This window comes from Barbatula barbatula (genome assembly GCF_947034865.1).
Source record: "Barbatula barbatula genome assembly, chromosome: 12".
In the NCBI taxonomy this organism is placed as follows: domain Eukaryota; kingdom Metazoa; phylum Chordata; class Actinopteri; order Cypriniformes; family Nemacheilidae; genus Barbatula; species Barbatula barbatula.
The window spans coordinates 20,327,738-20,471,916 of record NC_136775.1 but is presented as its reverse complement, the minus strand read 5'-3'; the positions used below and the strand labels follow the sequence as shown (position 1 = coordinate 20,471,916).

At 39.6% G+C, this 144,179-nt stretch overlaps 3 protein-coding genes and 2 long non-coding RNA genes across 11 annotated transcripts; 3 read left to right on the top strand and 2 right to left on the bottom strand.

Annotated features, from left to right (window-relative positions):
- Nucleotides 1–40,665: 40,665 nt before the first annotated feature.
- On the top strand, nucleotides 40,666–42,079 carry LOC306902062. Of its 2 annotated transcripts, none has more exons than XR_013787405.1 (4): nucleotides 40,666–41,083; nucleotides 41,182–41,308; nucleotides 41,402–41,678; nucleotides 41,766–42,079. It is a non-coding gene; the product is annotated as an uncharacterized lncRNA (long non-coding RNA). The 2 variants fall into 2 exon arrangements; XR_013787406.1 differs by having other exon boundaries at nucleotides 40,667–41,064.
- Nucleotides 42,080–64,914: 22,835 nt separating this feature from the next.
- LOC306901806 lies at nucleotides 64,915–68,398 on the bottom strand. Its single transcript, XR_013787391.1, has 3 exons — nucleotides 68,267–68,398; nucleotides 65,117–65,154; nucleotides 64,915–65,012 (listed from the first exon to the last, which is right to left on the bottom strand). It is a non-coding gene; the product is annotated as an uncharacterized lncRNA (long non-coding RNA).
- A 14,035-nt stretch (nucleotides 68,399–82,433) lies between these two features.
- On the top strand, nucleotides 82,434–91,088 carry themis2 (thymocyte selection associated family member 2). Its single transcript, XM_079469911.1, has 7 exons — nucleotides 82,434–82,649; nucleotides 83,208–83,357; nucleotides 84,358–84,498; nucleotides 84,902–85,327; nucleotides 88,621–89,795; nucleotides 90,144–90,252; nucleotides 90,835–91,088. Exons 2-7 carry the CDS (start codon nucleotides 83,261–83,263, stop codon nucleotides 90,918–90,920), a joined length of 2,034 nt encoding a protein of 677 aa, XP_079326037.1. The 5' UTR covers nucleotides 82,434–82,649; nucleotides 83,208–83,260; the 3' UTR covers nucleotides 90,921–91,088.
- Nucleotides 90,991–109,902, bottom strand: rpa2 (replication protein A2). Of its 3 annotated transcripts, none has more exons than XM_079469915.1 (9): nucleotides 109,669–109,902; nucleotides 109,213–109,304; nucleotides 107,409–107,510; nucleotides 98,217–98,330; nucleotides 98,054–98,128; nucleotides 92,925–93,041; nucleotides 92,461–92,589; nucleotides 92,260–92,354; nucleotides 90,991–91,333 (listed from the first exon to the last, which is right to left on the bottom strand). In XM_079469915.1, exons 1-9 carry the CDS (start codon nucleotides 109,679–109,681, stop codon nucleotides 91,246–91,248), a joined length of 825 nt encoding a protein of 274 aa, XP_079326041.1. In that variant the 5' UTR covers nucleotides 109,682–109,902; the 3' UTR covers nucleotides 90,991–91,245. The 3 variants fall into 3 exon arrangements, with proteins under 3 accessions (XP_079326041.1, XP_079326042.1, XP_079326043.1); XM_079469916.1 differs by having other exon boundaries at nucleotides 109,747–109,901; XM_079469917.1 differs by having other exon boundaries at nucleotides 109,763–109,901.
- A 3,620-nt stretch (nucleotides 109,903–113,522) lies between these two features.
- ube3d (ubiquitin protein ligase E3D) lies at nucleotides 113,523–142,788 on the top strand. Of its 4 annotated transcripts, none has more exons than XM_079469418.1 (10): nucleotides 113,523–113,684; nucleotides 127,298–127,497; nucleotides 128,141–128,231; nucleotides 129,343–129,556; nucleotides 132,694–132,766; nucleotides 135,788–135,899; nucleotides 137,256–137,364; nucleotides 137,446–137,603; nucleotides 139,941–140,079; nucleotides 142,443–142,788. In XM_079469418.1, the coding sequence occupies exons 1-10, from the start codon at nucleotides 113,647–113,649 to the stop codon at nucleotides 142,461–142,463; spliced, it is 1,155 nt and encodes a 384-aa protein (XP_079325544.1). In that variant the 5' UTR covers nucleotides 113,523–113,646; the 3' UTR covers nucleotides 142,464–142,788. The 4 variants fall into 4 exon arrangements, with proteins under 4 accessions (XP_079325544.1, XP_079325543.1, XP_079325542.1 ...); XM_079469417.1 differs by having other exon boundaries at nucleotides 113,530–113,684; nucleotides 132,691–132,766; XM_079469416.1 differs by lacking the exon at nucleotides 113,523–113,684 and adding an exon at nucleotides 114,023–114,183.
- The last annotated feature ends 1,391 nt before the right edge of the window (nucleotides 142,789–144,179 follow it).

Genomic DNA, 144,179 nt, shown 5'->3' with positions numbered 1-144,179 from the left:
GTCAGTTTTGACAAAGAACACTGTTCATTACTAAAATGCTCTAATTGAGCTGTTAGAATGACAGAAACAAGCTTTCTGAGCTGAAAACTGCATTTTGTGACAGAGTGCATCAGTGGATGATGAGAATGTCAGTTTTGACAAAGAACACTGTTCATTACTAAAATGCTCTGATTGAGCTGTTAGAATGACAGAAACAAGCTTTCTGAGCTGAAAACTGCATTTTGTGACAGAGTGCATCAGTGGATGATGAGAATGTCAGTTTTGACAAAGAACACTGTTCATTACTAAAATGCTCTATTTGAGCTGTTAGAATGACAGAAACAAGCTTTCTGAGCTGAAAACTGCATTTTGTGACAGAGTGCATCAGTGGATGATGAGAATGTCAGTTTTGACAAAGAACACTGTTCATTACTAAAATGCTCTATTTGAGCTGTTAGAATGTCAGAAACAAGCTTTCTGAGCTGAAAAATGCATTTTGTGACAGAGTGCATCAGTGGATGATGAGAATGTCAGTTTTGACAAAGAACACTGTTCATTACTAAAATGCTCTAATTGAGCTGTTAGAATGTCAGAAACAAGCTTTCTGAGCTGAAAACTGCATTTTGTGACAGAGTGCTTCAGTGGATGATGAGAATGTCAGTTTTGACAAAGAACATTGTTCATTACTAAAATGCTCTAATTGAGCTGTTAGAATGTCAGAAACAAGCTTGCTGAGCTGAAAAATGCATTTTGTGACAGAGTGCATCAGTGGATGATGAGAATGTCAGTTTTGACAAAGAACATTGTTCATTACTAAAATGCTCTATTTGAGCTGTTAGAATGTCAGAAACAAGCTTTCTGAGCTGAAAAATGCATTTTGTGACAGAGTGCATCAGTGGATGATGAGAATGTCAGTTTTGACAAAGAACATTGTTCATTACTAAAATGCTCTAATTGAGCTGTTAGAATGTCAGAAACAAGCTTTCTGAGCTGAAAACTGCATTTTGTGACAGAGTGCATCAGTGGATGATGAGAATGTCAGTTTTGACAAACAACACTCTTCATTACTAAAATGCTCTGATTGAGCTGTTAGAATGACAGAAACAAGCTTTCTGGGCAAAAAAATCATTTTGTGACAATGTCCATTAGAGGATGATGAGAATGTCAGTTTTGACAAAGAACACTGTTCATTACTAAAATGCTCTAATTGAGCTGTTAGAATGTCAGAAACAAGCTTTCTGAGCTGAAAACTGCATTTTGTGACAGAGTGCATCAGTGGATGATGAGAATGTCAGTTTTGACAAAGAACACTGTTCATTACTAAAATGCTCTGATTGAGCTGTTAGAATGACAGAAACAAGCTTTCTGAGCTGAAAACTGCATTTTGTGACAGAGTGCATCAGTGGATGATGAGAATGTCAGTTTTGACAAAGAACACTGTTCATTACTAAAATGCTCTAATTGAGCTGTTAGAATGTCAGAAACAAGCTTTCTGAGCTGAAAACTGCATTTTGTGACAGAGTGCATCAGTGGATGATGAGAATGTCAGTTTTGACAAAGAACATTGTTCATTACTAAAATGCTCTAATTGAGCTGTTAGAATGTCAGAAACAAGCTTGCTGAGCTGAAAACTTCATTTTGTGACACAGTTCATCAGTGGATGATGAGAATGTCAGTTTTGACAAAGAACACTGTTCATTACTAAAATGCTCTAATTGAGCTGTTAGAATGTCAGAAACAAGCTTTCTGAGCTGAAAACTGCATTTTGTGACAAAGTGCATCAGTGGATGATGAGAATGTCAGTTTTGACAAAGAACACTGTTCATTACTAAAATGCTCTATTTGAGCTGTTAGAATGTCAGAAACAAGCTTTCTGAGCTGAAAACTGCATTTTGTGACAGAGTGCATCAGTGGATGATGAGAATGTCAGTTTTGACAAAGAACACTGTTCATTACTAAAATGCTCTATTTGAGCTGTTAGAATGACAGAAACAAGCTTTCTGAGCTGAAAACTGCATTTTGTGACAGAGTGCATCAGTGGATGATGAGAATGTCAGTTTTCACAAAGAACACTGTTCATTACTAAAATGCTCTAATTGAGCTGTTAGAATGTCAGAAACAAGCTTTCTGAGCTGAAAACTGCATTTTGTGACAGAGTGCATCAGTGGATGATGAGAATGTCAGTTTTGACAAAGAACATTGTTCATTACTAAAATGCTCTATTTGAGCTGTTAGAATGTCAGAAACAAGCTTTCTGAGCTGAAAACTGCATTTTGTGACAGAGTGCATCAGTGGGTGATGAGAATGTCAGTTTTGACAAACAACACTCTTCATTACTAAAATGCTCTGATTGAGCTGTTAGAATGACAGAAACAAGCTTTCTGGGCTAAAAAATTCATTTTGTGACAATGTCCATTAGAGGATGATGAGAATGTCAGTTTTGACAAAGAACACTGTTCATTACTAAAATGCTCTAATTGAGCTGTTAGAATGACAGAAACAAGCTTTCTGAGCTGAAAACTGCATTTTGTGACAGGGTGCATCAGTGGATGATGAGAATGTCAGTTTTGACAAAGAACACTGTTCATTACTAAAATGCTCTGATTGAGCTGTTAGAATGACAGAAACAAGCTTTCTGAGCTGAAAACTGCATTTTGTGACAGAGTGCATCAGTGGATGATGAGAATGTCAGTTTTGACAAAGAACACTGTTCATTACTAAAATGCTCTGATTGAGCTGTTAGAATGACAGAAACAAGCTTTCTGAGCTGAAAACTGCATTTTGTGACAGAGTGCATCAGTGGATGATGAGAATGTCAGTTTTGACAAAGAACACTGTTCATTACTAAAATGCTCTATTTGAGCTATTAGAATGTCAGAAGCAAGCTTTCTGAGCTGAAAAATGCATTTTGTGACAGAGTGCATCAGTGGATGATGAGAATGTCAGTTTTGACAAAGAACACTGTTCATTACTAAAATGCTCTAATTGAGCTGTTAGAATGTCAGAAACAAGCTTGCTGAGATGAAAACTTCATTTTGTGACACAGTTCATCAGTGGATGATGAGAATGTCAGTTTTGACAAAGAACACTCTTCATTACTAAAATGCTCTGATTGAGCTGTTAGAATGACAGAAACAAGCTTTCTGGGCTAAAGAATTCATTTTGTGACAATGTCCATTAGAGGATGATGAGAATGTCAGTTTTGACAAAGAACACTGTTCATTACTAAAATGCTCTAATTGAGCTGTTAGAATGACAGAAACAAGCTTTCTGAGCTGAAAACGTCTCAGGTTACGACTGTAACCGTAGTTCCCTGAGACAGGGAACGAGACACTGCGTCAATGTTGACACTTTGGGGAACGCCAGCAGCGTGACGCATCTGAATACGTTGTGTGAAACTAATCTCGCGACTTATCGTCGCACCGCGATTTATCGTCGCGCCGCGATGACGTCACTATGACGTCACGAGTGACGCGCGGCACCGGAAGGTATAAATAGGAAGCGGACGCAATGCAAATCAGCTTCTGCAAAAATTATTGAAGCAAATGCTCCAGGCACAGGGAGTTATGGCACAACGACGCAGTGTCTCGTTCCCTGTCTCAGGGAACTACGGTTACAGTCGTAACCTGAGACGTTCCCTTTCGAGGGAACTCTACACTGCGTCAATGTTGACACTTTGGGGAACGAAATGCCCACTACGCCATAATGCATTGTGTCTGTCCAAGTGTGAAGGTGTCCACGCACATCTCAGGACAAAAGTGCCTGGGTTCCAGGTAAAGAAAAGAGGTCCAGTTTGTAGTTCCATATAAACATCCTGCATAGACGCCCGACAGAAGGGCCCGCGAGGAAGCCATACTCCGAGTTGAATGTGCCCTTACTAGCAGAGGTGAAGGTATTCCACGCACCTCGTAAGCTAAAGAAATTGCCTCTACCATCCATTTACAAATGGGCTGCTTAGAGGTTGGTTGACCTCTGTTACGAGGTCCAAAACAGACCAACAGTCTGTGAGAATTTTGTCATAAAGAAGACCTGCGCACATATTCTTCTAACGCCCAGACAGGGCATGACAATTATTACCTTCGGTATCCGCTATCTCGTGAGGTGGAGGATGAAAAGCCTGGAGCTAACTCCAAACCAGATTGAGAAGCTGATAAAGCTTGAAGGTCGCCTACCCTCCAAAGAGAGGTAATGACTACCAGACAGGCTAGCTTGAGGGATAAATGAATGTCCCAGCTAGAGTCAATGGCCTTAAAAAGCATCTGGGAAAGCCCTTCTAGAATCACAGTCTAGAGCAGGAACTTTTACCTGAGATGAAGGCCTCATCCTCATGGTTCCATGCAGGAACCGAACAGCTAAGGGATGTCTCCCCAGAGAACCCTCGGGTATAGGGGGTGACAGGCCGAGATAGCTGCCACATACACTTTAATGTATGTCGGACTCTTTCTAGAAGTCCTGGGAGCAGAGCGATCGGAGGGAAAGCTTACAGATGCCGTTGTGGCAATGTCTGTACCAGGGCGTCCAGTCCCAACGGAGCTGGGCGTGTAAATGAAGACCACAGAGGACAATGAAACGTCTCTTGGGACGCAAACAGGTCGATGGAGTCTCCTCTCCCCCGGGCCTCAGCCCCTGCCTTGACAGCTTGTCTGCTCCCACATTCTGGACTCCAGGGATGTACACTGCCCTGAGCGATGTAAACTTCTCCTGGGCCCATAGGAGAACCTAGTGCGCCAGTCTGTAGAGAGGGCGTAGTCTCAGGCCCCCTTGAAGATTTATGTAAGAGAACTGTCGTATTCTGTTGATAAGAACATGATGGCCTCTAAGGACTGGAAGGAAGTACCTCAGTACTTGTAGTACAGCTAATCTCCAGGCAATATTTGTGCAGTTGGTGATGCTGCACTCCAATTTCAACCCTTGATTGAGAAACCAAGGATTCTTCCATATAACCAGGAAACGAAGGCATCTGCGCGTTAACCTGATCATACAGAACGGGTTACCTCTCGAGGAAAACCTTTTGCCTTTCAGCCACCACTGTAAAGATCTCATGTGCAGGAGGCCAAAGGAATCACGTTGGACGCTGCCGCCATTAGATCAAAAAATTCACAGAAATGCTTGACAGTGTAAGCATGACCTTACTTGATCCTGGACACCGCTGTCAGGATCTATTCGACACGTGCAGGGGACAATCGTGCCTGCATCGTGACCGAATCCTATACTACCTCTATTGAGGAGTTTAGTTGCTCTTTCTGGCATTGAGCCGTAACCCCCCACGCTTCATATGGTCGAGAACGAGATCTCAATGTCGAATCGCCATATTGTGAAACTGAACTAATATTAACCAGTTGTCTATGTAATTTAGTATATGGATCCCTTGAAGTCTCAAAGGAGCAAGGGCTGAATCCATGCATTTTGTAAAGGTGCGTGAGGAAAGAACAAGGCCGTATGGAAGAACTCGATATAGGTAAGCTTTGCCCCGAAAGCAAACCTGAGAAACTTCCGATATTGAGGAAGGATAAGAGTGTGGAAGTATGCAAATTTCAGCACTATTGTGGTTAACCAGTCTTCTGATCTGATTCCGGCCACAATAATAGGGACAGTGAGTATCTTGAGCTTGTATCTCTTCAGATTTGTTGAGATTTCTCAGATATAAAAATGGGCCTCAGCCCTCCATCCTTCTTCCGACTGTGAAGTACCGGCTGTTTAAAGCCGATCTGACTCTCATGGGGGGGAACATATTCTATGGCCCCTTTCACCAAGAGAGACAACTCTTACCCTTCTACTACCCCATTAGAATTTGTAAAGCTTTCTCCACTCGTGGAGAAAGGTATGCTAAGGGGTCAACCTCTCGACATTGATGTCGGTTGTGTGAAGCCCGATGCCCTGAAGCGGCTGACCGGCAGGGAATGGTCGGACTGTTGATTTTATTTGCAGATTCACTAGGTCTACATCATCTTCGGGTAGACTCTGATGATTCCATGTAATAGAAACTAACGTGCCCCGAAACGTCTTGGACGGCAGGGTTAACGTAAAGATTTTCTGAGGACTTCTTGGAAGGATCGAACTTTTCAGTCCTCCAAGAGGAGCCGCCCTCGGATGTCCTGAAAACCCATCAGGACCTCTTTGCAGCAGCCTTCCGGTTTGAGACGATGACTGTCCTCAGATCCGGCTTCGCCTGCCTAGCAGGTTTAGGAGGTTGCTGCCTCGACCCCCAAGCTCTCTGAGGGGGGGTTCGAGTAGCTACACTCTGTTTCTGCTGCTGCCTATATGAGGAGCTTGTAGATGGCTGGGGCTGTCCTTGGACTGCAGACCCCTGGGGATAAGAGCGGAGAGGTAAATACTTATGAAACGCAGCAGCCTGGCGTTTTGTCTCCTGGAAACGGTCAACAACTGTCTCGACCGCACCACCAAAGAGGCCTTCCGAGGAGAGAGGTGCATCAAGCAGCACAGTTTTATCTCTCTCCTTAATGCCTGACAGATTTACCCACAGGTGTCTCTCTGTGGCTACCAGTGCTGACATGGAGCGCCCAACAGCTTGGGCTGTCTCCTTAGTGGCCCGAAGAGTAAGATCTGCTGCTGTTCTCAACTCGTTGAGCAGACTTGGATCTATTACCTCGCCCTCTTTAATATCCCCCAGCAAGTCGGCCTGGTATGCCTGCAATAGACCCATGGTGTGTAGGCATGATCCAGCCCGACCTGAAGCCATATATGCCTTGCCTACCAAATTAGATGTCACTCTACATGGTTTGGAGGGCAATGTCGGGGACTTCAAAGATGATGCCGAATCTGGTGAAAGATACACGGCCAACGTATCTTCTACCCTTGGCATTATGCCATACCCCTTATCTCTAGCCCCTAACACATTCGAAAAATTCGTGGATGTGGAAGAAATGCGAGAAGAGTATGGTTTTTTCCACGATTTGGACACCTCTGAGTGTAAATCGGGGAAAAAAGGCAACCCCCGACGCTGAGGTTGTACCCGCTTTTCCAAGAATCTTTCATCCAATTTACTGACAGACAAAACTTCTTGTTGCTCTGTGGGCCAGTCAATGCCAAGTCTGGCTACCGCCCGGCCAACAACCTCTAACAGCTCCTCATACCCAGGGGAAAGGGGAATTTCATTGGGCTCATCTAGGTCCCGTGCATGAAAACCAACACTCTCTAACTCCTCAGAGCTAGAGCAGTGCGTTGGGCTTCTGGATGGGGCGGGAGAAGCCGCCATGCGGGCTCCCGTATCCCTTCCAGAGGCAATGGAACTGGGGGGTTGAGAAAAGGCCGAAGCCGTCTCAACACCCTCATAAACATCCATCTGCGAGCCCCACGAACGGAGACGCCGCGCTGCCTCGGCAGTAGCGGGTCCCGATCCGTGAGGCTGGCGAATTTTGCCTGACTCATCAAACAAAGCAGCACGAGAGTTGAGTGTTTTTAGTGATAGCCACAAACAATGTTCACAGGGATCCCCCTTAAGAGCTGCCTTAGCATGCTCAAATCCCAAACACTCAACACAGAGTTCATGTGTATCCCCACCCGTAATAAAACGAGGACAAGGGGAAACACATGGCTTAAAGATCTTTTGTCTACTCATTTCTAATAAAGTTTTCAATAAACAATCTAGACAACGTCGTAAACAAACAGACAATAAACTTCACACACACAGAGCGCTTTGCTGAAATGGCAGAAGCTGATTTGCATTGCGTCCGCTTCCTATTTATACCTTCCGGTGCCGCGCGTCACTCGTGACGTCATAGTGATGTCATCGCGGCGCGACGATAAATCGCGGTGCGACGATAAGTCGCGAGATTAGTTTCACACAACGTATTCAGATGCGTCACGCTGCTGGCGTTCCCCAAAGTGTCAACATTGACGCAGTGTAGAGTTCCCTCGAAAGGGAACTGCATTTTGTGACAGAGTGCATCAGTGGATGATGAGAATGTCAGTTTTGACAAAGAACACTGTTCATTACTAAAATGCTCTGATTGAGCTGTTAGAATGACAGAAACAAGCTTTCTGAGCTGAAAACTGCATTTTGTGACAGAGTGCATCAGTGGATGATGAGAATGTCAGTTTTGACAAACAACACTCTTCATTACTAAAATGCTCTGATTGAGCTGTTAGAATGACAGAAACAAGCTTTCTGGGCTGAAAAATTCATTTTGTGACAATGTCCATTAGAGGATGATGAGAATGTCAGTTTTGACAAAGAACACTGTTCATTACTAAAATGCTCTAATTGAGCTGTTAGAATGACAGAAACAAGCTTTCTGAGCTGAAAACTGCATTTTGTGACAGAGTGCATCAGTGGATGATGAGAATGTCAGTTTTGACAAAGAACACTGTTCATTACTAAAATGCTCTAACATTGTTCACTGTTAGAATGTCAGAAACAAGCTTTCTGAGCTGAAAAATGCATTTTGTGACAGAGTGCATCAGTGGATGATGAGAATGTCAGTTTTGACAAAGAACACTCTTCATTACTAAAATGCTCTAATTGAGCTGTTAGAATGTCAGAAACAAGCTTGCTGAGCTGAAAACTGCATTTTGTGACACAGTTCATCAGTGGATGATGAGAATGTCAGTTTTGACAAAGAACACTGTTAATTACTAAAATGCTCTAATTGAGCTGTTAGAATGTCAGAAACAAGCTTGCTGAGCTGAAAAATGCATTTTGTGACACAGTTCATCAGTGGATGATGAGAATGTCAGTTTTGACAAAGAACACTGTTCATTACTAAAATGCTCTAATTGAGCTGTTAGAATGACAGAAACAAGCTTTCTGAGCTGAAAACTGCATTTTGTGACAGAGTGCATCAGTGGATGATGAGAATGTCAGTTTTGACAAAGAACACTGTTCATTACTAAAATGCTCTGATTGAGCTGTTAGAATGACAGAAACAAGCTTTCTGAGCTGAAAACTGCATTTTGTGACAGAGTGCATCAGTGGATGATGAGAATGTCAGTTTTGACAAAGAACACTGTTCATTACTAAAATGCTCTATTTGAGCTGTTAGAATGACAGAAACAAGCTTTCTGAGCTGAAAACTGCATTTTGTGACAGAGTGCATCAGTGGATGATGAGAATGTCAGTTTTGACAAAGAACACTGTTCATTACTAAAATGCTCTAATTGAGCTGTTAGAATGTCAGAAACAAGCTTTCTGAGCTGAAAACTGCATTTTGTGACAGAGTGCATCAGTGGATGATGAGAATGTCAGTTTTGACAAAGAACATTGTTCATTACTAAAATGCTCTAATTGAGCTGTTAGAATGTCAGAAACAAGCTTTCTGAGCTGAAAACTGCATTTTGTGACAGAGTGCATCAGTGGATGATGAGAATGTCAGTTTTGACAAACAACACTCTTCATTACTAAAATGCTCTGATTGAGCTGTTAGAATGACAGAAACAAGCTTTCTGGGCTAAAAAATTCATTTTGTGACAATGTCCATTAGAGGATGATGAGAATGTCAGTTTTGACAAAGAACACTGTTCATTACTAAAATGCTCTAATTGAGCTGTTAGAATGACAGAAACAAGCTTTCTGAGCTGAAAACTGCATTTTGTGACAGAGTGCATCAGTGGATGATGAGAATGTCAGTTTTGACAAAGAACACTGTTCATTACTAAAATGCTCTGATTGAGCTGTTAGAATGACAGAAACAAGCTTTCTGGCTGAAAACTGCATTTTGTGACAGAGTGTCATGATTCTGCTGCATCATGTCATGTTTCTCTTGATTTAGTGGCAGGATCATGACAGAACCTCATGTTAAATGTGGAGAGAGACATTATTGTTCTTATGGCCTTCCATAATCTCTCCGGTCTCGTCATTGTTCCCATCCTCTTGTTACCTCGTTATTGATTAATGCCTACACCTGTTTCCCTCTTGATTTGCTCCCTTATTTAATGCCCTTGTGTCTTCTGTCTTGTGCTGGTTCATTGTGGTTTGTGTGGTGAGTTCCTGTTGTGTCAGTTTAGTTATTTGTAGTTTATTCAAGTCTTGTTTATGTGTAGTTAGTTTTAGTCCAGTTCTGTCTTGTCATTATGTTCCCATGTTTTGTTATGTTACCCCCACGTGGGTCTTTGTTTTATGATTTATTAAATATATGTTAACCCCTTACCCGCTGTCTGCACCTGGGTCCTCTCTCCGTGTCTCACCACTCGAGAATCATGACAGAATGAACCAGCCATAATCGGACCCAGCAGACAGAGGGATCGTTGTGGCAGCAGTTGAGGCTGCCGGATTCCCCTCCAGGGTTAGAGGTTGCCGGACTCCCTTCCTGGGTCGAGAACGCCGGACTCCCTCCTGAGTCGGGGCCGCCGGACTCCCTACCAGGGTTGAGACTGCCGGATTCCTGCTCAGGGCCGAGACCGCTGGACTGCCTTACAGGGTTGAGACCGCCGGTCTTCCCTCCAGGGTCGAAGCCGCCGGAATCCTGTGGCCACCAAAGATCCCCAGCCGGGCATTCCAGGTCGGTGCAGCTGGGCATTCCAGGTCGGTGCAGCTGGGCATTCCAGGTCGGTGCAGCCGGGCATCCAGGTCGGTGCAGCCGGCATCCAGGTCGGTGCAGCCGGGCACTCCCGCCCGGTGGAGCCGGGCATTCCAGCCCGGTGCATGCGGCCATTCCAGCCCGGTGTATGCGGCCATTCCAGCCCAGTGCATCCTGTTCGTGTCTGCCGGCTCTCCTGTTCGTGTCTGCCGGCTCTCCTGTTCGTGTCTGCCGGCTCTCCTGTTCGTGTCTGCCGGCTATCGTGTTCGTGTCTGCCGGCCATCCTGTTCATGTCTGCCGGCTAGTGTTTTCATGTCTGCCGGAGCTACCCAGTCCGTGTCTGCCCATGTTTGGACTTCCCTTTGGACTCTTGTGTGCCCCTTCCCTTGGACTCTTGTGCTTGCCCGTTTTGATTTATTGTATTGTCATGTTGTATTGTTGCCATTGTCACAGTCTGTCTTGTCTTGTTTGTGCCTTGAGGAGCATCAGGTTGCTGCTCCTTTAGGAGAGGCTTATGTCATGATTCTGCTGCATCATGTCATGTTTCTCTTGATTTAGTGGCAGGATCATGACAGAACCTCATGTTAAATGTGGAGAGAGACATTATTGTTCTTATGGCCTTCCATAATCTCTCCGGTCTCGTCATTGTTCCCATCCTCTTGTTACCTCGTTATTGATTAATGCCTACACCTGTTTCCCTCTTGATTTGCTCCCTTATTTAATGCCCTTGTGTCTTCTGTCTTGTGCTGGTTCATTGTGGTTTGTGTGGTGAGTTCCTGTTGTGTCAGTTTAGTTATTTGTAGTTTATTCAAGTCTTGTTTATGTGTAGTTAGTTTTAGTCCAGTTCTGTCTTGTCATTATGTTCCCATGTTTTGTTATGTTACCCCCACGTGGGTCTTTGTTTTATGATTTATTAAATATATGTTAACCCCTTACCCGCTGTCTGCATCTGGGTCCTCTCTCCGTGTCTCACCACTCGAGAATCATGACACAGAGTGCATCAGTGGATGATGAGAATGTCAGTTTTGACAAAGAACACTGTTCATTACTAAAATGCTCTGATTGAGCTGTTAGAATGACAGAAACAAGCTTTCTGAGCTGAAAACTGCATTTTGTGACAGAGTGCATCAGTGGATGATGAGAATGTCAGTTTTGACAAAGAACACTGTTCATTACTAAAATGCTCTATTTGAGCTGTTAGAATGACAGAAACAAGCTTTCTGAGCTGAAAATTGCATTTTGTGACAGAGTGCATCAGTGGATGATGAGAATGTCAGTTTTGACAAAGAACACTGTTCATTACTAAAATGCTCTAATTGAGCTGTTAGAATGTCAGAAACAAGCTTTCTGAGCTGAAAACTGCATTTTGTGACAGAGTGCATCAGTGGATGATGAGAATGTCAGTTTTGACAAAGAACATTGTTCATTACTAAAATGCTCTAATTGAGCTGTTAGAATGTCAGAAACAAGCTTTCTGAGCTGAAAACTGCATTTTGTGACAGAGTGCATCAGTGGATGATGAGAATGTCAGTTTTGACAAACAACACTCTTCATTACTAAAATGCTCTGATTGAGCTGTTAGAATGACAGAAACAAGCTTTCTGGGCTAAAAAATTCATTTTGTGACAATGTCCATTAGAGGATGATGAGAATGTCAGTTTTGACAAAGAACACTGTTCATTACTAAAATGCTCTAATTGAGCTGTTAGAATGACAGAAACAAGCTTTCTGAGCTGAAAACTGCATTTTGTGACAGAGTGCATCAGTGGATGATGAGAATGTCAGTTTTGACAAAGAACACTGTTCATTACTAAAATGCTCTGATTGAGCTGTTAGAATGACAGAAACAAGCTTTCTGAGCTGAAAACTGCATTTTGTGACAGAGTGCATCAGTGGATGATGAGAATGTCAGTTTTGACAAAGAACACTGTTCATTACTAAAATGCTCTATTTGAGCTATTAGAATGTCAGAAACAAGCTTTCTGAGCTGAAAAATGCATTTTGTGACAGAGTGCATCAGTGGATGATGAGAATGTCAGTTTTGACAAAGAACACTGTTCATTACTAAAATGCTCTAATTGAGCTGTTAGAATGTCAGAAACAAGCTTGCTGAGCTGAAAACTTCATTTTGTGACACAGTTCATCAGTGGATGATGAGAATGTCAGTTTTGACAAAGAACACTGTTCATTACTAAAATGCTCTAATTGAGCTGTTAGAATGTCAGAAACAAGCTTTCTGAGCTGAAAACTGCATTTTGTGACAAAGTGCATCAGTGGATGATGAGAATGTCAGTTTTGACAAAGAACACTGTTCATTACTAAAATGCTCTAATTGAGCTGTTAGAATGTCGGAAACAAGCTTTCTGAGCTGAAAACTGCATTTTGTGACAGAGTGCATCAGTGGATGATGAGAATGTCAGTTTTGACAAAGAACACTGTTCATTACTAAAATGCTCTATTTGAGCTGTTAGAATGTCAGAAACAAGCTTTCTGAGCTGAAAAATGCATTTTGTGACAGAGTGCATCAGTGGATGATGAGAATGTCAGTTTTGACAAACAACACTCTTCATTACTAAAATGCTCTGATTGAGCTGTTAGAATGACAGAAACAAGCTTTCTGGGCTAAAGAATTCATTTTGTGACAATGTCCATTAGAGGATGATGAGAATGTCAGTTTTGACAAAGAACACTGTTCATTACTAAAATGCTCTAATTGAGCTGTTAGAATGACAGAAACAAGCTTTCTGAGCTGAAAACTGCATTTTGTGACAGAGTGCATCAGTGGATGATGAGAATGTCAGTTTTGACAAAGAACACTGTTCATTACTAAAATGCTCTGATTGAGCTGTTAGAATGACAGAAACAAGCTTTCTGAGCTGAAAACTGCATTTTGTGACAGAGTGCATCAGTGGATGATGAGAATGTCAGTTTTGACAAAGAACACTGTTCATTACTAAAATGCTCTATTTGAGCTGTTAGAATGTCAGAAACAAGCTTTCTGAGCTGAAAAATGCATTTTGTGACAGAGTGCATCAGTGGATGATGAGAATGTCAGTTTTGACAAAGAACACTCTTCATTACTAAAATGCTCTAATTGAGCTGTTAGAATGTCAGAAACAAGCTTGCTGAGCTGAAAACTGCATTTTGTGACACAGTTCATCAGTGGATGATGAGAATGTCAGTTTTGACAAAGAACACTGTTAATTACTAAAATGCTCTAATTGAGCTGTTAGAATGTCAGAAACAAGCTTGCTGAGCTGAAAAATGCATTTTGTGACACAGTTCATCAGTGGATGATGAGAATGTCAGTTTTGACAAAGAACACTGTTCATTACTAAAATGCTCCAATTGAGCTGTTAGAATGACAGAAACAAGCTTTCTGAGCTGAAAACTGCATTTTGTGACAGAGTGCATCAGTGGATGATGAGAATGTCAGTTTTGACAAAGAACACTGTTCATTACTAAAATGCTCTGATTGAGCTGTTAGAATGACAGAAACAAGCTTTCTGAGCTGAAAACTGCATTTTGTGACAGAGTGCATCAGTGGATGATGAGAATGTCAGTTTTGACAAAGAACATTGTTCATTACTAAAATGCTCTATTTGAGCTGTTAGAATGACAGAAACAAGCTTTCTGAGCTGAAAACTGCATTTTGTGACAGAGTGCATCAGTGGATGATGAGAATGTCAGTTTTGACAAAGAACACTGTTCATTACTAAAATGCTCTAATTGAGCTGTTAGAATGTCAGAAACAAGCTTTCTGAGCTGAAAACTGCATTTTGTGACAGAGTGCATCAGTGGATGATGAGAATGTCAGTTTTGACAAACAACACTCTTCATTACTAAAATGCTCTGATTGAGCTGTTAGAATGACAGAAACAAGCTTTCTGGGCTAAAAAATTCATTTTGTGACAATGTCCATTAGAGGATGATGAGAATGTCAGTTTTGACAAAGAACACTGTTCATTACTAAAATGCTCTAATTGAGCTGTTAGAATGACAGAAACAAGCTTTCTGAGCTGAAAACTGCATTTTGTGACAGAGTGCATCAGTGGATGATGAGAATGTCAGTTTTGACAAAGAACACTGTTCATTACTAAAATGCTCTGATTGAGCTGTTAGAATGACAGAAACAAGCTTTCTGAGCTGAAAACTGCATTTTGTGACAGAGTGCATCAGTGGATGATGAGAATGTCAGTTTTGACAAAGAACACTGTTCATTACTAAAATGCTCTGATTGAGCTGTTAGAATGACAGAAACAAGCTTTCTGAGCTGAAAACTGCATTTTGTGACAGAGTGCATCAGTGGATGATGAGAATGTCAGTTTTGACAAAGAACACTGTTCATTACTAAAATGCTCTATTTGAGCTGTTAGAATGACAGAAACAAGCTTTCTGAGCTGAAAACTGCATTTTGTGACAGAGTGCATCAGTGGATGATGAGAATGTCAGTTTTGACAAAGAACACTGTTCATTACTAAAATGCTCTAATTGAGCTGTTAGAATGTCAGAAACAAGCTTTCTGAGCTGAAAACTGCATTTTGTGACAGAGTGCATCAGTGGATGATGAGAATGTCAGTTTTGACAAAGAACATTGTTCATTACTAAAATGCTCTAATTGAGCTGTTAGAATGTCAGAAACAAGCTTTCTGAGCTGAAAACTGCATTTTGTGACAGAGTGCATCAGTGGATGATGAGAATGTCAGTTTTGACAAAGAACACTGTTCATTACTAAAATGCTCTGATTGAGCTGTTAGAATGACAGAAACAAGCTTTCTGAGCTGAAAACTGCATTTTGTGACAGAGTGCATCAGTGGATGATGAGAATGTCAGTTTTGACAAAGAACACTGTTCATTACTAAAATGCTCTATTTGAGCTGTTAGAATGACAGAAACAAGCTTTCTGAGCTGAAAACTGCATTTTGTGACAGAGTGCATCAGTGGATGATGAGAATGTCAGTTTTGACAAAGAACACTGTTCATTACTAAAATGCTCTAATTGAGCTGTTAGAATGTCAGAAACAAGCTTTCTGAGCTGAAAACTGCATTTTGTGACAGAGTGCATCAGTGGATGATGAGAATGTCAGTTTTGACAAAGAACATTGTTCATTACTAAAATGCTCTAATTGAGCTGTTAGAATGTCAGAAACAAGCTTTCTGAGCTGAAAACTGCATTTTGTGACAGAGTGCATCAGTGGATGATGAGAATGTCAGTTTTGACAAACAACACTCTTCATTACTAAAATGCTCTGATTGAGCTGTTAGAATGACAGAAACAAGCTTTCTGGGCTAAAAAATTCATTTTGTGACAATGTCCATTAGAGGATGATGAGAATGTCAGTTTTGACAAAGAACACTGTTCATTACTAAAATGCTCTAATTGAGCTGTTAGAATGACAGAAACAAGCTTTCTGAGCTGAAAACTGCATTTTGTGACAGAGTGCATCAGTGGATGATGAGAATGTCAGTTTTGACAAAGAACACTGTTCATTACTAAAATGCTCTGATTGAGCTGTTAGAATGACAGAAACAAGCTTTCTGAGCTGAAAACTGCATTTTGTGACAGAGTGCATCAGTGGATGATGAGAATGTCAGTTTTGACAAAGAACACTGTTCATTACTAAAATGCTCTATTTGAGCTATTAGAATGTCAGAAAAAAGCTTTCTGAGCTGAAAAATGCATTTTGTGACAGAGTGCATCAGTGGATGATGAGAATGTCAGTTTTGACAAAGAACACTGTTCATTACTAAAATGCTCTAATTGAGCTGTTAGAATGTCAGAAACAAGCTTGCTGAGCTGAAAACTTCATTTTGTGACACAGTTCATCAGTGGATGATGAGAATGTCAGTTTTGACAAAGAACACTGTTCATTACTAAAATGCTCTAATTGAGCTGTTAGAATGTCAGAAACAAGCTTTCTGAGCTGAAAACTGCATTTTGTGACAAAGTGCATCAGTGGATGATGAGAATGTCAGTTTTGACAAAGAACACTGTTCATTACTAAAATGCTCTAATTGAGCTGTTAGAATGTCAGAAACAAGCTTTCTGAGCTGAAAACTGCATTTTGTGACAAAGTGCATCAGTGGATGATGAGAATGTCAGTTTTGACAAAGAACACTGTTCATTACTAAAATGCTCTATTTGAGCTGTTAGAATGTCAGAAACAAGCTTTCTGAGCTGAAAAATGCATTTTGTGACAGAGTGCATCAGTGGATGATGAGAATGTCAGTTTTGACAAAGAACACTCTTCATTACTAAAATGCTCTAATTGAGCTGTTAGAATGTCAGAAACAAGCTTGCTGAGCTGAAAACTGCATTTTGTGACACAGTTCATCAGTGGATGATGAGAATGTCAGTTTTGACAAAGAACACTGTTAATTACTAAAATGCTCTAATTGAGCTGTTAGAATGTCAGAAACAAGCTTGCTTAGCTGAAAACTGCATTTTGTGACACAGTTCATCAGTGGATGATGAGAATGTCAGTTTTGACAAAGAACACTGTTCATTACTAAAATGCTCTAATTGAGCTGTTAGAATGTCAGAAACAAGCTTTCTGAGCTGAAAACTGCATTTTGTGACAGAGTGCATCAGTGGATGATGAGAATGTCAGTTTTGACAAAGAACACTGTTCATTACTAAAATGCTCTATTTGAGCTATTAGAATGTCAGAAACAAGCTTTCTGAGCTGAAAAATGCATTTTGTGACACAGTTCATCAGTGGATGATGAGAATGTCAGTTTTGACAAAGAACACTGTTCATTACTAAAATGCTCTAATTGAGCTGTTAGAATGTCAGAAACAAGCTTTCTGAGTTGAAAACTGCATTTTGTGACAGAGTGCATCAGTGGATGATGAGAATGTCAGTTTTGACAAACAACACTCTTCATTACTAAAATGCTCTGATTGAGCTGTTAGAATGACAGAATCAAGCTTTCTGGGCTAAAGAATTCATTTTGTGACAATGTCCATTAGAGGATGATGAGAATGTCAGTTTTGACAAAGAACACTGTTCATTACTAAAATGCTCTAATTGAGCTGTTAGAATGACAGAAACAAGCTTTCTGAGCTGAAAACTGCATTTTGTGATTTTGTGACAGAGTGCATCAGTGGATGATGAGAATGTCAGTTTTGACAAAGAACAATGTTCATTACTAAAATGCTCTGATTGAGCTGTTAGAATGACAGAAACAAGCTTTCTGAGCTGAAAACTGCATTTTGTGACAGAGTGCATCAGTGGATGATGAGAATGTCAGTTTTGACAAAGAACACTGTTCATTACTAAAATGCTCTGATTGAGCTGTTAGAATGACAGAAACAAGCTTTCTGAGCTGAAAACTGCATTTTGTGACAGAGTGCATCAGTGGATGATGAGAATGTCAGTTTTGACAAAGAACACTGTTCATTACTAAAATGCTCTATTTGAGCTATTAGAATGTCAGAAACAAGCTTTCTGAGCTGAAAACTGCATTTTGTGACAGAGTGCATCAGTGGATGATGAGAATGTCAGTTTTGACAAAGAACACTGTTCATTACTAAAATGCTCTATTTGAGCTGTTAGAATGTCAGAAACAAGCTTTCTGAGCTGAAAAATGCATTTTGTGACAGAGTGCATCAGTGGATGATGAGAATGTCAGTTTTGACAAAGAACACAGTTCCTTACTGAAATGCTCTGATTGAGCTATTAGAATGTCAGAAACAAGCTTATTGTGCTGAAAACTGCGTTTTGTGACAAAGTGCATCAGAGGATGATGAGAAAGAGCGTTTTGACAAAGAAAACAGTTCATTACTAAAATGCTCTAATTGAGCTGTTAGAATGTCAGAAACAAGCTTTCTGGGCTGAAAACTGCATTTTGTGACAAAGTGCATCAGAGGATGATGAGAAACTCAGTTTTTACAAAGAACACAGTTCATGATTGAAATGCTCTAATTGAGCTTTTAGAATGTCAGAAACAAGCTTTTTGGCTGAAAACTGCCTTTTGTGACAAAGTGCATCAGAGGATGATGAGAAACTCAGTTTTGACAAAGAACACTGTTTATAACTAAAATGCTCTAATTGAGCTGTTAGAATGTCAGAAACAAGCTTATTGAGCTGAAAACTGCGTTTTGTGACAAAGTGCATCGAGGTTGATGAAGAAGTCAGTTTTGACAAAGAACACAGTTCATCACTGAAATGCTATTATTGAGCTTTTAGAATGTCAGAAAAAAAGCTTATTGACCTGAAAACTGCTTTTTGTGACAAAGTGCATCGGAGGATGATGATAAACTCAGTTTTGACAAAGAACATAGTTAATCACTAAAATGCTCTAATTGAGCTGTTAGAATTTCAGAAACTCAGTTTTGAGAAAGAACACATTTCATCACCGAAATGCTCCAATTGAGCTGTTAGAATGTTGGAAACAAGCTTATTGAGCTGAAATTTGCATTTTGTGACAAAGTGCATCAGAGGATTATGAGAAAGTCAGTTTTGACAAGAAAACAGTTGATTACTGAAATGCTCTAATTGAGCTGTTAGAATGTCACAAAAAAGCTTACTGAGCTCAAAACTGCTTTTTGTGACAAAGTTTAACAGAGGATGGATGACAAACTGTTTCCAGTTCAGAAAGCTTCTTTCTGGCATTCTGACAGCTCAATAATAGCATTTCAGTAATGAACAGTGTTCTTTGTCAAAAGTTACTTTCTCATGATCCTCTGATGTTCTTTGTCACAAAATGCAGTTTTCGGTTCTGAAAGCTTGTTTCTGGCGCTTCTGACAGCTTAATAAGAGCATTTTAATACCTGTTTTCTTTCTCAAAAGTAACTTTCTCATGATCCACTGATGCTCTATGTCACAAACTGCAGTTTTCAGTTCAGAAAGCTTGTTTCTGGCCATCTGAAAGCTAAATAATAGCATTTCAGTAATGAACATTGTTCTTTGTCAAAAGTAACTTTCTCATGATCCTCTTATGCTCTTTGTCACAAACTGCAGTTTTCAGTTCATATAGCTTGTTTCTGGCCTTCTGACAGCTTAATAATACCATTTCAGTAATGAACTGTGTTCTTTGTCCAAACTTACTTTCTCATGATCCTCTGATGCCCTATGTCACAAAAAGCAGTTTTGAGTTCAGAAAACTTGTTTTTGGCATTCTGACAGCTTAATAAGAGCATTTCAATACCTGTTTTCTTTCTCAAAAGCAACTTTCTCATGATCCACTGATGGTCTTTGTCACAAAATGCAGTTTTCAGTTTAGTAAGCTTGTTTCTGGCCTTCTGACAGATTAATAAGAGCATTTCAGTAATGAACTGTGTTCTTTGTCAAATCTAACTTTCTCATGATCCTCTGATGCTATATGTCACAAAATGCAGTTTTCAGTTCAGAAAGCTTGTTTCTGTCCTTCTGACAGCTTAATTAGAGCATTTCAGTAATGTACTGTTTTCTTTGTCAAAAGAAACTTTCTCATGATCCTCTGATACTCTATGTCACAAAATGCAGTTTTTTGCTCAGAAAGCTTGTTTCTGATATTCTACCAGCTCAATTAGAGCATTTCAGTAATGAACAGTGTTCTTTGTCAAAACTAACTTTCTCATGATCCACTTATGGCCTATGTCACAAACTGCAGTTTTCAGTTCAGAAAGCTTGTTTCTCGCCTTCTGAAAGCTAAATAAGAGCATTTCGGTAAAGAACAGTTTTCTTTTTCAAAAGTAACTTTCTCATGATCCACTGATGCTCTTTTTCACAAAAAGCAGATTTTAGTTCAGAAAGCTTGTTTCTGGCCTTCTGGCAGCTTAATAAGAGCTTTTCAGTAATGAACTGTGTTCTTTGTCAAAAGTAACTTTCTCATGATCCTCTGATGCTATATGTCACAAACTGCAGTTTTCAGTTCAGAACGCTTGTTTCTGGCCTTCTGACAGCTCAATAAGAGCTTTTCAGAAATGAACTGTGTTCTTTGTCAAAAGTAACTTTCTCATGATCCTCTGATGCTCTGTCACAAGATGCATTTTTCATTTTAGAAAGCTTGTTACTGTCCTTCTGACAGCTTCATAAGAGCATTTCAGTAATGAACAGTGTTCTTTGTCAAAACTAACTTTCTCATGATCCACTTATGCTCTGTGTCACAAACTGCAGTTTTGAGTTCAGAAAGCTTGTTTCTGGCCATCTGAAAGCTAAATAATAGCATTTCAGTAATGAACAGTGTTCTTTGTCAAAAGTAACTTTCTCATGATCCTCTTATGCTCTATGTCACAAACTGCAGTTTTCAGTTCACAGAGCTTGTTTCTGGCCTTCTGGCAGCTTAATAAGAGCATTTCAGTAATGAACAGTGTTCTTTGTCAAAAGTAACTTTCTCATGATCCTCTGATACTCTTTTTCACAAAAAACCTTTTCAGTGTGCAAAGCTTGCTTCTGGCCTTCTGACAGATCATTAAGAGCATTTCATTAGGAGTAATGAATTTTATTCTTTGTAAAAACTAATTTTCTAATGATCCTCTGATGCTCTTTGTCACCAAAAGCAGTTTTCAGTGCAGAAAGCTTGTTGACCTTTATGTCCTGTTACCTCCTCATTTCATTACTCGACATCAGGGCAGACCTTGATACAGTATTTCAGAAGAGCAAATTTCTCATTTGGTATCCCTGGGAATAAACTGGCTAAAGCATTAGCGGTAAGCTGTCGGACTCTGTACAGGCATAGACAGGGGCTGGGTGTTCAGCCACTGATGTATGCAACAATATCTCAAATGAAAACAGAGTTGTTGGTGAAATTCTTTAGTCTACGACAATTGCAGGTGAACAATATGTACATTGGAGCTTGAGATCACGTGGGTTATGAATTCAAAGGTGGCGTGTTAGACAGAGTCTAAAAGAAGTTTACTTTATTGGACCGTCATGTCAAGTCAGCTTTATTTATTCAATTCAATTTTTTTATATAGCGCTTTTCACAATGTGCATTGTTCCAAAGCAGCCTTACATGAGAAGATAAGAAAAAACTAAAAACACCAAATAGGGCAAACACATAGCATGGTATTAATATAACAAGTTAAATTATTCTAGTTAATAATATCTAATAAATGCAGTCTCCCGTTTATTTAGCATATTTGCATTAATTAAATGCTTGGCTGAAAAGATGTGTCTTGAGGTCACAAATACATGAATAAGCTTCTCTGCGTCAGCAACACATAGAATATTTATATAGCACTTTTTAAAATAGTCATTGTTACAAAGCAGCTGTACAAGAAAACATTGACTATAAGCATAACATATAAGGTTATGCAAGTCAAAACACAGGTCAAATATCAGACAGACTATAAATTCCTATATGCAGTGTTAATTAAATAACACTTAAGTATAAGTGCTTCATTCTAAATATGAAGTCTACAGCAAAATGGATTAAGCAATAAAAGCAGGAGAGCTCATAATAAAGTTGTTTAAGTGTTCAATGTATTGTTGAATAACCCCTTATTATACTGTAACAAAGGTTCAATACACAGAGGGAAGGAGACAGGGTCGGCGTGGTGAAAACACAACTTTTATTTTCCACAAAAACGCAAAGCAAAAGTAAATAATATATAACAGACGGCACTCCGGCAATGTCTCAGTCTGGGGTTGCCGTATAGCTTTCATTACTGTCTCAGCCCGGCATCTTTTTACTCGTGTGTTTTGCCAGTTTCCTTTTCCCTCTGTGTCGCCTCCTGCTCACTTTTAGTGTTTTCCCGCCAATCACTGGAACGAGACACACGTGTTTACAATCTGCACTTGGTCAAGTAGGTCTACTTACTTCACGCCGGTCTCCTGTCTCGGCCTCTTCCACCTAGACCTCGCTAAACCCCTCGCCACATACCCCCACCGCACGACTCAGGCCGGGGCCCCATCTGGCCTGCAGCCTCCTCCCCCCCTCTCCTGGAGAGAAAGTCAGCCACAACCATCTGTGTCCCCGGTCTGTGGACCACCTGAAATTTAAATGGCTGTAGCGCGAGATACCAACAGGTGATCTGCGCGTTGGTATCTTTCATAAGGTGGAGCCTTTGGAGGGGCGTGTGGTCCGAACAGAGCGTGAACTGCCACCCCAGGATATAGTAGCGGAGGGCAAGAATGGCCCACCTGATCACCAGGCACTCTTTTTCAATGGTGCTGTACCTCGTCTAGCTCTGCAAGAGCTTACGACTGATGTACAGCACCGGCCGCTCCTCACCCTCTTTCCCCTGGGACAGGGAGGTTGCAATTGCTGTCGTCTTGTCAATTTGGGGACGCTCCTGCCCACATATGCGGTCCATGAGACGCTGGAAGGTAGGACCTGAGCCGAACCTAGCAGATCAAGCAGTTTTTCAATCCGCGGCATTGTATATGCGTCGAACTTCGACACAGCGTTCACGTTGCGGTAGTCCACACAGAACTGGACTTAGCTGTTGGTTTTAGGAACTAGAACTATTGGGCTCTGCTAGTCGTTTGGAATACCGTCGAGGGTGAGATGTGATCATGGACTTGAAAACACTGGTGTTGCCCATTTAATGCTTCATAGGAGAGAATTAAACCGAGTGTAATAACTGGCAGGTCAGTGCATAATCAAAGAATTGAGATATAATGTGCATAATCAAAGAATTGATGTGTGATAGTTATAATACTATATTATAACTTATTCAATTTTACTTCAAAGAGGTAGAATTGGAGTGAATGGGTGTCGACTTTTTGAAGGTCCAAAAAGTACATCCATCGATCAAAGAACTGCTCGACACGGCTCTGTGGTCTGTACAAACGTCTTCTGAAGCTAATCGATGCATTTGTTTAAGAAAAATATCCATATTGACAGTGCTATTAACATTGATGTCTAGCTTCCATCATCTCTCGAACGCACGTGAACCAGAGGCTTTGGAAGACGTTTGTCAAGACATGTGTCGAGCAGTTCTTTGATCAATAAATGCACTTTTTGGACCTTCAAAAAGTCGACACTCATTCACTCCCATTCTACCGGCCTTCTAACTCTGATTGCATTATATTTCAATAAGAAAATCATATTCAGTTAGGATGCCTTGAGGGTGAGTAAAATATGGGGACATTTCTATTTGCTAGCTAAGTGTCCCTTTAAGTAAACCAAAAAAAGAAACAAAATCCCTTTAAACAGACATTCATGATTTGACTCATGAATAGACCAGAGCATGTTCAACAGAAAAGGTTAACAGAATATTTACTCACTGTATGTAGTTGTAATACACCACAAAATGAAGAACACAGGCAAGCTTTACGATAGTACATCATTACACCAATCGTCATTGCTTTAAGTTTATAGTTGTAGTTTATCCATTTCAAGGATTTTTCCTGTTTATGGGATGTTGAGACCTTCTTCAATGTTTTCCTGTAAGCTGAAAACTCACATTGATGTCCTTTGAGTAGGATGGTGTACATACAGTGGGTACGGAAAGTATTCAGACCCCCTTACATTTTTCACTTTATGTTATATTGCAGCCATTTTCTAAAATCATTTAAGTTCATTTTTCTTCTCATTAATGTACACACAGTACCCCATATTGACAGAAAAACACAAAACTGTTGACATTTTTGCAGATTTATTAAAAAAGAAAAACTGAAATATCACATGGTCCTAATTATTCAGACCCTGAATACTTTCCGTACCCACTGTAACTATTAGATATTTTAATATTTGATGTAATTTAAATAGGATGACAAACAGTGAATCAGTTGAAACTGCAAGATATATTATTGCAGCAGTATTGCAAATACTCACTGCAGAAACAACTTTAGTTTATGACAAGTTTTTATAAAGGTATAAAATAAACCAAATTCATTACTTGTTTACAGTATAATGTCTGGTCCGTCAGAATGTTATAACAAAAATACAAGTCAATCAGGAATTTCCTAAAAACACAACTCAAATGTGTGTTGGTTCATTAATTGTCAATGCAAAAAGGAGTCTCCAAATCACAACAAAAGCAGACACAAATTCCAAGCTACAAAACAAAAAGAAAGTCACTAAGATGAAAAGTAAAACATTTAAAATATTAAATCTGTTACAAGTGGGAAATGGCAAACAAAGTTAAACTATTTTCCAAATAACTTGTTGCAAACAAATTCTGTTTGTAGTCAAGAGCACTGGCCACATATGGTACAGAAATGGCTACAATTATAGTGGTTAATTCACTTAAGCCTGCAATAGGTCACCTTCACTGAACTTTCAAAAAATCTGAACTGTAACAAGTCAGATGATGTTACTAATTTATTACTAACAATAAAATGTATTTTCAAACAAAAGACTGTAGAACAATACCTACACAAAAACATAACTGTTGAAATTAAATGCTGACTTACAATTATTCTTCTGTGTGTGAACTAGAAAACATATTGAAATGGAGGCGTGGCCATTAATTATTCTATTCCAAAACCATTGGTATTTCCCAGTGCAAAGACCATGTTTTCGAAAGGTGGTGTGGTGTAACTTCAAACAATTGATGCAGGTGTTTGCAATGGGAAGTTTTGAGGTGGTTCCATCAAGTTCTTGTTGTAGAAATTCAATTGAAACATTTTGGAGTAAATCCAATTGGTGGAACATTTTGGCTCCAGTGGCAAAGGCAAGAATTGCTCCCAGCTTCTTTGTTCCTTCTTGATCTAGTGGAAAAAAGCAACACATCAGAAATAAGACTATAGAAAACCTCATGCATCACTATATTTTCATTGTGTATCAATTAATATTAAAGTGCCTTATCAATAGGAAGTGAGAAGATACTTCAGGTTATGCAAGAAATGCTTAAAACGTTTACCTTCTGAATCTGTGAGGTAGTCTCTCAAGAAAAGGCACAACAATTTCTTCAATTCGCCTTTTATTGCTGTCATCCAGATCAGCAGTGAGGGTGGTAAGAAACAGCTCAGAAGGGGCGAAAACTCTCCGGGTGAGCTTGCATGAGTCCATCACGAAATCTGAGAAAAAAAATCTGTTATTTTTTCTTTCTGATTGTTGACTTCAGTTGCCGAAACAAACAAAACATTGTTTTTATTTCTTGCATGCATTAATTATAACCATAAATATATTTATTTTAACTACAGGAATTTACCAAAATAAACTACTCTTATGTACTGTCCCTCAGTTTAGTTGCAACAGTAAAGTATTCCTTGTCAAATACATATTTTTCAGTAACACCCAATAACACTTTGCCAATTCGTGTAGACATAGTCTAGTACAGTGGTTCTCAAAGTGTGGTTCGCACTCAAAGTGGTGGTATGCAGAGGAATCACAGAATTTAAATTAAATTGATGTTAAAAGGTACAGGTTGTTATTGCAAGAGGTGGTGATATTTAAATGATGAAAAAACTTTCACCAGAAAGGTGAACAGAGAGAACCCAGGTGCAGGCAATGGTTCAAACAAAGTAAACTTTTATTTAAATAAACAAAAATCCACTATGGGGAGAAAACAAGAACATGACTAATATAAAACAAATACTTCCCACACAAACCAAGAGGCCATGCCATGACTCTTCTACAAGACCAAGAAAGACATGACATGATGAGGCAGAATCATGAGACCAGCAAGAGAATCAGAAGAAGAATCACGATAAATTATCATGAGAACTAGAGCGACATGAGTGCAGTCCCCAGAAAATCGATAGCATAAAACAGTGAGGAGTTATGATCCTTACTACATTAAATTATGATTTATTTGTGTAACCCAATAGGACTATAGTCCTATGAGGAATTGGGTAAAAACCTTTATTTTTTGTTTTACTGTGCATATTTTCTGTATGTAGCCTTTCTGTTTTAGTCTCTAATTCAGAGATAATGTTTATTTAAAAAAAAAACACGATTACGTTTGCTACTGATGAACATTTTAGGCAATGTTCTGCGAGTTCAAAAATTGGAGAGAGGCCAGTTCAGAAAACGTTGAAATTTATTGATCAGAAGTCTCAAACAAACAGCTGTTTCGGTGGATTCTCAGACACAAAAACGTCTCACAAAGAATCGACCCCCGAAAAACACATTTACAAGCTTTTATGGTATTTCTCGCCGAGTCCCTTCTTCAGCTGGGGTCCAATCAGCTCTTTCTTCTTTGTCTGGTCTCCAGCCAACCAGCTCACTGCCCTGTTTATCAAATCACCATCTGTAACAAATTAAATAGAGGCCCCCACAATCCACCACATTCCATGGGGCTCCCCGTGTAATCTAATCTTTACACACACACATAGCAATTTCCTGTGGAAAAATACTCTCAAAAGCATCCCCAACTCTTGGCTAACACACTTGGTTATATCTTCAACATATTATGCACAGTTGGTTAACAATAATGAAATCCTAAAGCATATTAAATGTAAAGGCACGTTTAATACCACAATAAGATCCTTCAGTGTACACATTTCTTCCCCCAAAAAGAAGACACACACACACATAAGCAGAACATGCAACCCCCCACTTACTGACCACATTCCGATCTCTGGCAACATCTAGCAACTGTAGAACTCTCAGCTTCAAGCTTTTGTTCACAATCATGTCATGTAGGAAAATACATCTGATTTAAACAAAATAAATCATCCATTTTTATAACGATCCATATATTGATCTTAATTCCCACACTACGCACAATGTTCATTACGTATTCTACGTAATGGTTGGTAGATTTACACATGTAACAAACGTGTGTGGACAATCAAGTGTGCTGTGTCTCTTCTTATTGGGTGCTTAGTAGCTTAAACCCGCCACGAGGAGCATAGTGGTCGATAATACAGGTGCTTTGGATTGAAGAGCACAGGTACGGTGTCTTTGTTTGTTTGCTCACGCGAGCGAAGCGGCCATTTTAGGTTTTAAAGGCCTCTACGCACTCCAGCAACGGCACAGGCCTGCATCACGGGGGGGGGTTATGTGAGTACTGTTGTGTGTGTGAGTGGGCCCACTTGCTGAATGATTGCATTTAATTTCATATGTTCTAATGTTTATGTAAAGTTTGGTTACTGTGAGATGTTTTGGGTGACCATGTGAAGACCCATGTTATAGTTTTCTTATATCCTATTTGGACGAAAAATAATACCTTAAGGGGTTGAAATTTTATATTTGAATTGTAATACAGTGCTCTTGGTGTTCTGAAAACTGCCAGTAAATATTTGGTGTATGAAAAAGTGAACACATCTCCCGTAATTTCACTCAGTGTGGTTGTGTCTTGGTAATGGTTGTAGCTATCTTTTTATTTCCACTGTTATAACTTTATACCCTGAATGTATATTCATTTGTGCTGAACCTACCGCGAGATAACAACTCAACTTGAAACTTATTTTATTTAATCCTTTAATCTCTTGTTTTTTTTATATTTACTTTATCTTTAATTAAATACCCTTACAGTATTACTTGCCATTGTTCATTTACTTGCACTTCCTAAGATCAGGATAGTTGTGTCAGAGTAGTGTAGTTATATATTTTAAAAAGTCGAGAGACAAAGAAGAATCCGGTGCCCGCCCTAATGGAAAATTGGGTAACTACACACCAAATAGGGTAGGGGGCGCTACATAAAGTGGGGGCTCGTCCGGGATCTACTAGTCTGATGCACAACACTCCCTGAAAGACAAGAAAAGTGTTCAAGTACATTTCTACAGTTTATTGAAGGGGCAGTGGAAATATAAAACTCACCATGGCTCTACAATTGGAGTTGTCCAATTGGTGTAAAGAAGTGGGCATTTCTGAGACGCATGCTGTGATGTTGTTCAATGTACCAACAGATACTGAAGTAGCAGTTATTGAAGATGTAATGCAAACTGTGAAAGCACTAGGAAAAGTTCGTGTAAGAGACACAAGAGAAGGACCTACCTCCCATGCCATGCAGGTGTGGTGCGAATGCAAACAAGCTGTTGATTCTACACGTGTACCCCAAGAGGTGACTCCTAATGAGACTGATGAGTCATGGACCATTGTAGTAGTATCTGAAAAAGAAGTACCACCTGAAACGACCTCTGAGGGTTTTACAGAAAAACTTACAAAGTTCCTATTGGCAGAGGGAAAGTCCTTAACAGATGTACAAGCTCTGTTTACTACCCGCAGCTCGGCTGATGGTTCCCCTGAATCCATCATACGGGCAGTGGGCGAGATTCTGGAAAAGACTGCAAAGCACCCTGGAGATAGCAGCGCTTACCGACGACTGCGTACCTTTTCTGCCACAGTACCAACACCCATGGGGGAAGAAAGTATGGAAAACTGGATGGAACAAGGCCGTCTTATGATAACTGAGTGTGAATGCTCTGAAAAGGAAAAACTACGCAGAATTATCGAGAGTGTCAAGGGACCTGCTTTGGAGATCATACGAGCTGTCCGCTTCTCAAATCCAGAGGCAAGTGCATTTCAGTATTTGGAGGCCTTAGAGAGTACTTTTGGATCATCAGAGTCTGGCGAGGACTTGTACTTCAAGTTTCGGTTGATGCGGCAAAATGCAGGCGAAGCTCTGTCTGAATTCCTGAGAAGAATTGATAAGGCTCTAAACAAAGTAGTAGAACGCGATGGATTGTCCTCCAGCTTGGTAGGTAGAGTGCGGGTGGAACAGCTGATAAGAGGCGCTGTACATTCGGATATGCTGCTGCTACAGTTAGTCAAGTCAAGTCAGCTTTATTTATATAGCGCTTTTTACAATTTTCATTGTTACAAAGCAGCTGTACAAGAAAAAAATGACTATAGGACTGTTAGGACTGAGTTAGGACTGTTAGGACTGAGTTAGGACTGAGAGAGCGAAAGAATCGTCCGCCATCTTTCCTGAGCCTGTTAAAGGAGATACGAGAAGCTGAGGAAAATGAAGCGGCCCGACACCGGATGACAGCAAAAGCCAAAGCCATACAGTATCATGAAGATGAGAGAGTTAGCCATTCTGTCATTCAGGAGCTTAAGTCTGAAATTCAGGAAATAAGGACACATCTAATCGGTGGTGATTTCAAACCAGTGGCTACTTCATCCATGGTGTTAAAAGCTAAAGAAAAGTCCTCTAAGCTGAGCGAGAAAGCTGATGATTCAGAAGAGCCAGAGCTGAGAAAACAGATTCGACAGCTGCAGCAACAGTTGGCTGTAATGAGTGCCAGTCAACCACAGCGGTCACTCCAAATCCCAGAGCAGAGGCCTAGACCCCTTCAGTCCCAAGCTGTCTCTGCCTCCTCTAGAGTTAAGCCGCCCAGAACTAAAGATAACTACTTCTGCTACCGATGCGGTGAAGATGGCCATATATCTTCGAGGTGTCAAGTTGCACCTAATGCCAACCAAGTGATTCAGAAGCTGATTCGTTCTCTACGAAAAGCAAAGATGGGAACGTGTGAAGAATCGGGTGACTATAAAAAGGATTCCGATCAAGTATGTTTTTCAAAAAAGAGCCAAACTGAGGTCAATGAGTCGAGTGGTCTTCCCAAAGGACTGGTTGGTCCTGCCTCCACTGTGGATGTGAAGCTTAATGGTAGTGGATGTCGAGCTCTGTTAGACAGCGGGTCGCAAGTGACCATTGTGTTTGAAGACTGGTATTCCAAGAACCTGCCTGATGTGCCCATTCACCCTTTGACTGGCCTATCTATATGGGGTCTCAGTGCTTCAAGTTACCCATATAAGGGATACATTGTAGTGGATGTCACATTTCCTGCTTCAGTCATTGGGGTGGAAGAGTCCTTGTCCATCTTGGCGCTGGTGTGTCCAGCACCTCAGGGTCCTACGCAGTTGCCCGTCATAATTGGTACTAATGCTAGCTTCTTTACACGTCTTGCTGCACTCAGCCGAGAGTTTGATGGGTCCAGTGTTGCACATGCTTTGAGAATACAGACTTGTCACTCAGAAATCTGCATTCCAGAAATACCTGAGGATAAAACCATTCCTGACACACCTGAAGGAAACATAACGTGGATGGGGCCTGGGGAATGTGTTGTCCCATCCCGTGGAGAAGTATGCACCTTTTGCCAACTACAGACTGACAAGCCTTTGAAGAGAGAGTTATTAGTGGTGGACCGACCTGTTGGGGATACCTGCTGGACTTCTAATAATTCCAGTGTTACTGCCTTTTTTTGCCATTGAGGAAAAGACAATCAAAATGTTGATGCAGAATGAGACCTCAAAAGATATTCCTATCCCAGCTGGCACAGTTATCGCCAACGTGTATCCTGCTGACACGGTCCTTGCTACATATGGATGTCAAAACTCAACCGTGATAGACCCTAAACTGTTTGATTTTGGTGAAGCAGAGATTCCGGAGTCATGGGAAAAGAGGCTGAGACAGAAGCTGTCCGTTCGAGGAGATGTGTTTTCTATACACTAATGGGATGTGGGATTAGCGCAAGGAGTGGAACATCATATTCGGCTTCACGACAGCAAACCATTCAGAGAACGCTCCAGACGCCTTGCCCTGGCAGACATTGAGGATGTACGACGACACATCAGGGATCTATTGGCCGCGGGAATCATAAAGGAATCGAGGAGCCCATATGCGTCCCCAATAGTAATTGCACGGAAGAAAAGTGGGGCAATCAGAATGTGCATCGACTACCGAACTCTTAATGCGTGTACTATTCCAGATCAGTACACCACACCGAGAATCGAGGATGCGCTGGACTGTTTAGCAGGCAGTAAGTGGTTTTCTGTGTTGGATCTCCGAAGTGGATATTATCAGATACCCATGGCGGAAGAAGATAAAGAGAAGACGGCTTTCATCTGTCCTGTTGGTTTCTTCCAGTTTGAACGTATGCCTCAAGGCATTACAGGAGCTCCAGCCACGTTCCAGCGGCTAATGGAGAAGGCCGTTGGTGATGTGCACCTCCTTCAAGTAATTGTTTACCTCGATGACATCATTGTGTTTGGGAGTACACTGGAAGAACATGAGGAAAGGCTGTTGAAGGTTCTGGACCGTTTGAGAGAGTGTGGACTCAAAGTGTCAATTGACAAATGCCAATTTTGTCAACCACAAGTACGTTACGTGGGTCATATTGTGTCAGCCGCTGGGGTGGCACCAGATCCTGCCAAAATTGAAGCTCTAACTAAATGGAAGATGCCTACTGATTTAAAGTCCCTCAGGTCTTTCCTTGGATTTTGTGGATTTTATCGGCGGTTTGTAAAGGATTATTCTACCATAGTACGGCCCCTAACGGAACTTACCAAAGGTTATCCACCGACATCTGGGCGTACCAAGAAATCTGCAGAGGGTCCTTCGTACTTCAAGGAGTCTGATCCATTTGGAACCCGCTGGGATGATGCCTGCATCACAGCCTTTCATAAAATCATTCACTGCCTCACCCATGCACCTGTGCTCGCTTTTGCAGATCCTGCCAAGCCGTATGTCTTACACGTGGATGCCAGCCTGACTGGACTTGGGGCTGTCTTGAATCAAGAATACCCTGATGGGTTAAGGCCAGTAGCCTATGCAAGTAGGAAGCTGAGTTTATCAGAACGACGATATCCTGTACATCAACTCGAGTTCCTGGCATTAAAGTGGGCGGTAGTGGACAAGTTCCATGACTATCTCTACGGAGCCCAGTTTGTGGTAATGACGGACAATAATCCACTCACCTATGTTTTGTCCAGTGCCAAATTAAACGCCACAGGCCATCGGTGGTTAGCTGCCTTAGCTACGTATAACTTTAGCTTGAGGTATAAACCTGGTAGACACAACGTTGATGCAGACCTGTTATCCCGTCATCCATGTGAACCTCCCCAATGCTCTGGGTGGAAGGAGATCCCCAAGTCTGCAGTTCGAGCCATTTGCCAATTAGCCCTTGTTCCAGAAGAGGAGGAATCCTCTAGATTGGTGGATCATTTAGGACTATCACCGCAGAGCATTCCAGAGGCTTATGCCTGCCCTACGGTGCTGAGCTTCAGTCCCATGGAAACATTAACGAATGCAGAGTTGAGGAAAGCGCAAGACGAAGATCCCGTAATTGGTGAGGTAAAGTGAGAAGTAGAGTCAGGGAGAGTTCCTACCTCTAAGAAAAGTTCCAATGTTTCCATTGCTCTTCTGCAAAGACAATGTTCCAAGTTGAGAATTCAGAACAATCTCTTGTACCGAGTTACTTCTAGCATATCTGGGAGAGAAAAATTGCAGCTAGTCCTTCCTGAAAAGTACTGCTCCCAAGTGTTATGCTCCCTGCATGATGACTCAGGACATTTGGGAGTTGAGAAAACCACTGAACTTGTGAAAGATCGTTTCTACTGGCCAAAAATGTCCCAGCATGTAGAGCAGTATATAAAGAGTTGTGGACGTTGTATAACAAGAAAAACTCTGCCGAAGAGGGTTGCCCCGTTGAACCACATAACAAGCAGTGGGCCATTTGACCTTGTGTGCATTGACTTTTTGTCAATTGAGCCAGACTCCAGAAGTATTGGAAATGTTCTGGTTGTCACCGACCACTTCACACGCTATGCACAAGCATTTACCTGTAAGGACCAGAAGGCTCTGACAGTGGCCAAGATCCTTTGTGACAAATTTTTCATTCATTATGGTTTGCCGACTCGTATCCATTCAGATCAAGGCAGAGATTTTGAGAGTGGTCTCATAAAAGAGCTACTGACAATGCTTGGTATCCGAAAATCCAGAACCACACCGTACCATCCGCAAGGGGACCCACAGCCTGAGAGGTTCAACCGAACGCTCCTTTCCATGCTAGGTACGCTGAATCCAGCTGAGAAAAGTAGATGGAGTCAACACATTAATCGTTTGGTTCATGCATACAACTGTTCTAAGAATGAATCAACTGGGTACTCACCGTATTATCTTTTATTTGGACGGGAGGCTCGTTTGCCAGTGGATGTGTGCTTCGGAACATCACAGGGTGGGAAAGGAGTCAACAGCCATCGACAGTATGTGGAAAGGATGAAATTGGATTTGCAGAAAGCATACCAGCTAGCAACCGAAACTGCCCAGAAAAGTCAGCAGTGGAACAAGCGGTTGTATGACAGTCATGTAAAACAACAGACTTTGGCTGTAGGAGACCGTGTGTTAATAAGAAATCTTGCTGTGACTGGAAAAAACAAACTTGGAGATAAGTGGAGTTCTGCTCCCTACCTGGTGGTGGAGAAGTTGAGGAACTTACCTGTGTACCGCCTGAAGTCGAAAGCAGAGAAGAGGATTCGGAGGAAAAAATGTGACAACTGTGGAGGAAAACTTGACAGTGAATCAGAAAGTGAAGAGGAGTTGTGCTACTTTTACCCAGACCGGGTTGAGAAACAACCACAACCAGAGTACCGTGACCAGTCTATGCCTGCTGTGGAGGAAGAGGCTGGGTACAATGTGATGCACTCACCAAGTGCTCTTGTGAATGAGCCAGTATCACTGATAGCTGAAGAAGTCAGGGAAGAACCACCTATGACAGAAGCTGCAGATATGGTGCTAGAAGGGGGAGAGATCCGTACAAAGAAGCCTCCAAGAGATGTGGTAGAACCGGTACATGTACGCCCCAGAAGAGAAATAAAGCCTGTGACAGCTCAGCTACGATAGATTAGGTCAGTCTTCTAGCCGCCCATTAACTTTAGTGCATAGAGGGATGGTAATTAATGTTGAGGACCGGGAAAAGCTGAAGAAAAATGTATGCAACACAGTTTGGTGTCACCCTTTAGCTCTATGTTCCCTGTGTTCTCAGTTCAACGTTTCTTTGGAGCCTAGGTTAATTGTCCCCTTTTAAAGTCATCTAATGGGGGCATGAGAAAGTCCAGAAGGGGGAGAGTGTAACCCAATAGGACTATAGTCCTATGAGGAATTGGGTAAAAACCTTTATTTTTTGTTTTACTGTGTTTATTTTCTGTATGTAGCCTTTCTGTTTTAGTCTCTAATTCAGAGTTAATGTTTACTTTAAAAAAAAACACGATTACGTTTGCTACGCACAATGTTCATTACGTATTCTACGTAATGGTTGGTAGATTTACACATGTAACAAGCGTGTGTGGACAATCAAGTGTGCTGTGTCTCTTCTTATTGGGTGCTTAGTAGCTTAAACCCGCCTCCAGGGTGCGTGAAGGTATTGCTATTGGGTAATGGAGAGGAACACGGAAAAAAGGGTAATGGAGTAGAGACGCGAGAAGTTTGTCGTGGGTAAAACACTTACGATTTATAAGCAAACGTTGTTTCGTATCTTCATAAAGAGTTAAGATATTGTTTATATGATTTAAAAGCTGAAGTTAACTCAGGATATGAGTTTGTAAGGCGTTTGAGACATTACTGCTTTTAAACGAGACAGCTCACGCTTTCTTTTCACGAAGCAGTCTTGTTAAGTGGTAATCGCGTTTGTTGCCGTTTGTTTTGCCGTGGTTCAACTTTGTTGGAGATAGTACGACGCTTTGAAACCCGAAGTGCGATAAAATTGCTATCTACGAGGGAGAGCAACGGACATAACCGGATAGCGCACCCGGCCACCGGAAGCGTTGGGTGTTCCTCCGGCTACGAGGGACAATCGGTGTTTTCCGGGAGGAGCATAGTGGTCGATAATACAGGTGCTTTGGATTGAAGAGCACAGGTACGGTGTCTTTGTTTGTTTGCTCACGCGAGCGAAGCGGCCATTTTAGGTTTTAAAGGCCTCTACGCACTCCAGCAACGGCACAGGCCTGCATCACGGGGGGGTTATGTGAGTACTGTTGTGTGTGTGAGTGGGCCCACTTGCTGAATGATTGCATTTAATTTCATATGTTCTCATGTTTATGTAAAGTTTGGTTACTGTGAGATGTTTTGGGTGACCATGTGAAGACCCATGTTATAGTTTTCTTATATCCTATTTGGACGAAAAATAATACCTTAAGGGGTTGATATTTTATATTTGAAGTGTAATACAGTGCTCTTGGTGTTCTGAAAACTGCCAGTAAATATTTGGTGTATGAAAAAGTGAACACATCTCCCGTAATTTCACTCAGTGTGGTTGTGTCTTGGTAATGGTTGTAGCTATCTTTTTATTTCCACTGTTATAACTTTATACCCTGAATGTATATTCATTTGTGCTGAACCTACCGCGAGATAACAACTCAACTTGAAACTTATTTTATTTAATCCTTTAATCTCTTGTTTTTTTATATTTACTTTATCTTTAATTAAATACCCTTACAGTATTACTTGCCATTGTTCATTTACTTGCACTTCCTAAGATCAGGATAGTTGTGTCAGAGTAGTGTAGTTATATATTTTAAAAAGTTGAGAGACAAAGAAGAATCCGGTGCCCGCCCTAATGGAAAATTGGGTAACTACACACCAAATAGGGTAGGGGGCGCTACATTTGAAACCAAAACTACAGCAGAGAACCTATTCAATGTACTGGACATGTTAATGCAAGTGTGAGTGCAAGTGTGAATGCAGGTTGTAACAGTGGAGTAGCGACTTGCATCCGAGATGTGGCACCCAAGATGCGGTGGAGTCACTGCAGCATTCATCGTGAGGTGTTGGCAGTAAAGAAAATGCCTGATGACCTGAAATCTGTGCTGAATTCTGCTTTGAAAACGGTGAACTTTATTAAGGCCAGACAGATGAATGCTCACTCATTTCATGTGCTGTGCGAGGATATGGGCATTGAGCATGTCCAACTTTTGCTTCATACTGAAGTAAGGTGGCTTTCGAGAGGAAAGGTGCTTTTGTGGCTTTTTTAATTGTACAAAGAGGTCCAGATGTTCTTACAGGACAAATAATTCCTCTTGTCAGACATTTTCGAGGATCTTTTGTGGCTCAGTCAGCTGGCATACTTGTCCGACATTTTTTCACATTTAAACGAACTAAATTTGGGACTACAAGGCCTCTCCCCATCCATGTCTTTGTCAGAGAGAAAGCTCTCTCGTCCTGCAAGTCAATGACCCGATGCTTGACGATGGAATCAGGGAAAACATCACATCACACCTTGTCATTCAAACAACAATTCTGTGGTTATTTTCTGAGGTGGTACTTGGTGTAAAAAGTCTGAGAACCACTGGCCTTGTACATTAAACACTTAAACAGAAATTACCCACGAAAAAATGTATACCTCTCAAAAGGACCACGCTGTTATGATGTATAGATGGAACCCAAGCGCAGGCAGCGGTTTGCTAAATAAAAAAACTTTATTAAAACAAAGACCCTCGATGGGAAAACATGAACACAAACAAGACTAAACTAAAACTTCCCACAAGGGGGACAAAACAAACAAGGTAATAAGAATAATAAACTAAGTCCACAAACTTGAAACAGGAACACGGGTAATCCAAAACGAGGCTGGGTTAGCAAGACAGACTAGGATACATGTGCAAAATTAACCGACAAGGGACAGAGGGGAAACTGGGGCTTGATAAAGGGAAACACTAACAAGGACTGATGACACAGGGAGAGTGGCCGCAGGTGACATGGATGAAACACTAAGGGAAAGCTAACAGGAGGATTGCACGAGGCAGGTGAGGGGAATGAAACACTAAGGAAAAGATGGACCAGGGCTGGAGACAAGACTAACACTAATGGACCGCTAACAGGGACACAAGGGGGCGGGGCTAAAGGATGTGACACCGGAGAGAGAGCATGGCGTCTCAAACCAAAACAATGCTCTTTCTCCACACAAAACACATGGGACTGACATGATCCTGCCACAAGACTCGAAAACCAAGACAAGGAGAGGCAGGATCATGACACACGCACTCTGTGTATCATTTGGAACATGATGATGTCATCTACAAGCAAATTCTTGTCTTCCAAATTCCGCAGTGGCCTCAGGCAGCCAGCATTGGCCAAATACTCCTCAAGCTCTGCTGATGCCAGTATATCTTCAAATGATTTACACTCAGTGACCTACAAAGATGAAATAAACAAGAAAAGGGGCGGTTTCCTGCACAGGGATTAGATTAAACCAGGACTAGGCCTTTGTTTAATGAGAATATTTAAGTAGTTTTAACAAACATGTAAGAATGACTTTGTCTAGGTAGAAAGTTGACAAGTCTAGTCAATGGAACAACAACCCCCCTGTCCAGGCCCTGGTAATCTCAATGTTGGATTACTGTAATGCTCTCCTTGCTGGTTTTCTTGCAAAGGCTATCAAACCATTTCAGCTGGTTCAAAACGCAGCAGCACGCCTCATTGTCCAACAGCCCAAAAGGGCTCATGTGACACCCCTTGTCATCTCTCTCCACTGGCTACCGGTTGAAGCCCGGATCAGATTCAAGTCACTACTGCTTCCTGGTACCACATCTCTCACAACCTTCAACAGACTGCTTAAAACACATCTATTCGGTGAATACTTGACAGACATATGAAAAGAAAATATATAATTGCTCTTTATATGACATATCGCTTATTGTTCCCCGAACTATTTGTAAGTCGCTTTGGATAAAAGCGTCTGCTAAATGACTAAATGTAAATATATATGCATAAATGAGGAAGTGAGATTACGCTCAGATCCAAACACTTGACACACGGAAAATCACATCATACCATATTTAGTAATTCTGTCTAGATTAAAGAAATATAAATTCCTTGTTCTTGTTCACTAAATTTGATTGTGTAGTACCCAACGATTGATTGATTGATTGATAGATTGATGAGACTGGATTACTTTTGGTATGTGTTTGTTCCCGTGTGAACCCTGCCCTTTTGAGTTTTTGATCATGAGGCATTTTTTGATTTTAGAACTCTGTGGAATTACCTCGCCACCTTTTGGATTACGTACTTTGGTGAAAATACAAATTTTACCTTACCTTAATAAACTGAAATGCTTAATCTGCTGTGTTTGCCTAAATCTTCTGGGTACCACCTCATACCACATGGCTCGGTTGGTGTAGTGAGCCCGAGTTCAAGCCCGGGTCCTGATAATTAGCCTCTAAGTACACTTAAACTAATGCCAAGTTGTTAGCCGGATCTCTAGAATTCTCAGCTGGTGTGTCTTTGCCACCTAGACAGGATTCTAGGCTGTCACTTACCTGAATGGGGATTTACGGTTACAAGGATGTAACTGGAAAATCTTCTTATACTGAAACCATAATATAAGAACGTGTTTACAGGTTCAGAATAATGCAGATCGATTTCAAACATGACAATTTATTGGTCAGGTAAATGTTTCATGCCCTTTACAATTCAGAGAATACAAAAACAAAACACCAAATCCTCAAAGTTTAGTCTATGAGTCTAAAATGATACCTGACAGTAGAAAAAGATGTCTGAAGGCACTCACCGCACCATTGGGGTTCATTTTAGTAGGAATTCCCAAGAAGATTTTGCCAGCTTTCCTTAAGTACCCAGCCCAAAATACCCTTACTCCACACAACAACAATTTACATTGTAAAGAACTGTGTCCTGTATCTGATCAGGCCACAAATGGGCTTTTAACATGAAGACACATCCTCAACAGTGCATTTTTAAACCCTCAAACCTATGTATTATAAATATAAAGTTGTGTATCATCAGCATAACAGTGAAAGCTTACTCCATGCTGCTTTATTATATCTCCTAGATGTAGCATTGTATAATGCGCAGCGAGGAGCACACAGTCCCTAAGACTGAGCCCTGTGGTACACTGTACTGGACTTGCAATCTGGACTTATTGTTTATTGCTACATATTGAAAGTGGTCGAATAACTACTTTTTCCGGAACTTTAGATATGAAAGGTAGATTCAAAATAGATCTGTAGTTAACTAGTTCTCCAAGGTCGATATGGGTTTTTTGACAAGGGGCCTTGTAAATTCACAAACGTGCTTACTTCTGTCAGTTTAAATCTAGACTAGACTAAAGACGCATCTTTTTAATCTTGCATACACTACACTATCATAATATATATATTTCAAAGATCTAGGCTGTACTAGTTAGATCAACCGGAACCAGGAACACTTCCAATAAAAACTGATGCATTTGTTGCATCAAAGAGTGCAGAACAGTACTCTACTCTCAGCCAGTCTTGTCTCATTGTTCCAAGGTTACTAGAGCGGGCAGGATGCAGTCCAAGGTTACCGGAGCGGGCAGGGTGCAATCCATTCCTAGACCTGACAAATGCTTTGATGATAAAGCTGGACGAAGGACGTGGCGACTCTACAAAACTTCAGCCGCTATTAGATTATAAATCTAACTTTTTTTATTTTGCCTTGTTGTGCGCCTTGAGGCTGCAGTTTTTGCCAGAGGGGAACTGGAATCCCCTGGTTAGGCCTGGTTTCCCTCTGAGGTTTTTATCTCCTCCAATGGAGTTTTGGGTTCCTCGCCACCGTTTGCATACTTTTTTGCCCGGCCGGGGAGCTGCTAGAATTTGATAGTCTTATTTAATTAACACCGCATATAGGAATTTATTGTGTGTCTGATATTTGACCTGTGTTTTGACTTTGATAACCTTTTATGTTTTACTTATAGTCAATGTTTTCTTGTACAGCTGCTTTGTAACAATGAAAATTGTAAAAAGCGCTATATAAATTAAGCTGACTTGACTTGACTTCTTAGATCAGACGGCTTCATGTTGCTTCAAGGCTTGGTGTTGTTTCCGTGTGCTACAACCATTATTGGAGGCTGTAACTCTGCCAATGTTCGATTCATCGATACGACACTTGGTACGTGTCAACTACACCTCGGTATAACTACACCTAGCAGTCGTGAGAAATTACTCTTTTATATTACCCTTGAACGCTGCTTGGTTTGCCAACTGAGTGGTGCACCTGATAAATTCACAAGTCATGGGTGCTACAGGGTCTTGGTTCAAACTCATGTTGTGCATTTACACATTTCCATTTGCAAGTATGTGCACAACAAACGAAATGTAACGTAATTTTAGTAATGAAATAAAATAAAGTGTGATGTATGCAGTGCAACTAAATATATACAAACAGAAACAAGGCAAGTACAAAATGACATTCTTACTTTCATCACATCTGTATCTATTCCTCCTATAGGCCTACAGTGTATTTCTGCTAATTTAGCTCTACTATGTCATTTCGGCCCCTTCAGGGATGGCAGGCAGAGTGAATTTATGACATATAAATAAGCGATATGTCATAAATAAGCGATATTTCATAAATAAGCGATGATGTCATGTGATATAAAACAAGTGGAGCAGTGTGATTGATGGTTTACTTTCCTTTTTTTGGGATTTGTTACTGATTGATATAGCGATTTTCTCTTATTTTTATATTTGTTTGCTGTGAGTTTTTCTTGATGGTTTGTGGTGTATTCATTTATTATATTGTTTGCTGTGATATTGCTGGACATTTAATAGTACTGTTTCCCTCTTTCAAAAACTGTAACGAGAAACACTGATTGACACACCTGTAAACCCTGATCATATCAGCGGCGATTTCATTAGACAGCTGATCAGACCATTCCCAATAAAAATGAGGCTAGATCTCTTACCAGGGGGAAAAAAAATATATGCTCTGGATGGACGGATGGACACGCTGAGTGTTGCTGTGGACTGGCTTGGTAATCTTATTCTCCCTCAGCGTTGTTGCTGACTGGATAACCTTTGCTTTGCTGGAGCTGACTCACAGATTCCAGTGTCAACGCTCACAAAAACTCCGACTAAAGGGAGGTGGTCCTTTTCTTCCACACTGATGCGTGTGTTTGCTTTTAGTATTGAGCTGATGGACCCATTCTAGTTGTTGCTTATTTTTGTGAAGGTGCCAGGTCCGGTGGTCAGCGGTGGAGCAGCAGATAACAGCAGTATTGTTGATGGACCCATGTGAAATGCAGGGACACAGCACAACAACACGTGATCTTTTCGAAGTCCTGCTGACAGGGGAAACACTGAGCTTGTAAATAACCAGGATTGATGTAATTTTCTGTTATAATTTTATTCATATTAATATTACTGTTTTTATTATAATTTGGATTGTTCCTTTACACTCTTATCTATTATCTATCCGATGGAGACTTTAATTTTGAAAGGCGGCTTGGCGGAAGTGCACGGTAAAATGTGGACATTGCAAGGTGGATGTTCACTGTTCAGGGCTGTGGCAGGGGAAGTTTCATTTCGGGCAAAAGTGTTCATAATCAAAGGTAATTTCTTGTTACTTTAGTGTAGGTAATTCATTTAAGTTTTTGAAATTGTAAGTGACTGCGAAATAATGTTGTTTTGTCTCTTACATTCAGGGTAGAACGCCTGTGGAAAGATGTGTGGATGTCCGTTTCAATCCTGTATTATGATGTTCTACATAATTTGGAAGAGAGTGGCTCTCTTGACCCATCAAACACCATTCACCTCTTCTGTGCACATTATGTTTTTGTTCCCCGCCTCCAAAGAGACCTAGATACTTTCACTGATGCATGGAATGACCATTCCATCCGAACAGAGCAAAATCTTTCCCCCAATCAGCTGTGGGAAATCGGACTTGCACAGAATCCAGTCAATGTTTCATGTGACATAGAGGTATGATTGTAATGAATAAAAAAAGCACAATATATGTTTTGTCTTTACTGTTCACTTATTAGTATTTTCGATTTCTTTTTAATCCAGGACCTCAACATTTTGGTTCAAGATGGCACTTACCCACTGGAGGAGCAAAACACTGGAGTAGTGGTCCCTCAGGTGGGGTGTCTGCTCTCAGAGTATGAAATGGCTCGACTCCGGACAACCATTAATCCGATCGCGCATTCTACAGACTTTGGCCAAGATATTTACTTATCAGTGTTAAATTTTGTGCAGCAGCTTGAATAACAATCTTTGTAGCTCAAAACATCAGACTGTAAATGATGTTTTTTTTAAACCATGTAAAGTTTTTGGTGTTATTTTTTTTTTTTAAATTGGTCAGAGATTAAACAATTTAATACATTTTTGTCTTGGTTTTATTTTCATAACAAATGAGTTAAGCTATGACGTTTAAGGGTTCTTTATAATTGTAATTTACATTGTCAAACCTATAAATCAAGGTACTTGTAAGAACTTATAAATTAAATGCAACATCAGTACAAATCAGTTAAGGCAAGCTCTACAACAGAGTGGCTTGATATGAACTGCAAATGAAAGCTACATATCTTAAATCAGACAAACTACAGAAACAGCACTCTAACTTTTAAAACATTTCACTATAGAAAATTAAACAAGAAAAGTTCGGCAGAGCTCCAACAGGTTGAGATAAGAAATGTGTAAGAGATAAACTCAAATCCAGTACTAAATTACATTCAAACCCTGCTAGATGTTCCTCCTGATTTTATGGCTTGTACAATTATGCATTTAAAGTCTTGATAAGTCGTCATGTGTGCTACTGGAAAAGTTACTGTGTTGGTGCAAGCGCTCACTATTGGATAGCATATGGTGTGTTGTGGCATTCTGACTTGACAGTCATGATCAAATTTTAAAACTATTTGAAAAGCCATCTGTTCCGAAAGCAGTAGTGGCTTATGCCCCTGGCCGGTAATCCACTGCATGACTCTAGGGACAGTGAGGTAGGATATGGTTTCAGGTTCCACTTCTGCCGCATCTTCAGCAAACTCTATAATTTTGTGTAATGAAAAAAAAAAGTGTTGAAGTAACAAAGGACTGAGAGACTGTTACACTGAAAACACTGGTCAAATCTTATTTTCTAAGTGTCTCTTTTTCTCGATCCCAGTTCAGTATCCCATTTTTGATGAAGAATGCCATATGTTAAAATTTTGAGAAACATCCCATTAAGATTAATAATGAAGTGAAGTACAATACAATGCAAAGCCCACCTCCACATTCAATTTCTTGAAGGAAGTCCTGAAAGTAATTAATGATTCTGCTCTCTACCGAAGCCCTTGAAGTTCCTCTCTCACTCATTTCAGGAGCAACATTGCTGAGAATATAGTCTGCATCTGGCTGGAAAAAGAACAAATTGTCAGTAGAACAACAAATTGTTAAAAAAACAATGTTGTTACAAACATTAAACTTACTGTACAATCGTCCCCAGGAACAAACAGAGTCTTGCAAAGACTTGGATGGTCCTTAACTATGTCCAGAAATCCATACAGCTGGAGCCCTTTACGCAAGTCTCCAAGCATTGGTGTAACTTGAAATGCTGCATGAAGAACAATTGCTCTTGTGGAGAAAAAAAGTAACAACTTTAAGAATAACAATAATAAAAGCTGTAAATCAAGTAAGACAGCATAAGTTTGTTTCAAATTGTAAGTAAGGCCATTAAATTTAACAAGTTAAATTTAATTTGCCATTGTAACATTGAACAGTCTTTCAAATTCTGTCTTTCATAAAACTGTCTGCTTAAAAAGTATTTTCCATATTTACCGAATTATGGCATCTTTTTGTTCTATGTTGAGTGCTCCTGTGTATCCACAGCTGATAATTTAATCTGTGAATTCAGTCAGATCAGTTGCCTCTTCAACTTAAAGAAAAACATTCAGTGAAAACAGGATGCCAAATTATTCATTCATTCATTCATTCATTTTCTACCGCTTATCCGGGGCCGGGTCGCGGGGGCAGCAGTCTAAGCAGAGATGCCCAGACATCCCTCACCCTAGACACTTCCTCCAGCTCTTCCGGGGGGACACCGAGGCGTTCCCAGGCCAGCCGGGAGACATAGTCCCACCAGCGTGTCCTAGGTCTTCCCCGGGGTCTCCTCCCGGTCGGACGGGCCCGGAGCACCTTCCGGGGAAGGCGTCCAGTAGGCATCCGTAACAGATGCCCAACCCACCTCAGCTGACCCCTCTCAATGTGGAGGAGCAGCGGCTCTACTCCGAGCTCCTCCCGGGTGACCGAGCTTCTCACCCTATCTCTAAGGGATCGCCCAGCCACCCTGCGGAGGAAGCTCATTTCAGCCGCCTGTATCCGGGATCTTGTCCTTTCGGTCATGACCCAAAGCTCATGACCATAGGTGAGAGTAGGAACGTAGATTGACCGGTAAATTGAGAGCTTCGCCTTGCGGCTCAGCTCTTTCTTCACCACGACGGACCGGTACATCGACCGCATTACTGCAGAAGCTGCACCGATCCGTCTGTCAATCTCCCGTTCCATCCTTCCCTCACTCGTGAACAAGACCCCGAGATACTTAAACTCCTCCACTTGAGGAAGGAACTCTCCACCAACCTGAAGTGGGCAAGCCACCCTTTTCCGACTGAGGACCATGGCCTCGGATTTGGAGGTACTGATTTTCATTCCAGCCGCTTCACACTCTGCTGTAAACCGTCCCAGTGCATGCTGAAGGTCCTGGTTTGAAGGGGCCAACACGACAACATCATCCGCAAATAGCAGAGACGAGATCGTGTCGTCCCCAAACCTGACACCCTCCGGCCCCTGGCTGCGCCTAGAAATTCTGTCCATAAAAATTACGAACAGAACCGGTGACAAAGGGCAGCCCTGCCGGAGTCCAACATGCACTGGGAACAAGTCCGACTTACTGCCGGCAATGCGAACCAAGCTCCTGCTCCGGCCGTACAGGGACCTGACAGCCCTTAGCAAAGGACCACAGACCCCATACTCCCGAAGCACCCTCCACAGGATGCCACGAGGGACACAGTCGAATGCCTTCTCCAAATCCACAAAACACATGTGGATTGGTTGAGCAAACTCCCATGAACCCTCCAGCACCCTGTAGAGCAGGGGTGTCAAACTCATTTTAGGGTAAGGGCCGGATGGAGAGAAAAGTGACAATGTGCGGGCCGAATCACCTTTTTTAAACCATATTGCAAATGAATTAGCAAAAAAACTAGAAAGACATACTGTTCTGTAAAAGGTGCATTTAATAAATCCTCAGAACGGTTCAATAACACTCTTATTCCTCTTTGAAAAAACTATTTTGTTTAGGTAAAGGCAATCAAAACCCTTTCCTTTGAATATGAATATTTTTTGTCAGATGCCTTTAAACTAGTAATGACAAAAATGCAACAGACTCTATTTGTGTACAGACGGTCACATTAAATATGAACCATACAAGCTATACAATATAATTCACTAATAGGAAAAACTGCCTTAACATATTTAACAATTAGTACAGTAGTACAACTTCACTTTGGATATGAACATTAAATATATACTAGAAATTTCCTTTAACAACAAAAGATCTAGATCGCATCTGCATTATGATTTTAATTCCTGACATCTCTTTTCTTCAACCACATCAATCTCATGATGTCATTTAGCTGTCTGTTTGTGAGTCGAGAGCGCAGGTTGGACTTGTTAATGTTCATTACCGATTCTTGATGAATTCTCCCTCTGAAAATGGCTTTGATCCCGCTGCGATTTCGTTGGCAATCAAATAGCGTTACAGCTTCATCAGTCTCTGTTCTTTTTGTGAACATTGACTGCTTTTTTCCGAGGCTAAAGTTAAATTATTGACTTTTTCGAAGTTGTCCAGTGTATTTATCATATTTCTCTGCGTATATCTCATAGTGCCGTTTAATATTGTACTCGTTTTGCTCAGCCACGGCTTGTGAGTAGATTAAACATACCGGCCTACCGTTGAACTCACAGAAGAAATACGTCTTCTTCCGTCAGTTTTCTTTATTTGGACATTTTAAAATCACTAGTCCTTGCCGCACAACTTAGCCGACTTTGTTTTCGAAATGTAGGCGGCGCTTTAGAATGCGCATGCTTGTTAGGGGTTCCGGCAGAAGCCCAATTAAATGATCAATGATAAAATAAAAAATGTAATAAAACAAAACATAATATGGCAGCGAAAACCTGATTGTATTAATAAACTTTAAATTAATTAAAATAATAATAAACTTTTATTTCATATTTGTATTATTTTTCAAATCTTCCCTCGGGCCGTATTGGACGCCTTATCGGGCCGGATACGGCCCGCGGGCCGTATGTTTGACACCCCTGCTGTAGAGGGTGTAGAGCTGGTCCAGCGTTCCACGGCCTGGACGAAAACCACACTGTTCCTCCTGAATCCGAGGTTCTACTATCGGCCGTATTCTCCTCTCCAGTACCCTGGCATAGACTTTCCCGGGAAGGCTTAGAAGTGTGATCCCCTGTAGTTGGAACACACCCTCCGGTCCCCCTTCTTAAAAAGAGGGACCACCACCCCGGTCTGCCATCCCAGAGGCACTGTCCCCGACCGCCACGCGATGCTGCAGAGGCGTGTCAGCCAAGACAGCCCCACAACATCCAGAGACTTGAGGTACTCAGGGCGAATCTCATCCACCCCCGGTGCCTTGCCACTGAGGAGTTTCTTGACTACCTCAGTGACTTCGGCTTGGGTGATGGACGAGTCCACCTCTGAGCCCTCAGCTTCTGCTTCCTCAATGGAGGACGTGACGGTGGGATTGAGGAGATCCTCGAAGTACTCCTTCCACCGTCCGACGACATCCCCAGTTGAGGTCAACAGCCTCCCACCTCCACTGTAAACAGCATTGGTAGGGCACTGTTTCCCTCTCCTGAGGCGCCGGACGGTTTGCCAGAATCTCTTCGAGGCCAGTCGATAGTCCTTCTCCATGGCCTCACCAAACTCCTCCCAGGCCCGAGTTTTTGCCTCCACAACCACCCGGGCAGCAGTCCGCTTGGCCTGCCGGTACCTGTCAGCTGCCTCAGGAGTCCCACAAGCCAACCAGGCCCGATAAGACTCCTTCTTCAGCTTGACGGTTTCCCTTACTTCCGGTGTCCACCACCGGGTTCGGGGATTCCCGCCTCGACAGGCACCGGAGACTTTACGGCCACAGCTCCGAGTGGCCGCTTCGACAATGGAGGCGGAGAACATGGTCCACTCGGACTCAATGTCTCCAGCCTCCCTCGGGATCTGGTTGAAGCTCTGCCGGAGGTGGGAGTTAAAGATCTCTCTGACAGGAGACTCGGCCAGGCGTTCCCAGCAGACCCTTACAGTACGTTTGGGCCTGCCGAGTCTGTCCAGCTTCCTCTCCTGCCATCGGATCCAACTCACCACCAGGTGGTGATCAGTTGACAGCTCCGCCCCTCTCTTAACCCGAGTGTCCAAAACATATGGTCGCAGGTCAGATGAAACAACCACAAAGTCGATCATCGACCTGCGGCCTAGGGTGTCCTGGTGCCACGTGCACTGATGGACACCCTTATGCTTGAACATGGTGTTCGTTATAGACAAACTGTGACTAGCACAGAAGTCCAATAACTGAACACCGCTCGGGTTCAGATCAGGGGGGCCGTTCCTCCCAATCACGCCCCTCCAGGTGTCACTGTCGTTGCCGACATGGGCGTTGAAGTCCCCCAGTAAGACGACGGAGTCCCCAGTCGGAGTACTTTCCAGCACCCCTCCCAGAGACTCCAAGAAGGTCGGGTACTCTGCACTGCCGTTCGGCCCGTAGGCACAAACAACAGTGAGAGACCTAACCCCGACCCGTAGGCGCAGGGAAACGACCCTCTCGTTCACCGGGGTAAACTCCAACACATGGCGGGAGAGCTGGGGGGCTATAAGCAGACCCACGCCAGCCCGCCGCCTCTCCCCATGGGCAACTCCAGAGTGATGAAGTGTCCATCCTCTCTCGAGGAGTGTGGTTCCAGAGCCCAAGCCATGCGTAGAGGTGATCCCGACTATCTCTAGTCGGAACCTCTCAACCTCACGCACCATCTCAGGCTCCTTCCCCGCCAGCGAGGTGACGTTCCACGTCCCTAGAGCTAGCTTCCGTGTCCAGGGATCGGGCTGTCGAGGCACTCTCCTCCGACTGCCGCCCGATCCACTACGCACCGACCCCCTATGGTCCCTCCCGCACGTGGTGAGCCCACGGGAAGGCGGCCCCACGTCGCTCCTTCGGGCTGAGCCCGGCCGGACCCCGTGGGGAAAGGCCCGGCCACCAGGCGCTCGCATACGAGCACCTACCCCGGGCCTGGCTCCAGGGTGGTGCCCCGGTTGCGCCATACCGGGCGACGTCACGGTCCTTGTTATTTCCAACATCATAAGGGGTTTTTGAACCACTCTTAGTCTGACCCGTCGCCTAGGACCTGTTTGCCTTGGGAGACCCTACCAGGGGCATATAGCCCCCGACAACATAGCTCCTAGGGTCACTCGGGTACTCAAACCCCTCCACCACGTTAAGGTGGCGGTTCAAGGAAGGGCCAAATTAACTCCATGTTATTACTTTATGGTAATATGCAAAGCAACAATGCAATATACTGCTAGTAACTATTAGGCAGTATTCAGAGTGAAGGTACCTTTGCGATCAATAGGCAGTATTCAACATCATCTACATCATCCTTGCAAATTCTGGTGACATCAACTTCCCCAGTGGTGAGGTAAGAGTAGCACCACTCTCTCATAAAACATGGGGCTGGGCCACCTTGAGCTAGGCTGACAGCGAAGATCTCTCCAGCAGTCCTAATATTCAAAAGCGAGTTTTTAAAAAGCACTCAGTCATTGCCATTACACATGCAATTTAAACATTTAGGAGCATAGAATATCACAAACCTAAAGAAACCATTGTCAAGGTCACTGTTGGAGTACTGTGGACTCTTTGCTCTCTGACCCAAGAAGAGGCGTTTTTCAATGCCACTGATCATTTCTTTGAATAACATTGAGAAAAAGCAGTGTGTGAATTACACCGATAATTTTAATATCTTTTTATAATATATTTTAATAATTATTATTTTTGTAACAGCAGTTCCACTTTTATTATACTTAATAACTTACCTGTAAGAAACTCCTTTCGTAAAGCACCAGAGTCAACTCCAGCTTCACCAATAAAGGTAATCTTTAGCTGGTTGGCTGGATTTCCTTTCTTCTGTCTTTGCCACTGCTTGAGCCCCCTCTCTAGGAGATTGTCCCGTGAAACACAAATGCGGAACTGATTCTCTGCATTCACTCGGCCAGCAAGGAGCTCCAGAATATCTTCTAGGCTGTGGCAAGAGATAATGAGATGGTGAACACCATATACACTATACAACCTAATGATTTTTTTTACTCTGCACTAAATTAATATTTTACCATAATAGTTGTCGACAGCTTGAATTGCCTGTTGTATCGTCAGCAGTAAAAGAATCATCATTGTGCATAAAAGAGCTGTGATCTGGAGACTTCACTGTAATGTGGAGCTGTCATTATTTGTGTGTTTTTACAGTGGCACATGTGGCATTAAAGCACTTGGGGTTGATATAAAACAAATTTGATCCAAGATTAATGTTTAAAGTTTGTGTTACTCACATGGATGTTCTTCTCCACACAGGCTGGCATGTAGCTCTAGACTGTCCACAGGAAACTTCAGCAGACATATTGGGCATGGTAAAACAGACTACAAACAAAAAAAAGCAAACAATATAATAGCACTATGGGAAAAATATTGATAAGGGCTGTAGTAACATTACCTTAGATGGAAAATGTTCTTGTTTCATCTCATCCAAATTGTTTTCTGAGACGAACTGAACTTCTGTCTGCTCCAAAAACAAAGAAATTTACCAATAACTGTTTCATATAAAGTACTTAATGTAATTAGCTATGATTTGAACACACACTAAAATCATTTGTAATCCTCTTGAAGGTCTGTACACATTAGGGTTGCACAGTGTACCGGTGGCTCTCTATTTGTGAAACGGTAGCATTGTAGTACCGTAGGTAATGTTGCATATGGGCATTAATATTCATTTGAACACTTATATCTGCCTTTTTGCAGTGTTCATCTCCTAAATGAATGCGTTTGAATAACTCTGACGAGATAATGATTCAAATTAACATTTTGAATGACGCCGTCTTAGTTCTGCATTAAGCCTAATATTTCTCTTTATAAAGACTGCTTTTTCAATGAAAAATTATCTAGTGTACTTTAGTATTTGCTATAATTTATCAAATTACTACAATTAATACAACAACATATTCTACTGCAAAGTATAATACAGTTTAAAGTAAATCCAAAATTTTTAATCTAAATCTGTGTTTTTTTTTTAATAGATTTGAATTATGAACACGGCACAGCATCTAATACTACTTGGTATCGAGAAACTTCAGCTGCTATAGTATCATAAGACGTGTTTATGGTACTGTGAAAACCCTAGTACACAGTAATCAATATATTGTCAAGTCTAAATGGAATGTTAAATTAATAAAAATAAACATGCGCCAAAACCATGAAATAATTTAAATAATTAGACTGCATTAATCCATTACCTCTTCATTTGAAGATGTTGAATCATTTGACTTGCAAACCTGGATGTGGAGAGCCAGCACTTGCAGGGGCATGCTTTTGTTGCATATTTGGCAAGTTGCCTTTGGCATTTTAGTAAATTCTCTGGCATCGTTAGGGAGAGGATTAAGGTCCAGTTCCTCTTGTAGAGGAACTACATAAAGCATCGTCTTTCCAGATGCAGAGGCAGATTTGATTTGGGATCCAGTGTAACCTTCTGAGTCAGGAGGAATAATGTTTATCCGTCTTGTACCGCACCCCCCTATAATCAAAGATCAAATTAACATTACAAATGTTATAACCCAAAACATACTGACTAAAGTGATAATAAAGAAAATATAAAATCACCATTAGCCTTATAAAGCATCCATCCTCCACTCAAACACTCCATTTTCGGGAATGCTTCATACAACGTGCTGGAAAACTATTGTAAAATGCAGAGAAACTCAGTTGTACTTATGATTGTACTATACATTTATTTTTCTTAGTTGTACAAAAAGAAAATGACACTACCATACCTCTGAATGCGTCATGTCCATTGCAATTGAGATAGTTCTTTTGCCAAGCCCTGCTTGAACAAGCTTGAGTTCGTGTGCAGGTGAAGGGGTAGTCTCAGAATTTGTATCTAAAAGATATACATTTAAATCATCAGGTTTAAATGCTTTTGCAGTCTTGGTATGTGTTCTGGCTGCTACATTTATTCTTTTTTTCCCCCTGATTGCATGTCTCCGGAACATGCTGGGAAAGGCCCTACAAGGAAAAGAAAAAAACAATTTATATTTGTTTCCAACATCAAATTAATGTTTGCAGGTATATAGTTATAAAAATGTGTTTATGTTTAACAAAGTTTGTTTAACATAAAAATTTCAACTTTAATGGTGTAAGGGTTTAACTATGTAAATGACAGAGTGCATGCAAATTAAAGCTTGAACTATTAGATTGGGTATCCATGCACTGTATGGCCACATTGGCCAACAACATGCACCTGGCCATGTCCTGATCAATGGTGGTATTTGGCTGGCTTTCTTGAACCACTGTCTGCTGCCCTTGACTCTGCACTTGAACTTGTGGACGTGCTGTTATAGGACTCTGATTAAGAGTCTGTGTTAGCACAGAGATGAGGCTCTGTGCTGCACTTAGCACATCTGGGTACTCGGGCTGCTAACACAAAATTAACATTAAGAGTTAAATCTAGTAAAATTAGAAAACCTTTATATTGTGCATTCAGAACGCTTCATTCTTTATAATGATCTCATTGTGTGGTCAATCTTTTTTACTCCACAAAGTACACTTGAACATATTGACAACACATATTTTGGCACTTTGTTGAGAAAAAAAAACATTAATTTCAGTATTAAATCCCTTAACAATGTGCTTTTACATTTTTTTTTCTTCTCTGACCGGAGGTCTTACCTGTGGTAAATTCTTGACCAAACTGGCCAATGAAAGGCCGCGTTCTATACGTAACACTGAGGTCTGAATACTTATGTACTTACTTACATTGTTAAGTTGATATTATTTAGGGTTTAACATTAGCAAAAACAATGTCAAAACTATTATCATTCATCACAATAGGTACTGGGCTTATATTGATGAGCTTAAATATTAGGGATGCACCGAAATAAATTCTTGGCTGAAAACCGAAAAAGAGCAAACCAAGGCCAAAAACCGAAATAAATTATGCAAATTATTAGTACCATGGAATTTATAGCTATTACCTTGTACTAACTTTACTAAAATCAAGGCATTGCAATTGCATAAATTCATATTAAAGTTTCAAATTATGCAAATATTTATTTAGCACATTGCAACAATGCACAGTATAAAATAAAATTCAAACTTAAATGTTTAACTTGACCCTACTCATTAAATAATAATGTACAGTACTTCTGGGGACTTCAGACAGATTAACCATCTAGAGGTTGAGCTTGTCATCATTTTAGAAAGATTTGAGCTAGTGTGTTTAAATACGGCCAGTGCATAAACTTTATCAAAAAATATATATTTAGCAGAAATATGGCTACAATCTTATAGTCACATATATAGAAGCCTAAGAACAGAATAGACTTCCTATTATTTGAAGCATTTTCTTGCAGGATTTCACTGAACATATCAAACAACGAGGATGCATGTCCCTCATCTGGTGCAGAGAGACGAATCTTTTTTTCTCCGCTATGATCTCCTTCTGCGCTTTGCGCTTCTCCGTCTGCACGCGGGTTCTCCGCATACATCGCGGCCTGGATCGCGATGACCTACCCTTGAAAATTTGCGCCGCATTAACCAATCAGGACCTCCCATGATGCGAATTTCACGCGCGAATGATGCGAGTAAACACAAAGTGTACAAGCGTCCATTTAAAGCGTTTGGTGTGAACACTCTATAAGAGTATATACGAGATTTACTGAAATACGCCCACACCGCAGACTTGTCGCGATAGACAAGCACGTGCATGTAGCGGTTTCTGTTTGCGTCATCACATCATTTCGGCCGTATTGTTTCGGTGATAAAAGTCGGTGATTTTCGGTGGACTAATATTCGGTGCATCCCTATTAAATATGTATGTGAACAGTTTCAACTAAAGACTGCAACATTAAATGTGGGCAAAATGGGTCGGACTACTTAATGAATGCACTGTATAAAGGCCTAACGCTACAAGTGCTTAGCTGGCATACTTCTTCTGGTTCTGTTCTGTCCTCTATTTCTAATATAAACGATAACCAGCCAGACTTCTCAATGCTATTGGAACTGCATGATTGTCTCTGTGAGTTAGGATAAATGCATAAAACCATAAAAATCTTAATGGAATAGCTCATCAAGCTATATGGTCTCGAGGCTAAACCGTTAGAGCTAGCAAAATCATGCAATTTTAGATATAATTTACAGCCAACAGCTTAAATACTATTACTAAATACTTAAATACTATTTAAGTTACTAATAAGATATAAACGATTCCTAACTAAACCAAACGAACAATACACGTGTTAACAGGCTAGATATCGAACTACATAGAGCTTGCAGAAAATAACATAACACACAACGGGAATGTATCTGTCACCCAATATTAAACCATAAAAAGCGAATTACCTGAGATTGTCCGGCATTTGCCTGCTGACGCTGGTTTTCCATCTTCACGCACCTGCAACGACACGGGTCGCATTGGAGTGACGTCACCTCCCCCTTCGACGGATTGGCTAGAGGAGCAGCTGTCAATTTAGAACTAGTGGACCAATGGTGACGCTGAATCCCGCCCTGAGCCCGACCTCATTTACATGAAACTCTTACCGCAACATTTGGGAAAGCGAGCGCAGAAAGCGGAATCGAGAGCAAAGGGGAAAAGACCGTAAGCACACACAATACCAAATTTGAGCGGGGAAACCGGATTTTTTTTGTGATTTGGAAAATGTTGAATAAAACGTGTTCACATTTTTGATTCACGCTTATTACTTTACGATCCACGATCGCGTTGTTTGTTGTTTGCTTTTGTTGTTCATTTTTTTGCGCTATTATTTTACACGTGTTTTCAATTTTTGTATTTACGCTTATTATTTTTCAAAACATGACCACAATACTTGTGGCGGGATTCTAATCCCAACCGGGCTGTTACAGAGCTACATCCAGACGGGACTGGATTTGGGTATTGTTCACCCTGGGACAGAACATTGGACAATCCATGATTTTATTGTTTTCCCGGGTCTTTGCGGAAATGTTATTTTAATATTGTCATTTTAAAATTAACTTAAAGAAATAATCAAATAAAATGTTTATATATTTCCAGGGCCGCTGCTAGCCATTTTGGTGCCCTAAGCATAATTCCATTATGATGCCCCCCCCCCCCCTGAGGAACTTTTCTTCAGTAAACAGAATAGTAAAACAAAAAATATCAATGTTTAACATTAAAATCTCAATTCAGATTGCAAGCTGCACCGAAATTAAAGTTACTCGCCCCGCTCGACACGAGTTTCGAACTAACGTTGGTCCGATTGGGAGACAAGCGCTTTAACGAGGAGGCTACGCATGCGCGATCAACCGGCACTGCCGTGGTGTGGATGGGGTGATATGGGATTGTTCGGCCATTTTTTTTTTACATATACATGGCTAAATATGCCTTAATTTTTAAAATTCATCAGGCTATTTTTGGTGCCCCCTCGGCACTTGGTGCCCTACGCACAGTGCGTGGTGGGAGCGGCGGCGCTGTATATTTCTTGTGTTGGTGTGGCCGGGAATCCAAATCTAGATTTATATTTAACAGACTTCTAATCTGTTACAAAGACATATCGCTTATTGCTCCCCAAACTCTTTACAAGTCGCTTTGGATAAAAGATATCTGTTTTTCATGTACATATTGTTCTTGTGGCTGTGTGCTCTCATAGCTGCAACTTTCGCTATTGTTACATAAGTGTGGGTACACTGGGGCAAGTGTGGGAATGCTGTGGGTACACTGGAGGAAGTGTGGACAAAGTGTTGGTTTGGCCGTGTAGTTCTGCTTGCAATTCTTGTGTTCTTTTTTGTCGAAAATAAAGAAAATGTCTGATCTCATGAAAAAGGTTAATCATATAACTTCTATATCAGGGTCTTTAGGTGGAAAAAATGTTTAAAACTGAGTTTTAAATGATGCAGGGGTTTGTCTAATTGATGAGAATTTCAGATTAGCTTCCCTACTTTTTGTTTGGCACTTTACAGTTTCCCTACTCCTCCGAGGAAGCATACACCTTACATCTGGCTCCTCTAATAGAGTAATTGATCATTAACTTAAACGTTAGGAATTTAATAAAATTGACATCCCTAAATTAAATACATAATGTCATTTTGTTATTTTATAACAAATCACTGTAATGCTCTGATGAAAGTTTTATGACTGACCTGTTTATAAACAAGTTTGCAAAAAAAGTAATTATAAAATATTCAAGATATGGTCTGCTGAAATGTCTCATGTTACATATGAGTGAATAAGCAACTACTGCATCAATGACACTACCACAATTTTTACTTTTTTAGTTGTTAATAAAGTGATGTGCCAATGTCTCATTTTCCGACCTTAAAATATGTTTTTGTGTGTGTGTCTAGTGTGTGCAGTCATTGTGTTTAACCATTTTAACAATTGTTTTTTTACACAAAATCCTCTCAAAACGTAAAGAACATTCAGTGAAAATATTTGTGAATAACAGTGCTCGGGTCTGGATCTCTTACGTGCATTTGTGAATTACAGTGTGTGAATGTGGATCTTTTACGTGCATTTGTGGGAGGTTTAGATACTGTTTTCACTCCATATAAATACACTTTATACTCATGTCATGAAGAACAAGTCAGGCACCGAAGTGTTTTTTCACAGAAGCTTTTGAGTTTATACTAAAGTGCCCTCAACAATTACAGTCGGACTCGGACAGTTTCAGGATGTTTCGAAAAGCATAATATTCATAATTTTGCCTTATTTAATGGCAGCTAATACAAGGCACTATGTCAATGTGTCTATGTCAACATCTGTGATATTGTAAGAATATCTAAAGTGAGGGGTCCAAGGGTTATGAGAGAAATTATACAGAAGAGTATTTCACAGTGAATACGTGTATACCATTCGTTTACGTTTCGGTGGCCCGCAAGCATTTATCATCAGTATTTGTCTAGCTAGATCAACATATGTTTGGCCTGGATTTAACCTGCCTTTTCTAAACGGTTGTCTATAGTTTCAGGCACCAATTCGTACAGGAAAGCAGGTCTGTAGATTTTGCATGGCATGCTGTCATCCCCTAGAAAACCTTTGTCTATAACCTTTGACTATAATAGCCATGTGAGGCTTCACCAGAGGCACCGTCCCGGAATGCTTCAAAAGCTCTTTGTACACAGGATCCATCAGAGACAGAGATAACACAAAAGTAACTGCAAGTAAGGTGCAGTGGGATTTATAGGGGCAGAAGTCTTCACTTTGAAGCAACAAGGATGGTGTTTGACCACGCAGCTCTGTGCAGTCAATAAATTGCCACCTGTGTGTCTGGAACTCCTTGGGCCTGCGAGCCTTAACTGCCTCCTCAGACGTCTAGATGTGCAATGATCCAAGAATGGTACAGAGGAAATTGGCTCAGGTTTTGATAATGCGACTCAAGGTGGACTGATGGATATTAATTCTGTGAGCCAGATCTATCTGTGTTAAACCAAGCGAAAGATGCAACATGAAGATAAAAAACTCATCAATGGGCTGGAGGGAATGACCCTGTTAAAAGAAATTGTCTATACTTAGAGAAAGTTAAATTGATGTATATCATAGCCCCACACACAACAATGTATACCATACAGTGCCTTGCGAAAGTATTTGCCCCCCTTGAACTTTTCGACCTTTTGCCACATTTCAGGCTTCAAACATAAAGTAATTTTTTGTGAAGAATCAACGACAAGTGGGACACAATCATGAAGTGGAACGGAATTTATTGGATATTTCAAACCTTTTTAACAAATAAAAAACTGAAAAATTGGGCGTGCAAAATTATTCAGCCCCCTTAAGTTAATACTTTGTAGCGCCACCTTTTGCTGCGATTACAGATGTAAGTCGCTTGGGGTATGTCTCTATCAGTTTTGCACACAAGGTGTGTTCAGGGTGATGAGCTGTGTTGCTTTTACGCCAAACATAATTTTTTGCATTGTTGCCAAAAAGTTTGATTTTGGTCTGATACTCCTTCCATTTCAATATTATCGCTTGCACAGTGCTCCTTGGGTTTTTTAAAGCTTGGGAAATCTTTTTGTATCCAAATCCGGCAGTTTTTTTATTTGTTAAAAAAGTTTGAATTATCCAATGATATCCAATTGTGTCCCACTTGTTGTTGATTCTTCACAAAAAATTACAGTTTTATATCTATATGTTTGAAGCCTGAAATGTGGCAAAAGGTCGAAAAGTTCAAGGGTGACAAATACTTTCGCAAGGCACTGTATGTTTACAGGAAAACATTTATATGAAGGAATCATAAACGTAGAAATATTGTTTTGCAAAAGCAAATTTTTTCCATTTTAACATCTCTGAAGAGAGCAGTAGAGGTGGAACTTGGAATCTGGGTGTGTTTACATTTACATTAAGTCATTTAGCAGACGCTTTTATCCAAAGCGACTTACAAAGAGTTCACGGAGCAATAAGCGATATGTCATTCAAAGAGCAATAGTACAATAGGTGCTACTACAAAGTTACTAGTTTGAACAAAAGCTAGACAACTACCTGTTGAGAGAAAAGGGTTCGTTTTTTTTTCATTTGTCTCAAGTATTGGCCGAAGAGGTGTGTTTTAAGTAGTTCTTTGAAGGTTGTGAGAGATGTGGTTGACCAGACCGCATTGGGCAGAATGTTCCACCAAAGAGTTGAGCGGGAAAGGGATTTAGTGCCCTTATGAGAAGGCATTACAAGGCGCTGCTCGTTTGCTGAACGCAGGGTTCTTGATGGGGTGTAGGAGTGTAGTAGGGTGTGAAAGTATGCCGGCGCAGATCCAGTGATAGTCCTGTATGCAAACATCAGTGACTTGTTTCCAGGGGTAAGCAGTAAGGGCGTACATAGTCCATTGTCGGCAACTGACAACCGATTTGAAAAACACTACTGGCAGTGGACAAAAACAGACATTCCTACACAGAACATTTATTTCAGAGAAGAAAAACTGGCTATATAGCTTTGGCGAAGCCTGTATATGAACTTATATGAGCATATTTCCTAAATGTCTGCAAACATATAGAGTGTATGCACATGACATCACTTTCCCACAAACACGCCATGCTTCTTTGAGTGGCAAAACAATCAGCAAAATGCCTGCTTACAATATAAGGCAAAACAATTCTGTGTAACATATCAGTGTCCAATGGCCTTTGTAAGACGTAAGGATCACAGTGAAGTCCAACTGCTTTTAATTTCAGCAAAAAAAAATGTGTTTTAGTCCTTGTCTCTTTGTTTCTTCTATTGAGAGCAGCCATTTTGTTGTGTTTTTTACCACTCAAGGGAACGAGCCCTGGCGCATTCACATGGGAAAGTAACATTAACCCATACACTCTATTATGGTATTGTTTTGATTTAGTACAGTAGATTTGTAACAGTGTTACGATTTTCTTAGTCTAGGGTTAAGAAAGGTAACAAATTCGTGCGGAGAGAGAGAATGGCTGACTGAGGTCTCCAGATTCCAAGGTTCCAATCACAACACACATAAAAATTTTAAATGTAACACAAGTTTTTTATTTTGTCAAGCCATATGCATTTACTTGTGAAGGGACCTGTCCATAAAATAACAATACAACCTCCAAAACACAGGAGAAAAACAAAAGAACAAAAAAAACTGAAACCAAATCCGTAGCAAAACAAAAAAACTATGGCATTCCCTTATTGCATTCCATAACAGGTTGAAAATATAAGGTGGGCAACAAATAGAACACAACTTAGCCCCTCTGTAAATTAATTATTAACAATGAAAGTGAAGAGAAAAAAAAACAGAAATACAACTGGGTACAATTACCTCCCCTAGGCACAACTTTGAAGAAATGAGCCCCTACACACTAGTAGAGATCATTTACATACAACCCACTTTTGTGGTAGTCGTTGATACCTGGAAACCAACAGCATTGGGCAACAGGTAGAAAACCTCCCGTCTTTGTCTCTCTCTCTCTCTCTCTCAGCAGGCTGGTAACCACAGGTTAAGTAACCTCCTTAACGGGCTGTTATCAATGTCAGGTGGCACTGCTGAACCTGTTACGGAGACAAATCATTATCCACATAAAAGCACAACTGGGAAACAAATCATTACCCACATGCATCACAAAAGAAAACCTTTTTAAACACCTCCACACTTTTTTATATAACATAAACACACATATATACACACACGTCCAGTTGGACGTAACAACAGACAGCTCCTCTAAAATGTATTAGGAAATACTGAAATTAACATCAAATAAACAATTAACTAAGATTACTAAATGCGGCTGAAGTATTGTTTGTTATGTACACTCTTAAAAATAAAGGTGCTTTAAGGGTTCGTTCCAGTGATGTCATTGAAGAACCATTTTTGGTTCCACACAGAACCATTCAGTAAAAGGTTCTTTAAAAACAATCTCTTTTATACATTTTTATAATCTTAAGAAATATTTTTGCCATAAAGAACCTTTTGTGAAACAAAAATAATGTCTTTCAAATTATTTCAGTAGTAGAAAAATAGCTTGGGAGAACCCAGACCAAGCCAGGGGAACCAGTTCTCCTCTGGCACTACTGCTGCATCTCTACAAGCTTGACAAAGCTTGCACAACTAGGCTTGAGAAAAAAAGAAGAAATAAAAGAGGTAAATGATAGATTAAATATCTTAATATTCAAATAGCTAATTGCAGTTGTAATTTGGTTGTGTAGTGGAGACATGTCAGGTCGCTGCCTCCCTCTTTCAATCTGGACTGGTTAGGTCTACTTAGTCAAGTCAAGTCAACTTTATTTACATCGCGCTTTTTACAATTTTCATTGTAACAAAGCAGCTGTACAAGAAAACATTGATTATAAGCAAAACATAAAAGGTAAGGCAAGTTTAAAACACAGGTCAAATATCAGACACACTATATATTCTGTAATGGAAATTTTCTAGTCTAGCTTCTTGATGTGTCTGTCTATATGTTTATGAAGTTTTTATCCATGTTTTCTTCTCTATGTTATCATGTTTTTCTCTATACACGTCATACCACTCTGCCTTTGCCCTCGAGCAGAGGCCAAGATGTTCTGTTTGGAATAACGGGCATCACTTCTCGGAAACCAGCTCGGGATTCTGGCTAGGGGGCAAAGGGAGGGGGTTTCACGTAATCATATATATACTCTGGGTGTAGGAGGAAAGAGCGCCTTTGCTCTGCACCATGCTCATTGCTTATGATGCAGATTAAACGACAATAAAATACTTTGCAAAGTACCTGATGTCTCTGTGTGTTGCGTTTGTCAAAATTGACTCACCTTGATTAAGGAATAAGAAAATTCCACAACAATTCCTATATGCAGTGTTAATTAAATATGACTATAAAATTCTAGCAGCCTTAAGTCCCTAGGGTCAAGTTGAGGTTTTTTGACAAGGGGTCTAATAACAGTCACCTTATTTGCCTTAGGGAAGTATACTAATGACAGAGATGAGTTAATAACACTATGTTTTAGGTTTTTGTCTTTTAGGTTTTGTCTTTTGGACTTGCTGCTTAACTCTCCACCCTCGTAATCATGCGGTTGGCCATTCAAGAAGGTTCCAACTGCATTTAGGGGCAGGTCTTCAACAATCAGCCTTATACTCAGCCAGCGGGTTGCTGTCCATGTGGCAATCCACGTTAGTTTGATTATTATCATTTACGTTGTCTTTTGCATTTACCTTGTTTATTAGCATTCCTTTTACTGATTGGTTGAGTTGTGAACAGCATTTAAATTTAAGCTCTGTAAATCTCTAGCGTGGAGTATTTGTCTGCAAGACATGTAAACACCTGTTCTATCTGATAGCTCTTTAAAGCAAGCTGTTCTGTGTGTTAACCTTTATGAGTATATGCGAGACGGGTGTGGTTCTTGTCACTAAAACCCTGGTTAAATGTTCTGGGAAAGGGATTAGGTACATTCTGATTAATTTGGTTTTCCCTTTGTTAGCCGTGGGTTAAAAGTGACAACCACCTTTGTATTTTTGTTATTGATTAGAGCTGTTTAGTTTGGGCATTGCATACGCCAAAGCTTTCAGTTTTAGGCCACGTTTACACAATGAAAAACTGAAAAGTTTTTCTTTTGCGGTTTTGAAAAGTTTCACATACGCACGACACCATTATTAAAACAATCCGTTTACACAGATCATCAAAAATGACTAAAACGCTGTATTACGACATCACTTTGTAAAGAAAAAAATAACCGAGTCCCTGACGATTGATTGACGGTTTATTGTAAGGCGGACCTCCGTCGCTAAAGAGACCATAATACAGAGTGCTGCATTTCTCCTCATTCATAGTGAAGAGAAGCGTGCGCACATAAACAAACAAGATGGCGAAAAGTTTGGACATTCGAAAGGTTTCCTTCCATTACAGCTTGTCAACAATGCCACAGACAAAGTTGTACCACCATCTACTCGTAAAAACTGTTTAAAAACCCTTCGTCGCCGTAAATGAGTGTTAAGATTTTGCTGTAGGTCTCCGCTGGAGGTTATGCCACTGGTGTAGTAAATCTACACTTTGTTGGAAAAGCGTTAACAAGCTATTGCGCAGTGCAAAAAAACCCATGTAATCCGTGATTGATGTATTTATTTCTCCTTCGTTGTGTTTGGATGTGCACGCGCATACCACACCCCTCCACACATAATACACATGTGCACAATGTCGTTTTGTCATTCTTGTGTACTTCGGGGTTTACACGGAAATGAGAACGCCGTGGTTTTCAAATACTTGCAATTTGAAACCCGTTTAAAAAGTTTGCGTTATCAGTCCCCTAAAATGCTGTTTCCTGTTAAAGTACAGCCAAATCGCATAATTTCTTTTGCGCTTTCACTTGAAAATGGTCTCATGTAAACGGCCCCTTATTTTAACATTTTTTAATCCGGTAGTCAGTTAAGTTGGGGGGGTTATAAATACTATAAAAATACTATAAATATCGGAGGTCTTGCTTGTTTACTGGTGTGTCTGTTTGCCCTAGTGTTAATTCTTATAAACTATTATATGACACTATTATTAAGCTGGCAGTATAATTCACCATGCACATTTACTTGCATTGAAAACAGTTCAGGGGCCTCATTTATAAAGCTTGCGTACGCACAAAACGGGGCTGAAAACATGCGTACGCCAGTTCCTGCGCAAAAGGTGGGATTTATAAAGAAAAACTTGACGTGAAAATATACGCACATCCACGCAAACTGTGACCCATGCGTACGCACATTTTGAAGACTAAGCAGTTTGGCGACACTGATGGTGAGCTGAGGGATTGACGGTAGATTAATGAAATTAAACACATTGAACTTGAAAAGTTGCGCATATAGACCTATCCATATAACCATAAACATACTAATCACTTTCAACCCTCATTATGCGTCCTAATCATAAAAAATGCAAGTCCACAATTCCAATTTATATAAATAAATGGTAATAATCTATCAAATAAAAGTGCATCAATTTAATTTATTTTACTTTCATTTGCTAATGATCTAAGGGTGGGCGTATGGGTTTACCACTCATTGTCTGATTGCTATGACAGGTGTAAAGGCTTGAATGTGATCGCTGTAAACATAAATACTACGGTGAAACCCCATCTACGACATGATGGATGCGCTGGCATTGCTGGAGGACTATGCCAATGGCAGATTTAGGAGGGAAAGGGTGTTTAGAGACCGCGAAGATTTTCCAGCCCACGATGATGACTGACTAATAAGCCGATTTAGATTCCCTAGAGCCATGCTTTTGGATCTGTGTGCTGAATTGGGGCCAACATTACAAAGGCAAACTACACGAAACCGCGCCATCCCGGTACCATCCCAAGTCCTGTCAGTTTTAGGATTTTTGGCAACCGGGATTTTTTTCATGCGCAAAGCTTGATTTGGAAACTTATAATTCTGTTAATTTGACATAAGTCTGGGATTTCACAGCCATCACTGAGCTCCTTATGCCTGCTGTTTTGAAAGGGATTATTAAAATGACAAATCGATACATAAAGTTTCCTTACACTATTCGGGAACAGGCCAATATCAAAAGGCCATTTGCAGCAATGTCCGGATTCCCAAATGTAATCGGTGCAATTGACTGCACTCATATTGCTATAAGATCTCCACATGAGAACGAGTACATTTATGTGAATCGAAACGTGCATTACATAAATGTGCAAGTTGTTCGTGACGCCAATACTATGGCTACCAAACAAAATAAATTTCCTTTCCTCCACCTCAGTCACAAGAACCTCTCTGTTTCTGTGTCTGTGAAATTTCTCTTTTTCCCCTTAGTTTCCATTGCTGCTATTATCACGCATACAGAACCTCTTGCTCATTAAGATACACGGCCATTCATGAGGTGATTTGCATGTGCTATATATGGTTGAAAAGGGGCGGGTTGAGGGCGGGATGTCGATTTTTTTCACGTGCGCAAATTATCAGGTAGACTGTGATTTATAAAGTGAAAATTGCGTGCAGTTGTGCGTACGCACAGTTTTATAAATCAGATTTTTTTTTTGCGTACGCTATTTTTGGCTTTTGTGCGTACGTACACTTTTAGTAAGGTTCCTACGCACAGTTTTATAAATGAGGCCCCAGATCTCAACTTTGTTTCCCAGAAGAAATATACTGGGCTGGAAAGGCTTGTAAGAGAGCATTTCTGGGTAAACAATTGTTTTAGAGCTTCAATAAAGTCTTTATACAACTCATTTTCACAAGCTTAAATAGGATAAAGTTCATGTGCAGCAAAGTTTCAGCCACATCCTGTGTTATTTTTTGTGGCTAAATGAGTAGTGAATGGTGAGGGCTTCTTGCCTGGCAATTCCTCTTTAGCATATATTTTGCGGTGTTCTTTGAGAAACTCTGACATGTTTGGGGCAGTTAAAGGTGAGGGATTGAGGGCGAGTGGGATCTGTGGAGGTTCATTGGCTAAATCCACATCTGGGGGAGGGTTGGGAATGGGTAATGGCAGTCCACCGCGAATCGTGGCCCTGCTAGGAGCTCCTGTAGGTAGACCTTCATGACTGGCAGGAGAAATTACTTTATAAAGTCCATCACGCAAGGTAAAAGTGTACATGTGGCGCATTACGATTTCCTCAATTCCCAGCATGTGACCGCCCTCCATTTTCTTCCTCTGTGGGTTTAACAGACATTAATCGCTATTATTTTAGTATGCTACTGAATGGTTTTAGAAATTTACCTCAATGGGAATGACAGCCGTTGTGACCATGTTTCTAAAACGTCCAACAGACGGGTCAACATCCTCTAAAAGAGTTTAAAAAAAAGCCAATTAACATTATACGGCATGCTAAACAGTCGCCTGATGTAGCACACCACCACCTTTCTTTTTCCCATTTATGGGCTGCCATGTAAAATCTACAGGTTTTTAATGGCAAAAAACTGCTGCGAGCAGCTTTTCTCAAGCTGCTATGAATTAAGTGGTTCAAAACATAATTTTAATGGTACCTTAAAATTAATGATTGAATGGTTTCACACATAGAAAGCAAACAACGAAGTCGGGGATGAAAGATATTGTGCCATGTATGCATAAGCATGCATACATGGCACAATATCTTTGATATAGAAAGGATATTTAAATTAAAATACTCTTTATTGGTTACCCGATTCCTACGGAATTATAATTCTCTGACTTTTTTCAAATGCATTTGTACACATTCTAGATTACTAGAGAAATTTTACTTCAAGTTGATTCACATAGATGATATATTTTATGACTCTACTTGACATTTATAAAGTAAAGGATTCTACTATGGATAAGAAATATATTAAAAGAAGGAAAATCAACAAATCAACAGCATCCCCACAAAAACAGGAAATGAGAAGCCATTATACACTATACATGTACCTCAAGTTCAGTTTCTTCCTCTGGAAGTTTTAAAAGACTTTTAAGTTCCTCGTCATCACCAGGTTACGGTCCCCTGTGCCGGTGCTTAGTTGGTTCTGTGGTTTCTCCCGTAAGGTGTAGACGCGGGTCAATGTGCCAAATGACATGGTAGAATCTATAGGGACCTGCTGAGGCTTGTGTGGCTCCAGGCAAATGTGTCCCAGGAACATACCATGTGCTACAGGCCGCAAATAAAATGCTTTCAATATTGCATTCAACATTGTGGCCTCTTGAAAAATGATATAGTGATCTTTATGAGAAAAATGATTTGTATGAACTTACTGCTGTTAAGATCCATAAAAGAGACCCTTTTCAAATGTCTGTGGTAGAAGAGGGCCACATGAAAACGAGGCATGACTGATGGCAAAGATATCATCTTAAAGGCTTATTCACACTGATCCAACAAATGCAAACAGGGGTTTCACACTAATCCAACAAACACATTTATTGGCATTTGTTGAATCAGTGTGAATCAGCCTAAATGAATCTGCAATCTGTTTACTTTCAAACTTGTTTTTTTTAAATCAAATTCTCATAATAATTTTATTGTTCATCATCTGGAAAAAACTTTCTGAAAATGAAATTTGGTCTCATCTCCAACCCATAAAAGGGCATATACTTCACCATACATTTCGTTGCACTGTACTTGTATGTGTGTAATGACAATAAATTTAATTGAATAATAATAAAAAAGCTGAGGATGAGTGAATTAAAATGTTCCCTAGAGTTATAACACCTGAGGGAGTAACTCCTTGCTCAGAGCTTAAATCTCAGGGTTTTCTGTTTCTGTAGCACCGGTCTGGACCTGACTGCCATGATCATGCATGCATAAGTCATAGCTGAGCTGCAGGCAGTCAGGGAAGTATCTGGTGCAGGCCTATCCCATTTGCAAAGAACCATTACAAAAGAGTTATAGTGTTAAATGAATAAATAACTACATGCATGAATAAATATAAATTATAAATTAAATCAATTAATAAATGAATACATAAATGTGTAAAATAAATAAATATGTCAGAAATATGAATTTGCATCAATTTTGTAATACTATATTTATTTATATATTTCTACATTTATTTATGAATTTCTACATTTATTTTTGATTTCTACATTTATTTATTTCTGTCGTATTTTTTTAAATTAATTATAAGGAATTATACGCTTAACATGGCTTAAACAACAATCAAGGAAAACCAAATTGATCACTAATATAAAATATCAACACATGTAAAACTCCGCCCTTGCCGCTACTCTTTCACATGACAGTGAACAAATAAAAATGTGGTGGTGTTTTCAAATGTTTTCAAAATGCAAATGTCAACAGGCAGAGATGTTACAGACAGAGACTATGCCTAACAGAGTTTATCAGGACAAGACGAAAGGTTAGCAGTGTTTCCCACATACCCTTTCGTGCTTGGTGTGTCTGTGTGCGGTGTGTAGTTTTAACTCGGTGTAACAGTGTATTTTCCCATATTTATGAATTTCCCATATTTATGAATGTGATCTACAATAAAACTATCACTCGCATTTAAAACATATCACTCGCAACTCAAAATCATAGCCGTTCTTTAATGTAGATGTATGGTGATTTTGTCAGACGATGTTGTGTTTACAAATCAGGATTTTAGCAGCAGTTAATCGACAGCTGGTTGTATTCAATATGAGGTGTTATTGGGTTCTGTTTAGTCACTTTTTTTATTCATTTCATGTCTGACAACAGAACATACAATATGTGAGAATAGCATTCAGTTTATTAAAATACAGTATATTGTGTCAAAGCAAAGAGTAGAACAGAAGCGAAGCAGATTTCAAGTGCCAACACTAGAACAAACAGGACGTGATGAAGTCAAAGATATGATATGCCACAAGTCTCTCAAAATCCTGTGGGAAACACTGCACCATGTTTTGAGAAGCGAAGAACAATAACATGAGAGATGAAAAATTTAAGTACGTTGGTTTACAGAAAGTGTGCTCTTTAAAATGTGTCCCTAATTTCAGTAATACCTCTACAACTTGGTCTCCTTTCACTCGTTTTTAAATGTATTTCTCCTTTCATTCCAACGCTTGACAAATAATTCCTTACAGTGGGAGGAAGCGGCATCATGCTGAGCATCTTTTATACAGTCTATGGCATATATACTTCCTGTATCCCCTGCATTCAATATTCATATCGAATAGATATTGATGATTTTAAAATTCTGCGAAATAGAAAATAAAATCGATAAAAGCCAAATCTCGTAACTGTCAAGACTGTTCTGATATTAGTCCAGAATTAATATGTCCACTCAATTACCTAATGGTAATGTTCATTAATGAAAATTAGAAATTATTATGTTAAATAATCATGTTCACTTCACTGTGTTTTTATAATAAGCAGGCTGCGGTTGTTAGGTCATATGACTACAGAGCACATGATCATCTGCAGCACCCAAAGTACGAAACTGACACTCCGACCCCTCTGTAATAATCTAGGGATCTAGTCCCGTCCTAATCAGCAGAGGACACGTGTCCGCTCAGATTTTTTTAATAGTCAGTTTGCACGCAACCTCCAAATGACGAGTTAGATGATCTACGTATCAGTTGCACGATTCTATAGGAAGAAACTGTATCAGTTATGAGCTGCACTCATGTCCTCTTTTGAATATTTCGCCTTTTGATCATGCGCAGGAGCTTTACATTTACACATCAATCCGACAGAAACAACAGCCCTGTCTAATGATGCAATCAGTCCCTGAAACAAGACTTTCTGACTCGTTCTATGCTAGTATGCGCCGTTGTTTAGGCAAAGCCAATTTCACAGTACAACGACTAACAATACTCTTAAAGTAAATATTTTCCTCAAAATAAACCATCAGTAATATATTAAAACATTTAATATAGATTTGGTAATGGAGTAGTATATTAGTTAAAATAATATATACAATTATTTTTAATTGATACATAAAGAATTTAGACTTTTAAATTAATGTATGAGGTAATCTATTTCATTATATATTTTCATTTCATAATGGAAGGAATTTCGTAATGGATAATACATCTGTATTATAGGCAGTTTAACAAAGGGTAACCATTTTGCTTCATTTTTATTTTCATTTTCTTCTGTGCTCTATTTTCATTTGTATCCAAACAATGACTCTTTAACTACTATATCACAATGTTGTATACTAGATTTACAGATAACCTTTGTTTTATAAAGACAAATATGGCCATGAATGAACATTTGGATTTGGATTCTGAGATTCGCCAATGGATCAAGCAAATGAACATAAAGTGCTTTATAAAGCGTTTAAGTTTGAGCTAAGGTCTAGTGTGGATATTCAACGTTTTATCTGAAGCACTGTTTCTTGTTCTTAGCTGTAATGCTGACTACGTACGCGACATTCACTGCAGTAGGGCTTTATTATGACGGACACTCCAAATGTGGATTCTTACCTGCGGTATTATGTTTCCATTTCTATCAAATTATTCACTCCACGGACATTCTCGGAACAGTGATGATCACATTGAACAACTTCCGGCGCATTAATAATAAACATGTGAACGCAACGTTTGCTCCGATGATAGTCAAGAATGAATGTCGCTTGTACATAGGCGGGATCAGAGTGCAAACTAACGAATCCAGCTGCAGATACTGTTTATACCGCAAAATGACAATAGGCTTGTTTGAGATGAGCACAATCTGCGCAGAACCGATCACCGCGAGCTGCATGCCGGTTAGAAAAGTGTGCGAGTTGTGTCCGCCTTGCTCTGATGTCATGCTGACGTGTGCCAAAAAACTCTCGCGACGGCGAGGCGGCTTTGTCGGATTGAGCAGTCGAGCGCAGTGCTCTGCTCTCCTCCGACTGCGCTATTCAAAAGCATGATGGGAAACGACTGACTGACGACACAGCTTCATGCTCATTGGCTGAGAATGTCAACTGATAAATTTTCTCTTCATTCTAAGAATTAGATTACGCATCTGTTTATTTATATTTACATGCAAACTAAACAAAAACAAAACACACCTAGTGAAGTTAAGAATTAGGACATGCGTTTATTTTATATTTCTCTTCATTAGAATTCTTCCTTGTTGTAATTTTCACTTTATTCTATTGTATGTTTGTGTGAATTAATAAATCAATCCATTAAAAATATACATGCACGCATACATATCTAAATGGACTGTATTATGTATGCACCAATATGCTATAATAACATATTATATTCCATTTTGTGTTATAGAATACACACGAGGAAACCGGAGATCTGGCTGAACTGTTTAGACAAGTTTTATTCGGAACACAGCCACCACACTCGCCAACCGCACGGGGGGTGCCCTCTAATGGCCATCAGGTATTGTAACAACTCAAATACATTACATCTTTCCCTCCTTATTTCAGTCTACCCCGTGTTTTCATTTTAACATAAGAACATCAATTTCTTGGGGAAATAACAGTTGGGACCAAACAAATAGTGGCCCACCTTCAAGCAATATTATTTGTAATGTTCACTAAGTTACTTACACAACAGTATGTAACACTGTTAACATATACAACTGTATATAGAACATTAACACATTTTACAGATCAAGTCTGTTAGGTGGTTTACGGGTTCTAACTGAAAATCTTCTTACATTTGGGGAAGAAACAGTAGCTGGCTCAACGAGCTTGGTTACATGTTGATCTGGAGAATTTGGTTCAGTGTCATTAGCTGTTAAAGGCAATTCTTGCTCCTTAACATCCATTGTTGGTGATGTACTGTTTTCTGCTGACCGTGATTCTGTGCTTTTTGTAATTTCTGGATGACAGTCTAACATTTGATCCGCGTGTCTTTTCCAGCTTTGTGAACTGTCCACTTGAACAGTGTACGACACTGGTCCTGACTGAGAAGAAACAGTACCAGTTTTCCACTTCTCCTCTCCCCGTCGATAATCTCTGACCAGCACTGAGTCACCCACATTGAAGTCTCTGTGTTTGGCATGGAGGGCACGATGAGAACATTGTACTTTTTGTGCTTGCTCCACAGTCATTTTCACACTTGGTTTCAGTAAATCCAGCCGTGTCCTCAATCTTCGATGCAAGAATAACATAGCAGGTGCCTCTTTTGTTGTGCTGTGTGGTGTATTCCTGTACTGTAATAAGAAGGCGTCTAATCTCTGTTGTAACGGAACTGGTTCTTTGGATGCTTTCAGTGAGTGTTTAAAAGTCTGCACAAAACGCTCAGCTAGCCCGTTAGTGGCTGGGTGAAATGGGGCAGAGCGAACGTGTTTAACGCCATTTGATTTCAGAAAACATCCAAACTCCTCTGAAGTCAATTGCGGGCCATTGTCGCTCACCAATGTTTCGGGTATACCGTAGCGACTGAATAGACCACGCAGCACTTGAATTGTCTTGGCGGAAGTTGTCGAATCCATCACCTGGACCTCTGGCCATTTTGAGTGTGCGTCAACCACTACCAGAAACATTCGTCCTTCGAATGGACCAGCAAAGTCGATGTGAATTCGCTGCCAAGGAACTTCTGGCCATGCCCAGGGATGTAGAGGTGAGAGACACGGAGATTTTTGATTTTGCTGACAGGACGTGCATGTCTTTGACTTCTCTTCAATTTGTGAGTCAATATTTGGCCACCAGATGTAGCTACGTGCTAGAGCCTTCATTTTTACTACACCTGGGTGTCCTGTGTGTAAATCCTCCAACACTCGTTGTCTCAGATTTGGTGGAACGATAACACGCTGTCCCCACATCAGACAGTCCTGCATCAGTGAGAGTTCCTCCTTTCGTGTGAGGTATGACCTCAATGCATTTTCGGAATCTTTTGTAGATGGAAATGATCCAGTCGATACCATCTCTTTCACCCGACAGAGGATCGGATCTGCTCTGGTTCCTTTACTGATGTCGCTGCTACACACTGGGAGTGCATCCATTTTATTTATGAGGTAAGCGTCCACTGCATCTTTCCCGTTTCTGTGCTGTACCGGCAGTGGCAATCGCGATAACCCATCCGCATTCCCATGGTCATTAGCACTTCTATACTGAATAGTGTAGTTGTGTGCAGCTAGCAGAAGAGCCCATCTCTGAAGTCTTGCGGCAGCCATGGATGGAGTTGCTTTGTTTGGGTGGAGTATAGTAGTGAGTGGACGATGGTCTGTTAATAATGTGAAGTGACGTCCATAAAGGTAAGTATGAAACTTCCTTACCCCAAAGATGATTCCTAGCGCTTCACGTTCTAGCTGTGCATAGTTTTGTTCGGGTTTACTCAGAGTTCGGGACGCGAAGGCAATGGGTCTTTCTCGCCCATCCGGCATCATGTGGGAAAGCACGGCTCCCACTCCGTATGGTGACGCATCACAGGCCAAACGAACTGGAAGTCTAGGGTCATAATGTGTGAGTACACTGGGTGTTAACAGCTGAGTTTTAGCATCTTGGAACGCTTTCTCACACTCTGGCGACCACCCCCATTTTACTTCCTTGTGTAACATTGCATTCAGGGGGTGAAGTACTGTGGCCATATTTGGCACAAATCTTGCATAATAATTAATCAGTCCCAAAAAAGATCGTAGTTGGTTAACATTAACAGGAGCAGGTGCTTCAGCGATGGCGCGCAGTTTGTCTGGAGACTTGTGAAGTCCTGATGCGTCGATCACATGTCCCAAATACTCCACTGACGTTTTGAAAAACTCACTCTTCTCTCTTTTCACACGAAGTCCGCATTTCTCCAGCCGGCTTAACACAGCTTCTAGGTTAGCTAAGTGATGAGCATTATCTTTTCCTGTGATCAGGATATCATCCAAAAAACAATGTACACCCGGTAGTCTTTGTAACACTTGTTCCATGACTCGTTGAAATATCGATGGAGCTGAAGTGATACCGAAAGGTAATCTGTTGTACACAAACATCCCCTTGTGGGTCGTGATGGTAAGATATTTACGTGAATCTTCATGTACAGGGATCTGCAGGTAGGCATGTGAAAGGTCTAGTTTGCTAAATCTCTGTCCTCCAGCCAGTGACGCGAACAGATCTTCAATTCGAGGTAATGGGTAATGTTCTGCACACAGAGCTGGATTCACGGTTATTTTGAAATCACCACAGATCCTAACATTGCCACCCTTTTTTATTACAGGTACGATCGGGGTTGCCCATTCACTGAATCGCACAGGTGAAATGATTCCTTCCTTCAGTAAGCGATCAATTTCTTCTTCCACCTTGGGTCTGATGGCGTACGGTACTACCCGAGCTTGGAAAAATCTTGGTTGGGTTCCCGGTTTCAGACTCAAAGTCGCTGTATACTCATTGAATGTTCCTAAATCTTCTCTGAATACTTTAGCGTACCTTTTTAGAAGACTTTCTAACGTTCCTTCATTCACTTGATGAACTGCTCTTACAGTTTTTATCTCCCGCCAATCTAGACGAATTTTGCGAAGCCATTCTCGTCCCAGCAGGGGAGCTGCGTTTCCTGAAACAACATACAAAGGTAAACGTACGTTTTGTCTGTTTAGCTTGACACGGACTTTGATGACGCCTTCTGGTGGAATGACCTCGCCGGTATATGTCTTGAGAACAACGTTTGTCTGGCGTAATCGAATATGACTCAGCTTATCTCTGTACAGTTCACTTGAGATAATAGAGACTGCCGCTCCAGTGTCCACTTCCATATCAACTGGTAATCCTTCAATTTTTGGTTGAACTTTTATTACCGATGACACTAAATCAGTTTCACTTTTCATTTTGTTCACCTGTGGAGAATCGTGCGATGTTGCTGTTACTTTGTGTAAGGTCAGTTCGGTATCCGTGTCCGAATTTGTCTCTTCCTCGCTCTTTTCCATATTAGCATCCACTCTGTGAATTGGTCTTTTCTTTGTCTGTCCCTTCCATTTTGCACTTTTTCCTTCATCTGTCTTAGTACCTTTACACATGCGTGCAATGTGGCCTTTCTTCCCACACTTGTGACATACTTGATCTTTGTAAAAGCACTCATTTTGTATATGGTTGGACTTTCCACATCTATAACATTTTTCCTTTGACGATTTTGACGACAAAGACATGGCATTTACCTTCAATGAGTTGCTCAAATGCTGTGATTCTCTAGATACAGCCTCCATTGACATCGCTATATCCACAGCCTTTTTATACGTGAGCTCCGATTCAGTTAATAGCTTCCTTTGAATTGATTCGCTACTCAATCCACACACGAATCGGTCTCGCAGTGCGTCATTTAAATTGTCGCCAAACTCACAGTGCTCCGCCAGTTTCTTTAACACCGCCACATATTGTGCGACACTTTCCTCCTCTGCTTGATTTCGTTTGTGAAATTTGAACCTTTCTGCAATCACAATTGGTCTGGGAGTAAAATGTGCTTGAAGTGTGTTCACAATCTCCTCATATTTCATCGTCCCGGGCTTAACTGGTGCAATTAGACTACGCAACAGTCCATAAGTTGATGCCCCCATTACACTGAGAAAAACTGACACTCTTTTATCTTCACTAATGTCATTTGCCTCAACAAAGTGTTCAAAACGTTCAACATACGTAGGCCATTGTTCTGTTGCCTCGTCGAATGCCTCGATCTGTCCGATGATCGTAGTAGCCATCCTTTTTGCTCTGCCGATGACTCAATATTTGCCGTGGGAACTTTATTCTCGTCGCCAATTTATATTATGTATGCACCAATATGCTATAATAACATATTATATTCCATTTTGTGTTATAGAATACACACGAGGAAACCGGAGATCTGGCTGAACTGTTTAGACAAGTTTTATTCGGAACACAGCCACCACACTCGCCAACCGCACGGGGGGTGCCCTCTAATGGCCATCAGGTATTGTAACAACTCAAATACATTACATCCTGTTTAGTCATTATGCCTCATCTTTGTGTGGTTTCATCTAAGAAGTGTCTGGGTCTTAAAACAAGGGAAGAAATTCTGAAGAATGTTTGCTACAATACAGCTTTGACTTGCATGGTATGGAAAAAATACTATGGACGTGAAATGGTGGCAGAAACCTGCTTGTTATTAAATATGATAAACATTTGTTATGACCTCTTTCTCTCAAAAGCAACTTGCTATTTACTTCATTTACCATTTGTTTATACAATCCTTGAAAATGTCTTACATGTTGTTGTGTAAGATGTTTATTTGGACATTATTTGACAGTACATTCTGTGATTATTATTGTAACCATCCTCATGTAAAAACAGTGGTATTTCGATTACATCCACTTCGTCTGCGGTAATAAACGCGATCGCGATCTCCTCCATTGTTCACGTCTACAAGCGACAAAACGGCGAGATTCAGAAAGTTTCGACTTCAAAGGTCTTTTTTGACCCCTCCCCTTACTGGAGCCGCCTACTCTCGCCTACATTTCAGGCGAAGCAAGGCGCATCTCAAACAGCCTATTCTTAGTAGGCTATGCATTTTTGTCTTGTTTTTAGTGAAAATATCTAGAACTTCTTAAATCAATATACAATTTCTGGACAAGAAATAATTGTTTTGAGACAGAATATATTTAGTCTTTTTATGAAAAAGAATGTAGTAAGTTTATGGTAAAAACAAGCAAACAAATCTGTCCTTGGGGTGAGAAAAATATACTTGAATTTAGTTTGAGCTTTTTCTCATGTACCTAATTCGAGTTTTTTTTTCTCACCCCATTGAAAATGTATTTTATGTTTTTTGCCATAAACTTCTCAATTCTCATATTACTTTTCATAATAAAAGACAAAATATCTTAGGTCACTTTTCTTGTCAAGTAATTGTATTTTGATTTAAGAATATTTATATATTTGTAGTACAAAACAAGACAAAGACACTTTGTAAAGATGTAATTTTTTTGAAGTCGTGAATATTATTTAGACAACGTGACTGCCTCAGGGGCGTTTATCTCTGAATGTAGAAACATTTATTCCGCCATGAGGTTCATTTGATTGGTCCAATGTTATGAATCAGAATTTGTTATTTTATTTTAGTAGTAGGTAGTCAGATACATTTCTATTTATGTATTTATTTAACCAGGAATTTTTATTGTACATTTACTTTCAGTTCAGGCCGGGCAAAGTGTGGTATTTAGCGGGTTTGCAGCAAAATTATTTTTGTAACGTAATCTCATTTTTGATGGAGGTGGCTTTTAGAAGGTTTTGCGTCTGAACTTTTCAAACACATTCATATACTGTTATATATATTCATATACTCCACCATAAATACATAATAGAAAACAAGATAAAACAAGACCACCACATTCATTATTAGTAGCCTACAGCATTGTTAACAATAGTACTAAAATAATACATAGCTTATACTAAATTGAATCCTAAATCCATTGAAATATGTTAAGGAATGTAAAAATGTTTTTGCTTTTAATGCCGAAAAAGTGTAGATCTCTCATTGGGTTTAGTGGGCTTGTAGTGCACTTGTGCCCTCACTAATATGGCGGCGCCGTTGACCTATCACAGCAGTGGAGCAAAGCGGACAATGTGGCGTCTAGGTATTTGCGAGAAATTACCTATTATGCCTTGCGTATGCTCGTCGGGCTGATGCTTAAAGACTTCCGTTTCGCTTCTTGATCCCATTATGAAGGCATTACCTAGATAGCTTGAACGCTTTTAAATGGAGGTTATAATACTTTTGTGTATTTTAAAACAGTGTAATGTCAAAGAATATTGTCTAAATGATTTCTCAGGGGCAGGAGATTTTAATCTAGACAGTAAATAACTACTTTGTTTCTCACTATAAATTGGACAACGACATCTATTGGGGGATGATGATATTAAACTCTAGGAAGCAGCTGTCACATTTGATACCTATGTCCAATGTGCTAAGCCCTGGATATGTGCTTCATGTGTTAATAGTGATGTACTGTGTGTAGCACAAGGGCACTATAAACACTCGAAGATTAAGATGCCCAATCAACATCGCCTGACTACGCCACCCTGAATCCCTCTCAGGGAGAGTTAAGTTAAATTATGGACACAGATTCATTGTGTGCCTTATAAACAGAAGGAATAGAGATGAGTTTCTCAAAAACAGTACAAAAGTCACAATTTATTGACAAACATCTTATAAAAAAGGACACGCCCTATTAAAAGGCCTAAATGGTTAACCAGGATAATCACAAATGGGAGCGGTAATCTTAAAATAGAGAACACCAACCTTGAGACAGAACAAACCCAAAGAAAACAAACTAGCGGATACTCGAGGAGGACTGACCGGCCACTGGCATGGGCCCACACTATTGACCCTGTGATATTCACCCGTACACGTGCTTAACAAAAAAGAAACACACACACACACACACACACACGCACGCACGCACGCACACGCACATAATTGTGAACAACAGAGTACATGCAGCACCACAGGAGAGTATCCACCAAAGAGACCACACCCGTGTTCCAGCCAGCACTCCCCAGTGATCCGCTAAACAAAAGACAAAGATAAAACAAATTAGTTGGTTCTCGGAGTAAAACTGATGCTCAGGAAGCTAACAATTGTGGTTTAAACAGCCCTGATGCAGACTAAGAGCAAACATATCCAGCCGTATTAGACATGTCACAAAATAGGCAATTATCCAACGAACCCCACAAAAAGAAAAGGTTATATAAAACCAAAAGGGGAGAAAAGACAGCAGCGGCAAAGAAATTGGAAATCCTAAGGAGAACAAAATAAACCAAATGTTACATCAAATAAATATAACATCATCTACACAAATAAATATATTGCCACTGCCGCAGCTAAATCACTCCCAAAACACATAAAATCCTACCGATGCTCTAAAAGGATGAACAGTACCACTTTCCAGGGTCACTAACGTGCATCCACCAGCCCCACGACCATCAAGGAGATCTAACCAGCCTAAAACACATCCCCAAAACAAGGTTAAGAGCAAATTCCCACATGCAATTGAAATCAAATTCTAACTATATACACACGAGCATAGAGGAAAGCAGCCTACAAATAAGGCACACAGGTGTACGTCACTTTAGAGGCAATAAATACAGAATGAGTGAAAACAGCAACAATTACCTTGAGTCTCAACCAGCAAACAAAGCCAGTGCAAACAACTGCTTCTCTGGTCTTATAAAGCACCTAGGAACCTAATCATGTGCACAACTCCGCCCCTAAGGAAATGCTCTTAAAGGGGAAATGCTCTTAAGGGGGACATGCCACTTTTCCCCCTGCTACAATACACCCCCCACTCTGTATCGGCGCCCCGACGATAACAAAACATAATTTAAGGGGATATCAAAAAAAAGGAATCACCAGAAATTATAATAATAATAATCTAAATCCAGGGTCTAAACGTGGCCTGCATCATATTGCTAGACCCAGGGACTGGAGGGACTGCAACCCCATGTGCCCTAGTCCTTGTTCCCACTGGCAAATGGTAGACGTTAGAATGCTTTCCTGCGGTTTACCGACCACTCTGTCTAGGTTGGAACCCACTTGCACTAGGGGCCTCAGAGACCTCCACCGAATTGCTTCCCCGGTCCTCAACCACCTGAGGCTCTGTAGGAGGATCTAAAGAGGAGGAGTTATCCGTGGTGGCCAATCTATTGGCCTCCGCCTGAGGAGCGATCCACCACTCTCCCTCAGACTCATCATCACTCAGAGGGCCTGGTTCAACCAATGGGACGTGTGAGGCAGGAGGCAAGTCTACAGGGGCAGATCGCAGATGACAATAGTGTTTTACAGCACCAGAGCCTTGAAGTGACACAATTGAATACACTTATCCGTTATCCCTGGGAGCTTTAATCACTTTGTAAATGGTGGCCCCCCAGACATCTTGGATTTTTGCTCTTCCACGAATGTTGTAATCTCGCAGGTAAACCAAATCTCCCTCTCGAAAACACCCAAGAGTCTCTTGTCGATCGTGAAGCTCTTTTCGGAGTGCGGCAGCCTTCAGCCGTTCCTTGGCTGTATCGAATGCTACCTGCAGACGCTGCTGATGCTCCTGCACCCAATCGTTTATCGACCCTACTGGCGTTTCCTTGACTCTACCAAGGAGAAAATCAATAGGCAAATGGGGCTCTTGGCCGAACATTAAAAAATGAGGAGACTCATGAATAGTAGTGTTATATGAAAAAGTCATCTGGGGTAGATAGAGAGGCCAATCACATTTCTGGTCTGACCGAAGGGTTCGCAAAAGTCCATGCAGAGTTCGGTTGAATCGCTCGCATTGTCCATTCCCTTGTGGATGGTAAGGGGTAGTGTGGGTCTTCTGAACCCCATAAAGTTCACACAGCTGCTGGATCAGGGCACTTTCAAAATTCCGACCTTGGTCCGAGTGAATACGGGCCGGCACACCAAACTTATAAAACCATTCACGAACTAGTATCCCAGCCACTGTATGGGCCCGTTGGTCTCTAGTAGAAACCGCCTGTGTAAACTTAGAAAAGACGTCAGTCATAATCAAGACATGTTCCCTTCCATCCCTAGAACGATCAAGAAGTGTAAAGTCTATGGCCATAATCTGATTTGGTTTAGAAGCCAGAAGGTGTCCCATTGGGGCATGGGGTGCAGACTGCCTGGGTTTCGCCATTGTACATCGCTGGCAGCGATAGCACCACTGTGTTATATGTTCATACATCCCGGGCCAGTAGCACCTCTGTCGCACCAACTCTGTCGTCCTCTCATTGCCTTGGTGCCCGTGGCCATGATGCAACTGCTGTAACACTTCTTCCCTCAGGGCTTCGGGCAAAACTAACTGATATTGTTGCTCCCCTCCATCAGACCGAAGAACTCTACGATGTAGGATCCCTTCCAAGTCGATCAAACGATCCCATTGTCGCAACAATTCTTTCACAGGCTTGGGGAGTGCCCTTCGTTCCAGGCCATCAGGGACTTTCTTCCGACGCCAGAACAGTAGAAATGTGCCGATAACCGGATCTTGCTGTTGGAGAGAGGCCAGATGATCATTAGAATATGATGGCAATACAGAAATTGCCATTTGCATTATGTCCGTAGACCTTAAGTCAGGATGGGCTTGCAAACTTTCTGGAAGGAGGGTCCCAGGGAGAAGAGATTGTAGACTGGCAGACTCATCAGTAGGATGCACCTGTCTAGAAAGGGAATTAGCATTAACATTTGTTCGGCCAGACCGGTAGCGGAGAGTAAAATCAAAGGTAGCCAATTGAATTCTTCAATACGGGGTAAAGGAAAAGCATCCCTCCGAGTCTTGCTGTTCAACTGCCGATAGTCTACACACATCCGCAGGCTGCTGTCTTTTTTCTTCACCAGCACTATGGGAGAGGCATAGGGACTGCAGCTCTCACGAATCACCTGGGCCTCTAAAAAGTTGGTTAATATGGGCTTTGACAGAATCATAATCTGATGGAGGGATACGTCTGTACCTTTGACGAATAGGCACATCATCTCCTAAAGATATTTCATGAGCTATCAGATCAGTACACCTCAAATCTCCCTCGTGTGCTGAAAATACAGACGAATATTTATACAGCAAGTCCCTCACTTTTAGCTGCTCTGGCTCAGGCAAGGCCTGCAAATCTACAGCCTGGATAAACTCACACGCTGGGTCAACTTGTCCTGCCTGAGAATTCACTGTAGCCACCCTCAAACCAGATTGTTCTACAGGTATTTCCGAAATGCCTGAAGGTAGACTGACAATTTGTACCTGGTGTAAAATACCTAATGAACATCTGGGTTGAAGCTTAGTGGCAGTGCTATTAACATTCACTATAGGAACGTAGGCAGTACCCCTAATAACCTTAACCACGGCTGGGTAAAGTAAAACACCTGAGGGAAGGGGACTACCTCCAATCGAGGGTTCAAAAAAAACTGTTGCATTGTGAAAATACCTGTTGAGCACAGGTAACTGCAATAAACTTCACTGACTCAGCTGGGACCGAGGTGCCACGTCTACCCCTAGCTCTGGCCAAACATCCTGTACACTCAACAGACTGGATCTGATGACACCACTGCAGAGCCTGTTGTAAAACATCAGGGGCTTGGGTAACTTGGGGAAGATCAAAGAGATCAGAGCCATATTGACCAAACAATTCAGAATAACATTCTCTTATGATGTTCATACCCAAAACCCCAGGCACACTAGTAGGCGAGGGGGTTTGGGAGCTCTGCACCACCAAAATCCCTCGCTTGGGAATAACCTTACCCAATACCTGAACATCAAGCTCTACATATCCTACATACGGGATGTCTAGGCCGTTAGCAGCCTTCAGCTGTGACCATTGGCATGCCTGTGGATTTTCCGCAAAGTTTTGAAAAAAAAACTTATCAGAAATGGTAGAGACCATGGATCCTGTATCTAACAGGCAATTTACCTGCACCCCTCCCATGGACACCGTAATCGATGGGCATACACCCACTAGGTGTGAGACACTTTCTTTACTTACAGGCCTTTGGACACTTGAACCAGTAATATCCCCTCCTGCTCTGTGGCTCTGCAAAACAGGTGCTAGTTTTCCGTCGGCTGATTGGAAGGGGACAAGGTCCGTGGGGGACGAGGCTGATGACGGGGCTGGTGGAACTGAACCTGAGAGACAATACGTTCATTATCACAGTTACTGGCAAAATGGCCTGGTTGTTGGCATCGCCTACATATCACTGGGCCATTACGGGAAGAATTACGCCTAAAGGGTTGTGGAAAAGACATAAAACGTTCAGACAATTCATTGAGCTGTCGCTGTCGTTTAACCATCATCTCTTTTAACTCTGCAATCCCTGTTGTTTGAGGGGAATCACGCACTTGTGTATCAGGGACCCTGGAAGTCTGCAAAGCACAAATCAACGGCACTGAATAACTCCTTGTTCTATCAGTTACTGGCCTACCTTCCTGCTCCCAACAGATGGCTTCAGCCCTTACATCAAGCAAGGTGCAACCTTGTTTATCCCGAACCACCTGCTTTAAGGTCCTACGAAGATTTGGATCATTAACATGTTCAACAAATTGGTCTCTTAAGTAGAACAGCAGAATTGGGCAATCCATTGGGAGCACATTTGACCACCCGTTCTATTAAACTGAACAGGGCATGCGAATATTCTTTAAGGGATTCCCCCTCTAACTGCTTTCTGCAGAAAAAGTCCTCCTGCAAAGCAACATAAGATTGAGAACAGCCGTACAATTCTTGCAGAATGTACAAAATCTTTTCTGGATCTTCCCTTTCGCTTTTAGATCTATACCTTATCTCATTCTTAGCTTCTCCATCCAAGTGATCATAAATAAAATATGCTTGATCTACGGGGGCTAGATGCCGAGCCCGCATACTTGCACGTACCTCCTCAACCCATTCAACAACATCAATCCCCAGGCTCCTGCGAAATAATGGACATTTTCTTTCTCTTGGCACATACAACAGACGCTCAGGAACTGTGGGAGTAACAGGTCTATCAGATGAAACAGAATTAACCATAGAGGCCCCCACTGGGGGTGCCACTACCACAGTCTGTTCCTGTATTAATCTCTCATTGTCCGCCCTCAGTTGTATAACCAGGTCTCACAAATCCTGTAGTTCGTCATCCATCTTGGTGGGAAAAAACGATGACCACTGGTGGAAGAGCTAGCGTGCGTTGTCCAAGGGGCCCTGTCCAAGGATTAGTTGGCCAACTGCTGTCTTTCACTCCCCTTCAGAACAAAAAAAACTAGCGGATACTCGAGGAGGACTGACCGGCCACTGGCATGGGCCCACACTATTGCCCCTGTGATATTCACCCATACACGTGCCTAACAAAAAAGAAACACACACACACACACGCACGCACAGAGAAATAATAGTGAACAACAGTGTACATGCAGCACCACAGGAGAGTATCCACCAAAGAGACCACACCCGTGTTCCAGCCAGCACTCCCCAGTGATCCGCTAAACAAAAGACAAAGATAAAATAAATTAGTTGGTTCTCGGAGTAAAACTGATGCTCAGGAAGCTAACAATTGTGGTTTAAACAGCCCTGATGCAGACTAAGAGCAAACATATCCAGCCGTATTAGACATGTCACAAAATAGGCAATTATCCGACGAACCCCACAAAAAGAAAAGGTTACATAAAACCAAAAGGGGAGAAAAGACAGCAGCGGCAAAGAAATTGGAAATCCTAAGGAGAACAAAAATAAACCAAATGTTACATCAAATAAATATAACATCATCTACACAAATAAATATATTGCCACTGCCGCAGCTAAATCACTCCCAAAACACATAAATTACCTTCTTGAGTCTCAACCAGCAAACAAAGCCAGTGCAAACAACTGCTTCTCTGGTCTTATAAAGCACCTGGGAACCTAATCATGTGCACAACTCCGCCCCTAAGGAAATGCTCTTAAAGGGGAAATGCCACTTTTCCCCCTGCTATGTGCAATAACAATATAGTAAATAACATAAGTATACAATATGTTGTGATGTTTTTGAGGGATGCAGAGTGCAGTATCCAGAGCTATGACCAAGCTGTCTTTAATTATTATTTACGTAATGGTAAACTCGTTCGTAAGGTTTTCTGAGCTTTCTGTGGCTGTTGTGACAGCTATTTATCACAAAAATTGTTGAGAAACTTTATCAATAAACATTAACAGAAATGTCCTCTAACATAGTAACAAAAATAAAACTGAATTGCGAAGCATCAAACAGGAAGTCACTTGCGTTAACGCCCTCCAGGGATACATCAAGAAAAGGTTGCAAAGAGAGACAACGTAAATGCAGAAGCATTATAGAGCACAATTTTAAACCCAGGATGTTTCTGGATTTATCTGCCTTTCTACTTTTTAGTGTTTTCATAGCTGTGCTTTATTAATATTCTAAAAAGGAAGTGGGAAAAAGGCCTATAGAGTAAGTGTAAGAACGACAATGTTTCAAAGAGTTACTCCAGTGGTGTAAGGTATGTAGTACCTTTTTTACTTTGCAAGTGCAAGTGCAGCTCGCTCATTGGGTTCAGTGGGCTTTTAGTGCACTTTTGCCCTGAATGTATTTATCATGTAATGCAGGCATTTGTTTTCAATAAAATTAAGAAAGTATTTGAAGATTGGCTAACAAGTGTTTAATCAAAGTTTAGGGTAAGGGGTCGATCTTTGTTGTCTCAATTCTTTTAATATTTTAACAAAATGTAATGATTAACACCCTGTTATTGTTGCATAATGTTTAATGCATAACAATTCTGAGTTGCAAATAGTATCTGCCACTATTTATAAGTACCAATAGCATATCTAACTACTATTTACACTTAATCCAAAGAAAATAAGCAATTTTCATTTGTTGTAAATAGCATTTCGCTAAGAAATGCTGCTTTACAGAACCTACTGCTAGTCAAACTTAATGTAAATAGCATCTGTCACCATTTTCACCAGACTAAGAGTGAATACATTTCACAGAGTTAATAAAAAGAATGAGTGCTGTTCTATGGCTTTTTCTGGGCGTAACTAGTTACTTCCTCTCTTAGTTTCAGTTTGTGCACACAAGAAGATCATTTCAATGTGTAATTAGTTGTCAGAGATGGGAGACCTCCAGTCATTACGAGACTTCATCCGCTGCTTGGATCAACAGTCTTTACCCCGCATCCTCCAGATTTCCTCCGGGGTTTATTTCCAGGGTAGGGTCCCGTACTAGATTTGCTTAATATAGCTTTACTATTTATAAGACAAAAATAAAAAAAATATGGTAACAAGAAAGATTGTAAATCCTGCTCACGACTCTCTTTTACTCAATAATAATGTTATATTAATGATTAAGCTGTCAATTATACAGCATATAAAATTTCCTTTGTATTTGTAATTTAGATTTATTATTCATTAATTTTAAGTTTTGTAATAATCATGGTCACTTGTGTATGTCTGTATGTTTTGACTTTGTTTAAAAAAGGAACAGGAATAAGAACACAAAATGTATTGTCACTAATGGTTTACTTAACGTAATGACAGTTAAGAAAGTATTTTAAATTTTCATTCATTTTTTGTATACTATCCAATAGTTCTTTTACATTTACATTTAGGCATTTGGCAGACGCTTTTATCCAAAGCGACTTAAATTGCATGATCCTATACATTTTACATAGGTATCTGCTATCCCCTGGGATCGAACCCACAACCTTGCTTTGTTAACACAAAGCTCTTACCACTGAGCTGACTAACTTCCGATTATTATTTTATTGTATAATAATTGTATTAAATAAACAATTTGTAGAATGTTCATTTTTAGTTTTGTGGCATTTAAGGAAACCATACAGGACATTGACATCGCAGTTGAGCTAGGTCTCGCAGTATTAAATAATAAAAAATATTTAAAGGGCAAATTTAGCCAAGCAACAATTCTTCTCGGGTTCTTTTGATTAGAAATAACCAGAAATAATCTACAGGCACTCTTATTTGTGAATGTGTAACGAAAGTTAAGGGCAGTCGATGAACGCGGCAACGCGCAGTATCATTTGTGTTGTTGCTTTAAAACTGTGTATAAGAACAAGTTCTTTCTTATTTATAATCTAAAGAAAATGTTTCACACTACAAAGACTCTTTGTGTAACAGAAAGGTTCTTTATGGAACAAAAAAATGGTTATGCAAATACTGCATTGATAGTGATATATTTTTATCTTTCAGGGTCAGTATATGAGCTTTCAGGGAGCGAAGTGTGTTTATCTACTGGAGACCTGGTAAAGGTCATTGGTTTAGAGCTTTTGTCTGTATTTTGTGAGGAGATTGGCACAGAAACGTCTTTCGAGTTGTCTACTAAATACTCAGGTGAGCCATAAAGCCATTGTGTTAAAAAAGGTAATTCAAAGAGAACAATTGCTGTACGCTATAAGCTTTTCCTCCAGAGGTAGCGTCAAAACTGCAATAAAATTAGACAAAGCTCTGTTTTTTTGGTATTTACTACATATTTATATTTTGGGTAAACTACTCTCAATGATTATGCTTGAAGAGATAAAAGAATAAATCAATAACAAGTACAAAGCCTTGAACCAAATCAGCCAACAAAATTATCACAAAATTTGATTTAAAGAATGTGTTTAAAAACCCATGTCTGAACATAAATGTGCTTTTTGATTCCATCCAAAATCTCTCATTACTCAGTGTAGCTTAACAAAAGGATGGTGCATTTTACAAGTATAATGTTTGTCGCTTTACATCTCAATCTCACTAGGTCAGTTCACACTCATCGCTGAGGACCAACCATACTATACAATAGAGGAAATTGTGGGTTTGTGCCCTGTTGGTGTGGATGTTTGCAGCTCGTTCAGCTTTATAAGTAAAGATAAGCTGAAAATAGACAATTTCACACTACCCGCTGAAGAAGAGTTGACGCTCATATCATTAGATGTTGCTGAAGAGGGAGAAAGACAAGCAAGGTGTCAGACAACTGGGCAAAACATGGTCTCTGCAGAGATACTCCTTCCTCTGTCCCTAAAGGGGGAGTTTTATGAGTGTGAGAGTGCCCGTGGTTACTCTTTGCAGGAAATCATGTCATCAGCCAGGCTGAGCACCCGTCGCTTCCGCAGTACAAATGTCAAGCATATTGGAGGCGCATTAATCTTCAGTCCTGTATACGAAATTAAGGCCATTATGCAGAGTGAGTACAACTGTTAATTATACACTTTATTAGTTTTCCTCATAGCACATGGTATCCTGGAAAGCAGGCACTTTATACGTCACATGAACATGGCAGTGCAAAACAGTGTTTACTTATGCTGTACAGTTAATCAATGTTGTGAATAAATAACTCAGAATTATGTTCTCAATTGAAAATACTACTGATCCATTTTGGAACGCAGCCCTACTCCTAGAAATTGACCTTACTGGAACTGTGTCTAAATTCTCACTTTAGTGTAAAAGAGCATGCAAGAGCTGGGTCCTTCTTAAATAAATGTTACTTGCATGCACACTGGGACCATTAGCTTTCCATCATTCATTATTTCTTATGTAATGCTTTTTAATGTGTATATTGAAGCATTACTGATTAAATATATTCCGTAAAGCATCTCTAAACTACTCTCTCTCACTGTGATTTGTGGGTAATATCAGCCATTTCTCTAATCATACATTTGCACATTCAATTTTCACCGTGAATAGTGAATCATTTGTGAATTCTTATTTCAACATACTATGCTTTGGGACATAACTTAATAATAGTATATACATACAACTGTCATTATTTAGGATGGATAGTATGCGAATTGGGATGAAAGGCAAACCAAACAATCATGAACCAGCTAGCAGTGGTGGACGAAGTACACAAACAATGTACTTGAGTAAAAGTAGAGATACCCAAAGTAAAATATTATTCAAGTAAAAGTAGAAGTGCTGCCTTTAAACTTTCACTTGAGTAAAAGTACAAAAGTATTTGCCTTCAAATTTACTCCAGTATCCAATTACTATTATTTGTTTTTATGGCAATAATGTCCTATCATTTTTGTCACAAGGCTCATGCTTAACTCTATGTGAAGACTCTAATGTCACTCTTGGCACACCAATCTATTAATAAAATTGGATTAATTAGTCAGACAGACACTGGTGTCTATTTAAATTTTCATAAGCCCAAAACCTTGAAGCCAAACAATTATCTTTAGAACAAAATTAAATAGCAGGACTTGAGAGCAGGCAGTTTCGGTTTAACATTTATTTGTAACAGTAATCCAAGTTTTTATTTAAACTTAAACTTGCAATGGAACAAAAGGATCGTAAAAACAAATATGTACTAATCTAAGTGGATTCGCTGAACCGTATTAGAGCACATTCTCGCTAAGTAATTCGACATTTCTCCAACTTTAATTCTTGAAAGCAGACTGTTGGTTATCAGACAGTTGTATTCCTCCTCTCTCATTCTTTTCACTCAGAGAAGGCACTTAAAAATGAAAGACTCATTCTTCTTTTCAACAATTTAAAAAAAATCGCGTAAGGCCATGAGTGTTGTGGTAAGTTAGATTCGGTAGTTTCTTCCATGATTTAATTTCTAAAGACATTGGCAGTCAAAATATAATGCTGTTGTGTTGCATAATATATGTTCAGTTGCACTGAATTTTTTGTGAAACGTTAGATAACGTTACCAATGCGACAACAGGGGAAAAATTGAAAAATTGAAATACTTGAGCAGTGGTGGATAGTAACGAAGTAAATGTAATTTGTTACTGTACTTAAGTAGTTTTTTTGTGTATCTGTACTTTTTACTCAAGTATTTCAATTTTGTGAGACTTTTCTTTAACTCCACTACATTTCAAAGTCAAATATCTTTCTTTTTACTCCACCACATTTTCAAAATCAGTAGTTCCTTTTAATTTATGAGTCAATAAAAACGCAACTGGTAAAACGAGCCACCAATCACGGTACATCTCGCGTCTTGTCTTGAACTTGTTTTGTTTTGCCCCTGTTGTCGCCTTGGTAACGTTATCTAATTAGGGCAAACATACGATTCAACGTCACATCAGATTCAGTGCAACTGTCTGCAACAGCATTACATTTTGACTGCCAATGTCTTTATAAGTTAAATCATGGAAGAGACGACTGAATCTAACTTGCCACAACACTCATGGCCTTACGTTTTTAAATTGTTGAAAAGAAGAGTCTTTCATTTTTAAGTGCCTTCTCTGAGTGAAAAGAATGAGAGAGGAGGAATACACCTGTCTCATTTATCAGGAATGAAGATGGGTTAGATACTTACATAACCAACAGTCTGCTTTCAAGAATTCAAGTTGGAGAAATGTCTAATTACTTAGCGAGAATGTGCTGTAATACGGTTCAGCGAATCCACTTAGATTAGTAGTTATTTGTTTTTGCGATCCTTTTGTTCCATTGCAAGTTTAAATTTAAATAAAAACTTGGATTACTGTTACAAATAAATGTTATACCGAAACTGCCTGCTCTCAAGTCCTGTTATTTAATTTTGTTCTAAAGGAAATTGTTTGGCTTCAAGGTTTTGGGCTTATGAAAATGTAAATAGACATCAGTGTCTGTCTGACTTATTCATGTAATTTTATTAATAGATTGGTTTGCCAAGAGTGACATTAGAGTCTTCACATAGACTGAGTTAAGCAAGAGCCCTGTGACAAAAATTATAATAGGACATTATAGCCATAAAAACAAATCAAAGTACTTAGTACATTTGAAGGCAAATACTTTTATACTTTTACTCAAGTGAAAGTTTAAAGGCAGCACTTCTACTTTTACTTGAGTAATATTTTACCTTGGGTATCTCTACTTTTACTCAAGTACATGGTTTGTGTACTTCGTCCACCACTGTACTCGAGTACCTGAGGTTTTGTACCTGAGGTTTTTTTCTCCTCCAATGGAGTTTTGGGTTCCTCGCCACCATTTGCATACTGTTTTGCACTGTTTGCAAAAAGAAATTGTTATCATAATTTACTCACCCTTATGTCTTTTAAACCAGCTACAGCTTTATTTATCATTTGAAACCAAAACAGAAAAAGGAAAATGCACGCTACAATTGCCTTGTACACAATGGTGGTACAACATACACTGGATTTTCCTAAGCTTAAACAGTTCACAAAGCATTGAAACAAAGCATTTGATGCAGTAACAACTGGATACAATTTGGCAGCGGCAAATTGAAAATATCGACAGATGCTATTTAGACAAAGTTTACATTTCTCAGTGATATGCTATTTACACTAAATTAAAATAGCTTTATTTTCTTTGGATTAAGTGTTAGTATCAGTAAAATGCTATTGGTACTTATAGTATCTGCCACTATTTATTTGCACCTCGGTATTGTTGTGCATTAAAAATTGTTTAATAATAACAGCGTATACATCATGTTAATGAGAATTATTAGAAGGATAGTAATTTATTGAGATAACAAAGCTCTACACCTTTTAGAATTAATGTTTGGATTAATTTTTTTACATTCAGTGAGGAAGGACATAGTCAAGTTTCCCTCCAGCCTAGAAGTGGACGTTCAGGATGTGACAGAACAGTTCCATGATTTAGTCTTTATAACTCCACTATCCATGGCTGAAGTTGCAAGAAAACCACAGGAGTCTTTTCCCACTATTGTAGAGATCCTCGATGTCGCAGAGGGCAAACAGTTATTTAACACCTTCTGGTTCCAAGAACTGCAGAAAGAAAGGCACCTGGTGCTACATGGATGGGGCCAGACACCGATGGTATTAGCCTCAACTCGAAAGGGGAGGAAGGGAAAACAGTACTTCCTAATCTCACATAGATATGGTGGACGCATGAGGAGGAAGGCCAGAGAATTTGGATCAGTATATGAGATATACTTAGCATCCTCTCAGTGTCCAGGCTTGAAGGTGAATGTGACGCGGCATTGTGAAGCAGTGGAGGAAGAGGGGGTACCTGCCCTCAGTGTTGGTGATCAGCTTGAGGTTCTGGAAATGCCATTGCTGGATAGGCTCAAGGGCAATTCTGAGGTGGCTCAGAAAGTTGAAAACCTAATTTGTAAACGGACTGTGGAGATAGATGACGAGGACGAGGAAGATGAAGATGACAGTCAAGTAATCTCCTTGCCGCTGTTCATGGAAGGCCACTTTGTGGAAAAGCTATCAGACAACAAGAAGTACAATTTAATAGATTTAATTAATGAGTCTTTGCCGCTTGATGTCAAAGTAGTAACTCAAGATAAAGAGCTAGAAAAAGATCCCTTGACAGGCTTGACATCACTTAAGCTCGAGGAGAGTTTTATAGAGACTGTAGTGTTGACAAGCCTACCCAGTAAACCTGACAGGTGCTTTGAGTTGCCGGTGCGCTGGTCACAAATGTCTGTCTGTTTCATGTCTGAGCCTCTGCCTTGGAACACTGGTGAGTCCCCCAAACTGCATGTAGAGACTGTCACTGAAGTAACTGAGAATTTCTACTATGAATATCACAAACTCTCAAAAAATGTTGAGGAACCACCTCCTCGTCCACCAAAGAGGAGGACGTCATATGTGGAAGTGTCAAAAAAGCCTCCAAAGTCTAAAGCAACATTAACAAACCTGGCAAGCAAGGTTACCAAACAACTGGATGATCTTTCTCTGGGTCAAACAATGATGAAGCGACCCTGTGCTCCACCTCCCCCTGATGAAGTAAGCATAAACTCTTAATTCTCTCACTGATATATAAGCAAATATAAACTTAGAGATATAGTATATGGGTTTCATAATGATGACAAATGCTTAACAACAAACTCTGTTTCCAAACAGTTATTACATTCTGAATTTTGCCAAATTGACCTAGATAATGCACTTTATATTTACGTATGGTGGTTGCAAAGCAAGACTTCAATCCGAAATGAACATTGTTACTAATAATCCTCATTTTGTTCTAATCTTAATAATCTAAAAAGTACATGTGTACTTTCCGTATAGTGAAAGTAAATAAGGACAGAAGACATATAATGTATCTCCCTTGTGTTTTTTCTTGTGTAATTCTAGATTTTAACAGAACCTCCTCTAGTATTGCCAAGGAAAAGGACATCGATACCAGAGAGCATCACTCAGACTAATACATATGTGAAAAGACCTTCTATACAACAATCCTTAGGTTGATCATGTCTTTCTATTGGCCTATAGTAAAATGTCAAGCAATTTATGCCATTTCAACTTTAAGGAGCAAATGCATTCTTAAACTCAAGATGCAGAATTTCATTTAAATTAGTTAAGTTTCCACGATTCAACATGCTAATAGAATTCTTGATAAATTATTAAATGTAACCGATGAACATGATGCCAGTGAAAGCTCGTGGAAACATGTGGTTGGTCCATTTTAAACTTCTTAAAGGGGGAGTTATATAAAATATAAAATCTTTGATTCCAAACATAGAACACAAAATATTTTTTATGTATTTTGGAAGCCATTGACTTTGTGTACGGACACAAAAACAGTTAAAATATCTTTGGGTGGGACCACTCACCAATGATATTGGACCTATTCAGTTTTAGCATCTCTTATTTAGTGCAGAGCCCCATCAGTCACATCCATCCCATTGAAGGATTGCTTAATAGATTAAACTCAATTTCTGACCCTTGACATGTTCTATACCTGGAACATTGACACTTAGAATTAAGAGGTGTGAACATTAATAAAGTGCCTTCTAATCTTATATTTTCCTTCCTCCCAAAGCAGCAAGACATCTTTCTGACTCTGATCATGATTACGAGTCTGTTGATGATATGTTCAAAAATGCCAATGACAGCATCATGCACTATTAGACCCACATCATCCTGAATTACAGCTCTGAAACACCACTGTATCTATAAAAACCATAGAAGAGGAAACAATGGCCAATATCAAAATTGCATTTTTAATGTTGTGACAAAGCTTGACAAATGTACATTTGCAATGTTTTTAACACTTATTAAACATTCAAAAACCCACTGAAAAGATGTGGCGTGGTTATTAAAAAATAAACTTGCAACATTAACATGGCTTATTGCATTAACATTAATGGGCCAACAGAACTTAACATTGTTTTTGTGGTTAAACAAAAAAAAACACTGGGGCAAACTCTAATATCCACATTTGACAGGATTGTAATTAGACTTCATTGTCTGTTGATCTAAAATGGTCCTCGTCGATGGTGGAGAAAATGTGTCCCTCGTTGCTGAGAAAATCCACAACCTGCCTATAAATGGTCAAAACAAATTTAATGACGACAGCCGACTTGGCACCAGATATTAATCTAAATGTATTACTAAGGTTAACACTTTTTGAAAGGCTCTGAAATAGAGACAGTCACTTCAAATGCTGCCTTTAGAAAAAAAGGTAACGACAAGCATTTTGCATCGTATGCATCGTTTGCTTATGGACATCTGGTGGTTAAAAATGAGGAAATTAATCTCTCATAGTTTAAAAATAAACTGTTTAAAAAGAAAAAAAATGCTGCGGCCTAATTCGCCTACTTGTACAAAGTATGTACTGTTATACTAAATAAATTTTAGTGTGCATCAAAACAATATGTACCACTGGGACATATAACAGTATACAGCTCTTCTTTCCATTAAGGTATTTATTCATTCATTATTTCATATGTAATGTTTTCTGTATACTAACATTGGTTAATTTATTGACGCATCAGTTATATGATTTATTAATGCAGTGGAGCGTCACTAAAAACTGCCTACTCGCAGTGAGTAATATTAGCCATTATTGTGTGCATCATTCTGCATTTTGATTTTTCTACAGGAAGTAGTAAACCATCCGGGAATCTTTGGAATACTCTTTGTAACATACTACAATTTGGCACATACCAATTCAACCTTCGAATACAATTTAGGATGGATAGTATGCGGATTAGGACGCAAGAAAACTTTACTATTTCAGGAGTAGTCAAATACAAGCATGACATTTTTGTTCTGAAAAATCTCTGATAGTTCCCAAGTCTTGGACAAAAGAGGAAGCCAAATTCTCAACATTTATTTGGGGTGATTTGGATGAGCAATTTCTTGTAAGAAAGAGGAAGAGAACGGTTCTCTTTATCAAAGTCCACAATAAAAGCTCTTTATAGTCATATAAAGAAGGGGGAGGGGGAGTCATAAGGGAAGTTTTTACCTGATAACATTGATGCTCATGCTACTGAGCCTCTGCTTTAGGTCCTGCATGCTGATGCCTTGAGGCTCATTACAACTTTTGATCAAAGCCAAAACCTGCACAAAAAAAGATCAGACAGACATTCTGTTGACGCATCAGCAATATTACCAAAGATATGGATGGCTGCTTTAAGAAAACGGGTTCCTGATTATCTTGACTTACTTGGTTCTGGTTAGCGCTCAATCCATTTATGAGCATCGTATTTGCACCAGAATAGCCTCCTGATGATCCTGTGCTAGCCATGTTCGTATGTGACGTAGACATCATGCTCGACCCTCCGCCACCTCCAGTCTGTAAAATAAATGTTTCTTTATCACAGTTTTCTACTTCTACTCTGTTGAATCCAAATGTTTAGTACATCAATTCAACTTTCAGTAATTCATCTTTCTGTGTCCACACACAAAATATATGATATATTGTGATGTATAATATTATAGTGATATTATTGTCATGATAAATAAACTTAAATGAATTGAAGACATTCAATTCACTTAATTCTGTGAAAAGGTCTTAGTTATTCTACCGCTAGAATGTCAGCACAAAAAAGTAATGACCATGTCGAAAAGCATTGAATGTGTGAGTGAAAAGCAGAAGCAGAACGTGAGAAAGACAAGGGACAGCCTCACCATGGCCTGTGGTTTGCTCTGTAGCATGTGAGCGTGAACAACCTCAAGCATGTGTGAAGTAACTTCGTTCATATCCTCCAGAGGTCTCACGCAAAACGCAACCAAAGATCTGTTATTCTGCAACAAGAACCAAAACAATAAGCTTTCCGAAGGACAATCCAGAGAAAGCAAAAAGAAAAACACACAGAAAGCAGTAACTTTTACATTGCATTTAAATAATCCTGGAAATTCTGTATATCAAAAACTGGAGCACTTTGCTAACAACACAAAGGCTATGGGTTTGATTTCCACTACAGGAAGAACACCTGATAAAATCTTGATTCTTTACTGTATGGTATGTTGCTATGCATAAATGTCTGCCTTAAACTTCATATTACATTTCACATTTACGTTTGTCACATGGCATACCATGACCATACCATTACCATAACCATTAAAGAAATAAACCATCTTAAATCTATAATTTGCCTTATTACGAAGTTTATTTATTTTTATTTTGCCTTTATTTTATAGCTGCAGCTTTTGCCAGAGGGGAACTGGAATCCCCTGTTTGGGCCTGGGTTTGCCGGAGGTTTTTTTTCTTCATTGTAGTGTTGGGTTCCTCGCCACAGTTTGCAAACTGTTTTGCCATGTTTGCCTGTCCGGGGGGGCTGTTTTATAATTAGAATTTTAAAGTTTTACTTAATATTGCATGTAGGATGTTAAAGTCTGTTTAATATTTGACCCGTGTTTCTCTCTTCTTTATCTTAAATGTGTGATTCTCAGTGATAACCACTGTGCGTGCGTGTCTGTGTGCGCATTTGTGTATGTGTCTATTAGTACGTATGCATATTGTGTAGTGTTTTGTATGTGGGTGTGTTTGAATCGGTGTGTGTGTGTCTGTCTATTGAAGGTAGAGGAGAGCACCGATCACCAATCACCTAGGTTGGACTTCTAGGTGTACGCAGGGTTTAAAGACTGTTTACAGACCACAGATGAGAAGAGAAGAGGCAAATTGATCTCTACAGAAGAGAGGCCTCTATCCCACTCAGTTGCTGCCCTCTGAAGTGGTGGAGAGAAAACAGCTCTAACTATCCTTTACTATCTCCACTTGCCAAAGCATACCTTTCCATCCCTCATACCTCCATTCCAGGTGAGCGTGTTTTCTCAACTGCAGGAGACACAGTTACTGCCCCATAGGTCTCAACTGCTGCCAGAAATGGTCAACATGCTTATATTCTTGAAAAAGAATATGACCATATCTTGGGCTGTTGTGTGTACCGTATTTTCCGCACTATAAGGCCGCACTTAAAAGCCTTTAATTTTCTCAATAAACAGCAGTGCGCCTTATAATCCGGAGTGCCTTATATATGGATCTGTCCAAATCTATATCCGCTCAGTCAAAATGTTTCAGCATGAAAAACCAATAAAAACAATTTAATAATCATAAAATGTTTCATTACGACTGGTAAACTACAAAGCCGCACCGCCTGCACCATTACGGCTACCGTAGTCAGTAAACAGCGGTACTGTGCTTACTCGCAGTCCCACACCACTGTGTATAAAGACCCCAAAATGACACCTTTCAAGAGACACGCTTACGACACAGAGTTCAAGCTCAAGGCTGTCGGTCACACAGTAGAATACGGGAATAGAGCAGCAGCAAGAAAATTCAACATTAATGAATCAATGCTACGGAAGTGGAGGAAGCAAAAAGTTGACCTGCGCCAAGTAAAAAAAGACTAAACAGAGTTTCCGTTGTCGCCAACTGTTCAATTCGGACACTGAAGAAGAAGAATGAGGGATTCGTGGACGGGGAATGAACTGAAAAAGTGAGCTTTATGTGTTATACGTAACTGAACAATGTTGAGTTATGCACTAACGTTTGATTTAGTGGTATCAGACTGTTTCTTTTACTACCTGTTTACTGAATTAGGGTAATTTAGGGTAAAGTTCCCCTCCACGTTTGGGAGAAGAGTGAGCACGGCTGGGAGATATTGTTAATATGCACATCAACTTTGAACAACGTTACCATGGGAGTGAACGGAGTTGTCAGAACACTTAATAAATTTGGCTTTATCTGACTGTTTAGTTGACATTCCCTTTAGCACAGCTCCATCTAGTGGATGCATAACGCAAATGGATGCATATCTTCTATTCTATGCGCTCTATAAACTATTGTTTGCTGGACAAGAAACTCCTCCCCCTGCTAAGGTCTAGTGAATATGAGAGTATCGTTATCTCTGACCATAGCCCAGTAATAATGGTGCTTTGCTTTCCGGATAACGATCCTCCACAACGCAACTGGAGACTTAACACGCTTCTTCTGTCTGATGAAGATTTTGTTAACTTCCTATCCGCCCAAATTTACTTCTTTCTAGAAACAAACCAATCACCAGACACGAGTCACTCTAACCTGTGGGAGGCAATGAAAGCATATCTACGTGGTCAGATAATATCGTATAATGTAAGCATGAACAGAAGGCGGTCAGCACGCCTTAATGAGTTGATCTCCTTGATAAAAGACATTGATCATAAAAATTCTGAGGCTCCATCTGCGGCTCTTTGTAAAGATAGAATTGGTTTGCTAACAGAATTCGATGCTCTCTCATCTGGAGTAGCTGAGGAGCTTTATCTTTAATCTCGTCAAGAATTTTACGAACATGGGGAACGAGCCAGCAAACTACTTAGCCATCAGCTAAGGCAAGCCCGTTTCAGAAATCGAGGTCTTTTATACTTAGAGTGAGTAACCATAGTAACCTACTCTGTGAACCTAACCTGGTCGGGAGCAGGTTTTATTTCACTAACCCGAGGTTTGTTACAATCTTCTCTTTTAGAAGAGCGAGCAGAGTTGAAAGAGCAGAGTTGAAATTGCCTTCGCCGTTAGTTTTTTCATTAGTTTTCCTTAATCCCGCACAAGTTCGTAACACAGACATTAAAATGGCATGTCTGTTTATTCAGGAACCCGTAGATGAGGAAGCTGCATTCATTCGGAGAGAGTTAAATTTTCATCGAGAGAGAATATATGGTGAAGCCCCGTTTGGATGTTTTATCATATTCTGAGGATTTTTTATTTGAGCGATACCGTTTTTCTTTACAGTCCATTAAATATATCAACAATCTGCTACATCCTTACATCACCAACCTCACTCGTCCGGTCTCGACATCTGAGCAAATTCTCTGTATGGCCTTAAGTTTCTTTGCTAATGCAAGCTTTCTTTATAACATCGATGCAGAACACGTTAGCAAGCCACCTCTTGAAGTAAGATAATAATTCAAATACCCTTCAGGTTTTCCCAATGTGAATGGGTGCATATGTAACCGGTCCCACTCGCCCCGCTCTGCGCGGTCTTCGAACCGACGTCGGTCCGAATGGGAGACAGGCGCTCTAACGACATTAGCCTAAAGACCTCAGTCTCTATCGTCTGTCGCTAGAGCGTCTCTGTTGGTCGGGGAGTGAGGCTTACACACTGCACAGCTCTTCACTAGCTGGAGCAGGGGCAAGCATGGCCAGTTTTCTGTCTTCTATAGCCACAGTGCTCTGTTCTCATATCCTCATAACTTTCAAGGCCAGTTTTCTTAAATATATCAAACATTTCCCAGTCAGGCATCCTACTAGCGAGAGCATTTAAACTCACCGGACTGAATGATGTTTTTATATTTCATTTTCAGCTGCTGCCATGTTCTTTTTATTGCAGAAGGATTGCACCTACATGACAAAAATCGTAGGTATATATACATATATATATATATATATATATAGTGCCTCCAATTCGACTGGTGAGAAATAAACAGAGCGCTTTTTAACACGTGCCGTTGCCATGGTGAACGGTGTTATCTTCACTCAATTGATGTTGGTTTTTTAGGCCGCGGTAAACACGCGTAACCTAGAGTAAACTTACTCAGAGTGGATTGAACTGATTGAAACCAGCTGTTCTGAAACAGAAAACTCAGAGTAGCGATTATCTGAGAAAATCAACTCAGAGTTCATATTTTATCTCAAGTGTTGCTTGAACCTCCTTTTTGAAACGGGTCCCAGAAGGTATAACCACAGATCAAAAAAGCATAAATAAACAATTCAGAAAATTTTATGAAGACCTCTATACCACTGAAAATTGCGATAGCACCACGTTAGCTCAGTATTTTGATGGTCCTGAGGTTCCAACTGTAGGCCGACAAGACAGGGCAGATCTTGACAGTAACATTTCGGCAGCTGAAATTGATCGGGCAATTAAAGATGAAGAGCGGTAAAGCTCCTGGGCCGGAATGTCGGATGAATTGTCGGATGTCTCCTGGCAAAGCGCAATTTAGAGAATAAATTCAACTTCGATTTGTATCAGACAGGGTTTGCTTCAGTTTAAGGTGAGCCACAAGCTTCATCTATCTAGGAGTAAGCTTGCCAGGATATATCCAGATGTTGACCCCGACTTGCTCCCGATGCCATCACGCTCCGGCTACCCTCTATCATTTATTCTGGGACTTCCCAAAGTTAATACAGCTTTGGTCTTCCATTTTTGATACTTTTTCTTACATCTGTGACAGAGCGATAAGCCCTGCTCCAGAAATCGAAATATTTGGTGTGACCCCTGCTGGGATGGCAATTTCTGGTGCACGATCGGACGCCATTGTGTTTCATCTCTACTGGCCAGACGTCTTATTGTGCGTAATTGGAAATCAGATATGCCTCCCACACACAGGCGCTGGGTTGAGGATGTAATGGCACACTTGAAACTTGAAAAGTTGAAATACACGACCGGGTGTCAACCCAGAGATTTTATATGATCTAGCAGCCATTTCTGGATTTTAATTGACAATTTCCTGCTGGAAACACTGAGACATAATTGATTCACAGGCTCTGTAACTCTGTAAAGTGTTAGTTTATTTTTTATCTGTATTTATTTATTTTATTTGTATTTTATTTCTATTGTTTTTTTTGTTATTGTAATTTATTATTGTGTATGTTGGGGCTGCTGTATGGGGATCATTTAATTGTTTTACAAGTGTTTACAATTCAAAATCCAATAAAAATATTTGAAAAATAACCAGGCACGTTTAACACCATTCCATTTTACAATCTTGAAAACAAAGACAACTGAATAAATGATATCTGAAGTTATGGGTATATGACGCCTACAATGAAAAGCTCTAACCTGAAAGGAGCGCAGGTTGCCAGAGACTTTTACATAAGTGCCAGGAGGAATGACTGAGTTTTCCACACCCATGTCCTGGAAGGGAACAGTCAAACAGTCAATGTTCATGAATATATATGTGAAGTTAGACAAACACAACGTACATTCATGACTAAGTCTTTACCTCTGTATCTATCCACTGCTTCACATCCATAGGAGCTGCTGTCATATCATCCACTTTGTATTGGATGTTGATAGTGGATTTGTCAGCGCCTCTTATAACTCCAACAATTGTTACCTGGATAAAAAAGTTAATTTAATAACAAAACATTATTTTGTAGAATAGGTCTGCAGTCCTACAAATAAAAATCCCTTTTATAAAAAGCAGCAACCTGTAAGAACTAGGGAAAATACAGTTATACCACCGTTAGCATACTGTTTCACGAGTTCGTCTATCCAAATAATAATGAATGCAGGGGTAATGATGAGAGCAGGTAAGATATGCGTATTTGGCGTGCTGTCTAGAATATGACACAAAATGCTGGGCAACTTGATAAGCGTTATTTCTCACACTCTCCCCCTGATAGAAAACAACCACTTTAGTTAACCTGTGGTAATTGTTGTAAAAATCTTAAATATTAAAATTAAATAAAAATTCCTTAATATAACATACCTACATTTTGTCAGAACCTCCATTAAAAATTACTTTTAGTCATCATTCAGAACCGTTAAAGAATCACAATCTTTATTTGAAACAAAAGAATCGTAATTCTCAATTCATCCAGAATCGTGCAGCTCTAGTTTACATATTGTTAATTACTGCATAATATAATTCATTAAAATAGAAGTTAAATGTGTTTCATAAATTACAAGTTGATTTTATAATGCATACTCTTTTTGCATTTTGTGTTAAGGGTGAATAAAAGAGAATTTTCCTCTATATATTTCATCATTGAGGATTTCTTTAAAAAAAGTGTAAAAGTCTTGTCTCGTTCTTAATGTTTATAAAATTATAAATTACACTGTTATTATTGCATAATGTTTAATGCACAACAATACTGAGGTTAAAATAGTAACATTATCTGCCACTATTAATAAGTACCAATTATGGAGGACCAGAAAAGTCTTGTGTAACGTAATAAAGCATTCATTGTTTAATTAACTAAATTTACAATAAAAATAGGCATTAATCCATTTGTTTACAACTTAATTTATGTATTCAAATATTAATAGGTGAAATAATAGTAATCTAATGTTCAATAAAAAGCGTGATTATTAAAATAATTAATAAATGAAATAATAATCCATCAATAAATTCTTCAAATTCAAAAGGGACTTAAAAAAACAACTTAAAATACAAAATAAGTACATTATTTTAAAGTGCATTAATGAATTCCTTTATTAATAGTGGAATGAAAAAATTTAAAGAGGATTATAAAATGGTCAGTTCTGGTCCTTGATCCTAATTGGTTGAGTGGGTTTCTAAGCTGTTATAAAATACTCGATTTATAACAGCTGACCGCACCACATAGGCTAAATATCATTTTATTTACTTTCATGAAACCTCGCTAAGGATATGTAATAACCGGAGGAGTAGAGCGAAGTCTCAGGAATACCCCCCGGCCTGCGAGGAGCGATAGGGGTATGTGGCGAGCAGGGCGGGACAAGAGCCATGAGGGAAAGGTACGAAGCTGATGACGTGAGCATAAGAGAGGAGCGACAACAGGCAAGTGCGAGAGAGGACGAGGCCTCTTATTTTGTTTGCGTTAGGGATGCACCGATACCGATACCAGTATCGGTGAATCCCTAACGCAAACAAAATAAAACCAGAACAAAAACTCCAGGTTGATACTGTTATCGGGACCGAGACCGGCTTCTGGCAGGCGGCTCCAGTCTTGTTTGCGAAATGGCGGACATGGATTTTGTTGAGCAGGTAGCTGCGCATAATGTGCTATGGAAGGCTGAAGATAGACGTAGACTCGTTCGGCGCCGTGTCTGGGTCCATCAGATCCTTCAGAGGCGCAGTCCTTCATTGTTGTTTCAGATTTCTGCCTCCGCTCATTATGTCATAATCACGTCCCTACCAGAGCAAGCTCCTGACAGATTTTTCAACTCGCGTAAATAACGCGAAAGCTCAAGTCGCGCCGCCTCATTTGCATGAATCGCACCACAAGTAGGTCTATCGTGTCTTTGCATTGACTTAAATCATTCTCTCTTAACGCTTCATTCGCGCTTAGCAGTGTGGAATTATTTCAAAATCAATGACGACGACCCACGCATGGCAATCTGCATGCTAATGTCCTCGGTTTTGCCCTTTGGAGATTATTGGACACTGTGAATTTTGGCTTTGAAAATTTTTGATAAGCACATAAGATTTATTTATTTTTTCATAATATGACTTCAAGTTGTTAAAAATAAAGATAAATATGTTCATGTCTCATTGTGTTGTTCTTAGAAAATTGCCACAAACAAAAAGAAACTAGCATCGGTATCGGCGAGTACCAGGGAAAAAGTATCCGTATCGTACTCGATCCTTTAAAAGTGGTATCGGTGCATCCCTAGTTTGCGTGGCCGGCAGTCGACTGTCAGGGAGCTGCCGGCATTTTAAGTTAGTTTAATTGTTTGTTTATTTTATTAAAAGTGTGTTTTAAGTTTGTTGGTTCTCGCCTCCTTCCTTCCATTATTGAATGTTGTTACAGTCATTAATGGCGGTTTAAAACACAACATGCTTAAGCATTTACTTAATACAAAAAATACAGCTTTTTTCAGTTAGTGTAAATAGCATGTCGCTAAGAAATGCTGCCATTTTTACTTGGTCTATATAGCAGCGGTTCTCTTCAGACTAAGTCTAAATGAATCGGTCGCTATTTTCACACATATATAGCCACTGCATTAGTTTTTGCATATGGGCCTGGCCCTGACTTGCTACGCCAGTTTTCCAATCAACTCTGCCATATCGCAATTTTCGTACCACCGGCATAACACTGATGTCCCCCTCTGCCTGCTAACTTTTTCAATACCTGCTAACTTCACAAGAATCTTTTTTATCCTTCGTTCTTAATCTAGCCTTGTATATTTCATTGATTAAATATGATGCTACTTGAGAATGTGAGTAACTTTTTGGAACTTGACAAGCAAGTTGCACACCTGATAAATTGCAAGTTTCGGGTGCAAGAGGTTGCGGGTTCGAACCTTGTGTTGCGCATTTATACATGTCAATTGGCAAGTAGTGCAAATATGTCAACAAACGATGTATGTAGTGCATCTTTTATTTTTAAACGCCATGTCAGCGTCTAATATTCAGGTTAAGGGACGCGTTTAATAATAGAAAATAAAACTTAAAAGATGTTTAATAATTTTTTTTCTTCTAAAAACTGTAAGACAACATGTGGATTAACAAGAGCTATTTTAGTGTCATTGCAAAACCTTGACCTATTTCTAGATGAGATTTAATATAAATGTTTCATGTTTGATAGCGGGCTATCTCATAGAACGCGCTTTTCATGTTTGAAAGAGCAGCATGCAGCGTTTTTTTGTTATGTTGCAAGTTGATGTTAACTGTAATATCACAAACTTATAAAGCTACAAGCAGAGGGTGCTGCTATGACCTTCCTCGGTTGAACAGTGTGCAGCCATTTTGGAGACCGCGCAGAAGTAATGCATAGAACAGCGCATGCGCAACAAAGTACCCTAGTCCACTAGTGGTCAATAACACACACAAAAAGTGTGCAGTTTGTCGTTATCGAAGAACGATACAAAACCAACATGCTGAAATGAGACATGTGCTCGGTTAACCGAAAAGATATACTATGTGATTTATGCACAACGAATGCCAGAAGGCTCTCTCGTGAACAAACTCCAAATACGCATTGCTGAAGAAGACCATAACAGACGTAGTTCTAAGAAATGCCTAACTGTGTCTTCACATCAAGCGCGACTTGCGCAAATAAAACACGCTATTCGCGAGTAGTTGGACGCTTGAAAATTTGGATTTTACTCGCTTCATTCGCGTGTGAAATTCTCGCCATTTGCGCCGCCTCATTCGCGCTATTCGTGCCGCAAGCGCGTCTATCGCGTCTTTGCATTGACTTAACATTTAAATCTTAAACGCTTGACGCCTCATTAAAGCTTGGTGTGAACACACAGTAAGGACATGTTTTTATCACTGATCCTCAAGCCTCAAGACAGTGCTTTCTGTTCATTTACTGTCTAAAACAGGGGTCCCCAAACTACGGCCTGCGGGCCGAATGTGGCCCGCCCACAGATTTGGACCAGCCCGCTGAACAATGCCTTATAGTGTGTTCACACCAAACGTGAATGAAGCGTTAAGCGCGAGTGATTTACATGTTAAGTCAATGCAAAGACGCGATGACCTACATGCGGCGCGAAAAATCTGAACTTTTGTAAAAAGAAAATTTGCGCCACGTTTATCAATCAGGAGCTTGCTCTAGGGCCGTGAGCGAGCGGCAGAAGCCCCTCCTATGACGTGATTTTGCATCTGTAATGAAGCAAATTTCACGTGGGAATGATGCGAGTAAACTCTGAAAATTTCAAAGAGACGACAAAATGGCCAAGCGGTTGGGAAAGAGAAAGGTAAGATAATATGAATAAGTAAATGTTTTGAATTTGAGTAGCACTCAATATGATTTAGTAATAACAATTATGATAGTAATAACAATGCCCTTTAAATAGGCTATATCTCTTGAAAAGTAATAATTTGTCTGTACAGTGCATAACAAAATAAACTATTCTACCATTAGGAGGCATAATAAATAAATTTCAAATCATAATTAAATCTCCACAATAATTCAACTAGTAACTCCAGCCCATTCATTTTCTGTTACAAAAAGTTTGGGGACCCCTGGTCTAAAAGATAAAAGATGGCGCCGGTGGTCATGGCATGCCGTCTATCTGCTCCTTTTTGTTTTGTTTTGCTCCTGTAGCTAGCTGTTAACCTGCATCTTCATTATTTATTTATGATCGGAATCAACTGACAACTATTCAGGCGACTGTGGATGCCACTTTTAAAAATGATTTTGAAGGATCCGGTTTTATCCCTCCGTACCTGCTGGAGAAAATTCCTGTGCCGCACCTCCTCCGGTGCTCTTCGAAGACGCCGCTGGAGAAAGCAGGGAAAACGTGGCGGTGTTATTGTAAAACTGAAACGGGCCATGGTTGGCGGAGAATTCAGGGCCGCATTTCGCCCAGATTCAACGCATGCGGATAGGAGAGGTGGAAACCGTATACTATGTCAGCGTTTTGCGACTGGCATGAGTGGCTGGATTCACCCGATAGTCCCTGATCTTCCGGCTTTTGCGAGACAAACGGGATGGTCACGAGTCCGTTCGAGAGGCATTGAGCTGCGGAATCTTCACTCTGTTCGCTGTGAGCGGCAAATGATCAAGAAAAAGCCACAGTGGCTTTGCTCAACGTCCGCTCCGTGGGAAACAAACCTTCATGCTCAATGGACTTTCTTTTTCTGTCGGAAAATTGGCAAAAGGTAGGAGATCTCACTCCGATGTTCGAACTTTTACCACTGGGCTACTCCTTTTATAATTCCCCTCGGTTAACTGGTCGCGGTGGGGGTCTTATGTCTATTTTTAAAGATGAAATCGGATGTCGGACGATCTCAACAGAACTTTATAATAGTTTTGAGCTACAAACGTTTCAGATAATGTTTACAAATCCTGTGCTAGTGGCTCTTGTGTATCGTCCTCCAAAGCCAAATAAGGACTTTGTGAATTAATTTTCTGATTTTGTGAGTAGCCTGATTACAAAATTCGACAGTTTTTTATTTTTGGGGATTTTAATGTACATTTGTGCTGTGGACAGGATGTGGTCTCTAGAGAGTTTGTAAATATGATTGACTCTTGATTTGACACAGTGGGTCAAAGGACCAACTCATAAGTTGGGCCATACATGAGATCTGGTTTTATCTTTTAACCTACAAATTCAGGACATTATGATTGACGAAGTAGTGTTTTCGGACCATTACGTTTTTTAAAGCAGATTTTTGCTAGTGTAGGAACCACAGTGCTGAACCTAATTAAGAAATGCCTCAGTCAGGGCACTTCTCCAGCGGTTTTTAAGTATGCTACAGTCCTTCCATTATTAAAGAGGCCTAATTTGGCAATAGAGGATCCTAATAATTTTAGACCAATCTCAAACCTACCTTTTTTAGCCAAGGATTTAGAAAAAGTTATATTTCAGCAGCTACAAGCACATATCACTGCAAATTCAATTAGTGAGCCCTTCGAGTTGGGCTTAAAGTCCTGACATAGTACAGAGACAGTGTTGGTCAAAGTGTTAAATGACATCTTTGTTTCACTGGATAATTGTGAAAGTGTTATTTTGATTTTGCTTGATCTTAGTGCAGCGTTTGATATGGTGGATCATGAAATCTTAATCAATCGCTTAGAACATTGGATTGGCCTAAATGTTAATGTTCTGAAATGGTTTAAATCTTATTTTACAGACAGATTTTGTTCCGTTAGCGTTAGGGGATGTGATTCCTCGAGAGTACATCTTCCTTGGGGAGTCCCACAGGGATCAATCCTTGCCTCAATCCTTTTTTCCCTCTACATGCTACCATTGGGGGCTATCTTTCGGAAACAAAGTGTCATTCCACTGCTACGCTGATGATAGGCAGATTTATTTGCCTGTGAGAGAATTCAATTCAAATTCACTTAATTATTTATTAGCATGGTAACATGATGTTAAGGAGTGGATGGCGGCAAACTTTTTGAAGCTTAATGAAAATAAATGTTATGTCATTGTGTTTGGCCCAAAAAAACATGACATGCTGCAGTGCTTGAATACAACCTCTTTGAATGGTTTTGTAAAATCTAGTGTGAAAAATTTGGGATTTGTTCTGGATAGCGATTTAAAGTTGGATAGGAAAATTTGTTCTGTGGTGAGATCTTGTTTTTTTAGCTTACGTCTGTTAGCGAAGACTAAACCGTTTCTATCTAGTTCGGATTTTGAGAAAGCAATTACGTCCATTGTCTTTTCTAGAATGGATTATTGTAATTCCCTTTTTTATGGTGTTGATGCAGGAGCTATTGTGCGTTTACAGAGAATCGAAAATGCTGCAGCTAAAATGATAGTCATAGGCAAAGAAATATGAATCGGTGACCCCACTATTAATTTCAATAAAGTGGCTGCCAGTAAAATGTAGAATTACTTATAAGATCCTCGTTCTAGTTTTTAAGGCCTTGCACAACTTCGCTCCGGTGGCAATGTACACCCCTTCTAGATCCTTGAGATCTGAAAATAAACAGCTGCTTTTTACTACCAGGACTAAATATATACATGGGGTGATAGAGCATTTTCTCGAGCAGGTCCTAAACTGTGGAATGACCTCCCTCAATAGATAAGATCTGCCAAAACCTTATCCATGTTCAAAGCTATGCTAAAACAGCATCTTTTAAATTCTAAGGGAGAGCAATCTTAACTGTGTTATTGTCTATGTGTTTTTATCCGATACGTTTATTTATTCTATTGTTCTGTGTTTTCTAGTTTGTGATTGTGAAGCACTTTCGGTAACGCCAGTTGTATTAAGTTGTGCAATATAATTTAATAAACAAAGAAGCCTCCACAGGTGTTTTCATGATAATTAGGGATGCACTGATACCACTTTTTTTCAGACCAAGTACAAGTCTTTGATGCTGTTGCTGACATTTTTATATTCAATTCATTTTACATAAACGTAACCTATAACACATTCAATGAATTTCAGTACCACACAACAGTAGCAGAACAACTGAAATTATATGTTAGTACTACAGTACTTAAGTGTCAAGACTGAGCTTTTTTGGGGAAAGTGAGAGGCAGATTATTGTTGATGAAAAGAAGCTTCTCTGCATTATCAGCTATGAGCCAGTTTGACGGTCAAGTACACCAAGACGACGACGAAATCCTGTATTATCTACAACTGGCAGTGGCTGGTCATCAAGTGCAATGAACTGGTTAAGAGCTTCTGTAATTTTTACTGACTGTGGGTTGTCTCTTGAGATTTTCTCACGCATCACCAGCATTTGCTGTTAAGTCTCCTGGTGCTAGCATTAGCAAACTCTTTGAACTTGACGTTATGCTGGTTCTTTAGATGTTGGATCAATTTGCTTGTGTTAAAGGAGCCATTTCTAACCCCTCCTTTTGAAAATTTAGCAGAGCATAGTTTGCAGTCTGCTCTGCTTTTATCATCATCCCTTATCTTAAAATATTTCGGCTAACATGGCACCTCCTCCGACTTTCAACTGACAAGAAGGATAACGAAGGTCCGCATGGCAAAAATGACGCCAACGCGGTCGTGCGCGTTGAGAGCGTGTGACCTCTTTTCGCTTTGTGGTTGTGCGCAGCTCCGCATCAGAAGATGCGTTGCCATAAGGTGGTATCGGGTATGGTTGTATCGGTAGTTTTACGAGTACATGAGCACAGTATCGGACAGAGACCCGAGTACTGGTATCGGTGCATCACTTATGATAATAAAGTATATATTATAATGATAATGTTTGACGGGTGTTGTTTTTTAAATACACGTTATAAGCAACTCAAACTTGCACTGCTTTTAGATCGAGCAGCATTTCCTACTGATCCCAGAGCCGTGCTTCACGGACAAGCTACGCATCAATAAAATAATCAATAACTTGCATTATCGCAGCCAGCTAAATTTAAGCAGGATTAAGTGGTAACCGCGGTTAACCAAGAACAGTAGGCTAAGAAGCATATCCTTCTCCATACTGTTTGGCTGTTGTTTTTTGTTGTCTGCTTGGATGGTTTGCAATGACAAATGACTTCCTCTAACATTAATTTGCAGTGGGTCTGGGAATGAAATGACTCGGCACTGCCCTCTGATGGTCTGGTAGAGCACACATACTCATTTGTACTGTGCATGTTCACGCTTAATCTGTGATGGGTAAACTCAAAAAGCTGTGTGGACACGTTTATACACGAGATAGACACAGAAAGTCAAGTATCCTTAGAGGGATAGTTCACCCAAAAACTCCAGTTTTCGGTTTATTTACTCACTCCCAGGCCATCAGAGATGTAGGTGATGCAGCCCTCTTTGCTTCATATAATGGAGGTTTAAAGGTCTAAGAGTTCCTTAAGCACATAATTTTTTAAACGCTGCTTCTTGCGACATGTTGTAAATAAATAGCAAATTGGAGTTTTGGAAAAATGCTCATTGCCAACAATTCAAAAGAGCGCTTCTTACAAAAAAACGTGTTTGTTCTGATTGACCCCTTCAACAGTCACGTCACAAGAAAATAAGTCATCAGTGTCCCAATGTGAAGCTAGTCAGGGTCCTTACTAGTGCCTGAACCGGTGTACATGATACAGATTTGCGATCCTGATTGAGAGACAGGGTCAGACTCACCTGCGCAATCTCCACCTCTCCCACTTTGAAGACATCCTCAGCCTGTACAGCAGACATCAGCTGAGACACTGTACAGGGAACAATATGCTGTGCTCGTGTTCTCTGCACACACAAACATTTCACTTAAGACTTTACTATCACTTACAAAATAACACATTATAAATCAGTATTAGAGAACTACAAGCATAACTTGCAGTAAATTGGGACATTTATCATCAGTCTCATCTATATGTCAAAAAGTGTCCCAATTAAGCAAATCTCACAGAGTGCCACAAATAGATCTAGATGACATTTTATACTTGTTTTGGAATCTACTGTCCCTACCCATTTAATAGCCTTTTTTAATTACTTCGATTATTTATAAAAAATACATTGATAAAACAGAGCCATACAAGGCAAGTATCAATCACAGTGCTATATACAATGCCCTCCAATATTATTGGCACCCCTTGGTAAATATGAGCAAAGGCAGTCAAAATAAATCTGCGTTGTTTCTTGTTTTGAGATTTTATTTTAAATAATCTACAAAATTCCAACATTTCATTGAATGAAAACTATTTAAAGTAGTGGGAATATCGCAATTGTAAAAACATTTTTTCTTCCATACATGTTGGCCACAATTTTTGGCACCCTTCTATTTAATATACTCTGCAACCTCAATTTATAAGAAAAACAGCACGTTTTCTTTTCAGTCTGATGAGGTTTGTGAATACATTGGCAGTCATTCATTTCTTTAGATCTTTCAAATGTTGGTGCTCCCTCTTCTTCAGTTCATCCTAATCATGTTCTATAGTGTTCCGGTCAGGGAACTGCGATGGCTATAGCTGGATCTTGATTTTTGTGTTCAGTGACCCATTGTTGATTTGGATCTTTGTTTTAAATCAATGTGCTGATGGAAGATCTAACCACGACACCAATATAATATTTCTATAAGAGCAAGTCGGGGTTTAAATTTTTTATTTGTTGGTATTTTCAGTAATACATGATGCCATGTATCAAACATGTCCAGAACCTCTGGTATAAAATAGAACCTCTGGTATAAAAAATGTAATCCACTTTCTATTTTGTGTAGCTCAACATTCTTTTGCTTCACATCAGAACAATATTTTTTGGTTTTACCCATTGTGAAGAATGATTAAGGGGGTTTGGGCTGTGTTACTTCTAATGTGAAACAATAAGTCATGAATGGAAAACATCATGTTTTTAGCCACCTTGGTCTGCTCAAAATTGTTAATATTAATGGAAATATATTCAAGAGATATTTTACTCTTAAGAACTAGGGGTGCCAATAATTGTGGCCATGGTGTGAAGGAGAATTTTTCTTTTTCTAAATTTGATATTCCCCCACTTCAAATTGATTTACTTGAATGAAATGTTTGAATTTGTAATTTAAAAAAGATTAAAACAAAAACAATGCAGATTAATTTTTACAGCATTGTTTGTTCAGATGTACCAAGGGTGCCAATAATAGTGGCAAGCACTGTAGTTAGAGCTAATTTGTAACATTTGTCCTGTAGTTACATTACAAATAGGAAGATTAACAAATTAAATACACATTTGTATAAATAACTAATGCAAGACAGTTTTGGCTCACTGACAAAAACAAAATTCTATACCTGCAAAAGGTTTTTATTAACAAGGTAAGTGTATTTAGATGTCAGATTTTGATATCATGGCATCTTAAAGCTGTCACAATATAAATGAAAAATGTTTTTCTAAAATAGGCTTTGTTTTATATACACCTTGATGTGAAATCTGAGCATGACATGTTCATAGGCTTTATATAAAGTTGAAGCAGACTGACCCCTTTCTTGTCACCTCCCTGGGATGCAGCTGGTGATCCAAATCCTCCTGGAGACTGTGTGTATCCACCCATACTGGCCTCACCATATTTACCTGTCAATAAAATGTAATTCACGTCTGTTTCGGTTTCCATCAAAACCGATTAAATGTCATCATACTTAGACTACAACACATTCCCCGAATGCTCAAATATTTCATATACGTTAGACAACATCAATTCCTTCCGAGAATTTGTATAGTTGCTGCATAAACAAACAACAGAGCCAGCTAAGCTAATTTTTAAACCATGTGCTACAACTAAAACAAAGTTTTGCTGTAAGTATTCTCGTGCATATAAACATAACGTTACATTAGACATGACAAGTGCATTAACATTACAGAGCATTCAGCACTTAAGCAAATTAAACCCGAAACCTGCGCATGTAACTATACGCGAAAAGATTACTACACCACATACCTTGATTCCACATATTATCCACGAATGTGAACGATAGTTTTAACTTTGAATATAACACAGAAACAAAGAAAGTCTCACTTCTCCCGCCGCCAACCTGTTTACTGCACGCTGCTCTTACGTCACTCCACTCCTCCGATTCGCGCGCTCACTCTGCGCATGCGCATGCGTGCCTTCTTCTTCTTCTTCTTCTTCTTCTTCCCCTCCTCCTCCTCCTCCTCCTCCTCTTCTTCTTCTTCTTCTTCTTCCTTTCTTTTAAATGGCGGGCTGTCGCCACCTACTGTTCAGTGAAAACTCTAAGGCTACTCATATTATGTATCCCTCTTAAAAATAACAATCAGGTCTCAGGATCACCTGGCGCTGCGTGTTCAGTTACACAGTCAAATCACTGACTCCTTCTGCATGCAAACCACGCAATCCAAATCCATCCTCTAAAATTTAAATTATATCCCTAACTACTGTGCTATTTAAATATTACCTCCTAACCCATCCGTATTAACTTTAACTACCAATATATACCCAAAATCCGTCTCTTTCTGTCCTTTACTATATAGATATTGAGCTACCTCTCTTCTTCCTACAATTAATTAACACATTCTGTTTCTTCCACTTAGGCTAAACCATTCTCACAACATCCCACTATAATGCCAATGTTGAATTCAACCCACTGTGTCCAAGTCTCTACCTAATAGGCATAACCTCTTCATTCCCATTTCTCCCCAGATATTTGTACTAGTTACTACCTGCTTTTTAATTGTATATAAACACAGTATCAAATGCGCACTTTGACCGGGTGCCTGAAATCAACAAAGCTTGAGTGGCTACCGGTCTGGTTCTGTCAAACATTACCCCTCCTGAAATCCGGCGAGACGAAATATCATCCCGTTACTTAAAATGGATCACAGAGACCAACAACAATACCCATAGGATACCCATCTCCAACCACCCGAACAAAAGGCTTAAGTCCCGAAAGCCACCATGGGACAAGGCTGAGGCCTTAAAGAACTATCAAGGCCAAACCAACGCATGGCCAGCAGTTTGGGAAAATGCAGAAGCCTTGTACTCAACCCAACCATCATGCAACCCGGATCAGATCTTTCCTGCGGAGAATGGGTTGCACTTAATAGAATACGCACAGCGCAAGGAAGATACGCTTGAAACCCTCCACTGCTGGAAAATGAAGGAAAATCCGTTTTGCGAAATACAATCAATGGACCACTTCTCGAATCACTGTGCTCTAAAGGTTATTAGCTGGTGGACTTACTTAAATCCACAACCTTACACCGGAAGCAGCTAATTGGATGTGCAATCTAGATAGTGATGTCGAAACCTGTCCAACTTAGGTCATACGCAAGAAGAAAAACAATTAATCAATGGAACGTGGGAAACTAGGTCAAACAAGACAGGGCAAACATAGGTCCATTACTGTTTCAGTTGTGTTCTGCAGACAATTCTAATATTACTGTGACCATAAGCGGTTCTTGTAAATAATGACTGGAAAATGCAAATACTGTTAGATCCATCCATCCATGTAAAAATAAAAACATTCTATGAACTAATAAACAACGTTAAAACAATCACACTACGTGACCTTTGAAGGGACAAACTGCTTGTGCTTTTAGATGGTAGAAGTTATTTAATGTCTGACGTTGTGTTTTTTATTTGTAACGATTTATAAGAGAGGAATGCATTATTTGCCCGACCAAACCCCCAACAAACACCCTCCAATGGGTCTCCCGGATTTTGGTACACAAGTGTTGACAGGTATCACCGCGATAGTACACTGTTCCTTATGTTTTTAATTCACTCTTGCGGTATTTTGATGTAATACGCTGATACGTCTGTGCAGCGTGGCATGAAGTTGAACACTGACAACTAGAGCGTGTCTTTGATGGGTCTTATGATGCGTTACCTTGTTTTAATACCTCATATATTGATTTGTTTCACATCAGATTTCATAGGTAATTGTGTAGCAGTGGTCTTCTCCTATCTAATCACGGTATCAAATAGGTTTTAAAGTCTAAATTTTAAATAGATTGTTTAAAAAGTGGCATGATGACTTTATTTATAATAACTTTTGTTTATTAAGTCCCGTACTTACCCAGTCTGTGAAAACCAGGCTAAAGTCTGGTCAAGTAATGACTTGTCAAAAATTTTAATCATAGTAAAATTTATGATTGAAATAAAACTGTGATGCGTATTATCTCATCATTAGATTTTGATTTCGATTCATATTCATGCAAATGAAACAGATGTGTATTATGCAAGCTTCTGCTGCAAAGTTTCACATTCTGCTGCATTCCAAAATTAAAGTTTTGGCGGGGTCACATTGGATTTTGAGAATGCAAATATTTGTCGTATGCAGCTGCGAATATGGGCAGGTCAGGATATGATTAAATTTGTGCATTTCTGGCAAAAATGGAGGAGCGAAAGGGTACGCCGTGATGATCCGTCTGATTGTACGTCTTCACATATAAATTCACAGGTCAGAGGTCACCAAACTTGAACTTTGGAAAGCAGCGGAATGCGAAACTTTGCATCAGAAGCTTGCCCTTCCAGTCTGTGCATTCGGATGCGTATGAATGGAACTCAAAGGATGAAAAAAAGACAAGTTTGGTCTACGTTAAGGTGAACTCTTTTCACATGAAGACTTGTGACCATATGGATTCATTACAAATATTTGCATTTTGAAACTCCACTGTGACGGCGCCATCAACTCGAACAAGCCTATAAATATCTAGATTCCGCATTTGGAGCTTTTCTTCACTGCGGTGATATATGTCTACGGGGCCGCCATGAGGGCAAAAGCCCACTAAACTCGGTGTGGCATAAATGAATGGGAGAGCTGAGCTTTTTTAGTGTCCCCAGTTATTTAACATCTCAATATTTACGGTCTTTGCACATACAGTACAGTCCCAAATTTTCGTCGAAATTAAAGTGTCTGACTGTCTCTTTATTCCTCCCCTGCCTGCAACCGGCAGATTTCGCCAGCCGATGGCAGGCTAGTATGGGTAAACTTGAACAAGCCTTATCTCTATGGGTATAATATGGGTGGACTAGAGTTATTTAAGGACTGCTTTTTTTAAGCTGCTAGCGTCTTTTTTACATTATAATCCTATGGAGTAAACCGTGTTTTCAAAAAATGTCCTGAGCGCTTTTTTTGTTGCTCAGAGCATTAAAAAAAGTTAAACTTTTCTGAAAAAAAGCTATTAAGCAATAAATAAAATGGCGGCCGAAACGCCTTTTGGAGCATAGCTTTGAAAAAATGTAAGTTAAATTTAAACTTTCAACAACTTCTGATTACATTCTAGCGAGAAATTTGTATTGATGATTTTAATATGTGATTAGTTATTGCTTCCGTTATGCTGCCTATCTGTTTCTCTTTGCTGACTTCGTGCACAGACGCTGCCCCCGAAGGCGTTTGGCTGCTATTTGTATGCTTGCCAGCTTTTTTAAAAGAAGCGCCTTTGTCAAAAAAAGAAGTAAATTCTGAACATGGCCTCAGTTAGCTGTATTCTTTGAGTTATGGCTTAAAACAAAACAACTGCAGTTTGATTTGTATTAATTGGAATGCTAAATATATATATATTTTAATTGTATATCATTTTGGAAATAAATTCTTCATATGTTTATATTGTGATCGATGTCTATGTTTAATATTATTTAGTTTACTTTCTATGTTATGTTATAATCTTTTTCTGTTCAATAAAAAACATGATCCCTGCGTTCCAATTCGCCTACTTATACTATCCCTAATAGTAGGTACTGTTTTTGTGTTGGGACATATGTACTTTGGAGTGCATGGCAAAATAGATTGCACATACTGGGACATACTAACAGGAAGCGGAAGTGGGCGTTGTTGCAACATTGTGGCCAATAACTGTCATACACATTAAAGTACAGGGCTGCGTTCAGCCCCCACAAAACGTTGCAAAACGTTTTTTAAACGGAAACGGTGGTGTGGTTGAACACCCTGTTGTGATGATGGAGGACATTTGTAAGCTCTTCTTTCCATTAAGGTATTTATTGATTGATTATTTTGTATGTGATGTTTACTGTAAATGTTACTTATATTTGTAAATTAAGTGACGCATCAGTTATATATTTTATCAATGCATCACTAAGCTGCCTACTGGTGAGTTGTAGATAATATCTGCCGTTAGAGTGTGCATCATTCTGGACTTCTGGATCATTCTGGATCATCCGGGAATCATTGGAATACTATTTTCAACATGGGACATAATAATTCTACTTTCGATAACTATTAGACGGAGACTATGCTGATTGGAAAGCAGGGGTTGCGTATTCATTGGACCGCAAGCTAAGGACCTTTAATTTGAAATTATCTAACTTCGTTGTGACGTGACGAACATGCCGCGAGAATGTGCAGTCAGTCACGTTGTTTCAAGCGGGCGAGTCTGTTTCATGAGCAAGGAATACAATGGAGGAGATTTCACAGCAAGACATCCTTTTTCTCGAGCTAAGACAAAAGTTACAACGTGGCATTCTATTCATCCGGTAACATTTGTTTTATTTTTGTAAATCCTGTTAATGGATATGAGTGTGTTGTTTACATCGAAGGAAATATATGTGGTGTATATCGTCTTTTCTGATGTTCATGCGGCCATTTATAATAAGAAATGTTGTAAAGATTATTTAATGCATGTAAAATGTGGTTATAAGGTAGCTGTAAGCAGCAGAAATTATCGGCTGTTCTTTATCTACTTCCGACATCTCACTGGCTTTCTTTTTAAACACTGGTTAAAATAAATTATATATTAACTGCATTAAACTGTACTGCCTATAATTGCACATAGTTATCTCAGCCATAGTTACTGCCATGTTTCTATGTAATGTACTAAACTAGATAAAAAAAATTAAATATTTATTTAATTTCTGAGAACACAAATGTTTTTCAAAGGAACAATGACATTTTACAGACTTTACAAAGACTTTTGCTGAGACGTTTTCCTCTAATGTCTGAGACCTGACTGGCTGGGGATGTACAGTAGTTTGTTTATCGAGTCTTACCTCCCTCAAACTCGCCATCTCTCCTTTCTGCTTCCATTTCTCTGCTTTGCTCAAACAAATGCTGATGTCCATCTACAGGGGCTATTAATGATTTAGTCAAAATAAGATGATTGATATTATTTAGAAACTTCAGTGTCGTCATGTTTTTAAGTCAAGTCAGCTTTAGTTATATAGCGCTTTTTACAATTTTCATTGTTACAAAGCAGCTGTACAAGAAAACATTGACTATAAGCAAAACATAAAAGGTTATGCAAGTCAAATATCAGACAGACTATAAATTCCTATATGCAGTGTTAATTAAATAAGACTATAAAATTCTAGCAGCCCCCCGGCCAGGCAAACTGTGCAAAACAGTATGCAAACGGTGGCGAGGAAGAAAAACCTCAGATGGACGGATACCAGGCCTGACCAGGGGATTCCAGTTCCCCTCTGGCAAAATCTGCAGCCTCTGCACAAGCTCAACAGTGCTTGCAAAAAAAATTAGATTTAAGATTATCATTAATAATCTAATAGTGGCTGAAGTTTTGTAGAGTCGCCACGTCCTTTGTCCAGCTCTATCATCACAGCATTTGTCAGGTCAAGGTATGGATTGCGCCCTGCCCGCTCTGGTTACCTTGGACTGTGTCCTGCCTGCTCTAGTAACCTTGGAACAATGAGACAAGACTGGCTGAGAGTAGAGTAATGTTCTGCACTCTTTGATGCAACAAATGCATCAGTTGTTATTGGAAGTGTTCCTGGTTCCGGTTGATCTAACTAGTGCAGCCTAAACCTTCGGAATATATATATTATGATAATGTAGTGTATGCAAGATTAAAAAGATGCATCTTTAGTCTAGATTTAAACTGACAGTGTGTCTGCCTCCCGGACAGTGCAGGGAAGACTATTCCAAAGTTTAGGCGCTAATTAGGAAAATGATCTGCCGCCTGCACTAAGGATGGGCGATATATTATTGTTTGCGATATACCGTAGAAAAATTCTTATCGCAGGAAATATTTGTCTCATCGCGATAATAACAATAAGTCTAGTTGATGATGTAGTTTCGTGCACGACTGACTCACTGTTCACGTGCGGAGTGAAAACGAGCATAGCGGAAGGCGGACATGAGGTTGAGGAGGAGCTTGTTGTTAAGTGAAGAGCTACAGCTACAATTTGGAACTGGTTTGGTTATAGAAAATCAGATGTGGAGCAAACTACCGTAATATGCGAGGTTTGCAGAAAAACAGTGGTTACAAATAGTGGAAACCCATCCAATTTGTCCGACCATCTAAAACACAAACCAGAGTACGCAGAAAGTTTGAAGCTACGTAATGCAACAACTACACGTGGACCTAGGGGTAATATAATTCCTACCCAGAAGAAAATTGCCAGCGCATTTGCTAATTGCGTCTCTTATGATAAGCAAAGTAAACGATGGAGCGAATTGACATTTGTAATACAATCCATAAAAGGAAAGAATGAGACTGGACCTGCCGAACATAAAATGACTTTTAATTAATAAAAGCAACCTAAATAGACGGCGACTGCCGGTGACACACACACAAACCATAACAAAAATCTCCTCCGTGATACGAGACCGGTGCACGTACAGCTGACGCTCGTCATCACTCATGCACCGGACTCTGCACCGACTCTTTTGCCACTGTTGCACCATGCAAGTATAAATAAATACAGAAACTTTATTTACATTTTAAACTTGTAATTGATTTGAATTATTATTGTGTAATTGTTTTTGTGTAATGTGAGAAGTTCACTCAAGTAGTGAGGAGCTAAACCATGCAGGGATTTATAAGCAATAAGCAAGATTTTAAAGTTGATGTGATGCTTTATAGGTAACCAGTGCAAGGTTGACAGAACCGGGCTAATATGCTCATACTTTTTTGCACGTGTAAGAACACGAGTTGCTGCATTTTTGACCAGTTGTGGAGTTTTTGTAATAGGCCTGCAGGGCAACCACCTAATAGTGCATTACAGTAATCTAGTCTTGATGTCATATAGGCATGAATTAGCTTCTCTGCATCTGATGGTGACAGCATATGACGTAGTTTAGATATATTTTTTAAATGGGAAAACGCAATTTTACAGGTATTGGCGACCTGGTTCTCAAATGATAGAGTACTATCGAATCAAATGCCAAGATTCTTTGGTGAAGATGAGGGTTTTATGGAACATCCATCAATTGTCAAGCAGTATTCTTGGTTGTTTCGTATAGCGGTTCTCGGTCCAATAAGTAACACTTCAGTTTTGTCCGAGTTCAGTAATAAAAAATTGTTACTCATCCACTTTTTATATCAACTATGCATTCCACTATTCGATGGAATTGTTTCATGAGGCTCCAAGGAAATATAAAGTTGCGTATAATCAGCATAACAGTGAAAGCTTACTCTGTGTCGCTATATCTCCTATAGGTAGCATGTATAATGCGAATTGCATAGTCCCTAAGACTGAGCCCTGTGGTACACCGTACTAGACTTGCGATTTGCGTGATAACTAATTTTTTATTGCTACATATTGACAACGGTCGCATAAATAAGATCTAAGCCATTTCAAATCTAGTTCCTTAAAACCGACTTAATTTTCAAGTCTATGTAGGAGCGTGCTGTGGTCAATGGTGTCTAATGCAGCACTAAGATCTAGCAGCACCAATAAGGAGATACAACCTCGGTCAGATGCCATAAGCAGATCATTTGTAACTCTAATAATAGCAGTCTCTGTACTGTGATGTGCTCTAAATCCAGACTGGAAATCTTCATTAATCTCATTCCTTTGGAGGAAGGAACATAATGGAGTTGAGACTAGGGATGCACCGACATCGGTATCGGGCCCTATACCAAGCTCATGTACTCGTACTCATAAAAATTCCCCGATACCAAAGACCGATACCTCACATGACGTAATTGACAGAACTTTCCAGTGCACACTGAGACACCTGCCGTAGCAGACACAATGTCATAGTGTTGACGAAATACCTCTAATTTAGTTTCCTTAAACTTGTGCTCCATTTTTCATGCCGCTTTCTTTAGAGCCTGATTTGTTAAATTTTTCCACAGTGTCTGGCTTTCATTTTTAATCTTCTTTAAGCGCAGAGGAGCAACTGTTTCTAGCGTTTCCGAGAAGGTGGCGTTAAAACTTTCAATGGTAAAGTCAAGATCTTCAACGTTATTACTCATATTAGAGATTTGAGAGAATTCAGGCAAATGATCAAGAAACACACATTTTGTAGTCGAAGTTATTGTTCTACCATATTTGTATCTAGGAGTTTGATTTGCCGCCATAGGGTAGTGAAGCAAGCATGATACCATATAATGATCTGAAAGGTCTTTGCTCTGCTGTAGGATTTTTACGTCATTCACATTTATACCATAAGTCAGTATTAAATATAAAGTATGATTACGAAGGTGAGTGGGTTCCGACATAAGTTGTCTAACGCCCATGGAGTTAAGAGTGTCTTAAAAGGCCATTCCTAAAGCATCTGTATTGTTATCTACATGGACGTTAAAGTCACCAACAACAAGTACTCTGTCTGCAGCCAGAGCTAGTTCTCTGCCTCAAAATCAGGTGCAGGCGGCAGATCCTTTATTATTTAAAAATATTCGTCTTCGGAACTATAAATAACACAGCAGCCCTACCAGGCTGAACTACAGTTACTCTATCTGCCCGTCGTCTTGTATTGCTCCCGCATCATATTATGTAAGCTGCATTTATAACAAATAATGGGAAATATGGAGATGTCCCCTTGTACTCTGCTTATGACGTTCAATCCACTCTGTGCTGCTATGAACTGAAGAATGCGCTAGATAACGTAGCCTGCCACCGTTTTCATAATAAGTGTTTTAAAGGGGACTATAAAGTGATCTTGAATACTTGTACAGACTTGTACTTACAATATTTTAGGGGGGCTAAGCTAGAAATTTAGGGGGGCTTTAGCTCTCCTAAAAAGGGCCTAGAAACGCCACTGACTAAATAAAATGTTTCAGAAAGAGGATTCAACCAGTTGGTTGAGCAACAACCCTTTAAAGCAAAGATTATGGAGGTTTAAGTTTTGCAGATGGAACCACACATTTATATCCAGGTTTTTTTTCAAAAGAGTTCATACAAGTATATGTTACAATCTGTTTAAATGTCTGTTTGTTGGGATTATTTTCCTAAAAATGTGTACATCCGTATTTATGTTCTATATTTTTAATTTACCTGTACTGTTGAGAATATATATATATATATATATATATATATTTTTTATTTTATGTAAATTTAATTCCGTAATGCAAAGATGTTACTGCTATTTAATTTTATAACATTTTATTGTAATTTGAAAACTTTGTGAAATTCTAGTTCTTGTTGCTAGTTTGAACTGTATATCTCAGTTAAGAAATACACATTTCAGCATTTTCAGTTATCTATGAGTTCATCTTCCTTGATATCAACCACGTTGACTCATTATACCCAGTTTATCGTATCGCACATCGCAAATGTGACTAGAGCTGCAACTAACGATTATTTTAATAATCGATGAATCTGTCGATTATTTGTTCGATTAATCGATGAATCGGATACAAATTTTTAAAAGCATTCATTTTCAACCCTTTATTGAAAAATAGAACTGACATTGCAAAACATATTTCAAAAGCTTTATTATTACTTATTATATCATTATTACAGCTGGCTGTGGTTTACATGATGCATTTCCCATCAAGAAGCCTCTCATGGTTTGCTGTTTTTTTCTGGAATTTTTTCGGGTCTCTCTGATGGTCTTTCCTCTACCTCCGCTCTGCTTTTTTAATTTATTTTTCCTCCGCTATGCTGCGCGGCGCGATCAACTTTTTTTAGTCCTGTGACACACTAGATGCGTGGCGTGAGCGTCTCAGAAGCCTGGCGTGACCGTTTTTAAATCGGCTCCCATGTTAACAGGTTAGAGCTTGCACACTGCCTGCGTGAGACGAGCCGCACGGAAAACGCGCGCATGCTAGGAATTGAATCGACGCCTATTTTTCACGAGACACGCAAGCGTGTTGGAAGCGTTTCCAGGCAAAATAGAATAGGAAAAGATGTTTATATGTAATTTTGTACACGAATACATATTAATGAATGCCATTTTGATGTTTGAAAGCTAATCATCATTTATTTGAACGTATTTTCAAATTGAATTTCATTAAACCAACATCTACACGTTACGGGGTTTACATGTCCACTGTAGAAAACATCAGGACTTAAATCATGTTTATAATGCATTTTTGGAGAAACAAAAAGTGAATATTGAAATAAATTATACATTAATATTCCTATTAAGTATGAGATATTATTACTAAAATGTTGCAAATGAATACTCCAATTAACTACCTTTTTCCATAAAATCTTCCTCCAAGAAAATGCTTAGGCTATCCAATGAAAAGATACATTGCATTGAATGGGAATATTAATTTATGTCCATCTTAAACACATATTGCATAAAGTAAACTCGTGCATCAATTGATTACGTTACATCTTTAATAACATATCTGAGAATCATCTTAATACGAATTGTGGTTCGTATTAAACCCCAAAAAGTATTGGTGACTGAATTATTTTTGTTTTTTATGCTCTTAACAATGTGATTAAAAATGGAAAAAAATATGACACACTACAATAACAACGTAGTCTAGTGTGTCATCTGAGTGACGGTCCAACATCAGGAAATAAAGCTACAAAACATTTGGAAATGTTATTTAAATAAACAGACAGCCTACTTACTCATTTTTCGGATTTTGGAAGGTGTAGGTTATGTGAAAAAAGTTTAAACTTGTCGTGAATACAAGACCCTTGTCTGTCGTCGGCGGCCTCCCTCTATGTCACCTATAGCAGCAGCAGCGCGCCAGCGCCGCGTCAGGCACGGTGCTGGTGTGCAAAGATACAGAAAGCACGACGCAGCCGCCACAGAGCTGACACGCTGCTGACACGCTACAGAAACGCCACGCTCACGCCACTCAAACATGTGGCGCGCGTTATAGTCGCGCGATACAACGAATCGATAATGAAATTCGTTGCCAACATTTTTAATAATCGATTTTTATCGATTTTATCGATTCGTTGTTGCAGCCCTAAATGTGACATTAACCTCAAATCGTGCAGCCCTAGTGTACATTGTTATATGGATTCTATTGGTGTGATGTAATCTGGCTGTTGGCAACCAATAAAACAACAGTAATTCCTGTTTGAATAATGCCCAAAACACACTTCAAAGGGAATTTTTTAATAGTTTTAATGGAAATTATTAGAATTTCTAAAATGTTTTTTACTGTTTTCTATAACGATACATCACGATATCTGCCTAAATAAAAACAAAATGCCCATTAAAAGGTTAAGTGCAACATTTGTCTCTTTATTCAAGTCCACAAAACCTTTTTAGTAAAATAAATATATTCCGCACACGTCACATAAAGACAAGTGAGTCACGCCCACTGAGTGGCAGAAAGACTGAATGGTAGCAATGTTTACCATTTAGCTGTACAATATTTAGCATGGGATAAAGTTGTTGTGTAATTGATCGTACAAACAGATTGACCTCAAAATCGGATAGATTTATTTTTAAAAACTGCCAAAGGATAGAAAAAAACGTTGTGCCGTCAGTGAATTTGAAGATGACGTTGGAGCTCTGTGTTGCTGCACAGTCATGTGTGTACAGGAGTGGGCTGAGGATGCAACCCTGAGGAGCACTGGTGTTGAGGGTCAGCAGGGATGAAGTTTTGTTGCCCATTCTGACCACCTGTCTTCTGCCTGTCAGGAAGTCTAGGATGCAGCTGCACAGAGACTGCACTGTTTAGTCCCAGAGTCTGGAGCTTGACAACCAGTGTGGCAGGCACAATGATATTAAACGCGGAGCTGTAGTCCACAAACAGCATTCTTACATAAGTGTGTAAATGTAAATACAGTTTACATTCATGTTTCCTAACTTTGCAATGCATAACATTTGGCATTTTGAATGCTTAAAATACAATGCATATTTCATAGATGCTGCTCTTAGATACTGATTAATGAAAATCATCAATTGGATTTGGGGATCCGGGATTAAATCAAACCAAGAGTGCAGGCTCATGTAAACGCGGTGAGACACGCATCTCACGCTATCCATACGTGCTCATCACGTCCATTCAGACAGCACCATTAGGTAGCCTACAGGTAAAGCTTAAACAATTTGAATATCATGAAAAAGGTCAATGGGTCTCATTAACTAAGCATACGTAATGTGTGGGTGAAACCTGCGTACGAATGCTTTAACAAACAAATAATGCTTCACAACTTTCATACAGAAATGTATTCAAAATTTAATAGAAAAGATAGGAACAGTTCAACACAGTCTCTTTCTTTCCTTCTTGCCTTCTCTCTCTCTTTCAAAGACAAAATGACAAAATGCATGGTTCATCTCAGGATAATAGTTATATATTTAAAAAATTACACGTAGACATTAACTTTATTAGACATAAATAACTCCTACAAACATTAAAACAAAAAGATAAAAAAATGCAAGCAGATTGCACTGCCTTCAGAATAGGCTTTCTGTCAGGGACCTGTCAATCCACTAGCCAATGAGAGTAAAGTGGCCATAAATCTGTTATAGTCCTGCAAAAGATTCCTGCGACTTCAGAAGGAGAAGGTGCTTTATGCGCATCATTCTGCTTCCGGAATGCACATACTGTATTTAGATTAGATTGTAAAAGACTTTAAAAAAGGTAGAAACGCATACATTAAGTTTATCATTCTGTGCCCAGCATGAGCGCTTTTGTGCTTTTATACACTAAGTATTATTTTTCGAGTATTTACACCTCACTTAGCACATATACCATTTACTACATTTTATAAATGCATTTATACATGTTTTTTTACATTAATACAGTACTTGGGTGCAGTAAAAATCTCATTACTTTTAAAAGAAAAACATTTAAATACTTCAGTAAAAGAAGATATTAATTAAGAAGATATTAATGTACTCAATTATTAAGTTATTAAAAGTTATGAAATGTTGTGGAGTAAAATGTATACTATATGCTTTATGATGTAGTCAAGTAAAGTAAAAGTACAGAATACAGATGTTTAAAAATGTATTTGAAAGTAAACACGTATATTTGTTAAACTATCCAAGATGAAAATGTATGCAATTGATCAGGAAAAAACTGTGCTAGTATTGGGATCAGCTGATACTCAGATATCAGAATCGGACCGGGAATGGAAAAAGTGGTATTGGTGCATCCCTACTTTTTACCGATTACATCACTTGTCCACTGCGGCACCGACCAGGGGTAGATGGCGCGTACAAATCACTTGGGGGCCATTTACATTTTGTGTCTTTGGCGCGTCTACCCATGGGCAAATGAGAGTGGGTTCTTCTTCTTAAAAAGATTTAGTGTGTGAAAACAACGGCACTTTCACAGCAGCTTCTGTGGCGTAGTGAATAAGATGCGTGACGAGTACTATTGGCGCTTCACAGGAGTGCAAGATCGAATCCACCTTTTGCCGAACTACATTCACATCACAAATCTGATCATACAGGCATCAACAAAATGAAGAAAATATTTGTAAACGGGTGTTTAATAATAAAGTGTACGGTGAGGTAAAGGGTAGGGCTGTGCAATTTGGGGTAAATATCTAATTGCGATTTAATGTTTCTAAATCAAGCTTCAACTCAATATTGTCAATAGTGTGCCGCACAGTATGGGTATAGTTACCCTGCTGAAAAAACAATCAAAGCCGTTAGAGAAATTCAAATTATTCAAAAAACAGGGTTCTTGATGGGGTGTTGTAGTGTAGGAGGGTATGAAAGTATGCCGGTGTCATAGTCATAGTCCTGTGACTTGAATCTGATACAGGCTTCAACCGGTAGCCAGTGGAGAGAGATGAAAAGGGGTGTCACATGAGCCCTTTTGTGCTGTTGGAAGACTAGGCGTCCTGCTGCGTTTTGAACCAGCTGAAGTGGTTTCATAGCCTTTGCAGGAAGACTAGCAAGGAGAGCATTGCAGTAAACAATATGGTATAAGCGTTAATGCTAACATGACTGAGTGATAAAACATTACAGCTTATAAATCTATCCACATCCTTTATCCAAGTATTAAAAACAACAGATACTCTTCATTAATTGACACATTTTTAGACAATATAGGGCTCAGATTATCTGATTATCAGGACTATTTCAGTTGGAGTGTAATAGCTGTGTACACCACATAACGCACAAAATGAGTGATTTTCAACATTCAAGCGAAGATGTACACATTTTATTAAACACACTTTCAGGTTGTGATTCAGAGATATTTGTTGGTCTAAATAAAGTCGTGCTGACGTTGCAGACACTGCAAAATGTTTAACTTGGGACAATCCCTTTTGCCTTTTTAATAATGCAGTAGTAGAGAAAGTGCAGGAAGGAATGTGGGTGAGAGAGGGGGTGGATTTGGGACTCAAACTCTGGAGCGCAAAATGTGTCGGAGCACTAACCACAAGGCAATCGGCTCCAACGGCTATTCTTGTTTTTATAAAATTAGACATTATAAACCCTGATTTCATGCAGAATTTGTTGGTTTCCTTTCGATGCTGTCTTTTAGCAAAGAAATTCTCCAGGAACCACTTGCATGTTTACAGATCTAACAATAACTAGTTTCTAGAATTATAGTTCCTTCAAAGCACTTTCAGATCCCAGTTTACTGAAAATGTGACTCCAGAACTGAATATTGGGTTATTCAAGAATCTTATAAATTCCTGGAAGAAATACAACCACCAATAATCCTATTTTGAGAAAAGTAGCTTTGAAGCACTTAAAATACAGTTTAAGGTTCTTTGAGTACACAGGATATTTGAGGCACCTTCACAGGGTTTAGCGACCCGATTAGACTGGACCGTGATGAACAGGTAACCGGCAAAAGAAGGGCTGGGGAGTATGTGTATACATTAATGACGGATAGTGTGAAAATTACACTGTAAGATACTCTTATTGCTCGGAGGACATTGAGCTCTTGTCGATGTCGGTAAGACCTTATTATTTACCGAGGTATATATACACTGTGGTATATATTCATCCCCGTGCTGATATTAAGGTACGACACCATGGCAAAATTAGAAAACATGGCACCTGATGCGCAGAAGTTTGTTCTTGGAGATTTTAATGGATGTTCAATCAAAAGCGTCCTGCCCAATTACTATCAATACGTCAAGTGCTCGACAAGAAGGGAAAAGACTCTTAATCTATGCTTCAGGAATACAAAACCACCCCTCGGAGACTCGGATCACAACCCAATTCAGCTCGTCCCGCAGTATAAACAAAAGTTCAAGACCAGCAAACCCGAGATAAGGACAGTCAACTACTGAGTCTGTTGAACGCCTTAGGGGCTGTTTTGATTGTACTGTGTGAGACATTTTTGTAAATACAAGTAAGAACTTGGAAGAGTTGAACTCAGTGGTGGCTGATTATATTTGGTTCTGTGTGGACTGTATAATCCCAGAAAAAACTTTTAGGACATTTCCAAATGGAAGAGGAAGAGAAGAAAAGTCACATAGTTACAAAAGGAGCTGATCATGCATTTGCAAATTAATTGAATGGTTTTTATGCATAAAACATCAGACTATTTTAGAGAGCGTGATGCCATTGGACAGCAGCTACAGTATGGTACTCCTCCAACCATTACAAGAGAGGAGGTGCGTAGAGTATTTAGTAAAATTAATCCAAAAAAGCACCAGCCGCTGATAAAATAAGTGGAAGGGTTCTGCAGAAGTGTAGTGAACAACTAGGCCTAATTTTCTGCCAGCTTTTTCAAAAATCATTAGGTAAACACTACATTTCTAAAGCTTGGAAGTTTTCACTCATAGTACCAGTACCTAAGGTAGTAAGACCAGCTGATTTAAATGATTATCGTCCAGTCGCCCTAACATCAATTGTGATGAAGAGCCTAGAAAGAATTGTTCTGAGACATATTCTAAATGATGTGCAATGTAATATCTACTCTTTACAGTTTGCGTCTAGAAAAAAGCGGAGCACAGATGATTATCTTTTGTATATGCTCCATAATATCTATTGCCATCTGGATAAGCCCAAACGATATGCCCGGGTTCTCTTTATATATTTCTCCTCCATCATAACATGGGGCCTAATAGTATTGAAGGCGGAGAGGCTGGGGCAGTTAGGGGTAAATCCGAACACAACCAGGTGGGTTGAGTCCATTCTGACAGAGAGAACACTGTGTGTTAGGGTAAATGAAGCTGTGTCTGCCCCTATTATGACTAATACAGGATCCCCACAGGGCAGTGTCATCTCACCAGTACTGTTCACTCTTTACACTAATGAGTGTAGAGGAGTGTAGGTCCAGCTGTCTTATAATATATAAATTAAATAAAGGAAATTATAATAGATTACAGAACTGGGAGCCAGCTCCATCAGTGTATTGCTATAAATGGAGAGGATGTTAAAATTGTGGTACTTGGGCACAATAATAGATAATAAGTTGAAATGGAACAGCAATACCGATACCATCTATAGAACGGGGCTGCAAAGACTGCATCGTATGCAGAGACTAAGACATTTTAGAGTGGATAGAGATATGATGTTACATTTTTGTCACTCATTTGTAGAGAGCATGCTACTGTTTTGTTGTGTTGCTTGGTATTTCTCTTTATCAGTTACCAACAAAAACAAACTGAGCAAGATAGTGAACTTGGCCAGCAAGATCGCGGGGCAAAAACTAGACAGAAGGGCTATTACCTGTTAAAGAAGGGTGTTGAAGAAAGGTCAAGCAATAAATAATGATGTTACATCCCCTACACCAGCCATATGAGGTGTTGCCATCAGGGAGGAGGTTTAGGTTACCTTCTTTTAAAACAAATCGGGCCAGTAAGTCATTTATTCCAACCAGCATCATATTGATGAATAAGAAGTTACCTGCAGGACAGCACTTTAAATAGCACCATGCCCTTTCTTTCCAGCTGAACTGTCACAGTACGTATAACTACGCTTTGTATCCCAGCCATCTGTAGTGGGGTTTGTGTCTGAACATTGTGAATGTGTGGTGGCTGAAGGTGGTTGGGGTAATTGATTTGTATTCCGTTTTTTGTCTTTTGTATAAGTGTATTAGACGTGCTGTTTGGTGCAGAACAATTTTCCTAAAGAATACATCAATTTACTGTATTCTACATTGTAAAAATGAAAGGTGATATGATATGAAATAAATTAAAGTTAAAATTACTGCTGATTTATGTGTCACGTGTAATATGGTAGGTCAGGTAGGGTGCATTGCATTGTGTGATACAGTGTTGCTGTTTAGTGCACATTTTAACATGCAGCAGGTCATCCAGATATTTTGTGTACAATCACACACTATAAATCAATATTTTTATGTGCGAGTGGTAGTGTAGGTTCTCCAAAGTCACATTACATTTGTTTCTTCTAATACTGAGGTAGTTTCCTCAAAAGGGCTTAACTAATCCTAGACTAAAATAAATGTTACAGTTGTCTAAAATGACAACAGCTTGCACTGATATATATTCACACACATCATCGCTATTGTTTTGTCTCAAAAAGAAACAACTATTCTTCATTCACAATTAGGGTCCAAAATAATTTGGGTTTAACCACTAACTTCCTAATCTTCATTCTTAGGAGGGACATTGCTGGGGTTGTTACAGATGTGAAGATAGAGTCCAGAGAAGACTCCATCCTAAACATCCAGACACCTGAGCAGATTTATCAAGTGATGCTACCAGGTGTCGGACTAGTGGAGGCATCATGTCAGAAAATTCCAGAAATCACTGAACATGGATCCCACATAAGGCTGTGTGTGCGGGTCAACCAGCCATTAGGTACAAACTATAAATAATTTCCCCTCCTGTGCAATATGTATAAACAACTCTTCTGGTTGAAGAATATTTGATTATTTACTAAGTGAGAACAGCTCAGAGTACGTTTACACGATAATTTTTTAAAAGTTTTTCCTTTACGTTTAAAAAAAGTTTCACATACACACGACCGCGTAATCAAAACTATCTGCATTTACATGGATCTGGGAAAATGAATAAAAATGCTGTATTATGCATGCCAGGTCAGTGGCGCTATAAAGAAGTGGTGTACGTAGATAGACATAGCTAATTTTAAGTTGATTTATGTACTGTTTATACACGTCTGAAGACATAGCTTTGTATATTACATAACATTTTTAGCAATACAGCCCCCCTTAACTCTTTCCCTGCCATTAAAGAGTTATCTGTCGTTTAAAAATCAACAGTTCCTTGCCAAAGACAAGTTATTACTTCAATCGATGTTTGTACTGTTGTACAGCAGGTGGCACTGTTACACACCTTTAGAAAAGTACAGAATCTCTAACCTAGAAGGTATATATTTGACCTGTTTTTGGGGTAAATATTTTAATCATTGTTTTCGGTTTTAGGTGCATTAGCAATGTAATTGACACTAAATCTTTTAGTCAATTTGTGTTTCTAATTTTAGAGAATGCCAGCAGTGTGATCGGAAAGCTGAAGGTTATGGAAACATACTCCTTCCTGTGCCAATCTTGTGGGTGTACAGTGCTTCAAGACAGGTAGAGACAATATTTTTACATGGCTTTATCAAAGCAATAAAATTAGGCATTGTCTAATCGACAGTGTTGTGGAAGCTACTTTGAAGTTATAGTTAGATAAGCTACAAGCTACTCATTAATAAAAGTGGTTAGCTACACTACAAGTTACTATAAAGAAGTATTCTTTACTTTAAAGAAGCCCGCTTCTTTGAAATTATATATTTTTTATTTATTTAAATAAAATTTAACACATTATTTTTTTTGGTTTTTGTTCATTAGTATATATTAAAGTAAAATAAATAATTTTTAAAGTGTATGAATTTACTGTAGCTAGATAATACAGAATACTGCAGTATATTTTAATAGAGTGTGATAGTTACCATAATATTCTACAGCTGTCATATGCTACAATTTACCATAATAACAAAAAAATGTATGTGATGTCAAGTCAACTTTATTTATATAGCGCTTTTTACAATTCCATTGTTACAAAGCAGCTGTACAAGAAAACATATTGACTAAAAGCAAAACATATAGGGTTATACAAGTCAAAATAAAAAAGGTGAAAATACCGAAGACCTACACAGACACACAGATTCAGAAATATCCACGCACCAACACACACAAAGATGTGTCACACGTGTGTTACTGACTAATGTATTAAATAAATAGAGAAGTTTAAATAAAATGTAATGCAATGCCATTATCATTGTATTGTTTATTTATTATTTTCATTTACATAAGATTCATATTTAATACTTAATAGGATTGGTGTTTCGAACTTCAAATCTTTACCCACTCTGTACACCGATCGCTTCTCAGTGAAGTGTAAAGCCACAATACACATTTACTGCAGTAGTTGGTGATAATGAACCACTTCAGTTTGTGATACAGTAATAAGACGACAATTTGACACAAGCTCTGCTCTGAAGGTAGAATGGAATGTAGCTTTCCGTCGCGCTAAACCGCTACTTGCTTAAAAAAGTAATTAACTACTGGAAAAGCTACACGGTTTTAAAAGTATTTTAGCTACCGCCAAGCTAGTGAAAAATTTTGTTAAATTTGTTGCATCGCTATTTGTAGTTAGCTACTCCCTAACACTGCTAACCGAGAAAGCATTTTTATTTTACAGGGTTTTTAAGCGAGTTCTTCCTTTGCCTAATGGAAACTGGAACGCTTTGGTGGATGACTGGTGCTGCCACCCTGATCCCTTCGCCAACAGAAAACTGCTCCCACGAGATGAGGACTGTCTACTTGGTGACACATATATTCTGTTGGCCTGGGACAGCAGCTGTGAGCAGACCCTCACACAGCATGCCAAATCAATTAACAAAGACTCTCAAGAGGTATGATCTACCTCAAGATAGGACAGAGATCCTTCAGATCCATTTTTTTAAAGAAATAGTTAACCCAAAAATGCTATTCTATGAAATGTTTCATAACTCTTATTACACCATGTACCCAACAACAAGAGATTGTCTGTTATTCAAAATGCGGAGTCAACTCGAGGTAAACCATAATTAAAAAAAAAACATTAATTCTCTCCAAAATGCTTTTGATTGAAGTTGAGAGCTCCTGTCTTCATTCACTTTCATTGTATGTTAAAGAGCTGCTAAGATATCGGTCTAAGTCCTCCGTTTGAAGGTAAATATATGTTGAAAGAACTGTTCCTTAAATAAAAAGAACATAAGGCACAGAAGTGCAGCTTCACCTCATAGAGACATCTGCAGGTGAAGGCTTCTTCAAAGGCTGCGCTCACTAATTATATTTTACTAGTAGTCCACAGTTCTTAGTTACACAGCCTCAGGGCTGACAGAGGAGGAAACCATTTTCTTTCATCACAATAAAGGCTCAGAAGGTGGAGTTGAAATCTAATATACACCGGGCCAGCTTGGGAATGAGGACTACATTACATCTTTCAGAGGGATTGATTCTTGATCTCTGTCTTAATCTGTGGGTTGCCTGTGGCCATGCTGAGGAGAAGCAAACCTTTTAAATCTAGAAGGACACATCCGCACACACACACAGATGCCTCTCCTCTCATTTACATTTGGCGTTTTTAGTTTTTTGCAAAACCTTAGAAAAATTTAAAATGTTTTGTTACATACAGACATTATCTCTATTATTTTTAAGCATGAACAGTGGTGTGAAAAGTTAGGACACCATATTGAATTTTATACTTTTCTGCAACAGGAGATAATAAAATTCTTTTTTGTTTTAAATTATGAAAAAACAACCCCAAAGGAGCAACAACACATGAGACATTACACTGCTTATTTATTTAATAAAAACTTGAAAACAAAAAGAAAAGCCATGGGTGAAAAATAATGAACTTCCTATGATTAAGTTGTGTGTACGTCCACGTTTAGCAGCAATAACCTGGAGTAATTGTTTTCAGTATGATTTTACCCATTTCTCACATCGTTCTGCAGGAATTTTGGCCCACTGTTCTTTACAGTGGTGCTTCAGTTCATTTACATTTAGGCATTTGGCAGACACTTTTATCCAAAGAGACTTACATTGCATTATCCTATACATTTATACTTGGGTATCTGCAATCCCCTGGGATCGAACCCACAACCTTGCACAATGCTCTTACCATTGAGCTACAGGAAAGCTACAGTTCATTTAGGTGTGGACTTGACTGGGCGGTTATTATGGATTTGACCGGCAATTATTATTCTCTTTTTCAGCCATTCTGTTGTAGATTTTTGTCCTTTTGCATGCCCAATCTAGCCAAAATGTATCTGTTGGAAAAATGGTCATACATTTAACTAGAATACAGAGGACATCAGCAGCTGCTTTTCCTCAGAATGTTGATTTATGGTATGCTCAAAGTTGTAGAGTCCTTTTGATTATTTGTTGTTCTCCTTTTGAAAATTCACCATACAGGAGATCCTTTGGGATCCACCCTTCTTCCATTTGGACAATGTGACCAGCCAACACATGCGGCTCTAAATCGAGTCTAATTGATGTCAGTGTTTAGACATTGTCTTCATTCACTAAAATTGCCTAAATTTCATCAGGCTATTTTTGGTGCCCCCTCGGCACTTGGTGCCCTACGCACAGTGCGTGATGCGCGTGGTGGGAGCGGCGGCGCTGAACAACAGTGTCGAGGTCATTGTAGAACTTGTCTTTTGCTTCAGATATCCGAGTTGGCGCATAAGCACTGATAATGCTGACAAATCCTAGAGTGGTTTTGAGCTGCATGGAGAGTACACGCTCTTGTGTCTTGTGTTTAAAAAGACAAACCCAGAAGGCTATTTCTAATTGAGAAGCAAACAAAATGTTCTCTTTGTTCTTGTTTTTGCTTGCCTTGCAAGAAGAAAGTTAAATCCTTTCCCTGATTGATCCAAAGCCAGGAAGCCTGGTCTCCTGAAGAGCAACTATATCTAGCTGCAACATCTTTAGCTCTTTGCTTATAACCACCGTCTTTCGAGCATTGTCCGATTGCTGAAGATCGTCGGTGATGCCTGTCAACATAGTCCTTACAATCCAAGTGCCTAGTTTTAAAACTTGATATGTATTCTGGAGTCTACAGAACTCCAACTCCGTATTTATTCTCAGGGTCAACTCCGGAAGCCTTTCCCATGGGCACAGCCGCAAGGCAGCCGAGATTTGAAATGAGAGTTTACCTTCTCTTCGACAGATTACCTTCGCAGATTGACAAACCCCAACTTCCCGAAAGCAAAAAGATTTGAGGTACCAGTGACCCTCCTTTGCCCTGTCTCCTGTCATTGAAAAAAGTTCAACCGGTCTCAAGTACTAAACCACACATGAAGGCCAGGAGCTAAACTTTGTTGCCAGAGACAAACTGAGGTGCACGCCTTATAAGGAGCACTTTATAGGTACCAGGAGCCTAACCCCACTACCATTCCCTCGGCATAAGCAGCCTTTTGAATCAAGGATGTCTGTAATGTTTATGCTTAAACTGCAATCCCTAACATTATTTGGTTCAAATCATATTCAACAGTCACAGTGTGAAGAAGCTGTAGTGAGAAGAAGGTACACCGCACGTGACACATACAATGCAACCAGAAATCATTAAGAAGAGGATGTTTGTGGAAATTCTGTAATTTACTCACCCTCAGTTTGTTGCAAACCTCTATACATTTCTTTTGTTCTGCTAAACACAAAGGAATATATTTGGAAGAACGTCAGTAACAGAGCAGATCTCATCCCCCATTGACTACCAAAGTGTCTATTTTGCCTACTATGGCAGTATGTGGTGGACGAGATCTACTTGGTTACTGACATTGTTCTGCTAAACACAAAGGAACATATTTGGAATAAAGAAATGTATACAGGTTTGGAAAAAAATGTATGTGAACTATCACTTTATCTTGGTGTCACTTTAAGTTAAATGAAAACTATTAAATATGTTTCTGAAGTTTCCCCTGACATAACTGGTGCTGTATGAGCTGTGAAGAAATGTAAGAAGTATTGGCTTCATGTTAAGGTGCTTGTCTGTTGTCCCCAGCAGAGGCTCAGCAGACAGCGTGTGTCGGTCGCCTGTAGGCACTGCTGTACAACACTGGGAGAGGAAATCACATCAGGTATGCAAAACAAAGCAGTATACTTTTGAAAGACATTTCAGTATCCTAAATGACTGCAAATAAATATAGCCACAGAATATTGCTTCTGTTAGTGTCCGTATTATTCGGGTTCATATTATACGTGTTCAAAAGTAATAAGACATTTTATGATGCTTGAACTGCTTTTCCCTGTGTTTTAAACTTTGTTTTTAAAATCGGATCATCTGACATGTCCAAAATATTTCCATGTGGGCCGCGGTTGGGCTTGACCCCGTCATTGCTGCTTGCAGCTATATTTAGGGTTCGAGCCCGTAGGGCTAGAAACCTATTGAATTTGTGGGTTTTATTCTTCTTTTTCGGGTTTCGAGCTCGAAGGGCTAAAAAAACCTATTGTTTTTGTAGTGATTTTTATTCTTCTTATAATTTTTCCGCTTTAAAACGTGTCGCCCAGCCCAAACCGTAAGTCGTAGAAACTCGAGACTTTGTCAGTTGGTTGTATCTGTGCAGGTTACTCAGATACAGTGAACCAGCCAAATCGGCCCATAGGTGGCGCTATAGCGATGGCCAATGTGTTTGGACTCAATGCTCGTCAACCGGATGTCGCATTGGAATCCTTGGCTACAAACTTAAAAAATGGCTATCTCCGATTTCATTTCCGGTATGCAAATGTTTCCGCTAATTTGCATTTTATAAAAAAATATGAACTAGTCCCTGGATTTTTGCCCGATCGGAACCAAACCAACGCTGATGAATTCTGTGGAGTGTGAATGTAAATATTCATTGAAAAAAAGTTGAAGTTTCGATTCAGGGTTGCTAGGGGGCATCAAAATATCAAAACCGGAAGTAGCCTATTTCACTAAAATGACCATAACTCGTGAATCTTCACGGGGCTTAGACCGTATATGTAGACCCTTAGTCCGGGGTCACAATAAAAAAGACTCAGTGTTTGGCCACTAGGTGGCGCTATCATAGCAAAGAACTTGAAAAGGGCTATAACTACGCAACCGTTTGCCTGATCGACTTATTATTTGGTATGGTGTGTCTTTGTGTCATGCACCATGACTGTATAAAAGGACTTTGGCGTTTCTCAAAAAACTGGGCCAATGAAGTTTGAGCACTCATTACACAGGGTTAACGGGGGCCGATCGAAACGACACTCGGTGGGCTTGTTCGACTTATGGTCCTGAAGGTCTGTACGAAATATTAACTCATTTGGCCACCGGGGGGCGAAGTAACGGTTTTAGAGTGCATAAACAATTCTGTATCACGTGACATTTGACATGTACTCAAACTATTTACATCATATGATAGCTCTCCTCATTCTGAACAACTTTGCCTCTGGAAACACTTCTGTCGATTGAACGGTTCGTGAGTTATCGCTGATGATGTCAAAAACCTACTTTCGCGAATTAGTCCTTGGTTTTTCGACCGATCGGATTCAAACCAATGCAGATAATATCTCTGGAGTGTGAATGTAAATAATTATCGAATATTTTTTTTAATTTCCTTTCACGGTCGCTTAGGGGCGTAAACATTTGAAATAGGCGGAGCCTATTACATTAAAATGCCCATAACTCGAGCAATATTAGAGATATCATCATGGGGCTTGGAACAAATGTGTAGACCATCACTCCGAGATGACTTACAAAATACCGCGGCGTTTGGACACTAGGTGGCGCTATAACATTAAAAATGGCAAAATTGTCACATCTTTTGTTGCCTTAAAAATTGTGTATCACGTGACATTTGACATTTACACAAAATATCAATATCATATGAAAGCTCTCATAATTCCAAACAAATTTGGCTCTTGAACCATTGATGTCGATCAAACAGTTTGTGAGTTATCTGTGATGATGTTAAGAAGCTGCTTTTGCGAACTTGTCCTAGGTTTTTTAAGCGATTTCAAAATTTCCACCACCGTACAATTCTCTGGACTCTCTAGATCAATAACTATCAAAAACATGTTCAACGTTTTCATTTGCGTGACCATTAAAGGGTCCTTTTATTATATTCAAGTGAACGGTGTACCTGAAAGCTCGCTACTCATTAACAAATAATCCAATTGACTTGCCATTAAGTACAATCATACATCTTATTACACTAAACAAGCATGTTAAATATGATTGTGATCGGACAAGGGATACGTTTCCTGTCTCACAGGAACAAGGTGTTAGACATTAAAGATTAAATGTTGCTTCATATTTACACATCTATAAATATAGAACATGTCTGGCTGGTTGTAAGATGCTGTTTTGCTAAACATAACACGCACCTTTATTATGTACACCAGTTTAATTGCATGTAAACCCAAATAGCTACTCAGCAGTCACATGGCAGCAACTCAATGCATTTAGACGGGATCATTTCTTAAATGGATGTGACCAAATGAACCTGAAAAGATGATTCCCCTCAAGTGTACTATATGTGCATATGTGTGTAATCATGCGTAGTGTCTATGAACCATTGCTGACCGTATCTATAATTTTTCAGGCGTTGGGAGTATCGGTGCAGAGTCCTCGGCCTACTTGATGAAGGCAAAGATGCTTTAGATGCCTTAAAAGTGCTCGAACCCGCTAAATGCCGCTTGCAGCTTTAATTTTACTTTAGCTTTGTTGTGACATTTGTAAATAAATTGGGAGGGGGAATGCTTTTTAAATAGTTTTTAATAGATCCATAGATTGTTTTCATTCATTCAACAAACCACTGAACTGCATATGCAGTATAGTGATATTATAGGAAACATTTCCCAGGTTTTACAGTGCATCTGGAAAGTATTCGAAGCGCTTCACTTTTTCCACATTTTGTCATGTTACAGCCTTATTCCAAAATGGATTCAATTCATTATTTTCCTTAAGATTCGACAATCAATGCACCGTAATGACAGCGTGAAAGAAGTTTGTTTGAAATCTTTGCAAATTTATTAAAAATAAATTGAATACTTTCAGGATGCACTGTATTTGTTTACTCCCAAGTCCAAAACCCATCTACATGCTATACATGTAGACCTCCTGTAATATATTTCTGTCTTTTGTGTTTCAGGGGTGCTGAAGCTTTACATAACTGAAATATTAGTGGAGCCAAGTAAAGATGGGAAGTGTGATGAAACTTTGCACCGTTTATTGCCAAAGTCAAATTCAACAAGGTTAACAAGGTAAAGCCTGTTATTTCTCCCATTACACCAATTTTGTGTGTCTGCAGATTGTATTGTTGTGCCAACCCGTACACATTTGTTGTGGATGGTACACATTTTGGCCTTAAAGACAGAATATGTAATTATTTTGTCATGAAATATCCACTTGCAAAGTGTGATATATTTCATGCAGTTGTGTACCCAAATGTTCCCAAGAATGTGCAAATCCAGAGACATTCCCATTTTAAATAATGGCTTGTCCCTTGTCTCACTTGTAACTGTTGCATATCAGTGACCTAATATCCGCATCTTCAGTTGTTGGCTCTTGGTGTTATGGAGCGGCACTCTGTCATGCCACAGTATAAATTTAATTTAAAGTTTAAGTAACAATTTACCTTTTTTTGTCTGTGTATACACTTACATTGATAATCGCAGAAAAACTGATCTTTATACAAACGTTGCATAGGCTGTATCATGTATTGCAACGAAGTAACCCAACTCGCACTTGTATATTAACCACATGCGCACAGAAACCATTCCATGTGTTCCATTCCAAAGTGAACACCCCTATGCCCTTCTCACTAGGAAGAGTAAAGCTCTTGATGTCTAAGCTCTGAAGGGAAAACGCAATTGTGCGTTTGAAATTCACTTGGCAAAAGTAGCAATAAAACCAATGTTGTTCTCATTATTTGGAGGGACTTTTTTGTATGTGTGTCCCTTTCCTGAAGAGCCCTTCGGAGGAAGATATTCTATCTGGAACGCAGTGTGTCACGCACCGCAAGCCTATTTGCGAGTTGTAGACATGGCACACAGTTTTTTTAACGTTTCAGGTCATAATGAGCTGTTTGTGAGGAGGCTTGACTTTCAAATTGTCATTTTAATGAAATTCAAGCATTTAAAGCGGTTTGTTCATAGTGTGTACGGCAGCAACAATGCACAAGTTAATGGGTCTCAATCATTGTTAATGTTGAATGAAGTTTTGACAGAAAAGTACTTTAAATACACAGGTCATACATATTATTCTGTATACATAAATAAATAAAGGAAAGGACACAGGCCGACAGAAAGATTGTATTCTTATCACATGTAGCTTTGTAAACTGCTGGCATCTAGAATGAGTTTGATCAGCGTTTAATTTTTCATAGCATAGGCCTCTCTCAATATATAGGTTATAGTTTGTAAATTAATATAACATTATAAGCTTTGTATATGCACAACTCAAAAACCTCCACATACCCCTAGCACTTAACAAATCCCAATTTAACTCCTTAGTGTCCCAATGTTTCTGATCATTTGATTTTATTCATACTCAATGCAATGATAAACAAATACTCAATACATCATTTCTAATTAATAACTGTTTATTATTACATACAGACAGCGATTCTTGGAGCAAACTTTAGCCTCCAGGCTGGTTGAACTTTCATCTACACAAAGCATATTTCGGTTTTCCCTCCAAAATCCAGATGGAAAAGCCATAATTTTGGTAAGGCAATAAAAGTTGTATATATTGTCTTTATGCAATTATTGGCAACATATAGAGTATTTCCTGTCTTTCTGTTATTAGCTGTGGCTTCTGAACACGGACACTCTGGTCGCCTCATTTCCTGATGCAGTGGTAAGCATCGTCGCAGATGACGTTCATCCTGAATCTAGTCAGCCATGCCAGGCGGTTGGAGCTGTCAAAGTCTTGTACTTCTTGTGCTCTGACAGCAAACACAAAGAGTAAGCCATCCATTCTCCATGAGGTCTTCTCTTTCTCCATGCAATGTCTCTGAAGTTCTCTGAATTTTAGGCAAAATAACCAACTCCTAATGGCACTGAGTGGCCACAGCAATGGCCCCTCTTCTTTGAGTTCAGGCTTAAAAACACAATTTAATCATTACTGCAATTTGAGCGATTCGCGTCATCGCAAGTAGGTAATCGCGTCTTTGCATTGCCTTAACATGTAAATCACTTGCGCTTGACGCTTCATTCGTGTTTGGTGTGAACACACTATTACAAGGAAAGACCGCAGCCTCTAGAGCAGGGGTTCTCAACCTTTTGCAACTCATGGCCCACCATGGACTGTTTAAAAAAAATTTTACCAAACCTTTCCAAAAAATGGTGGCTTTGTTGGTTTTAGCGCATCGTTCGACAAAATTTATCCACATATAACACACTGTGTCTTTGGCTTAGTCTCAGTACCTGCCATTATAAAACCAAACTTAATGTATTCGAGAGAGAGAGAGAGACGTCTGCAGAGTCAGATTGATCATATAAGACAAATAAATCCTAAAGAAAATTCAAATTCAGAAGATTGCACACACAGCCTTTATCACGCTCGCCCGTCTCTGCCTCACGAAAGAACGATTTAATTTAGCGGCTCTTCAACAAGAGCCCATCCTAAACAGCGCACTTCTGTGTGAGCATCAGCCTGTGTTATGCATGTCAAAATTAAATCTTCGCATTTTCATTTCATTGGTCTCTTGGCACTCAAATCATCTGTAGTACATGTCATTGCTTTTATCATTACATTACATTTTACATTTAGGCATTTGGCAGACGCTTTTATTCAAAAGCGACTTACATAGCATTATCCTATACATTTTACATAGGTATCTGCAATCCCCTGGGATCGAACCCACAACTTTGCATTGTTAATGCAATGCTCTTACCACTGAGCTACAGGAAAGCATTTCCTCATTCAAGCAAATTGTGGGGTAAAATAAGTTTAAATCAAGAACGAATTGAAATTCACAACACTTTAACACAACACAACAAATTTAAAGGCTGCTATTGAAATATTGAAGGTTATCCTCATATTATGCGACTACGTATTTCTTTACGAAGAGCTTACAAACTACTACCTATGTTTTGCATTGGACTAAATGATGCAACCGAACAACGTACAGAGTTCGTTACAAACAGGGTAGTAGTTACCAGTGATGGCAATAACGGCGTTCTAAATAAATGGCGTTAGTTTTTTTCAGTAACGAATAATCAAACGAATTACCGTTTCCCCTGTTACAACACGTTACCGTAAATGCAGCGTTACTGTAATTGAGCTCACTGAAGCAGTTTTCATCTGAGTATGCTGTCTTTCTTCCAAAGGACCTGCAACAATTTTTTCTCTGCTGTGTGTATGGGGGTGGTATGTAACCGCATAACTGATGATGATTGGCTGATGTTCAGTGTTTGCCAACCAGAGGCAGAGGAGGGCACAAACCCACTTACCCAGTCGCACAGAGTACACCAATGCCTTAGAGTCAGAGAGCGATGGCAAGAGCAACTTTCAAAAGTAGTTTTCGCAAACTGGTTAGATAAGCACTGCTTTCCCTCGATAAAATTAAACACAAGGAATGTGTATGTGATGTGCAACTTATTCCCTTATGCTGTGCAATTTATTCCCTTATGCTGCTGCGGGTAACACAAAACTATAACAATCCCAAAGCGAAAGTGAAACTATGCTCGTGCTCCGCTGTCAAACAATAACTGCAAGTAATTAAATATTGCGTCCCCTAAAATGCAATCTAAAGTATGCACAAATTAATATTCCACTATCATACTGGAAAGCAGTCAAAACATTAAGAGCATTTCTTGTTATTAAACTTTTGTAAGAAACTACGAAAAATAAGTAGTACATTACAGTATGTCAAGCAGTTGTGAAGTTTGTACATATCCTTAGAAGCCTATATTTATTTATAGACTTATTTGTTGACCAGTTGTGGTCTGTTCAATAAACAGTAAAAGTTCTGAACTATCAAATCAAATTATGAGCTTGGTAATCGCAGTCTAAATTCAAAATATCAGAGAGACACGTAATGGTTCTTCTCGGTTTCTTTAGCTTCTTATTAGAAATTATCTACAGGCACGTTATTGTTTGTGAATTTGTACCGAAAGTTAAAGGCAGTCAACGAATGTGTGCATGCAAAGTAACGTTTGATTATGTTGTCACCTGTCTTCGTAACAGATTAAAGTCCACACTAAAAGAACTATAGACATATGGATGCATTTTTGGAATATTAAGTCTATTTCACAGCCATTCACTTTCTCCCACACTTTCTCTTTTCTTTCTTCTAGAATTATAGATGTCTGGGAGAAGGACATCAGTGTGCACCCTTTGCTGCTTCCTCCGAGCTCATGTGAGGAGCTCCAGACACTTCTGATCTCCAGCACCTCCAGGCTGCCTCCACTCCTGCGCTACATGAACTCATATCAGGTGACATACTCCTCTGATGACACACATTATACGCATGACAGACGCACAGTTGCTTGGTCACTTACTTCACCACAATCAATAAATGTCTGCTTCTGTCTAAATTAATCTCGACATTTTATTGTTTAAAAAATAAATAAACAGCTTTACGTTGTGGAAGACCAGAGTTAAAACGGCACTAAAGTATTTGATTACACTTTATTTTACAGTGCCTGTGTTACAGTGTAATTACACATTTAAGTACGGAGTAATACAAATTACCTTATGTACTTAGGGTTTGGTTCAGGGTTAGTTACATGTAATTATGCATAATGTATAGTAAATATTATAGAAATACATGTAAAGTGTAACAAGGGCACCATTTTACAGTTCTGTTTCCCATGTACATACAGTGTACCTATTACAGTAAATATAACAACTGGGTAATAACTCTAATCCTACCTCTAAACCTAAACTTATACCATGTAGTTATCTTATACTACCCAGTTCTTTCTTAGGGAAGTTCATTGTAAGTACTGTAAAATAAAGTGTTACCAAAGAATTTAACTATTGTCATATAATTGTTTGTTTTAATTATAAAAATAGATTTTTGTGCTTCAAGTTGTAGTGCTTCTGGTTGAGCGCCTTGCTGGCCCTGACCATAATTCTGAAGACAAAACTTAGTAGTGGAAAAGTGATTTTGATCAGCAGTTGGCAAACGGTAACATGGGTTCATTGAAGCACAACACATCCTTGGCAAGGTGGACTGCCGTAGTCGTGTAATCTTGAAACAACAATGTACTCTGAGGTGGCCAAGTGAATAGTTGAGTAGTAAAAGTAATAGTTCTTGAACGGCTCTTGAAAGCTGCAGTTTCAATGACAGACAGCAATACAGATGTACCACAGTGGTTTATTATAGTCAACTAATTGTCCACAACAGCTGAGCAGTCAATTAATGGACCAAAACCAGACCTTCCTTACAATAAGTATTAGAAATTAGGAAATTGTCAAGCTACCTCATTAAGTTTTTTGGGGTAAAAGTGTTTAAAAGTTATGTGAATAAGAGTTATCTGTTAACTAATAAGAGCAGTAAAATCTGTCCACACATAACGCTGTGCGAAGTCAAGCGAGTCACGCAGAAATACTGAATGCTGCAGTGTTTACTTACAGGTGAAATTAAGAAATAAAATGACCGACATCCAAGTGCATAATGGTGATAATGTAACAAAAGACAATCCTTTAAACTGTAAAACCAGTAAAAAAGATAACTCTTCTGATTGAATAAACCACACAGTTAAATTATGTATAAATGCCATTTGCAGAGTGCAAACCTCACGCACAGATACTGCAAAGCGTAGCATACACAAGCAGTAGACAAAGGGAGGAAACCAAATACATTCAGCCCTGTAGGATTTAACTGCAAGATAAACAAAGTAAATGTCAGTAAGATTTTCCTTGGCATCTACTCTGAAGAGCAGCAGGGAGAAACCGTGCATTCAATTAACTATACCACAGATGACTTCTCAATGAGTTCTAAATAGCGTTTCCCAAAACCTGTCACTGTTTAGACTAATTACATGAAGATACTTCTGTAAATGTGCACAGTTTGTAAGCCAGATGAACGCACTGGGTATGCTGCACGAGACAAATACAATACTACTGCCATAATCCCAGCTCTTCAACGTATGTGTATGATGGTTTCTCCGACAGTGTGACTTTTCGCGGAAATGACTGCTGTTTAACATGTAGCACATGTCCTTATTTGGATAACACTTGTCTCCTTTTCTTGCTTTTATCATGGAAACTCAAGGACAATTCTTCTTTTGTATCACTTATATTAAAAATATAATATGCAATACTGATTCTGATTGGCTGGTTGCGACATCCCAAGGGATATTATTCCCCAATAACAATCGCTCAAAACTAACAACAGAGGGTCATCCGACAACTGTGAGTCGTCTTGACCAATGCAGTTTAATATTACACATAAATATAATATAATTATGCCTAAATAATAACTAAAATAATTGTTTACATAAAAACAACAATTTGTGCAATTGAACTTCTGGTAACCCAGGTTTGAGTCCACCCTCTGATCCAACAGTTTCCTGTATTTCTCTACACTGAAAACTGTCCAGATATAATCATTTAAGGCCAAAATATATTTTAAAATAAAAATGTGCATTTTGCAGTTGGTTGTCACATGACATCATGAAATAATGTATACAATTATAGAGAAGTTGTATTGCATGAAGAGTGAAAGGAAAAGTCAAGCATGTTGTATTGTGAGATGCATGCAATAAACCAGTATGCATATAGTACAATGCAGTCATATTTTTGTATAATATGGTAACATGCCATTCTAAATATTGCTTCTCTCTCTACAGGTGGCATACATGCGGATGTGACAAATACATCTCAATAACACATTGATCCAGACTGTGTCTCCAGTTTCTCATCATATACATTTCTTAAGGAAAAGCTTCCAGACTGTTATGGGCTGTGAATGTTAACGTTGCAAGTTTATATAAAAACTATTTTGTACAAAACCCTGTGTTGTGATGTATTTTGTTCTATTGGCTAAAGTTTTGTTTTCAAATCTGCATGATAAACTGATAAAGTGGGCATAATGTTTGTTAAATTTAGATTCTAAGGATGTACTTCACATTGATGTGTGTCTGTTTGTCACAGATACGTCATTGCATGCACATTAAAAATTATTCATGCACTCTTAACATGAGTTAAATTAGTTTGCTTTCTATCGCAAAGCAACAGAATTGATGGAAAACACTGTTAAAAGTCATGACAGTAATTTATTCACAGTGCTCTCTGAATATGCTTTGCTTTATTACACATTACGATTTAGATGTCTGATGACATGTGGGAACTTACTTAACCTTTTAAAACTTCTCCATGTCATCAAAGTTTGCCTTGTGTGGAATGTACATATACAGTGCATGTGTGGAATGTACATATACAGTGCATCCGGAAAAGTATTCACAGCGCTTCCCTTTTTCCACATTTTGTCATGTTACAGCCTTATTCCAAAATGGATTCAATTCATTATTTTCCTCAGAATTCGACAAGCAATACCCCATAATGACAACATTAAAAAATAATATGCGAAAAAAGCACATGTACAAAAGTATTCACAGCCTTTGTCACAATACTTTGATGAAGCACTTTTGACACCAATTACAGCCTCAAGTCTTTTGGAGTATGATGTTACAAGCTTGTCACACCTATTTTGGGCAGTTTCTCCCATTTCTCTTTGCAAGTTCTCAAGCTCCATCAGGTTGGATGGGGAATGGTGTTGCACATCCATTTTCAGATCTCTCCAGAGATGTTGAAATGGATGTTGGGTTCAAGTCTGGGCTCTGGCTGGGCCACTCAAGGACATTCACAGAGTTGTCCTTTAGCCACTCATTTTGTTATCTTGGCTGTGTGCTTAGGGTCATTGTCCTGTTGGAAGATTAACCTTCGCCCCAGTCTGAGGTCCAGAGCGCTCTGGAGCAGGTTTTCGTCAAGGATGTCTCTGTACATTGCTGCTTTCATCTTTCCCTCAGTCCGGACTAGTCTCCCAGTTCCTGGCGCTGAAAAACATCCCTACAGCATGATGCTGCCATCACCATGCATCACTGTAGGGATGTATTGGCCAGGTGAGGAGCAGTGCCTGGTTTCCTCCAGACATGCAATCTCCATTCAGGCCAAAGAGTTCAATCTTTGTTTCATCAGACCAGAGAATTTAGTTTCTCATGGTCTGAGAGTCCTTCAGGCGTGCTGTCATGTGCCTTTTATTGAGGAGTGGCTTCCATCTGGCCACTCTGCCATACAGGCCTCTTTGGTGGAGTGCTGCAGAGATGGTTGTTCTTCTGGAAGGTTCTCCTCTCTCCACAGAGACATGCTGGAGCTCTGTCAGAGTTACCATCGGGTTCTTGGTCACCTCCCTGACTAAGGCCCTTCTCCCCCGATCGCTCAGCCTGGCGGCCAGCTCTAGGAAGAGTCCTGATGGTTCCAAACTTCTTCCATTTACGGATGATGGAGGCATCTGTTCTCATTGGGACCTTCAATGCTGGAGAAAATTTTCTGTACCCTTCGCGATACAATCCTGTCTCGGAGGTCTA

Coding starts and splice junctions, on each gene's coding strand:
- themis2 (XM_079469911.1), top strand. CDS start 83,261: ATGGGAGACCTCCAGTCATTACGAGACTTCATCCGCTGCTTGGATCAA. Junction 83,358..84,357: donor CTCCGGGGTTTATTTCCAGG/GTAGGGTCCCGT, acceptor TTTATCTTTCAG/GGTCAGTATATGAGCTTTCA. Junction 89,796..90,143: donor CTCCACCTCCCCCTGATGAA/GTAAGCATAAAC, acceptor GTGTAATTCTAG/ATTTTAACAGAACCTCCTCT.
- rpa2 (XM_079469915.1), bottom strand. Junction 98,129..98,216: donor AGCAGTGGATAGATACAGAG/GTAAAGACTTAG, acceptor GTTCCCTTCCAG/GACATGGGTGTGGAAAACTC. Junction 92,590..92,924: donor AGAGCAAACCACAGGCCATG/GTGAGGCTGTCC, acceptor TTTATTTTACAG/ACTGGAGGTGGCGGAGGGTC.
- ube3d (XM_079469415.1), top strand. CDS start 114,107: ATGGAGGAGATTTCACAGCAAGACATCCTTTTTCTCGAGCTAAGACAA. Junction 129,557..132,690: donor TTAACAAAGACTCTCAAGAG/GTATGATCTACC, acceptor TGTTGTCCCCAG/CAGAGGCTCAGCAGACAGCG. Junction 135,900..137,255: donor AATTCAACAAGGTTAACAAG/GTAAAGCCTGTT, acceptor TATTACATACAG/ACAGCGATTCTTGGAGCAAA.